At 39.3% G+C, this 144,179-nt stretch overlaps 6 protein-coding genes across 11 annotated transcripts in view; 2 read left to right on the top strand and 4 right to left on the bottom strand.

Annotated features, from left to right (window-relative positions):
• Positions 1–1,096, bottom strand: part of LOC121380991 (neuronal acetylcholine receptor subunit alpha-7-like) — a 22,122-nt gene extending 21,026 nt beyond the window's left edge. Inside the window, exon 1 of the mRNA XM_041510060.1 lies at positions 840–1,096. Within this exon, the coding sequence (XP_041365994.1) occupies positions 840–915 (76 nt within the window). The 5' untranslated portion in view covers positions 916–1,096. The remainder of the gene's footprint in view (positions 1–839) is intronic.
• Positions 1,097–12,255: 11,159 nt separating this feature from the next.
• On the top strand, positions 12,256–17,039 carry LOC121380983 (ganglioside GM2 activator-like). Its single transcript, XM_041510047.1, has 4 exons — positions 12,256–12,348; positions 13,883–14,037; positions 15,274–15,454; positions 16,836–17,039. Exons 1-4 carry the CDS (start codon positions 12,256–12,258, stop codon positions 16,992–16,994), a joined length of 588 nt encoding a protein of 195 aa, XP_041365981.1. The 3' UTR covers positions 16,995–17,039.
• Positions 17,040–21,125: 4,086 nt separating this feature from the next.
• On the bottom strand, positions 21,126–41,797 carry LOC121380975 (neuronal acetylcholine receptor subunit alpha-10-like). The gene is made up of 7 exons (XM_041510036.1): positions 41,752–41,797; positions 37,003–37,154; positions 36,249–36,293; positions 31,807–31,916; positions 25,017–25,552; positions 23,610–23,836; positions 21,126–21,449 (listed from the first exon to the last, which is right to left on the bottom strand). Exons 1-7 carry the CDS (start codon positions 41,795–41,797, stop codon positions 21,126–21,128), a joined length of 1,440 nt encoding a protein of 479 aa, XP_041365970.1.
• On the top strand, positions 27,512–30,863 carry LOC121376821. Its single transcript, XM_041504598.1, has 2 exons — positions 27,512–28,267; positions 30,616–30,863. Exons 1-2 carry the CDS (start codon positions 27,582–27,584, stop codon positions 30,719–30,721), a joined length of 792 nt encoding a protein of 263 aa, XP_041360532.1. The 5' UTR covers positions 27,512–27,581; the 3' UTR covers positions 30,722–30,863.
• Positions 41,798–49,174: 7,377 nt separating the features above from the next.
• On the bottom strand, positions 49,175–92,033 carry LOC121381266 (neuronal acetylcholine receptor subunit alpha-10-like). 4 transcript variants are annotated; one of them, XM_041510511.1, is made up of 8 exons: positions 91,472–92,033; positions 74,632–74,777; positions 69,528–69,572; positions 60,239–60,348; positions 58,576–59,111; positions 55,907–56,145; positions 53,077–53,103; positions 49,175–49,878 (listed from the first exon to the last, which is right to left on the bottom strand). In XM_041510511.1, exons 1-8 carry the CDS (start codon positions 91,536–91,538, stop codon positions 49,546–49,548), a joined length of 1,503 nt encoding a protein of 500 aa, XP_041366445.1. In that variant the 5' UTR covers positions 91,539–92,033; the 3' UTR covers positions 49,175–49,545. The 4 variants fall into 4 exon arrangements, with proteins under 4 accessions (XP_041366445.1, XP_041366453.1, XP_041366462.1 ...); XM_041510519.1 differs by having other exon boundaries at positions 74,632–74,774; XM_041510528.1 differs by lacking the exon at positions 53,077–53,103.
• An 11,485-nt stretch (positions 92,034–103,518) lies between these two features.
• Positions 103,519–115,947, bottom strand: LOC121381246. 3 transcript variants are annotated; one of them, XM_041510492.1, is made up of 5 exons: positions 114,943–115,944; positions 112,899–113,023; positions 110,313–110,443; positions 108,721–108,904; positions 103,519–103,835 (listed from the first exon to the last, which is right to left on the bottom strand). In XM_041510492.1, exons 1-5 carry the CDS (start codon positions 115,431–115,433, stop codon positions 103,807–103,809), a joined length of 960 nt encoding a protein of 319 aa, XP_041366426.1. In that variant the 5' UTR covers positions 115,434–115,944; the 3' UTR covers positions 103,519–103,806. The 3 variants fall into 3 exon arrangements, with proteins under 3 accessions (XP_041366426.1, XP_041366434.1, XP_041366418.1); XM_041510500.1 differs by lacking the exon at positions 103,519–103,835 and having other exon boundaries at positions 108,616–108,904; positions 112,899–112,987; positions 114,943–115,947; XM_041510484.1 differs by lacking the exon at positions 103,519–103,835 and having other exon boundaries at positions 108,622–108,904.
• Between the last annotated feature and the right edge of the window lie 28,232 nt (positions 115,948–144,179).

The following is a 144,179-nucleotide window of genomic DNA, read 5'->3' as shown; positions in this document are numbered from 1 at the left end:
TTTTTTTTTTTTATTATTATTATTATTATTATTATTATCATTATTACTTTATATTTATTACGTATCATTCTGTGTTAGTACCGTGTTTGAATGAAAATATTAGGAACATGTTCTTGAATAAGACCGGGCAATGTTCTCGTGGAGAAAATCCTCAAATTCGGGCAAAAAAGATAGAAAAATTCGGGAAAATTAGCTGGCTTGAACACTTTTTCACCATGTATTAAACTACATGTATTTTCATCATTCCACCCACAATGTTAGTTGTAATCCATGGTTAAATGCGTGGCGATTCGTTTACAACCCTATATAGCTGTTTGGCAGTAATGCTAATATGAATAAATGTTGCAATCCAGATTCGCGCATTTTTGTTTAATTCGGGCAAACATCAGCCTCCTCCCCCCCCCCCCCCCCCCCCCCCGCAAAAATTGGAGCCCGTACGCCTATGGATAGGGCTATCCCTTATGTAAATCCAATGACATTTTGAGGTAACTAGATAGAGACAGAGAGACAACGAGACAGACAGACAGACAAATACATAAATGTTTAACGTATCACCGTATAATACATCACACATATACAAAATAAAACAACAATAAAAGTACATGTATACGCCATTCCTATGGAATTATGAGATACAGTATAATTAAATAATACAAGTATGTATAATTAAAATAATAATAATAACACTATTGTAGGTTTTAGAAACATAGTTTACGTAACCGAACAATCGGTTACCTAGGTAAAAGTCACGTGAACTGTCTTTCGGTTACCTACGATTTTGAAATATTATTCCCTGTCAAATAAAATAAAATAAAATAAAATAAAATAAAATTGTTTACTTGCGATTGTTAAAGCTGGGCATAGTATACAAAGAAGACTGAGTTCCAACACAGACTGTAATAAACCGCCTGTCATCTCTATCTTCTTCTTTTCTTCTTCGTATTCTTCTTCTTTTCTTCATACGCGATGGTTCTGGCGTGATGTCGTTGTCGTTTCACTGCCTCTAGTGTTGACGTCGTCGTTGCTGAGGACGTCAGCTGTTGTTTAAGGACAATTGTGCTCTGTTTATTCGAGAAGTGTAAGTTCGACTGGTGTGTCGAACAGATCGATATATCCGACAGCAGGTTGTTCAAACGACGCTGTTGACAAATTACGTCGTCTCGTGTCACTATCAACTGTGACACGTCCAGATGTGACCGATGGGCGAGTCACGCCCAATTATTCACCAGTCGCTGGATAGTCATGCTAGCAAATCCCAGGAGAGGATCCAATGAGGGGTGGGGGGGTGGGGGTGGGGGGGCTAACGGGGAAAATGACATATGGACCAATTCGTTAAAAGGGCATCCCAGTAGGGGACAAAAAAGGGGAAAAAAGGCATTTGAATATTTTTAAGGGGGACGGTTACCTAGCCCCCACTCGGATCCGCTTTTGGTTTCAGCTTGTGTTCTGCTGAATGGCTTTATTATTTAATTATCTACGGTTGGAAAATGAATGTTTGTTTAATTAGCAAGATAACATGAAAGTAATTTGTTAAATGACACTTTCGTGGCGCGGTTATCAAAGGAAAGTGATATAGTGTTTAGTCAGTGGCATCCTCCCCCCCGGGGGGGGGGGGGAAGAGACGTAGTTCGGTGGTAAAGCGATCGCCTGATACGTGATCGATCCATGATCGATCCCTGTCGGTTGAGCCCATTGGGTTATTTCTCATTCCAGCCAGTGCACCTGCGGCTGGTATATATCAAAGGCCGTGGTATGTGATGCCATGTCTATGTGATGGCGCATATAAAAGATCCGTTGTTACTAATAGAAAAATGTTGCGGGTTTCCTCTCTAAGACTATATAACAAAATTACCAAATGTTTGACATTCAATAGCCGATGATCAACAAATCAATGTGCTCTAGTGGTGTCGTTAACCACAACCAACTTCTTCGTCCCTCCCCCCACCCCCCACCCTATTCAAGAATGTGCACTAATCAACTGTCATTAAAGGGTTGTCTCAAAGGTGTATAAGCTCGCTTGACCTGTAGCGTGAACCAATGCCCCGTGACTGGAACATCAAAGGCCGTGGTATGTACTGTCTTATATGGAAAAGTGCATATAAGTTATCCATCGCTGCGTTATCGGAAGGTGTATCCTATATGGCAGCAGCGGGTTTCTTTTCTCTCTCTCTCTCTCTCTCTCTCTCTCTCTCTCTCTCTCTCTCCTCTCTCTCTCTCTCTCTCTCTCTCTCTCTCTCTCTCTCTCTCTCTCTCTCTCTCTCTCTCTCTCTCTCTCTCTCTCTCTCTCTCTCTCTTGTCCAAATGTTGAAACAAATATGTTAAACAAATAGCCATAGTAGTGTAAAATGTGCAATGATGCTAAATAAAATCCCCCCCCCCCCCCCCCATTTACGTGTCTCTATCCAATGACGGTCCAAGTACGTTTATCCCGGACACAGTAACTAGGCCAGGGAATGCGTTATCTAACTACTTACAGTACAAATACATTTCATTTCATTTCATTTCAACTTATTTTCGTGCTTATATCCAATTAAGGTTCAAGCACGCTGTCCTGTGCACACACCTCAGCTATCTGAACTGTCTGTCCAGGACAGTGAGTTGGTTATTAGTAGTTAGTGAGAGAGAAAAAAGTGTAGTGGGCTTACACCTACCCATTGAGTCGTTAAAAACTAGCTCTTGGTGGGAGCCGGTAGCGGGCTGCGAACCCTGTACCAACCAGCCGTATGTCCGATGGCTTAACCACGACACTACCCGAGTCCGGTATATAAATACAGCTGTGGAACTGTTAATCGGCTTTAGTTGAGTAAACGACGGATGTAAATACATCGAGTACTTGTAATTAGACGTTGTAATTAGAGACAATGCCCAAAGTAGATGAAATCTGAGGCATGTGAAGGAGCGCGAATGATCGCTGCCGCTCGCTAGACTCGTCTTTGAGCCTAACGTTAAAAAATAACGTTTGTTTTGTTTAACGGCACCACTAGAGCACATTGATTAATTAATCATCGGCTATTGGATGTCAAACATTTGGTAATTCTGACATATAGTCTTAGGGTGGTGCATATAAAAGATCCCTTGCCTCTAATGGAAAAAAAATAGCGGGTTTCCTATATATCAAAATCACCAAATGTTTGACATTCAATAGCTGATGAAAACTAAATCAATATGCTGTAGAGGTGTTGTCGAATAAAACAACCTTTAATTTTAACTTTTTTGAAGGGACTCTTTGATATGTTCGCCGGGTCATATCCGATACATTAGGGAACTCTTAGGGGATAACCCTACTGTGTTTATCGATTTGCGGACGTATATCGGTGGTTTTACTGTCGCAAATTTAGTTTTAAAACGGTAAATTTGCGACCGTAAAACCACCGATATACGTCCGCAAATCGGAAAACACATTAGGGTTATCCAACTTATCCCTATTCTAATTAAACTGTTTGCTGGTTGATTTTAAATAGGAAATTGTCACATTTTTAGTAAGAATAAGCATATAAACGTCACCAGCTGGTGACGTCATTAGGTAGCCCATTAACAGACGATGGGTGGTCGGACAGTTAGCGGCTCGAACATAGATGTGTAATTTGACATATTTAATCAGGTCTCGTGATTAGATAACGACTAATAAAGAATGACATGTTCATTTCTGACATAAAAACTTCTCAGTATTTAATGACTTCTGTACGTAATATGAACGCTACAGAAATTGTCTTTATGACGTCATTACAAAACAACCATGTTCTTTGCTTAACCTATGACGTATTTCTGCAAGAAAATTTGCGGTGATTTTACCATCTGAAATTTTTAGTGGAGATCCAATCAGATTCGTTCTTACAAATGTGTTGAATTAGAATTAACGATAAACGCCTCGTCTCGACAGACTAGTCGACAACCAATCTGATTAAAATTAGCTCCACTGCGTCTACCAGTAGATCTAACAGCATTGCGTGGACTCCCCTGTCCAGGTGACATTTCATCTATAAATAACAATTTAAATATCGACCAATTGCACTTCACCTTTTATAGCGTTATTCGGGAGCATACAAATTCTAAAAATATCGGGCGAGACTATTTATGCTATAGGCGAACTTGTTGGTCTATTTCAACATTGAAAAAACAGGGGTAAAATTGCAGTAATAAACTCTGGATTGTATACTAGTATAAACAGATGTTATGGCTAAACCATCACAGGTTTTTTTTTTTCATCTTGAAACTAATTTTATATAAAATTTTATATTGCAATTAGTTTCCGGCATACTTCGTAATTCACCTGAATCATTTCGTATACCCTCAGCATAATCCCGAATGTTTTCAAATTCTTTTCAAATCACTGGATTCCCAGTTTGTTTCGCTTGTGCACACTGCACGTCCTTTCGCGGCTCGACTTGGGGATCCTTCACTTCGTTGTTTTTGTCAGCGAAATGAAGTTTTCTACTGGGATGTATGCGGTCATTGGAACTGATTGAACGCTGGAACGCTTTTCGTTTCGACAGTCTGCACCACCAGGTTCGATTCTTTTTTAGCGAGACCCATTGCCTCCACGTCATTTCTCCGTCTGACTATGTTGACTTGTTTTTTTCGTGACTCGTATGACGGCCATTCTGCAGAACGCCACGGTTGTTCGCGTTTAGTCTCTACATGGCCGAGCCTGTCCTAGTAGCACTGGAAGATTGACCGCCCCACTCTAAGAAGAAACAGAAAGCGGGGTCGGCCCCTTCTACTCTTTTCTAAACTTCTAGACTTTACTTTGTTTTATTGTGATAGATCGGACTTTAAACTTTTAGACCTTCGTTCAAAACTTTATGTCGAAATTACTTTCTTTTTTTAATATTATTAAATAGTCCGATCCTCTTTTCTTTCTGTTATTTATTTTTGGACTGTCCTTCTAAAATGCTCCAAATTGTATAAATATTCGACCGAGCAGTCAATTCTTTTTATTTTTGGCTTGTAATTTTTTTCTCTTTTAAAAACAATTATTCTATTAACCTTTTTACTAATTGCTATTTTCAAAATTCTGCCCATTTTCAACACTACCCCCTCCCTCCCCCTCCCCCTACATTTTTTTTTTTTTTTTAAATTCTATTAACATTTTTACTAATTGCTATTTTCAAAATTCTGCCCATTTTCAACTCTACCCCCGGGACAAGCCCCTGGCTATCCAGAGACGGGCCCCGGGACGGACATGCTCGAAACTCTAGTGGTATATGAGCATGTAAAAAATATTCGCACTCGCACTAGCACTCAAATCACTGGCAGGTTTTGATTAGTCAAATGAAAGGTCAACTATACATGAGCTCCAACCGGCTGCTGTTAGATCCACATGTAATAGTGGAGCTAATTTTAATTAGATTGGTCGACAACAGTCTGAAAATTTGCGCTTGTGTATTATGTATACTAGCCGATGCGTCGTCTGTCCTGTCGGCGTTATAAACTCTTAGTGCATACCTATCAGTTACTAGAAACACAGAATCGATGGTCGAATCAGTAGTAGTCTGAAAATGTGCGACAAAACACAATACCTGACTCGACGATCTTGTCGACGATATAATACACAAACTCTGATAAGAACAATACTATATACATTAGTCATCAATCGACAATAACGCCGACCGGGTGACGCGACGGTGTTGCTGTTGTGATGTTGTCACGGTAACGTTGGTTTCCTCTCTCAATATCTGTGTGGTCCTTAACCATATGTCTGACGCCATATAACCGTAAATAAAATGTGTTGAGTGCGTTGTTAAATAAAACATTTCTTCTTTTTTTTTCTTTTTTTTCTTTTTTCTTTTTTGTCACAGTAAAATATGATTTGAATTTGTATTTAATCAGTTCATGTTTATTGGCGAAGGAGAGGGTGTTTTATATTATTTTGGATACCTTGTAGTTCTTGTGATAGATTGTCTTAATAGGCGTGTGGTTCCAGTTATTGCTCCACAAATGGTGTAACAAAGGCTGTGGTATGTACTGTCCTGTGTGTGGGATGGTGAATATAAAAGATCCCTTGCTGCTAATCGAAAAGAGTAGCCCAAGAAGTGGCGACAGCGGGTTTCCTCTCTCAATATCTGTGTGGTCCTTAACCACATATCCGACGCCATATAACCGTAAATAAAATGTGTTGAATGCGTCGTTAAATAAAACATTTCTTTCTTTAATAGGCGTTGCGGTGGAATTTTTACACGGGTAGGAAGGAACTTTCCTGGAATTTTTAGTATTTGTTCCAAAATAAAACTAATTCTCTAGTGTATTTTGGAATATTATTCTAGACAGTTGTTTGTTGGGGTTTTTTTTTTTTTTAAAAGCTACAAAACTTCACTCCCTCGGCGGGACGTAGCTAAAGCGTTCGCTTGATGGCGGTCGGGTTTGGGTCGATCCCTGTCCCGTTGGGCTATTTCTCTTTCCAGCCAGTGCACCAGATTGGCATATCAAAGGCCGTGGTATGTGCTATCGTGTCTGTTGGATGGTGCATATGAAAAATCCCTTGCACCTAGTGGGAAAATGTAGCGGATTTCCTCTCAAATTACCAAATGTTTGACATTCAATAACCGATGATTAATAAATCAATGTGCTCTAGTGGTGTCGTTAAACAAAACAAACTTTTTAACTGTCATCGCACAGACCCCCGCCCCCATCTCATATGACAATGCTTGTTAGTGTATTTTGTAAAATTCTAGACGGTTATTTGTTGCAAATATGGGGGGGGGGGGGGGGGGGGGGGGGGGGGTATTTTATAAGCTACACAACTTCACTCCCTAGAAATCTCCCTAACATTTGATTTGATCGATCTGTTGTTTGCCGTATCACTGTGAATAATCCAAATGTCAGCACTATATAACTGTAATTAAAATGTGTTGAGTGCGTCCTTAAATCAAACATTTCTTCCTCTTTTTTTTTTTCTCTTTTTTTTTTCTTTCTTTCTTCCCTTCACGCTGAATAAACATAGTGATAAACATAGTGATACTTTGTTATCACTTGTGTAACAATTAACTTTCAATTAAAAGCGCTGTTCACTGCTAAGAATAGCCGCGTTTTATCACTTCGCTACTTGCACAATACAGTGTAGTAATATGACGTGCGTTAAAAGATATCGATATGGAAATAATAGCATTTCGATGACGTGAATAAAACTGCCAAATGAAATATTAATCCGCTTTGTTAAGCGGAATACAGCAATCGAAAGAACGGCTGTCATAAAGTTGCTGCGTGTTTCTGATAACATTGGAAATTACGAATCCGCGGCTCAACAGTGTGCACATTAAAACGACTTTAAAATCAAACAAAAAACAAAGCATGGCGGAGCAGGAGGGGGCTGGGGGTTCTAGCCCCCCCCCCCCCCCGCCCTCCATTAATTCTTAATAATAAAAAAATATATTGGTAGTAAAACTTAAGGCAGAGATGAATTGTACTTGTACAATGCAGGACATAGCATTTCAGGACATCTATTTTTCAAATATTTTTACGGGGGAGCATACCGAACCTCCCCCATCCCCTCCATAAACTTTGCTTTGCGCCCTCGATGTCAGTCAGCCCCCTCAATGTCTACTTGCTTACGCCGCGCCTGAAAACCAAAGTGAATAACTAACAATAACAACGAAAAAGCCAACCCATCACCATTATTTAGGTTCAATTTCGCACTAGGTTGAACCGAAACGATGCTCAGTACTAATGCACTTTATACTAAATAGGATTTTAATAAATATGACAGTGATATTATTTGCAAGCGACGAATAAAGTCCTTGGGGACTATAAACGTTTTTCTAGATTATATTATTTGAAGCTTTAATATCAAGTGGGTATGTATCAGTGGTGTAGGCGGGGGGTGGGGGGGTCACGGGGTTATCCCCCCCCCCCCCCCCCCAATCAAACCTTTCTTTTTACTGTATTAAATTTTATAAAATCATACATACATAGTGTGAGTCTCTCTCCTCGTCGTTGGTATCTATATCTGTAAAATCATTTACTATCATTTATATATTCGCGGGGTTCTAATTTGTGTGGGCTAAACACTTAAGAATAGAGGAAAATATAGTGAATACAAATATAATTATTCTACTCAGTGAGTTCTACTCTGTCTTAATTGCTTTGCACCCAGAACGGGGTCGGACAAAAGAATTTCCTCTGAAAATCTGTGTGGTCCTTAACCATATGTCTGACGCCATATAACCGTACCTAAAATGTGTTGAGTGCGTCATTAAATAAAACATTTCTTTCTTTTTTTCCTTTGTGCTTACTGGAATCTGTTTCCCCTGTATTAGTGTTTGTAGTTTGTATTTTGTATACTGTGTACCCAGATGAGTTGTACAGTTGAAGGTCAACAAAGAAGTTGAACTGTATCTGAACATATGCGCACTCACAACTGACCGGCCTCGGTGGCGCAGTGGTTAAGTCATCGAACTACAGGCTGGTAAGTACAGGGTTCGCAGCCCGGTACCGGCTCCAACTCAGAGCGGGTTCTTAAGGGCTCAATGGGTAGGTGTAAGGCCACTACACCCTCTTCTCTCTCACTAACCACTAACCAACGAACAACTAACCCACTGTCCTGGATAGACAGCCCAGATAGCTGAGGTGTGTGCCCAGGACATCGTGCTTGAACCTTAATTGGATATAAGCACGAAAATAAGTTCAAATGAAATGAATCTGACAGCTGCCTGAGGAATGGTCATTAAAATGTTGCGTGTGTGCAAAGCAAATATTTACGCACGTTTATTTCGTGAATGCGGCCTCTGGTCATTATGTGTACTCATCCATTCCCTACGTCGTCCATTCACTTAGCACAGAGTGTGTTATTCATTCTCTAATTTATTGATACGTCTCCGGTGTGTACGCGTATTGTCTGCTCTCACTTAGCACGGTTCCGGGGAAACAGACAGAGTGTGAGGGTAGGGTCGAAACGCAATGCTACTAATAATAATACTAGAATCAGGACCGCTGCGTTGGGAGGCCAGGGGTGAACGCGGCACAGCCTCCCCCCGCATGTACGTGCGCATAAAATAAACACATACAATAATACAAACACGCATAAACACACAGAAAGACGCACAACACACGCAACACACAGTCATACATGTGCATACACGCACGCACGCACGCGCGTACACACTAGCGCACACACAGTCATACATGTGCATACATGCACACACACGCACAGACACACACACATTCATACAAATGCACATACACACACAATACACTCACACAATACACACTCACACAATACACACACATGTACACACACACGTACACACACACACACACACATACACATACTCAGACACACACACACACACGTACATACACAGAGACATACACGTACACACACACACAGACACACACACAAACACACACACAAACACACACGTACACACACACGTACGCGTACACACACACACGTACACACACACACACACAGACAATACACACAATTCGCAGATCCAAGCACGTTCCACTGTACCGTCCGATATGATCATTCTTGAATCAGACTCGCCCCCCCCCCCCCCCCCCCCACCCCCACCCCCTTATTTTGTCCGTTTTCTGCCCTTGCAATACATGTATTTAAACAAGTACAACAAGTTCAGCGATCCTTCCATTGTAAAGAAATTTAAGTACAATAGTGCAATTAATAATTCACTGATCTGTCTCAGTCCAGCGACTATTTGTATTACACAAATGTTTGTCGGTCACATCACTGATAGGTTATTCATCATCATCATCATCATCATCATCATCATTATTATTATTATTATTATTATTATTATTATTATTATTATTATTATTATTTACTCTCAGCATCCGACTTTAAAGGTACGGGAAAGAGATATGTTATCGACACCCCAGTACATTTTAAGCTACGGCAGCATAATATGTAAATTATTCTTTATTTGTATTTTCAACATAGACGCGGGTGCAAAGTGGCCTGGGGGGTTACTTTTGGCAATTATTTACTAGAATGACATTATTTTAGCAAGTTTCGATCACATATGACTTCTAAACATTGTTTCAGTGACCGGCCTCGGTGTCGTCGTGGTTAGGCCATCGGTCTATAGGCTGGTAGGTAATGGGTTCGGATCCCAGTCGAGGCATGGGATTTTTAATCCAAATACCGACTCCAAACCCTGAGTGAGTGCTCCACAAGGCTCAATGGGTAGGTGTAAACCACTTACACCGACCAGTGCTCCATAACTGGTTCAACAAAGGCCATGGTTTGTTGTATCCTGCCTGTGGGAAGCGTAAATAAAATATCCCTTGCTGCTTGTCGTAAAAGAGTAGCCTATGTGGCGACAGCGGGTTTTCTCTTTAAAAAAAAGTGAAAGAATGACCATATGTTTGACGTCCAATAGCCGATGATAAGATAAAAAAAAATCAATGTGCTCTAGTGGCGTCGTTAAATAAAACAAACTTTACTTTTTCATTTAACTTATCTTCGTGCTTATATCCAATTGAGGTTCAAGCACGCTGTCCTGGGCACACACCTCAGCTATCTGGGCTGTCTGTCCAGGACAGTGGGTTAGTTGTTAGTGGTTAGCGAAAGAGAAGGGCGTGTTGTGGTCTTACACCTACCAACTGAGTCGTTAAAACTGGCTCCGGGTGGGAGCTGGTACCGGGCTGCGAACCCTGTACCTACCAGTTTTATGTTCGATGGCCTAACCACGACACAACCGATGCCGGTTTATAACACAATCAGTGTAATAGCATTTCATTTCATTTCAACTTATTTTTGTGCTTATATCCAATTAAGATTCAAGCACGCTGTCCTGGGCACACACATCAGCTATCTAGGCTGTCTGTCCAGGGCAGTGGGAGAGTTGTTAGTTGTTTAGTGATTAGTGAGAGAGACGAGGGTGTAGTGATCTTACAACTACCCACTGAGCCCTTAAGAATTCGCTCTGGGTTGGAGCCGGTACCGGTCTGCGAACCCTGTACCTACCAGCCTGTAGTCCGATGGCTTAACCATTGCGCCACAGAGCCCGAAATAGCAATCCACCTGTCAGTTTTATACTGTTAAAGGAGAGAATGTCAAACATATCTACTGATCCTTAATTAATTGTGTTAAGTACACCTTTCGGTTGAAAACAACAGAACTCGATCAGACACAATTGGGAATCCATTGTGTCATCAGGGGATAAATTGTTCATCCATTTGTCATTGATACAACGGGATCAAACAAAACAAATAATTTACTGACATGGTACATTGGAAGTCGTTTAAGTGAATGACTTTCATGTTGAATTAAACAAAAAATGTTATTTGAGTCGCTACGATAATACGTAGCACACGACAACAGGCACGCCAAATTGTTTATAAATGGAGTAGTACAATCGAATACGACTGTCGAGGGAGCGGGCGTGTGCGGTCCTAAAAATGGACCACTTTGAATAATGATCGTGGGCGCTGACCTTTCACATCAAGTGATTCCCTAGATATTTTGTTATATATAATTTAGAGCCGAAATTCAGATCGTAGCAGATTACTGGTAGAGAGTACCGTTAGAACTCGGACAAATCTGATGCAAATCACAGAAACGTATTTGGTTTAGAAGTCCGCATTTTAGTGGTGTAGCAGAAGCCTAAAACACCTCACTCGGAATTTAGTGAAGAACATTGAACTCCACGAAAATAAAGGCGACGCCACACGTCCATTGTACGAGAATAACCGATTGTATGGCAGTCGATAAAATTGTAATGTTTATCTTGTCACAATCGGCTATTCTCGTGGCTGTGTGTTTACGAGGCACTCGTATCCGATCGTGTGGTAATGTTTGACAGAATAGTGTTATGATGCCCATCTCGAAGCGTGTATTTTAAACAAAAGTTATGACGAACCGAAAACTCGGTGCCAAAATGAGGTGTGTCATAGTCCCTAATCTAGAACTGAAAAGGCAGAAGAAGAGATAATAATAATAATAATAATAATAATAATAATAATAATAATAATAAATAAGCGAAATGAACATTTATCGGTACATTTCGTGAAGTTTTGCCATGTTTCGCGTTCGTGTGATGTAGATACAAGCACGGCGGAGAAGGCGAGGGGCAGCTGGGGGGGGGCTCTAGCCCCCCCCCCCCCCCCAATAATTCTGAATCAAAACTATTATTGGTAGTAAATTTTAATGAAGAAATGAATTTTACTTGTAGAATGCTGGAAATTACATGTCAGGACATTTAGTTTTCACAGTTTTACGGAGGAGCATACCCCCAAACACCCTAGAAACTTTGTTTTGCGTCCTCGATCTCAGTCAGCCCTCCTCCCCCCTCCCCACCAATGTCTACTTTCTTCAACCGTGCCTGCTATAACAAGTATAGTCGAAACGATATCGAAGAATGGGGTTTGATGTTAAGAAAATTAACGTTGAAGGTCTTTTCTAAATAGTTAAAGAATAAACATGTGCATGCGACTGTAGCTTTAATGTTGATTGTCTATTCTAAATGGTTAAATAGAGAATAACTAATTAATGTCGTACAATATCGGCTTTATCCTGAGAAGTTAAGAATGGGAAATTCCTCGAGGCTTGCTGAGCGAAATTTCCAATTCGGCCTGATCAGGATAAAGCCTGTATCATATGTAATTAACTATTTATTATTTGTATTCTGCAGTCCATAAAAATGAAGGGGAACAGCTATTATTCCTGTTATTCCAGCTACATTGTACGATGACCTAGAGGTATAAAAGTATAAGTATAAAAATATACCTGTGACTGCAGCTTTAATAATATTTTTTACAGTTATGGCTCCACCGGTTCACAGTTATCTGTGACGAATATGTGTGTGTTTTACGAATTGCCAGTGTGTAATTGTGTGGGTATTACTGCAGCTGGTGTACCCTCTGACACGACGTGTGATACTCACAGATAACTGACCAACATGGAGTCTGTCAACACACACCGAGCGTCAGGTGTCAAACAAATTTCACTTTTAGTTGCAATATGTCTCCTCTTGCTCATTTCACTTGTGACGGCTGCAGACAAAAGGACTCTAAAATTCCATCCTACAGACTGTAGTAAGTAAATTAAAATATCAAATTCGGACAGTGGTAATATTAAAGTTCTCACTTTGTACTGTAGTAATATAAAATTTATTACACATTTCTGAGTGAAATGACATAAAATTTGACATTTAAAAAAAAAAAAGTGTCTTATGTTTACATTTCTGATAATAATGACATCATATTGTACATTTCTAATAATGACATTCAATTTTACAATTCTGATAATGCCACCACATTGCTAATAATGACATATCATTTTAAATTTCGATAAGGACTACATTTTACGTTTCTTTGATACCATAATGTATTTCTGATGATGATGATAATAATAATAACAACATTACATTTTATATTTCTAATAATGGCATCGCATTTAACATTTGTTATAATTACATCTCATTTCTGATATCAGTGACATTACGTTTTACATTTCTGATAACACTGACATCACATTTTACATTTCTGGTAACAATGACATAACACTTTACAGTTCTAATAAAAATGACATCACACTTTACATTTGTAGTAACAATAACATGACACTTTACATTTCCAATAACAATGTCATCATATTTTACATTTCTGCTAACAATGACATCACACTTTATTTTTCTAATGACAATGACATCACATTTCATATTTCTAATAACAGTGGCATCACACTTTACATTTCTAATAAAATGACATCACATTTTACATTTCTAATAACAATGACATTACACTTTACATTTCTGATAACAATTGCCATCACACCTCACATTTATAACAACAATAACATCACATTTTACGTTTCTGATATGAATGATTTAACATTTTCATTGACATCATAACGTACCCCGTCTGTGACCTTACAGCCCCAGATAAGCTACACGAGGTGTTCAGTCTACCAGAAGCCCACATCAAGCCCGACCCTGTTGAGATCCCGGGGAACATCACGGCCTGGGGGTACATCCGCGTGAACAAGCCGATCGTTGGAAACATCTCCCTGGAACTCAAACTGAAGCGCTATCTCGGATTCTTCTGGTTATCTGTCCCTTGCTTAAAAAACATCGGTTCGTGGTATGTATAACAATTATTGTCCTCCTTACAATATGAAACAAAAAGAAATAAAAAATTAAGAGCTATAAGAAATAATCAGGCCTGTAAGGAAGCGATGGGCCTGTGCCCTCCCCCCCCCCCCCCCCCCTCACTCGCTGACGAAAACGTACGACTTTTTACCTACTCTATATAAAGGTAAACCTATGATTTGTGCTTCCTCCCCCCCCCCCCCCCCCCCACCACACACACTGTAGGCTCTGACCCCACCCACTAGAGATTGTGCCACCCACTCCCGATATCGTTCCAACGGGCCTGAAATATTCTTTAAATCTGAAATTGACCCTGTATTATTGTATCCAGGTTTACCGTTATTATTATTTCGTACCTACTTATTTCAAGATAGATACAGCCCATGAGCTAATGTCTGGGGTTGTTGGGGGGTATTGTTTAACATCACCACTAGAGCATATTTATTAATTTATCATCAACTATTTCCAGTATTGGATGTCAAACATTTGTTAATTATGCAGTATAGTCTTAGATAGGAAACCCGCTACATTTGTTTCCATTAGTAGCAAGGGATATTTTATATGCACCATCCCACAGACAGGATAGCACATACCACGGGCCTTTGATTTACCAGTCACGGTGCACTGGCTGGAACGATAAATAGCCTAAAGAGTCACCGAAGGGGATCGATCCTAGACCAATCGCGTATCAGGCTTGCTCTTTACTACTGGCCTACGCCCCGCCCCTATAGACCATGAATACGAAATACAAATACTCATGGCGCTAGAGATGCTTTGGTTGTAGGATCGAAGCCACTTGGTGGACCCATTATCTGATTGGGTTTTCCCAGTTCCAACCAGTGCTCCACGATTGGTATATCAAAAGCCTTGGTATGTGCTGTCCTGTATGTGAAAAAGAATTATCAAATACTTGACATCCAAAAAGCCAGTGATTAATAAATCAGTGTGCTCTACTGGTGTCGTTAGACAAAACAAACGTTAGCTTGTAACCACCCATGAAAGGGATGTTTATTTTAAAACCGTGTTAAAATATTTAGTTACAAGTGATCGCTTTGACATGTTCTGGCAATTCGTTTGTTCGTGTTTATCTTTCGTTTGTTGTTGAGGTGCTTGCGTTGCAGGATCAACCCACCTCGGTATATTCATTCAATGGGGGGGGGGGGGGGGGGGGGGGTCTCGTTAAACAAAACAAAACACTTTTATAAACCTTTGTTCTGTCTGCTTCCAGCACCTACCCTGACGTGTGTGAACTGCTTGAGGATCACTATAACGAGACTATAGGGTGTAATGAGAACTTACAGGCGCACGACATCCCGTGCACGTGTCCCTTCTTACCCGGCACCTACACCCTCAAACCAGAAATGTTTCAGATTCCACAACTCAAAGGTTTATGGGCCTCGTTGGCCAAGGTAGGTAGACTTCTGGGTTGTTGGTTTTTTTAAAAGAATTCAGCGCAAATTTAAAATAGTTTGTGGCAATCTGACGGTGATCATTAGATCCATATCCAGAATGGAATTGATTAACGACACCTCAGCAAAAGACAAACTTATTGTCGTGCTTATGTTCAATTAAGGTTCAAGCACACTGTCCTGGGCACACACACACACACACACACACACCTCAGCTATCTGGGCTGTCTGTCCAGGACAGTGAGTTAGTTGTTAATTGTTAGTGGTTAGTGAGAGAGAGAAGAGGGTGTAGTGGCCTTACACCTACCCATCGATTCGCTAAAACTCGCTCTGGGTGGGAGTGGGTGGGAGCCGGTACCGGGCTGCGAACCCTGTACCTACCAGCCTTATGTTCGATGGCTTAACCACGACGCCACCGAGGCCGGTTAATAACAACAAACGCGGCTGTTGTGTGTTAATCCAAGTTCAATGATGATCAACATCAATGTAAAGTTAAAAGATTGTTTTGACACCACTAGAGCACGTTGATTAATTAATCATCGCTATTGGATATCAAACATCAAATTTGGTCATTCTGACAAGTAGTCATCAGAGGAAACCCGCTACATTCATGGGCGTACATAGGATTTTGAAAAGGCGGGTTCAAAAATAGATTGCAGAGATATTGGGCATATATTTCTATGTTGAGTTTTGAAAAGGGGGCTTCCAAAATAGATTGCAGAGATATTGGGCATATATTTCTATGTTGAGTAAATATAATAATGTCAGATATCAATGTCAGATATATTAAATTACCCCCCCCCCCCCCCCCCCCCCATGTACGCCCATGACATTTTTTTTCTAATCCAGCAAGGGATCTTTCATATGCACTTTCCCACAGACAGGAAATCGCATACATGTACCACGGTTTTTGACCATTTGTGGTGCACTGGTTGGAACGAGAAAAACAATAATCAGTTGAATGGATCCACCGAGGTAGTTCGATCTGTAGATGAAAGAGTCACATTTGTGAAATATACAGCTAAGCAGTGGTTAAGTGAAGTATTGAAAGTCACAAAAATTAAAGATATTATTCTCCATGTTTTTAGTAATAAAAATTCTTCTATATCTCTTCAAGATATTAACATAATATAAAGGCATTTTTAAAAACGTTTCTTAGTTACAATTCGTAAACCACATATCCACAAATCTATTACTAAAACCACACTCAATTTAACTATATTTTTTACGAGAAGTTGCTATACGATGTTATTCGTATTTATTTCCTTTGGCTCGTGTATTACCAAATGTTTGACATCCAATAGCCGATGATTAATAAATCAATGTGCTCTTGTGATGTCGTTAAACAAAATCCACTTTACTTTACTTTGTTTTTATTCAGGGCGACTACAAGGCAGACGTTCGCCTACGAGACACTGACAGTAACGAGGTGATCGCCTGTCAACACATCGAGTTCAGTCTCACCAACGGCTTCGTGCCCACGGTCTCGCCAACTGACAAACCAAAGTGTACGAACATTCTCGACTGTCTGTTTGGTTAAATCGTCTCACCCTGCACAGAGGCGGATCCACGATGGGGACATGGGGACCCGCCATCCTCACCCTCAAATATTTTCAAGGGCCTTTTTCTGGATTTTTATTATTATTATTATTATTTTAATATTCATTGGATGCCCGTTTTCACGTGTTAATAACTTTGTACTCGTGTCCTTTTTTTCCCTTAGTCCTCTCGCAAAATGTTTTCTGGATCTGCCCCTGATCCTGACAACTCTTGTCCTTTTATTTTTTTCTTTAATGACGCGTTCAAGACACATTTTTTAATTACGGATATATATCGTCGGACATATTCTCATAAAAACCTCGGAGATAATTAGAGAGGAAACCCGCTACCTCCACTCCATGGGCTACATTTTCTTATTAATTAGCAGCGAGGGATATTTTAGATGCATTATCCCACAGACAGGATAATACATACCACGGCCTTTGTTAAACTAGTTGTGGAGCACTGGCCAGAACGAGAAACAGCCCAATGGGCCCACAGATGAAGATCGATCATAAACTGACCGCGCATCAGACAAGCGCTTTACAACTTCTTCAGTTATTACTTTGGGAGAGGGGCTGTACTATTTATATTTATGGGTCGTAATTTGGTTGATTCCTGTCACGGGGATCCTATAATACTCGTAACTGAATAAAACACGATTATCCAAATATCTCTCCTAACTGTATATCTATTAGATATCTCTGTAACGGGCAGTCCAATACCCGCGTGGCTCGGTTCTAGGTATATCAGAGATAAGATTTTATATAAAGTATAAGTAATATAGCACGTTTAGTTCACTAGAAAACACAACAAAAACACAATACACTTTGGAATCTGTATTAATACTACGCTGACAAATGTACTGCCGAAGTAGTTAATTAACAACAACAATATAATAACAACCCAGAACTAATCACTTAATTAGTTAATCACTAGGTGTCTAGTTTACACAATATTCTAATCACTTCACCGTGACACAACACACACACGTGTGATAATTGAGAAACGCTGCCAGGGGAACTTAATTAATAAAGGAATTACAACTCTATTCCTAACTGGTTAATTTTTAATTAACCCTTAACTACTCATTCAGTAACCTTGTAATACAGAATTAATACTGGTACTTATCACAATAAAGACAATAACCTACAGTTTACCTAGGTCCTCTAGGATGACTGGTTAAGCTTTAATAATTTTTAGAACAATGAATCCTACAGTTTACTTCGTCAGATTACCGGAAACACCGTCTAAATAATATTGGTATAATACAGTATTAAAATATTTAAATTCACATCAATCACATCAAGGTTATACAACAGAGCAGAAAAATATATTTACCAGTCCAAACGGACTAACGTTCCCTGGAAGCCTTCCTTTTGTTTCTCCCCGATATCTTTAAATCCTATCTATTTATTACAAATCCGATTATAGCCTTGGGGCACATCGCGGTACCGAATACCTACAAGTCATATTTCCACAGCGACCAAGACGGCAATTTTCTCTTAGATGGCCAGACTTACTGTCGCCTAGTCGCCAAAATCACGGTCGTAAAAACCGCACTCGCGGAGGTATTACGTAACTACTGGCCACATGGCCTCCGCGCGGAGGTATTACGTAACAAAGTGCCTACCTAATCTAAGTGCATATTGGGACTGCACACGGCCCTCTAAAACAATTAATATCGCCACAGGCGAAAAGAAATTAAGAGCATGTTCCGTCACAGATATATTGCATAGTATTCCTGAGTTTGCTCCAATGTTTAAGATGCTATCGACTAACAAAGACTTTTTAACGATTGTAATTGTATATCAAATATATTTTTCTGCATAAAATATTAGTGGCTGTATATTAAACGTGTTTCTGGTCGTTCTAATATTTTTACTTGGTTAAATTTCATTTTATTTCATAAAATGTGCTTTTTTCGTACGTACGAAATTATTTGAAGACAAAATCCAGTTTTGGCTTCTTACAAATATTAAGACGACCAGAAACACATTAAATATACAGACACTGATATTCTAAACAAGAAAATATGTGTAGTATGTATATTTAATCGTAGAAATATTTTATTTGTTAAAAACATCTTACAATGCAGCAATCTCAGAAATGTCCATTTAACATGGCGCCTATGGAATTACGTTTTGTGTAGTCCAACCAGTAGGTCGTCTACCGCCTGACCCTCCCTTTAAGAGTGGATTCTGCCATCAAGGCGGCTTCACTTAAAATATATACATTATTTGGTTCTTTGTAAGTGTTCTGGTGTTATCGGGTTATGCTTTATATATTGGCAGATTCCCCTGTTGTTGGCTTGTCGTGGAATAAATTGTTAACATGTAACTTCAGTTTGTTGTGAGGTTAACGTACACGCTGCCAAATATCATGACGATAAAAAAATATACTGATCTCTCATTCAATTTGATAAAAACAAAATTGCTATAAACGGCTGAATGTATATGTGAACTAATCAACCTCATGGCATTTTCACAGTCTGTAAGGTCATTTTATTGCATTATTATCATAATTCCCAATACAAACACATTGACATTAGAATATATAATATCGGAGTCTAAAATACATTTTCATGTGGCTGTATGCTGTGTTATGTATCACTGGCATGTGTTTCGTCTAAATGAAGACTGCCAGTCTCCAGGGTCCTGTTACACAGAGCGATCTTAACGCTAAGATCACCTAAATGAAGGAACGAAATGGTTTATTTAACGACGCACACAACACATTTTATTTACGGTTATATGGCGTCGAAAATATGGTTAAGGACCACACAGATATTGAGGGAGGAAACCCGCTGTCCCACTTCATGGGCTACTCTTTTCGATTGGCAGCAAGGGATATTTTATATGCACCATCACATAGACAGGATAACACATACCACGGCCTTTGATATACCAATCGTAGTAAATAATGAACGTTTTAACGACACCCCAGCACGAAATAAATACATCAGCTATTGGGTGTCAAACTATTGTAAATGCAAAAATTAAGTAACAACATTAATATAAAATTACATTTGGTAATTTTAACATATAGGCTTAGAGAGAATACCCGCTACATTTGTCCATTAGTAGCAAGGGATCTTTTATATGCACTATCCCACAGACAGGATAGCACATACCACGGCCTTTGGTATACCAGTCGTGGTGCACTGCCTGGAAAGAAAAATAGCCCAATGGGCCCACAGACGGGGATTGATCCTAGATCGAAAGCGCAGCAAGCGAGCGCTTTACCACTGGGTCCCTAAAAATAAAAATGCAACAGCTAAAGTAAAACACAGTGTGAAGAACTGTGCAAAAAAAAAAAGTAAAAGTAAAATTTAGAAATAAAATTCAGTATCACGAAGACATTGCAAGAAAAGATCAGGATGAAATAGCAATGACTCCATCACATTTCTTCGACTAACCATATCGTTTCGAGTTTCCTTGAGATGATTACACTCCACCACAATGTGGCGTACCGTCAGAGTACACTGACAGTGCTCGCACTAGGATGAGGATCCTTCTTCAAGGTAAATGAATTGGGAGGAATGTATGACCGATGCGAGCACGAAGATCACTTTAAGTGCATAAATTACTTATAGACTTAAGGTGATCTTAGCACTAAGATTGAGTCTTTTTTTTGCTTCTTTTTTTTTTGTTGTTTTTTTTTTTTTTTTTGCTTGATGGAACGGGGCTCAGAACGATACATCCTTCCTGTTTTGTCTTTGGGATAACTGCTATTCCCAAGGCTTTTTCCAGTTTTTTAAATCAACTCATATGTGTACAACCTGGACATGGGTTTAGTCAAGTTGATTCAGTCTGCACCAGAAATGATATTATTCAGCCTTAAGCTTATCTCAGAGTACCAACTGTCAGCACAAAGTTGGCTAACTTTCAACTTTCACGGCTTCTACAACTGTATTTGCTAGTCTGAGCACTCTTACAACTCGATTCTCGTCGTATAACGAACGCATTAGTTGTTAATCTGAGCGCATCCATCGTAAGTCGGGAGTTGAAGAAAATTACAACGCAACCGTTGAGTTGGCCAACTTCGTCATGACAGTTGACAGTCTGACACTAGCATTAGTTTTTTTTCATGTGGCTACTTCCGGAAATGGTTGCTCGATTCTTCCCGTGACTCACGTGGCAACTTTGAGCAGTACTCCAAGCGTGATCGACAGCTGGAGGACAAGAAACATGGCCAAGAATAATCTGTCTAGAACCCTGGCAACCTTCATCCAATCAGATTCCACGTTCCCCTGCCTCTCTTTCGAATCGTTGAACTCGTTTATCTTCTGCAGCTCGTGCAGCTGCTTCCGGAGAACTCCCGCAACGGGAGAGAACTCTGTCAAAGTAGGGGACAGATCTAAGTCTTGTAGTTTGTCCTCGAGGTTGGGATGGGCAAGCATGTGAGGTCTTCCATTCGGTATTCCATTGGACATTGGTTTCTTGAAGTCGATGTCCTGTAACATAAACGTGTACATTTGCAGTTTAAATTGCAATAGCCTATAATACTACATATAGCTTGTATACTAAACTAAAATGAAGATATGACTAATGGAAGGTTTATGATTAAAAATTCACCAGCCCTACTTTAAGTAAATACAATTTAACTAATCGTAGTAATCGGATATGTCACCTAAAGACGATGATACAGCTTAAAACCCCTTAGATTTGGAGGCGGGGCGTAGCCCAGTGGTAAAGCTTTCGTTCCAGCCAGTGTTCCACAACTGGTATAACAAAGGCCGTGGTATGTACTATTCTGTCTGTGGGATGGTGCATATAAAAGATCCCTTGTTGCTTATTGAAAAGAGTAGCCCATCAAGTGGCAACAGCGGGTTTCCTCTCTCAATATCAGTGTGGTTCTTAAATATATGTCTGACGCCACATAGCCATAAATAAATTGTGTTGAGTGCGTCGTTAAATAAAACATTTCCTTCCTTCCTTAGATTTGGGGGACAGGGGCAGGATATTTATATTTACAAAATAAACTTGAATGCAGCATTTGACTACTTTTCATCACTAGCAGTCGGGCATGGCGATAGTAGTTATTAACTAGCCCAGCATTGAATATCACTAGCCATGGAAGTGGGGCTATCATAATCTAGAGGCCCTGGTTTATCCTAGCACTGCGTCTGGATTTATCCCGTAGTCTTGTGACTGCTGCTACTCCAATTTTTACTATTGTTGTTTTGCTATTGTTATTACTACTACTACTACTACTACTACTACTACTCCTACTACTACTATACAACTACTACTACTACTACTACTACTACTACTACTACTACTACTACTACTATTCTACTACTACTACTACTATTCTACTATTACTACTACTACTACTACTACTACTACTACTACTACTACTACTACTACTACTACTACTACTACTGCTGCTGCTGCTGCTGCTACTCCTACTACTACTACTACTACTACTACTACTATTACTACTACTATTACTACTACTATTACTATTCCTACTACTATCTACTACTATTGCTACTACTAGTAATACTACTACTACTACTACTACTATTCCTACTACTACTACTACTACTACTACTATTCCTACTACTACTACTACTACTACTATTGCTACTACTACTACTACTACTACTACCACTACTATTCCTACTACTACTACTACTACTATTCCATCTACTATTCCTACTACTACTACTATTGCTACTACTATTGCTGCTACTACTACTACTACTACTACTACTAGTACTATTGCTACTTCTACTCTTACTCCTACTACTTCTACTATTACTACTACTACTACTACTACTACCACCACTGCTACTACTACTACTACTACTACTACTACTACTACTACTACTACTGCTACTACTACTACCACCACTGCTACTACTACTACTACTACTCCTACTACTACCACCACTGCTACTACTACTACTACTACTACTACTACTACTACTACCACCACTGCTACTACTACTACTACTACTGCTACTACTACCACCACTGCTACTACTACTACTACTACTACTACTGCTACTACTACCACCACTGCTACTACTATTGCTACTACTACTCCTACTACTACTACCACCACTGCTACTACTACTACTACTACTACTGCTACTACTACCACCACTGCTACTACTACTACTACTACTACTACTACTACTGCTACTACTACCACCACTGCTACTACTACTACTATTGCTACTACTACTCCTCCTACTACTGCTACTGCTACTACTACCACCACTGCTACTACTACTACTACTACTACTACTGCTACTACTACCACCACTGCTACTACTACTACTATTGCTACTACTACTCCTACTACTACTACCACCACTGCTACTACTACTACTACTACTACTACTACTACTCCTACTTTTACTACTACTACTTCTACTATTACTACTGCTTCTACTGCTAATACTAATACTAACACTAATACTAATACTAATAATATTACTATTACTACTGCTTCTACTACAACTACTACTATACTATTATTACTACTACTGCTACTTCTTATCTGTTGCTAATGTAGGCAATTGTTAACAAAATACATCCTAGAAATGATCATCATCATATTCTAAATAGCCATAAACATAAAGTACGTGTACTGTTATTACCGAGTGCGTGTTGTGACCGAGGTCGCCGGGTGCTACCTGTGTTTGCGGATGCACGGACGTCGTCCTCTCCTTCATCAGCAGCACCCTAGCTAGAAACTCCAGGAACACACCGCGCACCCACCTAGGAACCGCCCTGGAGTGCTGCCCCTTGAAGTGGACGTTCAGTACGAGCGTTGACAACACCGTCGACAACGTCACCAGCAAGATGGCCAGACAGAAGTAAACACCTGGAAGAAAGTTAAAGCTTGTTGGTCTAGAGTTGAAAATTAATGAATGAATGTTTAACCACAGCCCAGCACAAAAATACAAATCGGCTATTGGGAAGGAAGGAAGGTAGGAAGGAAGGAAATCAGTGGCGGATCCAGAAAATCCATTTAGGCCCCAATGACATGAGGCGGAATGCCAATGGAACTTTGGGGGAGGTTTGGAGGGGTTAGTAAAAAAATGAAAATTAATATATATATATATATAATAAAATTATAACTGTTGTAAAATTTAGGGGGGCGGGACCGGCTTTGGAAATGGTTTATTTAACAATGCATTCAACATATTTTATTTACGGTTATATGGCGTCGGAGATATGGTTAAGGACCAAACAGATATTGAGGGAGGAAACCCGCTGTCGCCACTTCATGGGCTACTCTTTTCGATTAGCAGCAAGGGATCTTTTATATGCACCATTCCATAGATAGGATAGCACATACCACGATCTTTGATGTACCAGTCGTGGTGCTCTAGCTGAGCGAGAAATAGCCCAATGGGCCCACTGACGGGAATTGATCCCAAACCGACCATGCATCAAGCGAGCGCTTTACCACTGGGTTACGTCTCGCCCCCACCCCCACCCCCCACCCCGGCTATTGGGTGTCATAAAAGGTAAGTATATGGATATAGTACCGGAAAAGCCCAAAGCCCAAAGCTCAAAGCCCAATCAGAGATTAAGCCCAAAGAGGAGTTCGGTCCTACCACCTCAGGTAAGCGCTCCGCCGCCTCCGCTAGATCCCACCCATCCACAACTGGAATAAATACAGTTAAAGGTCCCATGCCAACGTTAAAACTACAATATTTTTCACATTTATTCTGTAATAAATAACTACAAATTAATCGATCCCACGCATAATCGTTCCATAATTAACTGTTTTTAAGTCTCACTCTGGACAACAAGATGTGTTTTCCGAGTACTTTTGGCTAAATATAGCATGGTCACCATCTTTGTTTCTTCGTCAGTTGTCTGCAAAGAATTATTGGAGAAACAAAACCTTAATGTGTTGAATATGTACGCATATAACAGTGACGTTACTAGTGTGACACACTCTCAAGATTCCCCCCTAAAATCAAAGTAAAAATTCGTACTAATAAATGGAATTATTTGGTTGTAATTTTACCATCATCACTACCACTACATACCAATAAATGGAAATGTCTCTGAAGTGGGCGGCAAACTTGACGACACGATCAGAAGAAAAACAGCCAGCGACAACAGCACCGTAATCTCCAAAGAAATCTTCTCCCCGGAGACGGGAGGGAGTAAGAATCCTAGAACAGCCACCGCCGTTATTAAAATGCACGGGAACAGTAGGTTCAGCATATAGAAGAGCGGCTTGCGCTTCAGCGTGATCTGGAACGTGACGTCAGGGTAGGGCTCTGGGCAGCAGCTGTAGAGGAGCACGTGTCTCTTGACGGGGATGTCCAGCAGGTTCCACTCCCCGTTCAGCATGAAGTTGGCCGTGTCTCCGGTCCCGGACCTGTTCGTGACGTCGACCTGAAACCCGTGGAACGCCCACGAGCCGAACTTTAGAAGGCAGTTCTGAGTGTCGAACGGGAAGTAGGTCACGTCCATCAGACACAGGCTGTTGAGGACGGTCGGGAAGTTGTAAATGACGTTTCCGGTAGACGTGAATAACAGGTGGTAGTCTTTGATTCCGGGTATTCCAACGCCAGCGCTGATTGGAGGGAAATATAATAATATGTAAAGAGTTATTTCATAGGTCGAAAGTTTGCGACATAGGACATGCTCTAACGTAAAAATTAATAATCCTTTCTAAGGGCCCTATGGGCAACCTAGGGAGACACCCCAGCATCAACGAGGTCTAATTAACGAGCTAGTCTCGACGCACTAATTCCAAACCTATACGTAGCTCCCTTCTTTCATATTTAGAACGACCGTTCAAAAATGCGCCAAATTTCCTTCATCCAAATTGCGCACTCATTCCCTTTGGCATATTTTAGGCCATCATCCAAATTCCAAATTCCATAGCACCACCGGCCCCTACCGGGCGGCTGGCGCTTCTTTGCGTCAGTCAGCACAGGCGGTCCCTCCTCCTACCTCCCCCATCTTTCCTGTCCTGGACAGGGGAGCCGGCCGAGGCCGGCACCCGTGCCCATGCTAGACGTGTGCTACAACAGCTTGCTTTGAATGTACACGTTAAACCATGTCCTGTTCCTGTTCCTGTAAAATAACTCTGTCCTGGAAATACCAGAAGTTTGTTTCTCGCTAACAACGAATCACTAACCCACTGTGCTGCGTTCCACGGAGTGATCTTAGCTCGAAGATCACCTTAAGTGCATAACTATCTAATGCACTCACGGTCATCTTAGTGCTAAGACCGCTTCGTGGAACGGAGCCCTGGACAGACAGTCCAGATAGCTGAGATGTTTGTCCAGGACAGCGTGCTTGAACCTTAATTGGATATAAGCACGAAAATAAATGAAATGTAAAATTAGATTAGATGAAATGAATGGATTGTTTAACTTTAGGCACCAGCCTGGGGGGGGGGGGGGGGGGGGGGGGGTAGTTATTAAGCCATCGTGCCTGAGATCGGTAGGTGCTGGGATCGCATTCTGGGACCGGATACGCATCCACGGTTCAGTGGGGAGGTGTAAGGTCACTGAACTGACTTCATTCTCACTAAACACTAATAATTAACCCACGGTTCTGCACAGTGAACCCAGATGGCTGATAATGTGTGTACCAATGACAGCGTGCTTCAACCGTAATTTGATATACCCATAGAAATGAAATGAAATGAAATGGACTTTAGGCTACTTCTAACATGTGGCTGTCGTGTGAACCAACATGTACAAATGATTCATTCATTCATTTGTAGTTATTTCCGTCCTTATATCCAATTAAGGTTCAAGCACGCTGTCATGGGCACACACACACACGCACGCACACACATACACACACACACACACACACACACACAGCTATCTGGACTGTCAGTCTAGAACAGAGGGTTAATAGTTAGTTAGTGAGAGATAGGTCTTACACCTACTCACTGAGTAGTTAAACTCACTCTGGGTTGGAGCCGGCACCGAGAGGCGAACCCATTACCTACTAGCATTATTTCCGATAACCTAACCACTACACAACCGAGACCGGTTGTCAAAATTAACTGGACGTTGCTTTATACCGGTTTGCTTAATTAGCGGTACGTGGTAAAAATAAATGTTTATTTTGTTTTTATTATGTAGTATTTAGTTATTTATTTTATTTTTGCGTGTGATTAACTTACATTCGAAAAATTCCTTTTCTACAATTATTTTGATTGTAATAGAGTTGCTGAAATTGAGTTATAATAAACCACTATTTTCAAATTTGTGAAAGCAATGAGAACAAATGGACAGTTTAAACGCTGATTATTTTCACCTATATATTTACGGAAAATATATGGAAAGCACGGCTTGCGAAGCGGCGTGACGCGTTCTTTGGAAACTCGACACATTCTTTCCCGATGGCAGCCGATCAAACCCGAGAAAGTGCTAAATTTTCCGTAAACAAAACATTCATTGTTACCACTGCGGACACCTGATTAGCTGCATGATGCACGTGATCATTTTACTCTCACGCCGGGGTCCATCTTTGTTTACAAAGTTCTTCGAATGTTTTATCTTCGCTGTTGTAATTTAGATCTCGTCAGCTACTGTAGTGGATCTTAATTAAAAGAACCTGCACGATTAATCGAAATAATGGCTCTGTCTAAAGAAAGTCAGATAGAGGAATGCATGGACGACATAAAAGGTGCTAATTTGGAGTCGGCTGTTTCTCAAGACGAATGGCTTGGGTTAGTGAATGAATACTTTGTGAACGATGATAAACTTTCAGATGACGATGACGACGTCAGTGATGATGATGACAACGATGAGCTGTTTGAATTGTTGAAATATTCAAGTGAAAATAACATTAATAAACATAAAAAATCGTGCAATAATCGTTTTGTAACTGATCATGGTTGCACTGATTTTGATGTCGTTGACGATGCTAATGACGTTGACAGCGATGATGAGGATGAAGATGATGATGATTGTCCTGTGGTTGTTGATGTGGTAAAGTCAGTACTAACCCGGTTCAATGTGCACGAGTGTGTAAAAGTTTCTAATTTCACCTGTAATGATCAAAACGCAAGCTGTAAATTAGCGGGTGGTAAGCCCTGCTATCTTGCCCTCGACAAATCAATGGTGCTGAGAAGTCGGTCTGACATGCAGTCTTTGACAGCTGACGATCGAGACATGGTACTGATGGGCCAAGTCAGTGTAACCATGAGAAATCTCAAAATGACCAAGGAACCACAACAAAGAGCGGAAGAAGATGATCTAACGTTCTACATGATCGAAGGGACGACGGTCTGCACGGAAACATTTAAATTTGTTAATAGGTAAGTACTTTGTTTTCAGTTTATAATTTACCATACAATTTTGGGCTGGTCACATTGTCTTGTTATATATAATGTAATACACAGGACCGTTTTAACAAGCACAGATCGTTCTGATCGCATTTCCTCTTTTGATATGTACTGCCTACAATCGTTGTACTTACCCAATGATGATAGATCACATGTAACTTATTTAATATACGTAGCTATAATTACGAAAAGCAGCTAAATACTATCCATTCATTCTGAATAGTGTATATTATATATCAGGGCTTCTAGATTATGGTAACCCCACTCCCATGGCTAGTGATATTCAATGTTGGGCTAGTAAATAACTACTATTGCCATGCCCGACGGCTAGTGAATTTTTTTTTTTTGTCAAATGTTGCAGATGTCTATTTTGTAAATATGAATATCCTGCCCCACCCCAACCCCCAATGTTAGTGTTTTTAAGCTCTTATCTCCCTCCTTTAGGTGACATATCTGATAATTACTATTATTTAGTAAAATCGTATTAAGTTACAGTAAAGTAGGGCTAGTACATTTTTAATCGTGGCTAGTACATTTTTTAAATCACTGATCCCATGGCTAGTGGATTTTATAAAAATTCTAGAAGCTCTGTATATATATATATATATATATATATATAGAGAGAGAGAGAGAGAGAGAGGGAGAGAGAGAGAGAGAGAGAGAGAGAGAGAGAGAGAGTTAGTTAGTTTATATTGTTGTCAAGCGTTTACTGCAGCTGTCTGTATAATGTTTGTAAACCACCTCATTGCATCACCGTTTGGTGATCTGAGTTGAATAAAGTTCTTTTCTGTTGTGTTCTGCTAACAAAAAAGGCGAAGCCACACGGCGCGAGTGCCTTGTACGACAATAGCTGTGCTAGCCACGAGAATAGCCGATTGCATAGCAACCGATGAAATCTTAATGACTTTCTTGTCAATCGGCTATTCTCGTGGCTGCTTACACGTGTACGAGACGCTCGAAGCGTGAGATGCCATCTTTTGTGTTAGTATAGACACTATCATGTAATGTTTTTTTTGTCTGTGTTCAAGCTACATACTCTCGAATCATTATCTTCCCATTGAAAAAAGGCAGATGGAAAAAAGGCTAGACTTCCGAACGTTCCAGCATTCATTCATTCATTTATTTATTTATTTATTCACATGCTTCCATACCACGAAGGTTTCAAGCATGACTGTCCCGGGGTCGAGTTCTGGATAGCCAGAGGTCTACTCCGGGACAGAAAATTTAACGGGATAATTTTGAATTTTACTCAAAAATTAAAAATATATATAGGGGGACAAATTTAACTATAATATAAAAAAAAAAATTGAAGGTGTAGTCCAAAAATGTATTTAAAAACTATTATTATATCCAAAATTTTCCTAGACTAATAAATGTTTCACCATTTTAAATGGGCGTTCTAAATTAAAATAATACAACAAACTCTAAGCCCTATCTGGAACGAGTTTGGAGGTTGTTGATTGAAGGTTGTCACAGGAGGTTGATATAAAAATATAATACTATCAGTAATGTACCTTTATGGGGAGGTACCTGGTCCATTTGTAGCTTCAGCGTGGCCGAGGGGGGGGGGGGGGGACCAGGGAGAGCGAGGGACGGGGGAAGGCCCCAGACAATCCTATCTCTCCCTAAATCCAAAACGCCTACGCCTAAGCGTCTAACCCTAATTTCTGGTGGCATGCTTTTTGTGTACAAATAACGAAATTGAGGATGAATTTCCGTATATAAATATTAATGTGTTGTCCTTTTTAAACATGAAAGGAAAATACTTCTGCCAAAGTGTTGCCAGTCAAGACCAAATGTTTACAAATTTAGAATGCTAGTTGACTGCACAAAACACTTGGTGTTCTCAGAAAGCCAGAATTTTTCTTCTTGTTTTTTGTGGGGTTTTTTTTTTGGGGGGTAGCAACATTATGAATATGCATAAGTCCCGTGGCTGAAATCTTTGTTTCTACAATTGTATTTTATTTGCATATCTATGCAATGTATGTCTTCATATGCAAATATAAACCTATAGATACAGACTTGGTTTTTCTACACATGTGAATATCTGATCTGTACATTATTTACTTATATTCTTTACAATGTTCCTCATATGCCGTTGAATTACGGCCAAAGTATAAATAAAGTTCAGTTCAGTGAACAATGCTTTAGATTTGGAGTAAATATAGTACTTAAAATTTAATTTGTATTTATGTTATACAAATAAAAGATAATGTGAAAAGGGATATAGACATTAGGCTGAACAGTTACAGTTTCGTTTGCATCTTCGTATATTGGTCATATTTGGTAATTTAAAATTCATTTTAATGTATTCTTTGTAGCATCAGTCAAAAGACGCTGTCTTCCATTATTTCTTACATGAAGGAACATGGGTTCGTTCCACGTCATAAGAAATCAGGAGGACGTCGGAAGGAAGCCAAAAATTAGTCTCAACATTTGATGACGTCAGCTGGTTACAGGAGGACGTGCGTGCTTTTGATTTCCCCCAAAGTCGTCCGCCATGATTAAGAACGGGTTTTGGAAATCCTGGAAAGTCGTGGACTTTTCAAATCCTATTTTCCAGGCATGGATTATGAAACTGTTTTTACATTTTACAATAAATGCGTTTTAATATTTTTAAAAATTGCTCGCTTGTTTGTCTCTTGCATGAGGAAAAGTGATATCTGGTAGTTCATAAAATGGAACTCCGTGAAGTGACTTCAGCACATTTTAAACTATGGCTATAATTGGTGTCTACCATAATTATTACTACGACAATAAAGAATTGGTCATGAGAGAAAGAGATAACCAGAGGCTGCCATACGGGCTGCTCCTTCCGAAAAGCAACATGAGATCTTTATATAATTATATACACTTTCCAGTAAACAGAATAGTACATACCACGGTTTTTGTTGATATTGCTTGGGATGTGGAAAATCTACGGGTCCGGTACCGTTAGGGCGGTCGATCCCAAGACCCATCGTACTTTATTCGGAAGCTCTACCGTTGAATTACATCCACTCCCTGGGCGTTTATATATATATGCTGAAATCCAGTTGAAGTTATTGCTCCCTTGCACATGCCAGCGGGGGTGACCCTCCTACCACCCAAACTCTTTTCTGTCCTGGACGGAGGAGTCGGCGGAAGTTGACACCTGCGCCCATGACAGGCGTGTGTATACAACAGCTTGCTCTGAATGTGCACGTTAAACCCCCATGACAAAGTTCACGTTACCATATATAGCCTATACTGACCAGCAGCCTAATTCACTCAAATCTCGCAACTTTGAGATCTCGAAGTACAATTACTAAAAAAGGACATGCACAGATGATGCGATGTTGGTTATGACAGCCTAATAGAGCATTGTGGACTATATGCACAAATAAGGGCCATGAAAATATATATTAGTACACGTATACTATAGACAAACAGGGCACTTCTATTCTAAAAAGAAGCCACATTTTCAGGGTAGGGCAACGCTTCCTCCCCTTGACCCCTTCACGCAGTTTATGACCCCTGCAATAGACACTCACTTATCATACAGTGTTATGTCCGGTATCCACAGTTTACTGTTAGGTACAATCAAGGAATCGACGCCGCCGAAGTTTGCCGGATTCCACTGCAGTCGACAGTCAAACCAGTTCTTAAACATAAAAAATATAACATTAATCACTCCCTGAAAGATCGCTCCACGAGGAATGCGCTTATTCAGAGCAATGATACTATATTTAGTAACGTTCCGAACATGATTCAGAGCCACTGAATCTCAGTGTATCTCTACGACATATGTAAGTTTGACCTTCCTTTTATTTGTTCATGCTCAGGGCTTCTAGATTATGGTAGCCCCGCTCCCATGGCTAGTGATATTTAATGTTGGGCTAGTAAATAACGACTAGTTCCATGCCCGACGGCTAATGAAAACGATGTGTTGCAGTTAAGTCTATCTTGTAAATATGAATATATTGCCCCCACGCCACCCCACAATGTTAGTGTTTTTAAGCTATATTTCCCTCTTTAGGTGACATATCTGATTATTATTATTATTTAGTAAAATTGTATCAACTTAAAGTAAAGTAAGGCTAGTGAATTTTTAATTGTGGCTAGTACATTTTTTAAACTACTGATCCCATGGTTAGCGGATTTTATAAAAATTCGAGAAGCCCTGAATGTTCAAACAAATTAAGCAATAAACAAAAAACAAAAAACACCGTCAACTGATTCCGTCTGTTAAATGAGGAGACCTAAAATTGTTGACTAAAACGTTTTGTGGTTGTTGTTTTTTTGCATTTTTATTAGAAGACTTATAGACATCGACCAAACATTGAGAATTCTTTAGCTTAATATAGCGGTGACGTGTTATTCCTCTATAAGTTAAATTGGTTTAACGACACCACTAGAGCACGTTGATTTATTAATCATGGACAATTGGATGTCAAATATTTTGTAATTTTGACATATAGTCTTAGAGAGGAAACCCGCTACATTTATTTTCATTTGTAGCAAGGGATCTGTTTATACTTATGCACCATCGCACAGACAAGATAGCACATACCACGGTCTTTGATATATAAGTCGTGGTGCACTGGCTAGAACAAGAAATAACCCAATGAGCACCCCGACGGGGATCGATCCTAAACCGACCGCTCATCAAGTGAGCGCTTTACCACTGGGCTACGTCCCGCCCTGTGATTATTTAGGGTTCCGAACATGATGAAGATCAACTGAAACCCAATGCATTGATTCGACAAGTGTGGATATATTATAGTTATACTATCTTTTTATAGAAATTTAACCGTCACAACATTTGATTTGCCAACCTTATTTTAGTTTAATATTAACTAAAACTCATTTGAGTGTGCGTTTTGAACCAATGCAAATGTGTCCTAAAGTACTCTGTATTTTGTGCTTAGGTCATAATGATGGGGGAGGGGCGTATAAAATATAACATTTGAACGGCGAACTTCGCAATTTTCCCATGTGTTTCAAAGTTTTAGTGAGGTTTTACGACAAAAAAATAATTTGTCTGATTAAGATTTATGGACGTTGGTACTTTATTATGACATACTTTTAGTACTTGTAACTTCATACTACCAAGCTTTTCATTTAAATAGGTTATCTAAAGTTTTGATTTTTAGTAAAAGGCCTGTAGGTATCGACCAAATATTGCGAATTATTTGGCTTAAAGGGACATTCCCGAGTTTTGCTGCATTGTAAGATGTTTCCGACTAATAAAATATTTCTACGATTAAACTTACGTATTAAATATATTTTCTTGTTTAGAATATCAGTGTGTATATTCAATGTGTTTCTGGTCGTCTTAATATTTGTAAGAAGCCCAAACTGGAATATGTCTTCAAATAATTTCGTACGTACGAAAAAAAATATATTTTAGGAACTAAAGTGAAATTTAACCTAGTACACATATTAGAACGACCAGAAACACGTTTGATATACAGCCACTAATATTTTATGCAGAAAAATATATTTGATATGTAATTACAATCGTTAAAAAGTCTCTGTTAGTCGATAACATCTTAAAAATTGCAGCAAACTCAGGAATGTCCCTTTAATATAGCGGTTCGGGTAATTCCTCTATAAATTAATATTAGAGATGAAGGTCCATGTGTAAAAATATGCACCTCAGTTTATCGTTTAATTTCGTTTGTCATTGTAAACAAAAATAAAACGCTGAATGGTACTTCGATAGTTACCGTATATTACGGACGTTGCCGGAGAAAGATTATTACGTCAACAATATGATGACGTGTCAATATTCTTATGGACGTCAAAGTACATTCTTCTAAATTTAGTTTAAATTTAGAAATATGTGAACGATGTTATTATCTGATGTCCATGAGAATATTTAAAACGTCAAGAATACATTAAATTACTTGATATGAATTAATACTATTTAAAGATATGCCTTTCAAGATGTTCACAATGGTTAGCTGCTGTTTCGATGATGTTCTACAAAGTGGTTATCACCAAGACAGATCAGTGTATTTATTATACATTTTACTAAAATATATTTTTACTATTTATTAGCGAAATAATATTGCTATCATTTATTTACTAGTGCCCCCCCCCCCCCCCCCCCCCCCCCCTCCCCGCGCTAGCTACGGCCGTGATATTCAGGGCGCAGAGTAAGAAAAAGATGGACAAAGGCGCCTACATTATTCAATGAGGAGATGGGACGGGACGTAGCCCAGTGGTAAAGCGCTCGCTTGATGCGCGGTCGGTCTGGGATCGATCCCTGTCGGTGGGCCCATTGGACTATTTTTCGTTCCAGCCAGTGCCCCATGATTGGTATATAAGCGGCCGTGGTATGTGCTATCCTGTCTGTGGGATGGTGCATATACAAAAATCATTTGCTAAACATATAGCGGGTTTCCTCTCTAAGACTATATGTCAGAATTACCAAATTTGTGAAATCCAATATCCTATGATTAATAAATCAATGTGTTCTAGTGGAGTCGTTAAGAAAAACAAACTAACTTTTTTGTCATGGTGGGTATTACTTGTGGCATGCAGTAAATTCAATTTCAGAACGTCTAGTCTTCAAACTTATCCAGAGAAGTATACCCCCTGGACAGCCAAGAAATTCGAGTATTTCGCGCCCTCGATCTGTCAGCCACCCCGCAATATTTATGAGAATATGGCAACAGCTCAGTTATTTTATTTCTACTAGTAGATGTGTAACATATGGAAAAATGTGACATAGAGGTTAAAATTAAAGTTTATTTTGTTTAAAGACATTACTAGAGCTCATTTATTTATTAATCTTCGGCTATTGGATGTAAAACATTTCGTAATTTTGACATATCAGGGTTTTATTTCTAAAATTTGACTTGACACCCATGGCTTTGACATTGGGAATTTTAGGATCGTTTTACCAAAAATTGTGAATTTTCAGTTTCATTTCAAAAACATCTTAAGCTAAGTTAGAGTTAATAAAAGTAATGCTATACATGTACTTAAGTTTATAGAAATAAATATATCTATTGTGCATTACAAAACGTTATTGGGAAGGGAAAGTTTGTCAAGTGAATGAGATTTACATTCAGATTGGGAATTTTCTACTCCAAAATTGGGAATAAAAACGACATGACCTCTGTAGAATGGTGGAGTCTAGAAACATAGGTGATAAAACCCTGCATATAGTCTTATAGAGGAAACCCGCTACAGTTTTCCATTAATAGCAAAGGGTCTTTTAAATATGCACCATCCCACAGACAGCATAGCACATGCCACGGTATTTGATATACCAGTCATGTTGCAATGGCTGGAACGGGAAATATCCCAATGGACCACAGACGGGGATCGATCACAGACAGACCGGACAGAGGTATAACTGTGGTATTTTCAGGTGATCGAGCGCTCGCGAATACTTTGACTGCTATCATCATTTTTTATCATATCATTATCACATTCATCTGACATAAAGTGTCATTTAGCTCAGTCGGTTAAGTGCTCGCTTGAGGTACTTGCGTCGCAGGATCGAACCACCTCGGTGGATCCATTTGACTCACTGAATTTGTTTTCTCCTTCCAACCAGTGCACCACAATTGGTCAAAGGTCGTGGTACGTGCTTTCCTGTCGGTGGGAAAGTGCATAATATAAAAGATTCTTTGCTTCATTATGAAAAATGTAGCAGATTTCGTCTGATGACTACGAGTCAGAATTACCAAATGTTTGACAATTAATAGCCGACGATTAATTAGTCAATCTTCTCTAGTGGTGTCATTAAACAAAAACAAAAACTTTAACACTAGCAAGTATTTAATAATTTCGATCAATAAAATACAATCGTTAGGTGTGAAAGTGTGGTGTGTTGCATTTCGCGCCAATGTTCAACACGTTTCGCCGGAATTTAGTACGCATTTCGAAAGTCTTTTTACGCCCTATCGCCCATCGGATATGTTAAATAATTATCCTAACTGTTAAAACCCCAAAAGAGTATTTTAAGACCACGTACCATTCGAATCCACAGGTTGAGAGTTAGAACTTGTTTTGGTTCATCCTGAAATAAACATTAAAGCGATGAACACACCCGTTCGTGAGAACACCATGCGTTATTTATATCACACAACATATAATATGTATTATTGATTTAAAGACATACGATTGGCTGCTCCACGGGGATGACCCAGCCGCCAAAGCAATACCATCCAATGGAATAGGCACGACCGAAATTGGTTGTTCTGTGACGTATAAGTTAACGTAAAACTGATTACTTTGTGACGCACAAGTGCAAGCGTAGTCAATAAATATTGGTTGTAAAACCTCGGTTAAATGTCTTTTAAGCCTGGATTTTTTAAAGATGTGTAAGAATTAGAATACAACACTTTGTCCATTAAACACTATTTATATTATAACGAGTTGTTTCAAAACGTATCCAACTCGCTTTTGCCCTTTAAATACATTTTGACGATAATACAGTTTCATTCCAACTATTAGCTGTTAAATATAATGTTTTTAACCATATTAAAAAAAAATACACACTCACGTATGTTATAATTTAGAAAATATATATATATATATATATATATATATATATATATCTTAGATTTTATTGTTTTATTCAGCTCTCTTTAACCGTTATTTACAAATATTGAAAAAAGTTGTATTTCTTTTTTTAATATATATATAGAAATATTTATATATTTTAAAACATATTTTACACTTTAGAAAATGAAATAAAGAATCACGTGACAAAGTATGTGACGTACCAGATCCATGATTTGTCGTACGGCAATTCCGATCTTTGTTTCAACGGGAGCGTCATCCCCGCACACGGGGCGGAGTTCCTTTTTGTATCCCGTGAACACTTGGGTGTAAATCAAATTCTCGTTGGAGGCTACAATAGCGTCAAAACCAGGAGCTGAAGAAAGTCAAAACATTTAATATATAGATGTGTTGTACATTTTCCGGAAAATCTCGTATGAATTCGTTCCTTGTTCGGACATCTCCGGGATGTTGACAGTATGACGATACTATGACTGGGTTTTCCCCGTACCACCCACACAGAGCTCATAAGCGTATGTGGCGGGGGCAAATTCGGGCAAAAACGATAGATATATTCGGGCAAAATGAGCTAGCCTGAAACATTTTCACAATATATTTCCACCATTCTAAACACAGTATTAGTTGTAATCCATGTAAAAAATTAATGCGTACGGATTCGTATGCAACCCAGGGCCTTTTTAAGGATCCGCCAGGTCTCTAGCACAAATAATAGCGGGATCGCCTTCTCAGGATATATATTTTGCACCTAACATAAATAAATGGTGTTATCCAGATTCGGGCATTTTCATTTAATTCGGGGGGAAAAATCAGCCTGTACCCCTACACAAATGTGAGCCTGTACGACTATGCCAGATGATGATTTTAACTAGTTTAACATGCCCATATACCACTAGGGTTTCGAACACGCCCATCCCGAGTCCGACCTCCGATAAGACCGGTGGCCTGACTCGGGATGTGTGTGTGTGTGGGGGGGGGGGGGGGGGGGGGGGGGGGGGGAATAGTGTTGAAAATGGGCAGAATTTTGAAAATAGCAATTAGTAAAAAGGTTAATAGAATAATTTATTTTAAAAAGAAAAAAATTACAAGCCAAAAATAAAAAGAATTGACTGCTCGGCCGAATATTTATATAATTTGGAGCATTTTAGAGAGCACAGGCGACAGCATCCAGCTTCGTCGAGAGTTAGCTTGGAAGTGACTATGCCAGAGCAGCAAGACTGGTATACGTGTATGTAAAGTCGTGGAATATGCTGTCCTCTCTTCGGGAATGTACATATAATATTATATAAAACATATATTGCTGTTAGTGGAAATTTGTAGCGGGTTTCCTCTCTGAAGACTACGTGTCACAATTACCAAATGTTTAACAAGCAATAACCGATGATTAAAAAATCAATGTATCCTCGTCAAACAAAATAAATTTTAACTTTACCATGTAGACCAAATATGGCCATAACCAAACGTCAAGTAAACGTAGTTTAAAATGTCCTGATGTGCCGTTAACCAATCCCCGTATATTTAAGATTTGACCGCAATTATTTTTTGGTTCATGCAAGTATGAACCGAAAAAACGATGTGCACATTGTATGAGCCCGCGTACAAAATGCTAGTAGGCGTGGCTTAAAAATTTAATTATAAGTATCTAATTCCAAACTATAAATACTCTTTTATTATAAATGCCTGGATTAGTCCGAATGATATTTGACTTAAAAATCCGACATACATCAATGTATGAATCTCAATTTTGCACTACTTTCAGCAATGCTCAAAAAACAAAATAGATTATTTAGCTCTTCTTCTTTTTTTTTGGTGGGGAGGGGGGTGTTATTTCAAATTAATAAAATAACTGTCTATGTTATTTGATAAGGTTAAATAGTAAATGTTATTAACTGTTTGTATTAAAGGCGCAGAGCCTAGTTTTCAACCCGTGACAATGGGACCGGCCTCGGTGGCGTCGTGGCAGGTCATCGGTCTACAGGCTGGTAGGTACTGGGTTCGGATCCCAGTCGAGGCATGGGATTTTTAATCTAGATACCGACTCCAAACCCTGAGTGAGTGCTCCGCAAGGCTCAATGAGTAGGTGTAAACCACTTGCACCGACCAGTGATCCATAACTGGTTCAACAAAGGCCATGGTTTGTGCTATCCTGCCTGTGGGAAGCGCAAATAAAAGATCCCTTGTTGCAAATCGGAAGAGTAGCCCATGTAGTGGCGACAGCGGGTTTCCTCTCAAAATCTGTGTGGTCCTTAACCATATGTCTGACGCCATATAACCGTAAATAAAATGTGTTGCGTGCGTCGTTAAACAAAACATTTCTTTCCGTGACAATGGACACTAAGTTAGTTAATCTACAAACCTGTAACACATGTTTAAACAGGGAAATACCGTCTAAAAGTAAAAAGAGCTTATCTCGATAACCATTACTTCTCAGACGAACGTGCGTTTTTAGAATTATGAAAAATGTATTTTTAGATATTGCAAAAACTTGGATGACCAGGACCACAGCAGGTGTATGAAACTGAATAGTCTAAATAATAAAATATAAGTACTTCTAATTTAAATTATTAAAAAATAAATTATTAAAAACAGCTATAATAGTGACAAATATGTTGTAGTGTTTAAAAACTAGGGTCTGTCCCTTTAATGTATGGACCGGCCTCGGTAGCACAGGACTGGTAGGTACAGGGTTCGCAGCCCGGTACCGGCTCCAACCCAGAGCGAGGTCTTAAGGGCTCAATGGGTAGGTGTAAGACCACTACACCCTCTTTTCTCCCACTAACCACTAACCATCTAACAACTAACCCTCTGTCCTGGACAGACAGCCCAGATAGCTGAGGTGTGTGCCCAGGACAACGTGCTTGAACCTTAATTGGATATAAACACGAAAATAATTTGAAACGAAATTAAAGTATGGAATAATGTGGCAATTCCCTCATTCGGCTACTGATGGGAAAATCCCATTCCGCAGAGTGGGGATTCTTCGGGGATTCTCCGAGGATTCTCCTTATTCCGTGTATAAATATCCGGAAAAAAAGACCTTGATTTTTATTTCATAGTATATTTTATTTCGATGAAATATTTACACACGTGGAATTATAGTATGATAATGTTTGACGTTTATACAGTGTTTAAGGGGCGGGATTTAGCTCAGTCGGTTGAGCGCTCGCTTCAGGTGCTTGCGTTGCAGGATCGAACCACCTCAGTGGATCCGTTCAACTGACTGGGATTTTTTCTCGTTCCATCCAGTGCACGACTACTGGTCACAAAGGCCGTGGTATGTGCTTTCCTGTCTCTTTGTGGGAAAGTATAAAAGATCCCTTGCTGCATTACTTAAATGTAGCGGGTTCCTCTATTGACTACGAGTCAGAATTACCAAATGTTTGACATCCAGTAGCTGATGATTAATATATCAATGTGTTTTAGTGGTGTCGTTAAACAAAACCAAACTTTATACAGTGTTTTAAAGTGGTTCTGTGGTTCATACTTGCATGTATTTAAAAAAACAAAAAAAACGTAATGCTTCTACAGACGATGGTTGAATCGAATATGGTTGTTTTAGATGCATTTTGGAAAATATAGGTTTTTCTATCGTCCTTGAATGTTGTTCGGCGTTTCAGTCTAATTTACTGTATTTCTCAAACAGAGCGTAATAAAACATTTAAGCGCGTCTTAATAATAATGTTTCTGTAAGGGGAGAGCAGTCCAATAGAGTATCTTGTATAGCATGGGTGTGGTGTCGGTCATAATTATCAATATTTTCCCCATTGTTTAATGGAACAGCTTGCGTATTTTATATTTTATGTAAGCATGTATGTAAAGTGACACGTTCGTAAAACTTTTGTTCTGTCCATCGTGAAAACACGCAATGTTCAACAAGGGCAGTTACAGAATGCATCACACTTATGTTTTTTTTAATGTGTAGTATTGCTTAACCAATATTTCTCCAATGTACATTTCTTTGCATGTAATTTTATTTTGTTGATGTTGAATGTGTTAGAAAAGACAGAGAGAAAAGGACATTTAATAAAACATACACTGCAGGGCCGTAGCTAGGAATTTTTGTTTGTTTGGGGGGGTTTTTTTTGGGGGGGGGGGGAGGGCAACTGAGTAGTTAATAGTCTAAAACTCCTTAAACAGTCAAGAAGAAAATTTTCTTTTAGTTTCTACAATGCTTTCCGGATTTTTTCCTTGGCATTTAACTGCTCCATTCAAATTCCATAGCACCACCACCACCACCACCCGCCTGCTACCGATTTGATCGGGCTGCTGGTGCTCCCTTGCACCTGCCAGTTCAGGCGGTCCCTCCTCTCCCCTCCCCCCACCTTTCCTGTCATGGACGGAGGAGCCGGCCAAGGCCGGCTCTTGTGCCCACGACAGGCGTGCGCTACAACAGCGTGTTCTGAATGTGCACGTAAAAGCCTATGACATGACATGCAACGTTTGACATCCAATAGCCGATGATTAATAAATCAATGTGCTTTTGTGGTGTCGTTATACAAAAACCTTTAAATAAACCAACAACATGTGGTATATGTTACCTGAAACGCTGCGAGTAGCATACGTTACAACATTGTCGTTTGTAGCATTTGTTCACCCACCCACACACGTGTTTATGTATATGTTACAGCTGTATATTTATATTTGAAATGTTCTTACCTTGTAGGGTGGGACATAATCCACTGGTAAAGCGCTTGCCTGATGCTCGGTCGGTCTAGGATCGATCCCTGTCGGTGGGCCCATTTGGCTATATCATAGGCCGCGGTATGTATCATCCTGTCTGTGGGGTGGTTCATATTAAACAAAATCCTTGCTACTAATGGAAAGATGTAGCGGTTTCCTCTTAAATACTAATATGTCAAATTTACCAAATGTTTGACATTCAATAGCCGATGATCAATATTAATATATCAATATGCTCTAGTCGTGTCGTTTAACAAACATTAACTTCTTCTTACCTTGTAATATTAGAATCACCGTTACAAACTGCAGAAATTTGGCCATGGCCGTGTCACTGCCTGTCCGAAAAACTTTCTCTCGAGTTCTTTATCCGTGCGCAGCGTTCGGAAAAATAATTTCCTTTACCAGGACATATTAATGCCTGTTTACACCTTTACAGCTGTATGTTTCACGATTCTATACAATACACTACCCAACTAAAAGACCACTAAATAGTATATATGAGTAATTCTAAGTGTTCTTCCAACCGAAAGTGATGTTTGATAAAGTACTATGCCAGGATACATACAGTACGGGTACAATGATATAGACGTTTTGTTTCCTTTTGTGTTTAAATGGTCATGGTCAGATTGAGGCACGGTTAGTAAGATGTAAGATAAATATAAACACTGTTTTCTTAGTCAAGCTTTACTTGATTATTAGCGATATAGAGGACGACGAGTGTGATATGATTGCAAACATCACTATTTCACTAGCAGATTATGACTTTTGACATCACGCATATGACGTCATAGAGGATATGTCATGTTTTTGTCAAATATGATTTATATCTCATTGAGTGAAGTTTGAACTCATATCTCACGAGACTGGCTTGCGCGACGAGTGTGATATGATTGCAAACTTCACGAGATGAGATATAAATCATATTTGACAAAAAACATGAAATTTTCTATTTATTATATAACTTTTGGCAATTTACCTTTGTTTTTAAAATGCCAGCAGCAAAATAGTTCCGGTTTTCTTACAGTGAAGATAACACTTTCAACAGTGACGATAACACATTTTAGAGTGAAATAGTGAAATTTTCACTCTAAAATGTGTTATTGTCATTGAGTGACTGATAACACTTTTATTTCACTGATATTTTAAGATATTTCACTACATGTTATATAATAAAACAGTATTAATTTGAACACTGAATCACGTGACAAGTTCTGGATTTTATTATTTGATGGAGTTTACACTGACATTTGATTTTGCCAATGATAACATAAGCTAACGTCAGTATTTAAAGTAACAGACCCTTTTCGGTTTTTTTAAACACTACGGTGTATTTTTCACTAGTAGAGACGTTTTTGTTAACTGAAATCAGACACCGCTTAGATGATTTTATTGTTTAGATTACCCATTTCCCTACATCTGAAGCGTTTCTGGTCATCCAGGTTTTTTCTATACCCTGAAATGCATTTTTCATATTTAAAAAAACGCACGAACTTATGAGAAGTAAAAGTTATGGAGACGACCTCTAGTCTATTTGTACGGGTATTTCGCCATTTCTATCTCAGAGATTCTTGTTGCTCTTTATTATAAACCGGCCTCGGTGTCGTCGTGGCAGGCCATCGGTCTACAGACTGGTAGGTACTGGGTTCGGATCCCAGTCGAGGCATGTGATTTTTAATCCAAATACCGACTCCAAACCCTGAGTGAGTGCTCCGCAAGGCTCAATGGGTAGGTGTAAACCACTTGCACCGACCAGTGATCCATAACTGGTTCAACAAAGGCCATGGTTTGTGCTATCCTGCCTATGGGAAACGCAAATAAAAGATCCCTTGCTGCTAATCGGAAGAGTAGCCCATGCGGTGGCGACAGCGGGTTTCCTCTCAAAATATGTGTGGTCCTTAACCATATGTCTGACGCCATATAACCGTAAATAAAATGTGTTGAGTGCGTCGTTAAATAAAACATTTCCTTCCTTTCTTTCTTTATTATAAAAACATTATCCAAATGTGTTACAGGTTTTATAGATTAGCCAAACTAAGGGTTCATTTTCACGGGTTTAAACTAAAGTCTGCAATTTTTTTTTAAACTTAAGATTTGTTTTGTTTAACAGGGCTTCTAGATTATGGCAGCCCCACTCCCATGGGCTAGTATATAACTACTCTAACTAGCCCGACGGTCAGTAGGGGAAAAAACCCTTGTCAAATGTTGCATTTAACTCTTATGTTGTAAATATGAATATCATGCTCCTTCTTGCAACCCCCAATCTAAGAGGTTTTAAGCTCTATCTCCCTCTTTAGGTGACATATCTGATCATTACTATTAGTAATTAATTAATCATCAGCTATTGGATGTCAAACATTTGGTAACTCTGACATAGAGTCTTAGAGAGGAAACCCGCTACACATTTCCATTATATACACATTCCCACAGACAAGAAAGCACATACCACGGTATTTGATCAGTTGTGTTGCACTGGTTGGAACAAGAAAAAAAAACAATCAGATGCATGGATCTGCCGACGTGGTCCGATCTTGGTCTGCTATTTTAACAATTCATAATTCACATAAAATAACCTTGGCGTACTTTTGAATCTCAGGTTTGACCAGGGAAATGCGTCATTTTATTTATACATGTACTTATATTTGTGCTTACTTGCTTATCATGTAATATATTGTCTTTTCCTTTGATATCGCTTCTTGGTATAAAGTTTTAAGTATCGCATTGTTACTACTGTAGTCCAGTGCAGCGAAAACTAACGAGGTCTCGATCTGACTGAACGAGACTACTTTTTGTTTAATGTTCAATTTTCGTCAGCCTTTAATTTTGCGTGGAATTTATTTTCACGACTTTTGTTTCAATTGCGAAAATAAAGTATTTTACGGTATATTCAAATAAGGTTCAAGAACGCGGGACACGCACATTAGGCCTACGTTCAGCCAGTCGTTTTCCGGTTCAGTGTTTCCAAACTATTTTGATTGGGTCCCGACAAGACAAGACATGTAATTTTGTTAATAAAGCCATATGGCCAATATATCTACTTTTATTACAAATAAGTAGTGCGCCCCGTGTACAATACATATTCAGTTTAAATGAAGCGCTCATTCGGTTTAATGTGTAGTATAAAATCCAGTATATCAAGCGTTAGCGACAAACCGTTGACTGAACTTACCCCCAGCCCAACTATGTATATGTATATGTATATGTATATGTATATGTATATGTATGTATGTATGTATGTATGTATGTATACACACAAAATTATTGGGCACAAGTTATTCGACTTACGAGGCCTTCTTCTAATTACAAACATTAAATGGTACAATAATGGCGACAATCAATCAATCAATCAATCAATAAAAGTAAACGTTTGTGAAAAACGATTGAATGGGAGCCGGCACAGGGATGTGAGCCCAATACCTACCAGACTTGAGTCTGGTGGCTTAATTACTACACAGCCGAGGGCAGCAGTACTTGTTGGTCGAGGGTGTATTACTGAGAAACGAATTTGATTTGTATTCGCTCCTAGGAGAACCCTGATATATTTTACATCCGCTTATTTTTTTTTTATTTTTTTTCTATCATTATGTCATAGTGAATGCAGCGGCCATGCAGGTTATATAATCCTCAGCGGTTTTAAATACACAATGGAATATTAATTTACTGCCAGAAATGGAATATTAATCTATGGCCATCTGGTGTCTAATATATGATTATTACGGCACTCGACAGAAAGAAAGAAAGATTGAGAGAGAGAGAGAGAGAGAGAGAGAGAGAGAGAGAGAGAGAGAGAGAGAGAGAGAGAGAGAGAGAGAGAGAGAGAGAGAGAGAGAGAGAGAGAGAGAGAGACAGACAGACAGACAGACAGACAGACAGACAGACAGAGAGAGAGAGAGACAGAGACAGACAGAGCGAGAGAGAGAGAGGCAGAGAGAGAGAGCAGAGCAGAGAACATGTGGCTCCCACAACGGATATTCGCACTGACACATCACTTAAGTGGTCATTAACAGAAAAGTACATGTCCTGTCGTATGATGTACCAGTTGTGGGTTACTGGCTGGGACGGAAAGAAACCCGAATCCATCAATGGGGATCGATCCTAGGACCCATGAGGTAAGCAAGCACTCTAGATACCACAGAGAGCTACATCTCGCACGCACGTACGCACTCATAGACGCATAGAGAGAAACCAAAACCAAATAAAACCATATCATTACTATTTTACTATTTAATTCATTTTTTAATATATATATATATATATATATATATATATATACATCTCATTACAGTATGTAACATGGCAACATTGAACACGAAATAAAGTAGCAATCTCCGATATATTTTTAATATCCCAGCACTTAGAATAGATCAAAAACTTATGCTTCCATCATATAACGTTCCATTCTTCGATTTCGTTTAGATGTTATTTATAATCTAGGTCACACTGACAGGCAGCTTTAGTGAAATTGACACATCGTGGCGTCTCGGTCGTAACAGTTTATACATATTGCGCACCGAATTTAAAAATATACAATTCTGATTTAAAGTTTGTTAACTCACCAATAGCGCAGGTAAATTAATCATCGACTATTAGAGGTCATATATTTGGTAATTTTGATATAATATTATTGTCTTCGGAGGAAGCCCGCTACATTTTTCCAATAGTAGGATTGGATCTTGTAATTGCACTTTCCCCACAAACTTGACAGTATACTCCACGGACTTTGATATACCAGTCGTGGGTCACTGGGTAGGACGGAGCTAATATTGACAATATTGGCAATATAAACACGAGCTTATAAAACGTGTGTTTTGATTACTAAAATATATTACAGTACATTGGAGTCGAGATTGCAACTTTAATACATCGTGATAATAATAGTTTTACAATTTTTTTAATAAATATTTGACATTGTTGTTATGACAAAACAAAATACTTTTATGTACATAAAAACATAAAAAGACACGCATTATAGTCATTCTTTTCCATAATATAAGGAACATTTTGCTAAAATATTTGACATTGTTATCGTGAAACACAAAAAAAGAAATCAAACATTTATTTACAATAAAATATAAAAAGGTAATATACATCAGTCAAGTAAAATAACTTCATGTATATTTCTCGCGTATGAGTAACATAAAAAGTCCAGGCGCGGATTTCGAATCTATTGGCTTAACATTAATGTAATGTAATTCATATTCATAATACAAAACAAAATTAATTACTTGATCTAAAATAGGTCTCACATCTAAACCCGCGCCTGAACACATTTGACATTTTTTAATGCTGTAGATCGTCATTTAGGCACATATTTCTCCAATCATTTCTTCTCCTACTGCTTTTCTTAACTGTTACTTACCCACGCACCCACCCCTCCCCCCCAGCTCCGTTTTACTAAGCGATTTTAGCGTTAAGATTGCCATAAGTGCATAAGGTAGTTATGCACTTAAGGTGATCTTAGCGCTAAGATCGCTTAGTAAAATGGGACTCTTGGCCCGTACTTATAAAATGTTTAGTCTAAACTCAATCTGAAATGACATCACACGCATGCAATTGGTATGACGTTGCCATGACGATAAAGTCTCAGGAACCATTTTCACAAAACATCAAGTCTAGTTTTATATGTAAACGTAAATCTACGACCGAAGAGCTATTCACAAAACAACGTAAACGTAAGTTACGCGTTATGTTGGACTTAAATATAAGAGTTACAACTAACGCTGCACGTAAGTCGTATATATATATATATATATATATATATAATTAAAAAAAAGCATGATCGCCGTTATTTATAATTATTTGCGAAAAATGCCAATATTCCCAATAATTGAAGCAGTTCGCGATGGCGAACGCCCACAGACTGAACATATTTATTTTATTTTATTTTATTTTATTTTATTTTTTATTATTATTATTTTTATTTTTTAGGGGAGTGGGTGATCAAACGGATGTTTTACACTCATATTTCTCCTGAGTTATTTTTTCCTTTTTAAGAATGTCCTAAAGTTCGTACCAAAACGCGGAACCTCACCAATACCAAAACGTCGTTCGCGATGTTATTGTTAGCAGACGACAAACGAAATTGCGTTTTGCGCATTTGTTATTTACCCGGAAGCCATCTTTTCTAATTCATTATTTAAAATTCTCCGGTGAGAGAGTTACAATCGTAGATTTACGTCCAGCTAAGTTACGTTCACGTTTACGACAGTCTTTGAGAATAAGGTACTTCTGGCACGTAAACGTAAATCTACGGCAGACGTAAGTGCTAGTCGTAGACGTAACTTTGCACCTTTTTTTGTGAATATGGGTCCAGACTCTTATTAGAGTCTTGAGTTCAGACATTTTTTTATAAGTTCCAGGCCTGGTCCCAGTTTCACAAAGCGGTCCTAGCGCTAAGATCGTCTTAAGAGCATAGCTATCTTATGCACGAGCACTCGGCCTCCTTAAAGGGACATTCCTGAGTTTGCTGCATTGTAAGATGTCTCCGACTAGTAAAATATTTCTACGATTAAACTTACATATTAAATATATTTTCTTGTTTAGAATATCAGTGTCTGTATATTCAATGTGTTTCTGGTCGTCTTAATATTTGTAAGAAGCCCAAACTGGATTTTGTCTTCAAATAATTTCCGAAAATAAATATTTTTAGGAAATAACGACTTAGTGGGTAGGTAGGTGTAAAAGAAATGTTTTATTTAACGACGAGAAATAGCCCAATGGGCCCACCGACGGGGATCGATCCCACACCGACCGCGCATCGAGCGAGCGCTGTACCATTGGGCTACGTTTCGTCCCAGGTAGGTGTAAGACCACAACACCCTCTTCTTTCTCACTAATCACTAACAACTAACCCACTGTCCTGGACAGACAGCCCAGATAGTTGAGGTGTGTGCCCAGGACAGCATGCTTGAACCTTAATTGGATATAAGCACAAAAATAAGTTGAAATTTAAAAAATGGTACTTTCAGAACTGGTTGTAACTCATTACTACATTATTGATTCGATTTGATTTTTAATTTATTTTCATGCTTATATCGGCGCAAGGTACAAATCCGCTGTCCTGGCAGTGTTTTTGCCCGAAAGAAATGTTTGGGTATGGTACTATGGAATTGAATGCAACCACAGTTAACATGGTGTGTGTGGGGGTGGGGGGTGACCTCCCCCAGAAACAAAATAGGTTACGTTTAGGGTTAGGGTTAAGAAAATCATACATTAATGATAAGAGTAATTAATTTTGCTAAAAGATGAACTTTAATTTTTTTTTTTTAAATGCCCAAAAATCTGGGTATGGCGCCATACCCATTTTACCCTCTGGCAGAAACCCTGCCAGGGCATACACGAACTGGGTTGCTTTTAATGATTTACGTCTTATATCCAACTGCCCCACGACTGACATGAAAGGTCATGATATGTGCTGTCCTGTTGGTGAGAAAGCGCATATAATGTAAAAGATCCTTTGCTGGCATTTTATTGGCAGCAGTCATTTTGTCCTAGACTTTTATTCAAAGATAGTTTGTTTGTTTGTTTTGTTTAACGATACAATTTTAGCACATTGATATATTAATCATTGGCTATTGGATGTCAAACATTTAGTAATTTTGACATTTAGTCTTAGAGGAAACCCGTTACGTTTTTTTCTATTAGTAGCCAGGAATCTTTAATATGCACCATCCCACAGACAGGATAGGACATACCACGGCTTTTGGTATACCAGTCGAGATGCACTGGCTGGAGCGAGAAATAGCCCAATGGGCCCACCGACGGGGATCGATCCCAAACCGACCTCGCATCACTCGAGCGCTTTACCATTGGGCTACGTCCTCTCACTCAAAGTTATACCGTTTAGGGCCAGTATTTCGTTTTTGTCTATGTCTGACAGACCATTGAGTAGCCACACGAAGGAAACGTTTCATTTAACGACGCACTCAACAAATTTTATTTACGGTTATATGGCGTCAGTATCTGCACGAATACAGAACTCAGTCTGTTTTCTGTCCTGGGATACAACCATTTACACTGAGGTATTAGAAGACATGGCTCAGAAATGAGGTTCCTTCCTTTTCCCAAGTGTTTCATGTCGCTGATTTGAGCAGAATCCCGAGCGTGCACGTCACGGAGATGAGCGAGAAGAGGACGAGGAAGAGTCGGTCTAAGATGATGGCGACTCGCATCCACTCGGAGGACACGTGGTCCTGCCTGGACTTCGAATCGAACACGTCCTTGATCTTTTGCACCACGTACAGCTGTTCCTTGAGCACCGTCACCAGGGGAGTGAATTGGTTCTGTACTTCCGGTTGTTGTTGTTGTTGTTGCGCGTTCGGTTCGGAAAACATGCTTTCCGGCGCGCTATGCTGGTGGTGATAGTGGTTGACGCCGTTTGTGACAGGCTTGCCATAGTCGTTTTCCTGTAAAGAAAATTATGTTGATAGATAGATAAATCGACAGAAAGAAAGAAATGTTTTATTTAACGACGCACTCAACACATTTTATTTACGGTTATATGGCGTCAGACATATCGTTAAGGACCACACAGAGTTTGAGAGGAAACCCGCTGTCGTCACTACATGGGCTACTCTTTCTGATTTGCAGCAAGGGATCTTTTATTTGCGCTTCCCACAGGCAGGGTAGCACAAACCATGGCGTTTGTTGAACCAGTTATGGATCACTGGTCGGTGCAAGTGGTTTACACCTACCCATTGAGCCTTGCGGATAAATCGATAGACAAAAAGACTAATAAAGAAGATGTATATATCTTCTTTTTAAAAAAAATAGATGCATTAAAACCTAGATATTATGTAATAATATATAGACCGAGTTAGATCCTGCCTATAGATATTTAAAAGGCAAATGGTAATTAGAACAATTTGTAGATAAATCAATAGACATAAATAGACAAGTAAATAGACATTTAGAAGAAAAAAATATATATATATTTGAAAAAAACCCCACCTAGATATTAACTGAGATCTCCTATGATATTTAAAAGGCAAGAGGTCAACGTTGTGGAGTGAATCAGTACTCAGCATACAGAGATATTGCATGCACGTAACTTCGAGAATGACAAGTAAAATACAATATTTAATGTTATTACTCTACATTCTGAATGGATATAAATAGTAGGTATAACGTAAGATATACTCGACGTAAAGAGCTAGACACGTCAACTGAGAGAGAGAGAGAGAGAGAGAGAGAGAGAGAGAGAGAGAGAGAGAGAGAGAGAGAGAGAGAGAGAAGAGAGCAGAGGGGGAAGAGAGAGAGCGAGAGACAGAGGCATAGAGAGAAACAGAGAGAGAGAGAGAGAGAGAGAGAGAGAGAGAGAGAGAGAGAGAGAGAGAGAGAGAGAGAGAGAGAGAGAGAGAGAGAGAGAGAAAGAGAGAGAGAGAGAGAGAGAGAGAGAGAGAGAGAGAGAGAGAGAGAGAGAGAGAGAGAGAGAGAGAGAGAGAGAGAGATCAAGGAAAGAGACAGACAAACAGAAACAAAGAGACAGGTGGGGAGAAATAGATATAGAGCTGCACTTTTCCATAGAGGGAATAATAAATACCACAGCCTTTGGTGTACGAGTCGCGGGGCAGATAGTCAATCCTAAGTGAACGGTCGTGATCTAGTATCACTAGATTATTAAATGAATGGTCATAAGCTACTATGTGTAGTAGATAATCTATATTATTATATAACATTTAGTGAAATATCTTAAAATATCAGTGAAATACAAAAGTGTTATCAGTCATTTAGTGACGATAACACATTTTAGAGTAAACATTTCACTATTTCACTTTAAAATGTGTTATCGTCACTGTAGAAAGTGTTATCTTCACTGCAAGAAAGCCGGAATTATTTTGCTGCTGGCATTTTAAAAATAAAGGTAAATTGCCAAAAGTTATATAATACATAGAAAATTTCATGTTTTTTGTCAAATATGATTTATATCTCATCTCGTGAAGTTTGCAATCATATCACACACGTCGAGCAATCGTGAGATATGATTGCAAACTTAACTCGATGAGATATAAATCATATTTGACAAAAAAAATGAAATATTCTCTATTTACTGCATTAGTGAAAGGAATTTCAGTGAAAGTTAGTGGTTATTAATGTCGTTAGTTGATTTTTAAAGTAGCAAGGCACGTCAATAATCATTGTGTTACGTCCACTGTGGGTACGAGGGAGTGGCTAAAGGTTGCACATCATAATTTATCTTTGAGGGTATTTCAATACAATTCTTATGTCAGAATATGTTCTGTGAAAAATAGGGCAATGTCGAGAGAATGTTGTGACTGCTATTTTAGGAAATACTGTCGCTTAAAAACGACAATGCAAAAATCAGTATACTATTAGGTTGTCCACAAAACAAATTTAGTTATCCACCCTTATGCTAGAACACAATATCAGTTTGCTGGTATATAAGTGGCAGGATACGACATGCACAGATGTTATCATTTAGTATTGAAATAACAAGCAACGTCAAAACCAGTGAGTTATTTAAATTAATTACTATTACTAATCATCAAAGAACCAAGTGAAAATGCATTAGAGTATTTTAGATATGCAATCCTATTTCCTAAACTGGACTATATTAAACTGCTACACAATTTATTTTAATTTTGTTTTTTTTGTTTAACGACACCACTAGAGCACATTGAACTATTTATATTCGGCTATTGGATGTCAAACATTTGGTAATTTCGACATATAGAGAGGAAACTGCTACACGATGCAAAGTGGCGGGAAATGGGGGTTTTGTGCCTAAACTACAAACTGCAACATGCTATTTGATGCGGCAATATCAAGGGCGGATCCACAAGTCTATTATGTCTCTCAAATTACTTTTAATCCACGCGTTTTGTGATGACAATATTTTCTACCACATCATGCTTGCTTTGGCTATATTTTATCGAACTGTCCGTAGCGTCAATCAATAATTCATAGTTTGTTTTATTTAGTGACACAACTAGAATACATTGATTAATTAATCATCGGCTACTGGTTGTCAAACATCTGATAATTCTGGTACAATCTATAGCATTTAAAGTTTGCTTTTGTTTAACGATGCTACTAGAGCACCTTGATTAATTAATCATCGGCTGATGTTAAACATAATGATCCCACATGGACAGAGGGAAACCTGCAACATTTTCCTATTAACAGCTGGTGGCTCTTTTATATGAACTTTCCCTCAGACAGGACATCACATACCACGGTCTTTGATATATCAATCGTGGGGTACTGGTTGAGACTGCCCCCCAAAAAGGTCTACCGAATATGGTTTCGATCCTGTGAATTTTAATACATCCTCTGTAATACCTTGTTTTAACGGGGGGGGGGGGGGGGGGTCATAGCCCAGTGGTAAAGCGTTCGCTCGATACGCGGTCGGTCTAGGATCGATCCCCGTCGGTGGACACTGGGCTATTTCTCATTCCAGCCAGTGCTCCACAACTGGTGTAATAAAGGCCATGGTATGTACTATCCTGTCTGTTTGTTTTACGGGGGGGTGAGGTGGTATTGCCATGTGGGTTTTTTTTTCAAAGAGACTTTCTTCACTGCCATACCTCTCCCTTAACCTGGATCCGCCCTTGATTCTACCGTGAAATGAATACTACAGATACCTGATTCGTTTCACCAACCAGATATTGCTGGAAAAAAAGTGTTCACATGTATTCGTTTCAATAAACAAAAAGGGTAGTGTTTACTTACACTCCCAGTATAATGTTAAATCAATGGCTTTTATGCTTTAAGTGTACGTTAAATTTGATCTATGTTTTAGTGTTTGACAAGAAACCCGCTGCTTTCTAATTGTTTTTTTATTGGTAACAATGGACGTTGTATGCACGCTTTTTCAAGTAAACGTCGGATCGTAATACATTGCGCTTGTGTGTGTATGTTTGTGAGTGTGTGTGTGTGTGTGTGTGTATGTGTGTGTGGTGTGTGTGTGTGTGTGTGTGTGTGAGTGTGTGGTGTGTATGTGAGTGTGGTGTATGTGTGGTGTGTTTTTGTGGTGTATGCGGGTGCTATACGTGTGTGTGGGGATGTTTTGTTTGTGTATGTGTTTTGTGTATGTTGTATGTCTATGTGTGTGTGCGTTTTGTGTGTGTATATGTGTTTTGTGTGTGTGTGTGTGTATTTTGTGTGGTGTATGAGTGTGAGTGTGTACATGTGTGTGATTGTGTGTGCGTGCGTGTGTGTGTTTATATGTGTTTTGTGTGTGTGTGTATTTTGTGTGGTGTGTGAGTGTGAGTGTGTGCATGTGTGTGATTGTGTGTGTGCGTGTGTGTGTTTATATGTGTTTTGTGTGTGTGTGTGTGTGTGTGGTGTGTGTGTGGTGTGTACATGAGTGTGAGTGTGTGTGCATGTGTGTTTATATGTGTTTTGTGTGTGTGCGTATTTTGTGTGGGTGTGTGTGTGAGTGTGTACATGTGTGTGATTGTGTGTGCATGTGTGTGTGTTTATATGTGTTTTGTGTGTGTGTGTGTATTTTGTGTGGTGTGTGAGTGTGAGTGTGTACATGTGTGTGATTGTGTGTGCATGCGTGTGTGTGTTTATATGTGTTTTGTGTGTGTGTGTGTGTATTTTGTGTGGTGTGTGAGTGTGAGTGTGTACATGTGTGTGATTGTGTGTGCGTGCGTGTGTGTGTGTGTGTATTTTGTCTGGTGTGTGAGTGTGAGTGTGTACATGTGTGTGATTGTGTGTGCGTGCGTGTGTGTGTGTGTGTGTATTTTGTGTGGTGTGTGAGTGTGAGTGTGTACATGTGTGTGATTGTGTGTGCGTGCGTGTGTGTGTGTGTGTGTATTTTGTGTGATGTGTGAGTGTGAGTGTGTACATGTGTGTGATTGTGTGTGCGTGCGTGTGTGTGTGCGTATTTTGTGTGGTGTGTGCGTGTGAGTGTGTACATGTGTGTGATTGTGTGTGCGTGCGTGTGTGTGTGTGTATTTTGTGTGGTGTGTGAGTGTGAGTGTGTACATGTGTGTGATTGTGTGTGCGTGCGTGTGTGTGTGTGTGTATTTTGTGTGGTGTGTGAGTGTGAGTGTGTACATGTGTGTGATTGTGTGTGCGTGCGTGTGTGTGTGTATTTTGTGTGGTGTGTGAGTGTGTACATGTGTGTGATTGTGTGTGCGTGTGTGTGTGTGTGTGTATTTTGTGTGGTGTGTGAGTGTGAGTGTGTACATGTGTGTGATTGTGTGTGCGTGCGTGTGTGTGTGTGTGTATTTTGTGTGGTGTGTGAGTGTGAGTGTGTACATGTGTGTGATTGTGTTTGCGTGCGTGTGTGTGTGTATTTTGTGTGGTGTGTGAGTGTGAGTGTGTACATGTGTGTGATTGTGTGTGCGTGCTTGTATTTTGTGTGGTGTGTGAGTGTGAGTGTGTACATGTGTGTGTGTATATGTGTGTGTTTATATTTATCACGACTGGTTTGTTTGCTTACTTGCATGTTTTCGTACTTGTTTGAGATTATATATCAGTTTTGCAAATCTTACAAACGTGCACTACCCTTACAGAGGTACACTACGTCGAACAGGCATACAGCACCCTTACAGAGGTACACTACGTCGCACAGGCATACAGCACCCTTACAGAGGTACACTACGTCGCACAGGCATACAGCACCCTTACAGAGGTACACTACGTCGCACAGGCATACAGCACCCTTACAGAGGTACACTACGTCGCACAGGCACACAGCACCCTTACAGAGGTACACTACCTCGAACATGTATACAGCACCCTTACAGAGGTACTCTACCTCGTATAGGCATACATCACCGTTACAGAGGTATACTACCTCGTATAGGCATACAGCACCCTTACAGAGGTACACTACCTCGTACAGGCATACAGCACCCCCACAGAGGTACACTACCTCGTGCAGGCATACAGCACCCTCACAGAGGTACACTACCTCGTACAGGCATACAGCACCCTAAAGACTTCAACCACCAATGTCTACACATATTCGCCGCCATTACACACATAAACCACTCCTACAGACGTACACCACTCCTACAGACGTACACCAACACGACTCTTACAGACGAACACCAAAACCAAACCTACAGACGTACCCCAACACCAAACCTACAGATGTACACCAACACCACTCCTACAGACGTACCCCAACACCAAACACAAAAGAGTATACATGTGCGACCCCTACAGACGTACAACACCCTTTTAGATAGATATGCACCACCTTTACAGATGTACAACACCCATGCTCCCTATAGACATACAACACACATACAGACATACAACACACATACAGACATACAACACACATACAGACATACAACACCGATACAGACATACAACACCGATACAGACATACAACACACATACAGACATACAACACCGATACAGACATACAACACACATACAGACATACAACACCGATACAGACATACAATACCCTTACAAGATCCCAATAAAAGACATATTGTAACTTACCGAGGCGGGGTATCTCTGAACGTTGTAGTCTATCTTGTTTCCTTCGAAGGTCTGGGGGTGGACCGATTTCTCGCTGTTGTTGTTCACACAGAGTAGTCTCCCCAGCTTCTCCAGAAACAAGGAGCGGATCCACCGCGGCACGGGTCTGCCGTGCTGACCCTTGAAGTGGAAGTTGAGGACCACCACCGTCAACACCGTGGAAAACGTCACCAGCATCATCGACAAAACGAAATACAGACCTGAAATAGTATATCAAAAAATGGTGTAATGACAGCGCTATAATTGCTGCGTTTCGAACAAGACTAATCTTGGGCGGGACGTAGCCCAGTGGTAAAGCGTTTGCTTGATGCGCAGTCGGTCTAGGATCTATCCCCGTCGATGGACCCATTGGGCTACTTCTAGTTCCAGCCAGTGCTCCACAACGTGTAACAAAGGCCGTGGTATGTATTACCCTGTCTGTGGGATGGTGCATATAAAAGAGCCCTTGCTGCTAATCGAAAAGAAGTGGCAACAGCGGGTTTCTTCTCTCAATATCTGTGTGGTCCTTAACCATATGTCTGACGCCATATAACCGTTAATAAAATGTGTTGAGTGCGTCGTTAAATTAAATATTTCCTTCTATACCAAACTGGTATGTTTTGTGGTTACTAGTATATTAATCTCTATAGGAAGGAAATGTTTTATTTAACGACGCACTTAACACATTTTATTTACGGTTATATGGCGTCAGACATATGGTTAAGGACCACACAGATTGAGAGAGGAAACCCGCTATTACCACTTTATGGGCCACTCTTTTCGATTAGCAGCAATGGATCTTTTTATGCTGAGAGAATTTATAGATGTTGTAGATTATATATCTAGAAATACATTTGTCATCACTGGATCAATAAATTAAATATATATATATATATATATATATATATATATATATATATATATATATATATATATATATATATATATATATTATATTTCAAGTTACCTTTAGACAAAAATCCCTTAATAAACACTAAATGTTGAAGCTAATGTATTGATTGTTCTGAATTTGTTATTAACAAATAGCACAATATATGATCTTTCTGTTTCTAGTTGGGTGTTACCAAACCTAGTAAAGAGCGAGAAAACACACTTTTAAACTCGGGTTTAGGGTTTATCCAACCGTGTTCCGAGGTATTGTCGTTGGAAATTGCTATGGCAGGCTGCCACAAACCTTGTGAACAGCCTTGGACTTTGAAATGATTGAACATGCATGGTCAGAGAAAGCTGTTGTAGTGCACATCTGCCAGTTCTTCCGTCCAAGACAGGACGTGGACATTTGCTCCACTATTAAGACTAGATCTGGACTACAACCCTACAGAATATCAAACCTACCTATGTACGGACTCCAGGGACTACAACTATACATAATCCCAGGGCACAATATTTCACGGGAACCGCCGTTCTGTTCGCGTGTAGGTTACGCAAAATTAAATTTACGCGAACCGCAAATCGGTTACGTCATGACCTGTAAACGTTCAGAAATTAAAACTTGCAAACTTCACGATTACAGGAAGTTTATTCATGCAGACATACTACTGGTATTCCGACAAATGTTTTAGACTGATTTTTAGATAATTGATGCGCAGCAAACCAGTAAACAACGTTATATTGCAACAGTTGTAACTTGCGACCAGTCTACAGTTTTAAAACATTTTTAAAGAAATGTGCTCGGACCGCTTGGGACGGCTAAATTTTCTGCTGCTGTTTTATCTCTAAAGGAATATATGTAGACATACTATTGGATTGGCTATAATTTTACATATGTTAAAAACAGTTTTAACGTAAACAGGAATCCAAAGTATATAAGTACCATCGATGAAGTGAAAGTAGCATAGCCACCGCAAATCGCAAAAAGGAATCCCTACAAATGAGTATTTATCTATTTCAAAGGCGCATGTGCGTAATTCAAAAACAAAATCCGGGAATAGGTCGAGGATGTCTGTAATTGTTCTATAAAATAGACCTCTTAAAATTGACCGAAAAAAGATGTTCAAAAATGCATCTACAAGCGTCCTGAGTTTCAAAGTTTTCACAGGGGGAGGCGCCCCGAATGCCCCCCGCTCGGGCACGCCTTTGGCATGCGTAATTCTAAGAATATTTCTGGCTACGTCCCTGTATTTTGTTTCAGTAATGGGGCTAATATTCAGTTCTTTTATAATATTGTTAACTTTAGCAAGCATTAAAGACATTTTTTTTTTTTTTTTGTAAAATGTTTTCTTTTGTATTTGTTTTAACTTTATGTTTCAGCTAAAAACTATGTATTTAAAATATAATTTCAACGTAATTTTGAGGTATCCGATCAGATAACCCATCGGTTACGCAAATATAATTCACGTAACCGAACAATTGGTTACCTAGGTAAAAACCACGTGAACCGACTTCCGGTTACCTCAGATTTCGAAATATTGTCCCCTGTAATCCCCATGTACGGATTCTATGGATCACTACCCTACAGAATATCAAACCTACCTATTTATTGGTTCCACGGACTACAGCCCTACATAATCTTCAGGTACTACAACCCTACAGAATCTCATAACTACCTATGTACAACCCTACAGAATCTCGAAGGACTACAACCCTACAGAATCTCCAAGGAGTAGAACCATACAGTATCTGAAACCTACCTATGTAGGGGAAATTCTCCGAGGTGGGAGGCAGGGTCTCGGACACGACGAGGAGGAAGACAGCGAGAGACAGCAACACAGTGATCTCGAGGGAGATCTTCTCCCCGGAGTCCGGCGGCAGCAGGAATCCCAGAAGCGACACGGACGTGATCAGGATGCAGGGAAACAGCAGGTTGAGTACGTAGAACAGCGACTTGCGCTTTATCGTCACGTAGAACGTCACGTCCGGGTACGGCTCCGGGCAGCAGGAGTACACTAGGACGTGACGCACCACGGGAATCCCCACCAGCTCCCACTCGCCGTTCAAGAGGAACGTCGACGTGTCGCCCGCCGCCGACTGGTTTGTGGCGTCCAGCTGGAAGCCGTGGTAGGCCCAGGAACCGAACGGGAGGTGACACACCTGGGTGTCGAAGGGGAAGTACGTGACGTCCACCTTGCACAGGCTGTTGATGATGGTGGGGAAGTTGTACGAGACGTGGCCGGTGTGGGAGATGCTCACTCGGTAATCTTTGTATCCTGAAATCCCGTCGCCAGCACTGATTTCCACCCAGAAAACAAAATGAGAAATTATGATAATGCCAAAGCAATAAGAAAACAGGTTTAACGGTATAACTTCTAAATACTTTATTTTTCACTAATGGTATGGAAGGTTGGGGTACGTTGATGATAGTAGTTTGGTGATGATGGATGGCTTGCTGCGTCTCTCATAGTTCGGGAATACTCAAGAACACAAATATTTTTTTTAAATTATAAACCACTCACTATTTCTCTTTCATTTTATCTCTGTCTCTTTCTGTCTCTCTCACTTTATCTCTCAATCTCACTCTGTCTGTCTGTCTCTGTCTCTCTCTCTGTGTCTGTCTCTCTCTCTCTCTCTCTCTCTCTCTCTCTCTCTCTCTCTCTCTCTCTCTCTCTCTCTCTCCCTCTCTCTCTCTCTCCCACTCTCTCTCTCTCGCTTAATCCCTGTCTCTCTCTCTCTCTCACTCTCTCTCTCCCACTCTCTCTCTCTCTCTCTTAATCCCCCTCTCTCTTAATCCCTGTCTCTGTCTCTCTCTCTCTCTCTCTCTCTCTCTCTCTCTCTCTCTCTCTCTCTCTCTCTCTCTCTCTCTCTCTCTCTCTCTCTCTCTCTCTCTCTCAAACACGTTTAACAGATTTTTAACCTTTTTTACCAGCTTTTAAACCATGTAGACGAGCTAAATTCTTATTACTTTCCCTTTTTGTTGACTACATCTTTAAAGGGACATTCCTGAGTTTGCTGCAATGTTTAAAATGTTATCGACTGACAGAGCATTTTTAACGATTTTTCTGCATAAAATATTAGCGGCAGTATATTAAACGTGTTTCTGATCGTTCTAATATTTGTACTAGGTTAACTTTCATTTTAGTTCCTAAAATATTAATTGAAGACAAAATCCAGTTTGGGCTTCTTACAAATATTAAGACAACCAGAAACTCATTGAATATATAGACCCTGATATTCTAAACAAAAACATATATTTAATATGTAAGTTTAATCGAAGAAATATTTTATGTGTCGGAAACATCTTACAATGCAGCAAACTCAGGAATGTCCCTTTAATAATTTAAATACACTTTCCATTACGCTCTTGTCGGCAGGTGTACTGTATGCTGAGTCTAAAGCACATAACCTTTCTGAACTTACTTGTCGTACAGGGTAATATCAGGAACCCACACCATATCGTACGGAACAATCACATTGTCGATTCCTCCATATGATGACGCATTCCACTGCAGCTGACAGTCGAACCAATTCTGGAACAGAGAAAGTTTGTTTTGTTTAACGACACCACTAGAGCACATTGATTTTTTATCTTATCATCGGCTATTGAACGTCAAACATATGGTCATTCAGACACTGTTTTTTTTAGAGGAAACCCGCTGTCGCCACATAGGCTACTCTTTTACGACAGGCAGCAAGGGATCTTTTATTTGCGCTTCCCACAGGCAGGATAGCACAAACCATGGCCTTTGTTGAACTAGTTATGAATCACTGGTCGGTGCAAGTGGTTTACACTTACCCATTGAGCCTTGCGGAGCACTCACTCAGGGTTTGGAGTCGGTATCTGGATTAAAAATCCCATGCCTCGACTGGGATTCGAACCCAGTACCTACCAACCTGTAGACAGATGACCTAACCACGACGCCACCGAGGCCGGTTGGAACAGAGAATACAACATGAGTACATCGGCGTACGGGCTCTGAACTCCAATTTGTTGTTGTGGTTTTGGAGGGTTTTGTGGATGGGATTTGTTTTGTTGTTTTTGTTTGTTTGTTTGTTTGTTTGTTTGTTTGCTGTTGTTGTTGTTTGGGGATTATTTTTATTTTTTTTTGGGGGGGGGGGGGGGGGGGGGGGGGGGGCTGGGGTTTTCCCGAATTAAACAAAAATGCCCGAATCTGGATACCAACATAATTATATTCATAATATTAGTATTACTGCTAAACAGCTATATCACTACGCATTTTAACATGGATTACAACTAATTTTGAAGGCAGAATGATGGAAATATATAGCGAAAAGGTCTCAGGTCAGCATATTTTACCAGGAAGCTCTATCATTTTAGCCCGAATTTGAGGATTTGCTCCAGCACATGGGGAGGGGGGGGGGGGGGGGGGGGGGGGCAGTTACACTCACACGCCCCCAGTCTCGTACGGTTATGCACGAGTCGCCGCCACAGTAGGTTTTAATGCGTTCTAACAGAATAAATGAATGCATGAATTAATTAATTAATTAACTAATTAGTGACAAAATATCCTTAAGTCAACAATAGGCTTTAATGTGTTCTAATGGAATGAATAAATGAAATAATTAATGAATGAAGGAATGAATGAAGGAATGAATAAAAGAATGAATGAAGGAATGAAAAATTAATTAATTAGTTGAAGAGTGAATGAATAATGAATGAATGAATGACACGCCAGCAATAAAAAAAAAACCCACAGCTTTCGGGTGTCAAACAAAGGTAATTAAGTATTAGTATATGAAAAATATTAGGCCTACTTACACTAAAATACAAATTCTATAATAATTATGTAAAAAAAACCATTTGAACGCATGCCTAAGATGTCAGTGCATCGGCCCTGGTGAATTGTTGGGCGGGGTAGTTGGGGGGGGGGGGGGGGAGAAGTACTAGTCAATACAGAAGACATAGGGCCTGCGACTTTAAGTTACGAGAATTGCCGAGAACGTTTCCATGAATACTTCAACAATCCTTTAAAGTGACGTCAACAATGCTTTCGTTTTATATTATGCTAATACATGTACATGTCAAAGCGATACTACGTTTATAAGCATATTTATTTTAACTTTATATAAATATATACTATCTGTTCATGGCTCTAATACTACCTAATGACGTCTGCGAACTACTCTGCTGTTCTGTTGTATCATTTTCTTCACATGTTGAGAGAATATCTCAATAGAGGTAAGTGTTTGAATATCTCAATAGAGGTAAGTGTTTGAATATCTCAATAGAGTTAAGTGTTTGAATATCCCAACAGAGGTAAGTGTTTGAATATCTCAATAGAGTTAAGTGTTTGAATATTTCAACAGAGGTAAGTGTTTGAATATCTCAACAGAGGTAAGTGTTTGAATATCTCAATAGAGGTAAGTGTTTGAATATCTCAATAGAGGTAAGTGTTTGATTGTTCGTTTGTTCATCAGGTCCGATGCAGTATGAGGTGAGGTGCGTAGGCATTGGCCTAGCCAGGGTTATATATTTGGAAGAGGCACCCACACATGGGGTGACAGGCATACATAAAATATGTTGGTGGGGAAGAGGCGTGATTGGGCGCGGGGAAGGGGGGGGGGGGGGGGCGCATGGCTCCTATGCATATTAAGAAAGACTACAAGAAAGGTTAGCGAGGTTAATTCAGTTCAGTTCATTAACTGTGTCAATTCAGTTTTTATTTCATCAATTTAACCGTAAGACCTGCTCCCGAAGGACTGCCAGCGTGGATCCAAGAGCGGGGTTTTGGAGGTGCATCGACCCCAACCCCCTGAAATTCGACGTTCCCCGAAATATCAAGTGTTTAGCAGATGAATATAAGGCATTTATTGGTTTTAGCGGTGAATATGTTTCCAATGGTCAGCTTGATATTTCTGTGGAAGATTTAACCACATATTTAATACATGTTAGTGTACTTTTGAATACTGTAGGTGCCATTTTTAAATGTCGCGCTCCTGCCTAAAAACAACCCATTCAGTTGCCCCTGCCAGTTACCACCACACATAGCCCCCTGCTCAGTTTTACTCTGGATCCGTCACTGGTGAGTATGACGAAAGCCTAAGTAGTCTCCGGTACCCTTATGTAATAATTAAGTCAATGCAGACATATCTTAAAGGCGTATTCGCAAATATTAAATAAACTGATTTGTAAACGTGTATATGAAATTGAGAATGTACCCTTATCTAATAATTAAGTCAATGCAGAGATATCTTAAAAGCGTATTCGCAAATATTAAATAAACTGATTTGCAAACGTGAATATAAAATTGCGAATGTACCGTTATCCCATAATTAAGTCAATGCAGATAAATCTTAAAAGCGTATTCGTAAATATTAAATAAACTTATTTGTAAACGTGTATATGAAGAGAATGTACCCGTATCTCATAATTAAGTCAATGCATTGAAATCTTAAAAGCGTATTCGTAAATATTAAATAAACAGATTTGTAAACGTGTATATGAAATTGAGTTTGTCTTTATGTTCTTGCTACCAACTGCACTGCAATGCATATGCTACAGCAATATTATGTAAAAGCTGTGCATTACGTCATGCGTTGAATAGGGTACGATAATAAACAGCAGCCGGTGTTTCGTCCTTTATTGTAATAATAGTGCCTTGTTTACTCGCATGTAGAAAATCGAATCATGCACGCATGAATTCGTTTTAGTTAAACAGGTGACATTTATGTATCTGCATGGATATTAAATATAGTTAGATAATACTTTTGTTTATTTCGTACGTAAAAGCGTCAAGAATGAAGGACACGCATTTATGACGCGCTTACTAAGAACGATTAATAAGAACTTTTATAGGGTAACGACCTATTTGATGCCATCTTTGTTGTGTGCTATAAACTGTTAACGATTATGAACAATGTGCAAGTGAGCTGGTAATCTATCAAACTGTCAAACACCAAACATTCTAAATGACTGAGTCGCGCAGTCCTCATTTTCTAGGTTACATACCACCATTCGCATTTCATACATTTAAAAAAAAAATGTTTTTGTTTAACGACACCACTAGAGCACATTGATTAATTTAAAATCATCTGCTATTGGATGTCAAATATTTGGTAATTCTGACTCGTAGTAATCAGAGAAAACCCGCTACATTTTTCCTAATGCAGAAAGGGATCTTTTATATACATTTTCCCACAGACAGAACAGCACATGCCACGGCCTTTGACCAGTTGTGGTGCACTGGTTGGAATGAGAAAAAAACCAATCAGTTGAATGGATCCACCGTGGTGGTTCGATCCTGCGGCGCAAGCACCTCAGGCGAGTGGTCATCCGATTGAGCTAAATTCCGCCCGCTCTACCTCACCACCCACCCCACCCCACCTCACCCCCCGTGCACTCATTTTACTGCATTTACTGTCAGATTGAATTCGTGAGTGGGGGATGGGGGTGGGAACTGTGTATTAAAGTATCGAGAGAAATGTGTGATCGCCATTTCATTGAGTACCATTTTGTATTTGGTAAATTAACGTAAACATTCGGTATAGCCTATAGGCTGATCACAAAACTTTAGAGTTACCCACCTTTCGACAGCACCGTCTCAATTTACTCTTTTATAAGCAGCCACATACCACTTGCACTGTTAGAGAATTGTGGGGAAGAGTGTAGCCCTATGGTCAAGCGCTTGCCTGAAGCACGGTCGGTCTAGGATCGATCCCCGTCGATTGGCCAATTGGGCTATTTTTCGTTCCAATCAGTGCACCACAACTGGTATATCAAAGACTGTGGTATGTGCTATCCTGTCTGTTAGATGGTGCATATAAAATATCCCTTGTTACTAAAGGAAAAATATTGCGGGTTTCCTCTCTAAGACCATATCAGACTTACCAAGTGTTTGACATTCAATAGATGACGATTAATAAATCAGTGGGCTCTAGTGGTGTGGTTAAACAAAACATACATTAACTTTAATTAGTGCATTGTATTTAGTCATAAAAATTGTAAAGAGCTCATACCACTGGGCCATTTATCTTTTTTACAAATGTCAACAAATTGTAATGATAAAAGAAAAAAGATCTGGAAAGGCCTAACTGTCTAATGAAATAAAGAAAGGAATGTTTTATTTCACGACGCACTCAACACATTGTACCGGCCTCGGTGGCGTCGTGGCAGGCCATCGGTCTACAGGCTGGTAGGTACTGGGTTCGGATCCCAGTCGAGGCATGGGATTTTTAATTCAGATACCGACTCCAAACCCTGAGTGAGTGCTCCGCAAGGCTCAATGGGTAGGTGTAAACCACTTGCACCGACCAGTGATCCATAACTGGTTCAACAAAGGCCATGGTTTGTGCTATCCTGCCTGTGGGAAGCGCAAATAAAAGATCCCTTGCTGCCTGTCGTAAAAGAGTAGCCTATGTGGCGACAGCGGGTTTCCTCTCCAAATCTGTGTGGTCCTTAACCATATGTCTGACGCCATATAACCGTAAATAAAATGTGTTGAGTGCGTCGTTAAATAAAACATTTCTTTCTTTCTTTCAACACATTGTATTTTACGGTTATATGGCGTCAGACATATCGTTAAGGACCACACAGATATTGAGAGAGGAAATCCGCTGTTGCCACTTCTACTCTTTTCGATTAGCAGCAAGGGATCTTTTATAAGCACCATCCCACAGACAGGGTAGTACATACCACGGCCTTTGTTACACCAGTTGTGTAGCACTGGCTGGTACGAGAAATAGCCCAATGGGGCCACCGACGGGGATCGATCCTAAACCGACCGCTACGTCCCGCCACTATTTAACGAAGACAAAGTTTATCTCGTAACGACACGAGAAATGGTAGTGTGATACCTCTACAGATATTCGCACATCAGCAACAGTGTTTGAACACCAGACAAGCTGCCGCGACATTGATAAATAAAATGTTCCAAGTCAAATATGTACAGAAGAGATTATATTTTTCAGCGGTGTCACGATGTTAAAACCGTATATTGATTTCGGTTTATCAGAAGGGAAATTAAGGTAGTCTAATTAATATTAGCAGTCACGCTGTTCGTTTTTCTTTTATCGACTTACCAAGGTTTGATATCCAATAGCCGATGTATTTTCCGTGCTGTGGTGTCGTTAAACATTCATTTTATTTCAGCTTATGTTCGTGCTTATAATCCAATTAAGGTTCAAGCACGCTGTCCTAGGCATACACATCAGCTATCTGGGCTGTCTGTCCAGGACAGATGGTTAGTTGTTAGTCGTTAGAGAAGAACGTGTATTGGTCTTACCCATTGAGTCGTTAAAACTCGCTATGGTTGGAAGCCGGTACCGGGCTGCGAACCCAGTACCTACCAGCCTTATGTCACGTGGTTTAACCACGACACCACCGACCGAGGTCGGTAGTCTAGGGTTTTTTTCATTTTATTTCAATTTATTTTCGTGCTTATATCCAATTAAGGTTCAAGCAGCTTAGCTCGCTGTCCTGGGCACACACCTCAGCCATCTGTGCCCCTCCGTCCAGGATAGGAAAATGATTTGGGTGGGTGGAAGAGGGGACCGCTCGCGCTGGCAAGTGTAAGGGAGCACCAGCAGCCTAGCCCGAGTTCTCTGACTGACGTGCTGGGGTGTTGTTAAACATTCATTCATTCATTCATTCATTCATTCTTTCTTTCTTTCATTTATGCATGCATGCATTCATTCATTCATTCTAACCGTAAATAAAATGTGTTAGAGTGCGTCGTTAAATAAAGCATTTCTTTCTTTCATTCATTCATTCATTCTGACTGTGAGTGTTAATAATTGTCCAAATGTCCGTCTAGCTCTGTTACAGTCAGAGTATTCGGGCCACAGCAGCCCGACCGGTATCGCGTCCATTCATTTCCTTTCAACTTATGTTCGTGCTTATATCCAATTATGGTTCAAGCACGCTGTCCTGGGCACACATCTCAATTATCTGGGCTGTCTATCCAGGACAGTGCGTTAGTTGTTAGTTGTTAGTTGGTAAGTGAGAGAGAAGAGGGTGTAGTGGTCTTACATCTATCCATTGAGTCGTTAAAACTCGCTCTAGGTGGGAGCCAGTACTGGGCTGCGAACCCAGCATCAACCACCCTGATGTCCGACGGCTTTATCACGACACCGCCGACCGAGGCCGGTCCGGAATCACTTGGAACTTGGAAAAATGTTTAACGTGCACATTCAGAGCAAGCTGTTGTAGCGCACGCCTGTCCTGGGCACAAGTACCGGCCTTGTCACGGAACATGCTCTTAAATTTGTTTCGCCTGTGGCGATTTTAATTGTGTTAGAGGGCCGTGTGCAGTTTATTGCCCGTAGCCCAGATGGGCAACTTGTTACGTAAGACTTCTGCGCGACCGTCCTCGATCGGTACGCCTAATACACACCCTCAGCCAGGTGCGGAGGCCATGTGGCTAGTAGTTACGTAATATCTCCGGTAGTGCTGTTTATGGCCAGGAGATTGCTCGCGGTTGGCGACAGCCAGACTGACGATCAGAGAGAAATATACCTACTCTAGTAGATGTAGAATATGAGATGATACGTGAGGTACCGCCTTGTACCCCCAGGCAAAATCCTGATTTACAATAAATAGCTAGTGTTTTAGAGATATCGAGGAGAACGAATTAGGAAGGCTCCAGGGGATCACGGACGTCGTCCACTGAACGAAATATATTAGTTCAGACGGGACTTTGGTAATTATATATTTTCTGCTCTGTGTATAACCTTGATGTGATTGATGTGACTTTAAATATTTTGATACTGTATTATACCAATATTCTTTAGACAATGTCTTCGGTCATCTGACGAAGTAAATCGTAGACTTTTTGTTCTAACATTATACGAGTATTTGGTAATATAAAGCTTAGCCAGTCATCCTAGACGACCTAGGTACACTGTAGGTTATTGTCTTTATTGTGATCGGTACCAGTATTAATTCTGTGTTACAAGGTTACTGAATGAGTAGTTAGGGGTAATTAAAAATTAACCCGTTAGGAATAGAGCTGTAATTCCTTTATTAATTAAGTTCCCCTGGAAGCGTTCCTAAATTATCACACGTTACTGAACGAGTAGTAAGGGTTAATTAAAAATTAACCAGTTAGGAATGGTGTTGTAATTCCTTTATTAATTAACTTCTCCTGGAAGCGTTTCTCAATTATCACACGTGTGGGTGTGGTGTAACGGTGAAGTGATTCGCATATTGTGTAACTAGACACCTAGAGATTAACTAATTAAGTGATCAGTTCTGGGTTGTTATTATTGCTGTTATTAATGAACTACTACGGCTGTACATTTGTCAGCGTAGATTAATACAGATTCCAAAGTGTATTGTGTTTTTGTTGTGTTTTCTAGAGAACTAACGTGCTATAATAATATATACTTTATATAAGATCGTATTTCTGATCATACCTAGAGACGAGCCATACTAGGGTTTAACAGCCTGTTACAGAGAGATCTAATAGATATACAAGTAGGAGAGACATTTTGATAATCGTGTTTTATTCGGTTACGGGAATTATAGAATCCCCGTGACAGGCCTCAACGGTTCCTCTGTCCAGGACAGGAACCCGGAATCACGCCGTTCATTTCTCTTTTATCGACGGTGTCTGCTGTCGGGTAAATCTCACCTTTCGGTGGGAACCACTTCATACAAGGTGATAATTTGATAGCCAATACCGTGACCTCTCATTGTAATTGTACAATAAATGTGAATTTCCTGTTTGTGATTTAGAAAGAGACAATGGCATTTGTGAAAACAATCTTGATGGAATATCTATGAACCTTGTTAGCAGCATTTCGCTTCGGAGGTGTGTTTTGTAAGCAAGCACTTATCGTTTCGGATTTGGGTTTCTGAACTGTTTAAAACGACCTTCGAATAAAATTGTTTTCATTGTCGGATGAAATTATTCAAGGACAATGGCTGGATAACTGGTATAATAATGTGTGTTGGAGTGCTTTCTGCGATTCAAGATTTCTCTGATATCGATGAACATGTTCACATTCAGCGTGCATCTAAGCGTTCTAACAAAATACTAGTAATTAGACGAATCGTAAGAGAAATAACACTGTGTTGGCTAGTGGGAGTTCAAGGGCATACGCTATTTTTTGGAATATTTAGTATTTTTTTGGTTTTCTATGATAAATGATGAAATCACAATCAAATCAAGTTGGCGTGACTCAAGGTGACCTATAGAGTAATAAAAACGCACGTGCTTTTGCGTTGAGGGAAAAAGTGGTCGACACCGAGTTATTTAAAGCTCTGGTGCCAATTTCACAAAACATTGTAAGACTAGTTTTGCACGTAAACGTAAATCTACGACTAAACCACAATTTTTATTATTATTATTATTATTATAGTACAACAGATATAGTTTAAAATACACATTTCATTTTCTTTTGTCCTTCTGTAATGATGTAATTGTCTGCGTGAAATAGATGCCAAACACATATAAATGTATGACCGGTATAACCACTAGTCGCAGACGTAAACTTACAATGTTTTGTGAAATAGGCCCCACAAAGTGATCTTAGCACTAAGACCACCTTAAGGGCATACGGTAGTTATGCACTTATGGTGGCCTTAGCGCTACGATCGCTTTGTGGAACGGGGCCCTGGGGCCTAATTAACCCTTAAAAGCGCTGACCCTAGTCTCAGCCCTAGAAAAAAAGACATTAAGTTTAGTTAATTTACAAACCTGCAACACATTTGGATACGGTTATAAGAGATTTTAACAACATTTCTTACCAGTCTCATCCAGGCGTTGATTGTCAAAATCTGTTTTGGTTCATTCTGAAAATCAAGAAAGATAATATATTAGCAGGGTTGTATCTGGGCTAAAATAACTGGGGGCGGGCGGAGGGAAGGGGGGCAGTAAAAAAACATAATCAGGGCACAATAATCAAAGCATTTTTCCAGTGGGGGGGGGGGCATTTAAAAAATGGCACTTTACTGTATTCTTCTTGAGACGACTGTTCCCTTACATCACCCCCAGCCCACACCACCCCACCAAACCTCGCTATTAATCAATTTACTCGTATTTAGTCTAAAACAAGCATTCTGAGAGTACTGCTAAAGCAATACATGTCACTTACCGGGCCCAAAAAGTTTTTCATATCTCCTAAATTCAAGGGCCATAACTCTGTGAAAATGAACAGAACATGATAAAGCTATATATACAAAATTTAATCTCAATATTTTCAGGCATTGTATAAAGAAAAAAGGTCGGGAAAACACATTTTTGTATCTCCTAAGTTCAAGGTCCATAACTCTATCAAAAATGGGTAAATGGCCATGAAAGACAAACTAGATCTGTAACAGAACACGATAAACATATACAATAAATTTCAGCTCAATATCTCAAGGTATTGTGAAAAAAAACATCCGGAAAACCATATACATGTCGGACGGACGGACGGTCAGACAGACAGACAGACAGAAGGACGGATATGAAACCTATAGTCTATTCCGGTTAGAGCGGTAGGGGATGACCGGTAGGGGACTAATAACAGGGGTGGCAAAAAATCAGGGCGCAGCATGAGGGTCGTCTCCGGGTAGACAAGATAGGGCATTTTAATTTTTATAAAGGGGTACTTTTTGTGTGCCGGGTTTCTTTTGTGTTTTTGTTGGGTTATTTTTTTTTGTTGGGTTTTTTTTTGTTGTTGGTTTGTTGTTGGTTTGTTTTTTGTTGTTTTTTGGGGGTGCAACTGCTTGTGTTGCTACTTCCGTTACGAACCGCTCTCATTTACAAATCGTTCACACGTATTTTACTCTCGTTTATCGGGGTTTTTTTTTTTTACTTCACTTTACTTTAGTTATATTACAGATGGCATTGTGTACGAAGCACTACACAATTAATTAAAATACGATTATAGAAAAGGTAATAAAAACAACGCATGTTATTGCAATTAAAAAAAAAAGTAAATGAAAGAGTTTTGGTCAATGGTTATTTGTGTTAGAGAGGTCTCTTGAAAGATCAAATATGGGAAGCCATTGTATTTCTCTTTATGTCGCGTCTTCTCAATTGTACCGCACGTTATAATTACAGCCAATGGTATTTACTCTAGCAGCTAGATGCAATATGGCGACGGATATAATATCACTATAATAGCCATTTACCAGAATGGAGATATTTTATTGGCAAATATGCGCTTAATACCTTGTCCACTTTGTACGAGTTAATGGAATCCGCGTTTAATGCAAGAGCCAGTATTAATTAATAATGGGTTCCTTAGGTAAAGGTACATTACTCTCACACAATTTGAAATAACGATTAAAGGCACAGATCCTAGTGTTTGAACACTGTGTTCAGCATATGTTTTACTATCAGAGCCGTTTATGATCACTGAAATCAAACATTACTTATATTTTATTATTTAGATTATCCATTTCCGTAAAACCGAAGTGTTTCTGGTCATCCTGGTGTTTCTAACACCACAAAATGCATTTTTTATATTTTTAAAAACGCACGTGCGTCTGAGAAATGATGGTTATGGAGTCGCGTTTAAGTCTATTTTTAAGGGTATTTCATCGTCACAGACCCTTGTTTCACTCTGTTGTATTCAAATTTGTTACAAGTTTGTAAATTAACCAAACTTAGTCTCCATTTTTACTGGTTGAAACTAGGGTCTAGATAAAAAAATATGTCTTAGTGTTTAAAAACTAGGGTCTGTCCCTTTAAAAATATGCCTTAGTGTTTAAAAACTAGGGTCTGTCCCTTTAAAAATATGCCTTAGTGTTTAAAAACTAGGGTCTGTCCCTTTAAAAGTATGCAGTTTGTTCGGTTGTTAGTTCAAGATTAGGAAAAGATATTTTTAAAATAAACAAACCCTTCGATTCCCTTTTTTGGGCGCATTGGGCTATTTCTCGTTCCAGTAAGTACTCTACAGCTGATATAACAGATCATGGTATGTACTATCCTGTCTGTGGGATGCTGCATATAAGAGGTCCCTTGCTGCTAATCGAAACGAGTAGGCTTTAGCGTGGCGGTAGTGGGTTTCCCTTTTCATTATCTGGTGGTCGCCATATAAATGTATTTAAAACTTAAAATGTGCTTAGTGTCTTGTTTAACAAAACATTTCGTCCTTCCCTCGAACCTAGACAGAATTCATAGCTTACAGTGGAGGTGTAAGACCGTAATACCGACTTTTCTCTCACTAACATTTCGTCCTTCCCTCGAACCTAGACAGAATTCATAGCTTACAGTGGAGGTGTAAGACCGTAATACCGACTTTTCTCTCACTAACATTTCGTCCTTCCCTCGAACCTAGACAGAATTCATAGCTTACAGTGGAGGTGTAAGACCGTAATACCGACTTTTCTCTCACTAACATTTCGTCCTTCCCTCGAACCAAGACAGAATTCATAGCTTACAGTGGAGGTGTAAGACTGTAATACCGACTTTTCTTTCACTAACATTTCGTCCTTCCCTCGAACCAAGACAGAATTCATAGCTTACAGTGGAGGTGTAAGACCGTAATACCGACTTTTCTCTCACTAACATTTCGTCCTTCCCTCGAACCTAGACAGAATTCATAGCTTACAGTGGAGGTGTAAGACCGTAATACCGACTTTTCTCTCACTAACATTTCGTCCTTCCCTCGAACCAAGACAGAATTCATAGCTTACAGTGGAGGTGTAAGACCGCAATACCGACTTTTCTCTCACTAACATTTCGTCCTTCCCTCGAACCAAGACAGAATTCATAGCTTACAGTGGAGGTGTAAGACCGTAATACCGACTTTTCTTTCACTAACATTTCGTCCTTCCCTCGAACCAAGATAGAATTCATAGCTTACAGTGGAGGTGTAAGACCGTAATACCGACTTTTCTTTCACTAACATTTCGTCCTTCCCTCGAACCAAGACATAATTCATAGCTTATAGTGGAGGTGTAAGACCGTAATACCGACTTTTCTCTCACTAACTGACAACCATTCGTCCGGGGCAGGACATATAGCCCAGTGGTAAAATGCTCGCTTAATGCGCGGTCGGTGTGGGATCAATCCCCGTCGGTGGGTCCATCGGGGTATTTCTCGTTCCAGTCAGTGCACCACGACCGGTATATGAAAGTCCGTGGTATGTGCTATCCTGACTTTGGGATGGTGCATATAAAAGATCCCTTGCTACAAATGGAAAAATGAAGCGGGTTTCCTCTCTTAGACTATATGTCAGAATTACCAAATGTTTCACACACAGTAGCCAATTATTAATATAATCAATGTGCTCTAGTGGTGTCGTTAAACAAACCAAACTTTAATTTTTCAGCCCTGTCCTGATTAGGCATCCCCAAAGCCACCTCGTTGAAATACACAAATCGTTGTTATGAATCATACCTTGTGAGCGGGACATTCGATTACGAAAGCTAACAACGCTGGCGGTTTTATAAGAACGCTCGTCGGGGTATCAAGAGCATGCATATCAGGTTTGAATAATGCAATTAATAAGGATTGTGCGCTTGACATAAATGAAATGTCGTAAAATATTTATGGTCACCAAACACAAAATGTTGAACTGTGCCTGTAATAAATTGTATAACCAGCAACAAAATGGACAATATCCTCTTACGGTTCAAGCACACTGTCATGGGCACACACCTCAGCTATTTGAGCTGTCTGTCCAGGACAGTGGGTTAGTTGTTAGTGTGTTAGTGGTTAGTGAGAAAGAAGACGGTGTAGTGGTCTTACACCTACGCATTGAGTCGTTAAGAACTCACTCTGGGTTGGAGCCGGTACCGGGCTGAGAACCCTGTACTTACCAACCTTTTGTCCGATGGTTTAACCACGACGCCACCGAGGCATACCAGATCGTCGTTACGTTCACATTTATTTGAAAGTGTGTGTTTTTGGAGAGGATGTGTGTGTGTGTGTGTGTGTGTGTGTGTGTGTGTGTATGTGTGCGTGCGTATGTGTATGTGTGCATGTGCGTGCGTATGTGTATGTGTGGTGTATGTGTGTATGAGTGTGTGGACGTGTGTGTGTGTATATGTGTGTGTATGGAGAGGGTGTGGGTGTGTTTGAAGAGAGAGAGAGAGAGAGAGAGAGTGTGTGTGTGTGTGTGTGTGTGTGTGTGTTTGGAGGGTGTGTGTGTTTGGAGAGGGTGTGTCTGTATTTGGAGTGTGTGGGTATATGTTTGGAGAGGGTGTGTGTGTTTTGAGAATGTGTGTGTGTGTGTGTATGTGTGATTGGAGAGGGTGTGTGCGTATTTGAAGAGGTGTGTGTGTGTGTGTGTATGTGTGTGTGTGTGTGTGTTTGGAGAGGGTGTGTGTGTGTGTGTGTAGATGTTGCGTGTTTGGAGAGGGGGTGTGTTTTTGGAGGGGGGGTGTTTGGAGAGGGTGTGTGTGTGTGTGTGTGTGTGTGTGTTTGTAGATGTTGCGTGTGTTTGGAGAGGGTGTGTGTGTGTGTGTGTGTGTGTGTTTTTGGAGAGGGTGTGTGTGTTTGTAGATGTTGCGTGTGTTTGGAGAGGGTGTGTGTTTTTGGAGGGGGGGTGTTTGGAGAGGGTGTGTGTGTGTGTGTGCTTGTAGATGTTGCGTGTGTTTGGAGAGGGTGTGTGTGTGTGTGTGTTTGTAGATGTGTGTGTTTGGAGAGGGTGTGAATGTGTGTTTGTAGATGTTGCGTGTGTTTGGAGAGGGTGTGTGTTTGGAGAGGGTGTGTGTTTTTGGAGGGGGGTGTTTGGAGAGGGGGTGTGTGTGTTTGTAGATGTTGTGTGTGTTTGGAGAGGGTGTGTGTGTTTGGAGAGGGTGTGTGTGTGTGTGTGTGTGTGTGTGTGTGTGTGTGTGTGTGTGTGTGTGTGTTTGGAGTGGGGTGTGTGTTTGGAGAGCTTGGGGGTGTATATTATTTTAAGTTGACTCTTACCAAATCAATGATCTGTCGTATGGATATCCCAACCTTTGTGACGATCGGCTTGTCCTCCCCACACACCGGTCGAATCTCATTGTGGTACTTCGCAAACAGATCGGTGAAAAGCAGGCTCTGATTGGACACTCCCGTCACGCTACCTGCTAAACAAACCGAAAGCAAAAATACTGGTAAGACTATAAATCAGGAAATGTTAGCGAGCATAAAATGTTAGCGAATTTAGCGAGGTCACACAAAAGCTAATATTTCATGACGCTAAATATAAGATATAGTAGACTGTTCCGTTGAACTTTTGTGTGATTGGTTGGTCGATTATTAACTTGAACACAATTGAATGATTACATGTTACTTATTGAACTATAAGTAGTTAGCATGCATATTACTACAGTTTTCTAATAAATTTAAGGGTTGGGGTTTTTTTGTGTAAGCTGCCTAACGTCAAATTATATCCAAAAAAATATTCTTTCAGACACTCCTACAACTTAAGCTCTCTGTTTTTTTAATGTCTCACTAAAGTTTTATGTCGCTATTATGTTTGGTGATTTCACTAAATTTTAAGACCGGTAATATTTTATAATTTACAATATTAGTTTTTAAACAAGCATGTGAACGAAAGGGTCGCAATACTGGTATCTAGATTATGCAGGGTTTTGTATTGTTTTTATTTGTTTCTGGAGGGATCTATTTGTGTTTTATTCGTGTGTGTGTGTGTGTGTGTGTGTGTGTGTGTGCGTGTGTGTGTGCGTGCGTGCGTGTCTGTGTGTTTCTATCTGAGTGTGTGTGTGTGTGTTTATCTAAGTGTGTGTGTGTGTGTGTGTGTGTGTGTGTGTGTGTGTGTGTGTGTGTGTGTGTGTGTGTGTGATTGTCAGTACCAAGTCATACCCATCACGCTGATAAATAAATTATGCAAAATAAAAATTAAAATATAATATAATATTAGTTTTTAAATACTTTTCGAATCAGCCTTCAATAAATCACACCCGTCACGTTTGTATGTAAACTATACAAAATTAAAATATTATATTAGATTTGTTTGGTTTTTGTTTTGTTTTGTTTTTTGTGTATGTGTTGTTTTTATTGTTGTTTTTTGTGTTGTTGTTTGGGGGTTTTTTGGGGGGGGGCTGTTGCTGGGTTGTTGTTTGTGTGTGTGTGTGTGTGTGTGTGTGTGTGTGTGTGTGTGTGTGTGTGTGTGTTTTTGTTCATTTGTTTTGTGTTGTTTTTAAACGTCATACCTGTCATTTGTTTTGTTTGTTGTTTTTAAACGTCATACCTGTCAATGCTAATACATTAATTAATGCAAAATTAAAATATAGTATTATATTTTAGTTTTCAGATAGTTGTGAATACCCGTCAACATGGTAAGTATAAAATTAAAATACAATAGTATGGTTTCGGGGGTCTTTTTAATGTGACAATATTGAACTTCAAAACGTCACAACCATCACGCTAGTAACTGAATAGACAATTTGTTTTATAAATATGTATCAATATTATATCAAGTAAATGTAATACTAGTATTTGCATTATATACTAATACTAATAGTTCTTAAACGTGCTTAATGAGCATAAGGTCACGGATGGATGCACGCACGCATGCATGCACGCACATACACCACGATCCCCATACATGTATATTTAAAAGGAAACTGGAGGAATTCAAGTGGGCAGACATATTGGCCAATGACAGAACTGTCGCCTTGGTATGTAATGTAACTATGATTAAACGATTTTCACCTTAGTATAATGGAATCACTCGACCGTTAACAGTACAGCAAACAAACTCAGTGGTAGTCGCAACAAATGAAAATCACTTTATATTGGTCTCAATATTATGGAAATTAAATTTCCGTGTAAAACTTATTAATTGAAGGAAGCGATGAAATTGACATTATTCAAAGGCTGTGAACCTTGGAATCTACATACGCCGCCATAAAAAAAAATTAATCAAAGTAATCTGGACCTCGTCCCATGAAAGAATCGTAGCTATGGCTGATTGTAGTTGCTTACGGTGTGTTTTACGACTAGTGTTATGTGAGGTTTACATTTGTTTCACATAGCAACCTTACGGTAGCCGTAAATGCCCCTTTAACGATTAAAAGACTATTCGGATGTATTTGTTTGTACTGGACATTCACGAAGAAACTTCGTCAGTCGATTTTCGAAGCGTTAATTGCCGAATCAATAACGCAAGGGAATTATCTTCCATACTTTCGTGCGAAGGTCATATAGCATAAAATACGCTTAATTCTCCTGGAGCTAAAAATATAAAATTAAATATTTAGATTAAAATTTCTTTATTTGGACCGCCCGTCGAGAAATGGGGTTTATTTGTAATATTAGGAATTAGTTGTCATATTCATAATTTTTGGACTCGCTATCTGAATTAAGCCATTCCATTTGGTTTCAACAATATTTATTTCACAAAGAAAATTGATTGGCAAACAGGCCATTGGCCTATATTAATGCCTCTCCCAACATACTTTGTTACATACAATTAATAATATACACATGTATCAACTGACATGTTCTTCAAAGAATTAAAGGGATATTCCTGAGTTTGCTGAACGTTTTTAGATGTTATCGACTAACGTGTATATTAAACGTGTTTGTGGTCGTTCTAATATTTGTACTAGGTTAAATTTCATTTCATTTCCAAAAATATAATGTTTTTCGTACAAACGAAATTATTTGAAGGCAAAACCCAGTTTGGGCTTCTTACAAATATTAAGACGACCAGAAAAACATTGAATTTACAGACACCGATATTCTAAACCAGAAAAAGTAGTTTATATGTAAATCTAATCGTAGAAATATTTTATTAGTCGGAAACGTCTTACAATGCAGCAAACTCGGGGATGTCCGTTTAAAACCAATTACATAATTTGCACCCAATCATAAAAAAACAAGTCTAAAAGACCATGAAATTAGTATACTTGTCCATGCGTACACATACCCACGTACATAAATATACCCGATTTCCTAAGATTACATTACATCAGTGATTCTCGCCCACCGCCCACAGTACAGCAGCCAAACTTGCAAGTGACAATGTGATGTAGGATAAATGGCTTTAAGAATTTAAAACGTGAAGCGTTTTGACAATTCAAAAAAGTTATGAATAGATTCTGCTATACGTAGATTAAGGTCCAGAGAGTAATCATTATTACCATATAGCACTGTATGGAGGTCAAAACCACAATTATAAAAATACATTGTACGAATGTTATGATACAGAGAACAGACAAATAGGAAATGTAACGTATCTCCATATAGATGCCCACAATTACAAATGGAATTATCATAAATATGTCTTGTATATCTATGAGCGTTGAAGTCACTGCATTCTAAACGAAGTCCACAATGAATTATTTGCATTCTAAACGAAGTCTACAATGAATTGTTTGATTTAAGCGTGATCCGAATTCTAAAAAGTTCTTATTTAACCCATTTATCGACGGGAATATACAATTTTTAATTTTTTTTTAAAGATTTTATTTGTCTTATATTTTTATTAATACTATTCCATTCACGAATTACTGAGGGTTAAGACGATTTTCTGTACAATTCTGTTCTAGTGTGAATATATTACAATTGGTCCGCGTTACCGAGTGAGTGATTTCCAGAAACTGTCTGGGGTACCAGAGATGATAAATACTGTAGAGTTATGCCTTTAACTATTTTATAAAAGGTACATATTTTGTGAAATACACGACGTTGGTTTAAAGGACTGAATCTAGTTTCGCTATACATTTTCTCATGTCTTGTTCCTCTAACAGCACCACATATTGTACGAAGGGCGTCCAACTGAAGTGTTTCTAATATATTTACTTGGGCTTCTGTACAATTACCCCAAATATAATCACAATAGTAAAACACTGGCAAAATAAAATATTTATATAATGTTTCCAGAGTTTCCTTTTTAGGCGATACTTTAAACTACGTAGACAATTTATCATTGGGCTAACTTTATAAACAAGCTGTTCTATGTGGCAATGCCACTGGCCGTCCCTTTTGGAATGTAAGACCAAGATGTTTATGATTGTTTACATCAGTTATTTTTGAATCCCCTAAGAATATATTTGGTTGGATCTGCATATGGATCTTTCTAGAAAATGTGATTGATTCTGTTTTTTCTGGTGAAAATTTAACCTGCCAGTTCTCTGCCCAGCTTGATAACAAACTAAGATCCGAGCTTATTGTACGACACCCCACTTGATAATCATCTAAAACTGCATAGAGAGAAGTGTCGTCTGCAAATAATTTAATATTACTCTCAATATTCTCCACTATATCGTTTATATAAACTAGAAATAAAAGTGGCCCTAGCGCTGATCCCTGAGGCACTCCTGCCAAAATAGGCTTATTATCAGATTTAAACCCATTGATCACAGTCGTCTGCATTTTTTTTTTTCCAGGTAACTTCCAAACCACAGTAAAAGTCTTACACTAATTCCTTTAGTCTGTAATTTATATAATAATCCTTTATGCCACACACGATCGAAAGCCGTACTAATATCACAGAATACCGCTTTGACTTCTGTGTCCTCATCCTACGTTTGCAAAATAAAATTATAAAGATCGGTCAATTGATACAATGTACAATTACCAGACGTAAATCCAGATTGCAAATTAGATATATTATTTTCCAAAAAGAAATTGGATACATATTTCGAATATTTTTGATAAGCAACTGCTGAGAGCCACTGGTCTGTAATTATTACACAAGTGAATGCTGCCTTTCTTATGGATTGGAATTATAAACGACTGTTTCCAAATATCAGGAAAAATGGAATACATTAAAGACATATTAAACAATTTTGTTAGTGGTTTGATTAAATGTTTTCCGAAAATGTTAATAATTCTATTACCAATCATATCTGGACCGTTAGCTTTTCTTACATCTAATGACTTCAATATATCTTTTAACACTTCTTCTTTTATTGAAATATCACTTAATTTGTTAATGGCTTTATATTTATCTGGTGCATCTTTATCCGAATTACCAACTCTGGCTTGAGTAATAAAATAATCATTCAATATAGTTTCAATATCTTCCCCCTCTTCATAAACAATTTCACCACATTCGATTGATGGAATCGTATATTCTATTCCATTCCATTTTAGTATAAAGTCAAAATTGTTGCTATTAATTAAATACATTCTGTCCGATGCTCAGACACTGGCCTTGCCAGATACTGGACGTGGAATGGGCGTGCCTGAACCTCTTTTGGATATAGGCATGTTAATAAAGTAACAGTAACAGTCCAAGCATAAAATAAAACAAATATTTCTCATGGACCGTTGAGTTTCATTATAAGGTATGTGTAGACTATATTAGATCCATTTTAACAGAAATGAGTTCGTACCCTTCTTTAAAGAAAATCGCCAAATCATCATCTAGCAGGTGTATGGCCTTTACGTTAGTGTCTTACAACTGCCTCGGACCCATTGTAAATGTTTACCGTGATTTACGACGATAGTAAGATACCGTACGTCGCGTTTTGGAACGGGCTGATGACCGTAGACAAAATTTACGGTCGTGTAGTGCTAAGATCGTTTAGTAAAACGAGCCCCAGGACCAGATTCAAACTAATTAATATGAACGCTTAATAACCGAATACACTTTTTTAATTAATTCCATCACACTGGTAGATTAGTACGTGGAAATAGCGAGACTAAGGACAGGAACATTATATATTCTGCGGAAGTTATGAGTCTAGCATCATGATAACGGACTATTCAATTCTTTATTTAGCTAAAACCATTTCCTTGGTATATGCCAGTATGAGCAAGTAACGTTTAATCATAATTGGGGTCGAAAGTGTGGGATGGTCAGAAATTATAATTGCACCCCTCATGTTGAAAGGCGAATTAATATAAAGGTGCCCATCCTGTATGTTTGAAAACTTAATATTTTAAAATTAATTTTAGAAAATAAGCAAGTTATGATGTAAACATTTCATACTAATCCTGTGCTTTGCCAGCATAATATTTCCATCAACTACATTAATAAAGAAAAAACTTCTTTCAAAGCTATAATGGTAATAGTCCGCCCCAGCCTCCAACAACAATTTGTTGGGGTTTTTTCATTTTGATCTGACTAAGAAGAACAGTAAAACTGTTTTGGAAATAATATATTTTTACTATTTTTGTGTGCAATTTAGAAAACAATGGACTCACAAATAAATAACTTGTAGTTCAAAGTTAAAAGTTTGTTTTATTTAACGACTCCACTAGAGCACATTGATGTGTTAATCATCGGCTATTGGATGTCAAAAATCTGGTAATTTTGACATACCGTCTTAGAGAGGAAATCCGCTACATTTTTTTCCATTAGCAGCATGGGATCTTTTATACGCACCATCCCACAGACAGGATAGCACATACCACGGCCTCTGATACGCCATACCAATCGTGGTGCACTGACTGGAATGAGAAATAGCCCAATGGGCCCACTGACGGGGATAGATCCCAGACCGACCACGTATCAAGCGAACGCTTTACCACTGTGCTAAGTCCTGCTCTCTACCTTATAGTACAAATGCCATAGTAGGAAAACGGCGCTCCCTGTGGGAAGGATTGTAGGTAAACAGATGCTTGAAATAAAAGTGCGTCTGTGTATCATCACGGTGCACTATAGTTCCTAATTGTGACATATGTTGTGGTTCACATATTCACTTCTAGGAATTGGGGAAGAATTAAAACAATATGTTTGTTTAATGGTAAGCCTTCTGGCTGTATTTTGCCCATGTTATTTTGTAATATTGTGCATTGACCTTTTGGGACATGGGTGTATAGCGCAAGAGACAGCCGGGGTGAATCGATTAATGAATCACCTGTTCGGACCAGTACTACAGCCAGATGCGGTCATATAGCAAAAACCTGAGACGGAAATGTTCTCAGTTTTGGAGTGAAAATAAATGCTTACATAATGTATGTTCGCAATGGTGTATGCTGTTAGTGCCAACGAGAACCCGTTCTATTGGCAATCTGCATTTGAAGTTGGGCATTTTAACATGGGTTTCAATGGCAGATGACATCTGTGTAGTGAGACCATAGAGAGATGATGCTCGAAGGTTTAAATAGAGCGCTGGTCTGGTTTTGTTGATAACAACAATGGCCATTAAAGAATCATAGGCAGATAATAACCGTCTGTAAATTATAAATTCTACTCTCACACTGATACCTTTCTGATAACAATTAAACTCTGCAACAATGTCTTCGGATGAAAATAACTGCCAGCATCAATTATTACTTAGAACCCTGAAGCAAATAATTACTATAGTCCTGTTGGGAATAGACTGAGAGATGCCCTGCAACGTAAAAACGTCATAATGTCCATTTGGTTTTCACCAGAGAGATTAAAACAATCGAATACATCAAGTGCAGCACTATTACCGATACATGAGTCATGTTAGTTCAGTGCCAGTTGGTCACCTATGTTAGCACGCTATACATGACCACGAATACCAAACTCAGTGGGTGTTAACTAATACGGCGACAGCCTGCCTTTTTAAAAATAAATGATGAGATGATCCATTTCGTTGCAACAGAGAGATGTTTGATTAAAACCGAATGTATCATGTTCGTCACTGTTATATAGGGCATTTAAGTTCAGTGCCAAATACGGTCATTGATATTAGCACGCAATACATGGATATGTATATCAAAAGTACTGGGTCCAATTTCACAAAGCATCGTAAACCAAGTTTTGCACATAAACCTAAATCTACGACTAAAACTCGATTCTTGGTACTACTAACTCATATAGTTTGAAGAACACATATTTCATTTTTTTTTTCCTTAAAATGCTCCCTCTTCCGTAATGATGTCATTTTCTGTGTGAAATAGATGTCAAACACGTGTAAACGTATGACCGGTATGACTGCTAGTTACAGATGTAAACTTACGATGATTTGTGATGTTTTTAACTGATAAGCTTGTAAGCCTTTTTAAAAATGTATGTAAGATGTATTCAGTGGCGGATCTAAGGCGGAGGGAGGGGCAGTTATTTATTTAGAATATCAGTGTTTGTATATTTAATGTGTTTGACTAGTAATATATATATATATATATATATATATATATATATATATATATATATATAAAAGTAGAACTTGTATATAACAACCATTCAAGGAACCAACAGAAAGTGGTCGTTTTGAACAGGTGGCCTTTATATAGAGGTCCCAAAATATTCTATCAAGATCCTATATGTCACTATAAAATATCATTATTAACTGTTGTAACTGTTGATTTCGTTTTTTAATTCCAATACCCTTAAGAAAAGAAAAACAACACAAAATAATAAAAGTACATGTAATTGTATTTATTAAAACAAAATTTGGTACATTTGCCTCCATATCATTCAACAAATGTTGAGTCACTGATTTAGCACAATTTCATCACCGTTACATTTTTTTCACAACTATTTAGTTTTTATGAAAGACAATGATTTTTCGATTGCTTGGTGCAGCAAGCAACATGTATAGAGGCCACACATTCTTCACTACCCATAGCAGCATCAAGTATTGAAGGAAGGAAATGTTTGAGTGAACGACGCACTCAACACATTGAAGATTTCCCGTGAAACAGTGTAAACTCCTTCAGACGTATTACACGTATTGTGTTGGCGCTAATCCATTAGTACGGTACTTGCATTGGGATTACGTCGCTAACCGCAAACAAAACAATTTTGGTAAACAAAGGTCGCGATTTACCAAAGCCTTAGCGGCTTAACTAAATTCATTAATGTTTGCTGCTTGGTGCGACAGTCAACAAGAGTCATGCCCGGGTGACAGTAGGGACTACCCAGGCACCTTGGTTATAATCGCCTTTGATAATACCGCAACAATGAGATACTGTAATCCATTCTGCTTTCATAGGCTAAACCCAATGACAAGAAAGGAAGGACACGTTTTTAGTCGCGGTGCACTGGCTGGAGCGAGAAATAGCCCAATGGGTCCACCGACGGGGATCGATCCCAGACCGACCGCGCATCAAGCGAACGCTTTACCACTGGGCTACGTCCCGCCCTATAACTTGTAGTACAAATGCCATAGTAAGAAAACGGCGCTCCCAGTGGGAAGACTATAGATAAACAGATGCTTGAAATAAAAGTGCGTCTGTGTATAGAAAGATGATGCCGTTATATAAAGGTGCCCGTTAGACCACGTTCGACTGTATGTATGTATGTATATGTATATGTATATGTATATGTATATGTATATGTATATGTATATGTATATATATATATATGTATGTATGTATGTATGTATATTTATAAACTGATGATTTACCTGATACGCTATTAGGACCAAAAACACATTTAGTATTCAGCCACTGATATTTTATGAATACAAAATGATGTCTTGTTATAGTTTTTAAGAGGTCTATGTTAGTTTTCAGTATCTTAACATTTGCACCAAACTCAGGGCAGTCTCTTTACAGTTGTAAATAACTTGAATATATAATACAGCAATTAATCATCCCAATTGTTATAAGGGATGTTGTCAAAAACAAATCCTGTTTTATCCGGGCAATAAATAAAATCGCATGCACTTAGGTCACTCGGTACACGGCTTGCCTTGGCCGTACCATCCGTGGGGGGGGGGGGGCAGGGGGGGGGGATAGTTGCCCCATGAGAATCTCACTTTTTTTCTTCTTTTTTTTTTACTCCAGAAAATAGCCTACACATCTCAGGGTTTAATTTGTATAGTGTTTCATTTGTTTATAAAAAGTAGTGCCCCGCCAGGATTTTGATCATGGTACGGCCCTGCTTGCCTGAGGTGCTATAATTAAAGGATCGAATCTCCTCGGCATTTTCTCTCATTGTTTTTCCCCGTCCCAACCAGTGCCTGCGGCTGGTGAAACAAACGACGTATTATTTACTGTTCCGTCTGTGGTGGAAAGTTTAAAGTTTTGTTTTGGTTAACGACACAACTAGAGCAGATTAATTAATTAATTAACATCAAACATTTGGTCATTCTGATTCGTAGTTATCAGAAGAAACCCGCTACATTTATTTTCATTAGCATCAAGGGATCTTTTATATGCACTTTCTCACAGACTGGAAAGCACATATTATTACGGCCTTTGACCAGTCGTGGTCACTGGTTGGAACGAGAAAAACCCAATCAGTTGATTGGATCGAATGACTTTTGTGGAAGTCATATAAAATATGTCCTGCTGCTAATTTGAAAAATGTAACGAGTTTCATCCGACTACGTGTCATAATAACCAAATGTTTGACATCTAATATACTACGGTTAATAAATACTATGGTTAATAAATCAATGTGCTATTTGTGGTTTTGTTAAACAAAACAAACTTCAGCTTAATATACTAAAATTGTCGCCTATGGGATATGCGGTCGAATTTCATAGCCATCATACAGGATCCTAGCTTATCAATATTGCAGAACTTTGGAGATGATTGATGGCTGAATGGAACTCCCAAAGGATCCACGTTTTACACTAAATATGTATTTCGTTCTTGTCCTATGCCACAGCATTAATGTTACTTTGGATTTTTGGTGCAAACCAAATAAAAACCTTGTCCTAAAGGGACTATATTGAGTTTGCTGCCATTGTGCATAAGGTGTTTGTAACAGTATGTTTAACAACTGAAATTACATATTTAATACATGTTCTTTGTTTAGAACGCCAGGGTCTGTATATCCAGTGTGTTTCTGATCGTTCTATTGTTTTTAGTAGTCCAAACTTCCTCTTACTCCCATAAGCGTACGAGACGGGGGTTGGGGGGGGGGGGGGGGGGGGGGCAAACCTCAAATTTGGGACAAAATTATTCAGCTAACCTGAGACCTTTTTTTACCATTTATTTCCACCATTCTACACTCAAAATTGGTTGTAAAAGAAAAAAATGCGTAGTGATTGTTTTACAGCCTTATATAGCTGTTTGGTAGTAATGCTAATATGAATAAATGTTGTTATCCGGATTCGGGCATTTTCTTTTAATTCGGGCAAAAGCCCCCTCCCCCCCCCCCCCCCCCCCCCCCCCCCCTTACAAAAATGGGAGCCTGTACGTCTATACTTACTTCCCAATCAGGGCCGTAGCTAGCATAAGAGCACCAGAATTATTTTTTCGGAAAGCATTACAGAAACTTAAAGAAAAGGAGTTTTAGACCATTAACTACTCAGTTGCCCCCCCCCCCCCCCCCCCCCCCCAAAAAGAAAAAATCCTAGCTACGGCCATGCCAATGTATGCTGTTACGTATGTACGACATTACTGGGAGTTAAAATGTAAGTCTTGGCTTCTAGGTAGATTGAGGGAAACAGAAACACCTTGTTAAATACATATAAAACACAAATATTCTAAATAAGAAAACAAAATACATTTCATATGTAATTAATAATGTAGTAATGTCAGTAGTAACGCCCTGTTGAAAACGGGTTCTTTTATATTCAGATAATGAGAATGATGGGCACAGGGTGATAGATGAGAAAGATGAATGGACATACTGCAATAGTAATGGTATTAATGATTACCCTCTGGACCTTAATTTACGTATAGCAGAATATATTCATAACTTTTTCTTTCGAATTGTCAAAACACTTCACGTCTTAATTTCTTAAAGCCATTTATCCTATATCACATTGTCACTTGCAAGTTTGGCTGCTGTAATGTGGGCGGTGGGCGAGAATCACTGATTAAGTTAATCTTGGGAAATCGGGTATATTTATGTACGTGGGTATGTGTACGCATGGACAAGTATACTAATTCCATGGTCTTTTAGACTTGTTTTTTTTATGATTGAGTGCAAATTATTTAATTGTTTTTAATTCTCTGAAGAACATGTCAACTGATATATGTGTATATTAGAAATTGTATGTAACAGAGTATGTGTGGAGAGGCATTAATATAGGCCAATGGCTTATTTGCCAATCGATTTCTTTTGCGAAATAAATATTGTTTAAACCACATATTGCAATAGCGCGAGACTCGGGACAGTTTCTTTAAAGGACACAAGGTGCAGTTCAGTTGGGGGTTTGGGGTGTGGCTTATGGCAATAACTCCTAACTTATTACGTGAAATTTAAACAACATATTCCGTTCTACGGGAGAGAGACTGGACGAGGGGAGGGTCTAAAAAAGTAAAGTTTGTTTTATTTAACTAGAGCACATTGATTTTTTATCTTATCATCGGCTATTGGAAGTCAAATATATGGTCATTCTGACACTGTTTTTGTTTTTTTAGAGGAAACCATCTGTCGCCACATAGGCTACTCTTTTACGACAGGCAGCAAGGGATCTTTTATTTGCGCTTCCCACAGGCAGGATAGCACAAACCATGGCCTTTGTTGAACCAGTTATGGATCACTGGTCGGTGCAAGTGGTTTACACCTACCCATTGAGCCTTGCGGAGCACTCACTCAGGGTTTGGAGTCGGTATCTGGATTAAAAATCCCATGCTTCGACTGGGATCCGAACCTAGTACCTACCAGCCTGTAGTCCGATGGCCCAACCAAGACGCCACCGAGGCCGGTAGGGGAGGGTCTAGGTCAGACGGTAGTGCAGTCGCCTGAGGTGCTTGGGTCGTTGGATCGAATGCCCTCAATGGATCCATCGACATTCTCTGATTGTTGCTGCTGTCCTTGTTGCTGGGTTCGTCGTTTCGTGGGGTTTTTTTTTTTTTTTTGTTGTTGTTTTTTTTTTTTTTTTTTTTTTTTTTTGGGGGGGGGGTTGTAATTGTTGTTGGAGTTTTTTCTTTCGCCTGATGCGCGCTCGGTCTTGGGTCGATCCTCGTTGGTAGGCCCATTGGGCTATTTCTCGTTCCAACTAGTGCTCCACGATTGGTATATTAAAGGCCGTGAAAAATTGCTATCCCGTCTATAGAATAGTGCAAATAAAAGATTCCTTGCTACTAAATAGAAAAACGTTGCGAGTTCCCTCTCTAAAACAAAAAATTGTCTTTTTAAACTTGGCCTGTCTATAGATATAAGATGATAAAACCAATGGCTAACGTCCTTGCCTGCATGTAATAAGTTGAAATACGATTGGTCAGGTCGTCTTAATGCTAAACCAATTAAAAGAGTTTACTTATTGTTGATGCTCTGTTAACATTTTGGCGCGTTCATGACCGCGAGCGTTCGCGGACAATATTTTTACTACTAATGTTTTAATATATACCATTCCACCATACCACATTCTATTCATTTCAAGTTAGGCGCAAAAGCTTGGCTAGCGAGCGACCGCATGCGCTCGGTGTCAGGCATGTTGGAAGCAAGTAGACACTGGGTGGGGGGTGGGTGACTGAGATCGAGGAGCAAAGCATTCGAGTTTCTAGGGTGTTACGGGGTATGCGTTAAGATTTACTACTAATAATATATTTGATTCAGAATTATTGGGAGGGCTTGAGTCCCCCATTACCACCCTCACGCCTCACCCCTCCCCGTTCCCTAGCCCATCCTCCTCCGCCGTGCCTGGGTTTCCGGGGCTGAGTACAGCCTGACCGAGCAGACAAACGTCCGCTAAACTGGATTTATGCGCTTCACGTTAAACCGAATAACTAAACTGGGAGACAGTCAAATAGTTTGCGAACGTTTGCGACGTCCTCTCTCGCTGAACGTAGGTTTGAACATGCCTGTGCTTTAGACTATTGGAAACACATACCAAACTTCCTTTTTTCCGTAACTGATACATTGTGTGTCGAGGTACCCATTATAAAAGATAACAAAAAACCTCATACCTTCTGTTGTCCATCCCCACTTACTGATCATAAAGCTCGTTTCCTGCCTATCATTGCCATCGCGGTGCGCTCTTAGACAATCTCATATCACATGTCCTGTCTGTATTGTGACACCGTCACGTAATTAAACATTGACATTTCATATCAGCTGTAGAATGAGATGGTGTGTGATCCGTAGTTTACAAGTGTTGATTTAAGTCCGGAGCCACAATATTTTTTGGTCAAATACTACCGCCAATAAAGTTGGTTTGAACTACGGCAGTGACTAATGAACTATTAACTACTCATCTTGAAGAATTGTTTGGATGGTGCCACGACTGGACTCGATGACGGTTGGGTGTATGTGGGGGTGGTTGGGGAGGGGGCGGACGACAGCGGTTTAGGGTTGCTTTAAGAGTAGATGTAGGCGGTTTCGGCCGTAGGGAAGGTTTTTGGTTAGATTGGATTGACTGCCCATCCCCTCCCACCCATTTCGCCACATTCAAACCCCGAATACGATTGACACTCACCAATCTATTATCGCAATACGCCCAACCCTTTTTATCCTCAACCCTTTAGTGCACTTAAAAATCTATTAGTAATCTGTTCTGGTATTGGGGTGGGGTTTTTTTTAATGTACACGATCCAAATTTGACGTCATATTTAATTACTTAATTTATTTTATTTTGACTATAGCATCTGTCTGGCTGGGGGTGTCTAAATTACACATACCATTGTTAATTAAATTAAAATTGTCTCCTAAAGGCATATACCCTTCTGTCCCAAGCCCCCCCCCCCCCCCCCCTTCATAGTCCATTCCTTGACGTGGTGATGGGGCGTGTATATCTCAGTGACCCAGATAGCTATGCCAGCAGGAATTTTGGCTTGTGTTAGGGACACCCAGGCTGGACTGGTCAATGGGTTGAGGCTAGACTGATATGGGTGAGGTAACCCTAACAGAAACCTCGAGTGCTGAAGTCAGAGGTATTGGGCCACAATACCATGCATCATCTGCTATTATGACTACATTTCTGTCCCAAGTACAAACCATTGGCCCTACCAGACATTTGTCTTGGCATGGACGTGCCTGGACCTTGGGAGTTTAAACATGCAAATGTTGGACAAAAGAGGTATGTACTGTTGATGAGACAAGGACTGGGATGTGGAGGTTAAACAAAATAAATGGAGGCGTCAGATCGGGAACGAATGAGATGGAAATCAAAGGCGATAAACGAAAAGGAGTTAGTGGGACTTAAAAGTTAAAAACAAATAGCCAAGTACTTAAAGTGACCGACCCAAGTTTTTAAACACTACCGCGTATGTTTCACTATCACCGTTTTAACTACATAATGTCTTGCAATTGTTTAACTTTATTGTAACTTTGTCCAAATGTGTTACAGGTTTGTAGATTAACCAAACTTAGTGTCAATTTTCACAGGTTGAAACTACGGTCTGCGACTTTAAATATGTGTTTGATGAAATGAGTCTCATTTATCAACGCCATGTGAACTCCATTACATTACCTCCCACCCACCCCCATGAAAATTTGCAGATCCGAGCCTTGATTCGACGACCACCTGTTCCCAGCTAGGTTTTGTTCTCTGTGATATGGTGAAGAACAATGTACACAACAGCACACTGATATTGATATTTACTGCTAATCAAAACAACATTAATATCTAAAAAAAACATTAATATCTAAAAAAACAAAAACATTCAGGTTTCTGTTCACAGTTGGATGAATAATTTTATATCGTTCAGTGATAATTAAATTATAGATACATCATTATGTGTTCCCTCATTTACATAACACACACTTCATGCTGAGGACAAAACATGAGTCGTGGACAACACCAGTACATAGCATATTTACTAGATTTCAATTAAACTTTTATAGATAGAGAATTCGTCAACGAGTGGGTTTTTTTTTTTAATATGGAAAATATCAATCGAGTCTATGTTGATCGGCCGAGACAAATACCGATTAACTAGACACGGTTGATAGTTTACATATTGAAAAACACGAGTAGCGAATTCCATTTATCCTATAACACTTCTAAAAAGCATTTAATTAAATTGTTAGTAAATCACAGTACTAAAGTCGTCGCCATCGGTAATATGACGCCATAACGATTAGCACAAATTAGTTTGACGTCACGCAATTAAACTAAATCTTTGAAAACGTTACTCTCAGGTATACAGGTCTTATTGGCTTGTAAGCAAATAAGCAAATTCATAGCAACACATTACCTAGATACCTTGCAAATTTGCATACCATTATTAACAAGGTTAATAAACTACATTATCACATGGGTTAACGACATGGATATCATGGGTAAGTTATGGGATAAAAATATATAGGCCGTAAATTATACAAATCAAGTCTTGTTTCTGTAAACATTTATTGCTATGTACAGGGACGTTATTACTGATAAAACAAATTGAGATGATTTTGTAAAGCATTTGAAATTTATAGCAGTGTTTAATAATTTGATACTAAAGTTTTGTAACATTTCAATAATATTAAGATGAAGTAAACGTACACAAATGTAATAGCGTCTAGGGGCGGACATTAGAGGCGGTTTATTTTTATACATACATACATACATACATACATACATACATACATACATACATACATAAAAACATATGTACATACGTACATACATACATATACATATACATATTTATGTCTTATCTGTATGATATGGTATGATATATTTACTAAAACAATTATACATAATTATACGCATATATATATAATATAAAGTTTTAAAATAATTGATTTAAAACATAGCAATTATAATATATATGAATTAAAGGTTCAGTAACATAGTTATAAGTGCGATATTTCTCAATTGTTTACCTTTAATATAAGGTACCCTTTTATATTCTTAGCATATATGTAGTTATGTGTCCTTTAATTTTTTGGTAATTTATTACTATTATTTATAATACAAAGTTTATCATAATAGTTTGAAATTTTTATGTATATGTATCTTTTACGTGTGTTATGTGTACATGTATGTATAGATATATATTTCAAAGCAAAAGTTTACAAATAATTTTGGCGGAAAGTCGCCATTACGCAACTTTAATACTGCATCTTTAATCATAATCAAAGTCAATGCTGAATTCTGAAAATTCTCACCTTGAATTATGACCATCACTAAAAATGTTAATTCCAAGACTCTCACATAAACCAACATCTTCTCCATTGTCCCTTTTAGTACGTGTTTCGTTTAGGCGGGAAAGTAATTTAGTTCGTCTGCTTACTGGATCCCACCTTCGCAGGAATGTCTCATAGAACTGCGGCCTCAGAATGGGTCGTCTGCTGGGCGTTTGTTTAAACAAATTGATTGGTAACAAGCTGTGCGCTTTGTCATACAGTAATCTGAATGGAGCGTAACGACGGCTTTCAACAACAGTGTGTTAACAATCAATCGACTAACGTCTGACCAGTATTATTCAATTGCACATGCACTGACGCGGCTGTATGATCATGGGAAAGGTCTGTTTATTCATTTATGCCCGTAGTGGGTTTCTCGTAGCTATAAACAAAAATTAATCCCCCAGAGTTTGAGAAAAGAAGCTTACATTAGTTTCGCATATTTAATGTGGTACGGTTTTTCAATGATTGTGATACATTTTTGATGATAAAAGTTTTATTTTCCTCCTCATGACATGTGCTCTCAACACGCAACTCGTCACGAGTGGGCCATCTATTAAAACAAAATTAAAAAGGCGTAAGTTCAGTTAACCGCTTGTCGCTAACGTTTCATCTGGGCAAAAAATGTATGCAATTTTATTTCATCTAGTACCAGAGTGTCAAGTAGCCTTGTGCCTGAAACATGCATGGGGTACCTCTAAAAAAGGTACTAAATTTTTGTGCGGAACTAGAGTAGTCATAGACGCTGCCGATTATCTCTGAAATTATCGGTTTAACCCCCAATTTTTTTCTGATTTAATTTAAAAGTGAGGGGTGGTAGTATTTATATCCGTGGTATATATGTCGATTGATACGCTGCAGATAGGAGTTTTAGCCACATATGTTACTATTGTCGTCTATGGGATATGATTCGGTGGTATACACGCTACACGCTATATGTCTATAATAGCATTTGTGACTGTAACACGGTTATGGGTGTATACTACCAAATCAAATCCATAGACGATAATAGTAACATATGTGGCTAAAACTTCTACGTGCATTTCAATTCAACTTATTTTAGTTCTTATATCCAATTAAGGTTCAAGCACGCTGTCCTGGGCGCAAACACCTCAGCTATCTGGGATGTCTGTCCAGGACAGTGGGTTAGTTGTTAGTTGGCTAGTGGTTAGTGAGAGAGAAGAGTGTGTAGTGGCCTTACACCTACCCACTGAGCCCTTAAGAACTCGCTCTGGGTTGGAGCTGGTACCGGGCTGCGAACCCTGTACCTACCAGCCTGTAGTCCGATAACTGAACCACTGCGCCACTGACGCCGGTTCCTACGTGCAGCGTATCAATCGACATAATCACCACGGATATATTATAAATACTACCACCCCTCACCCTTAAAGTGAATCAGAAAAAAATGGGGGATCAAGCTGCTCGTTTCAGAGATAACGGGTAGCGTCTATGACTACCTTAGTTTCGCACAGAATTTGAGTACTTTTTTTACATGTATCCCTTACATGTTTAAAGCACAATACTACTCGACATAGTGATACAACCAACAAACTCACATTTGTCACCAATCACAGGACTTGTGGTGTTAACGTCTCTATCGAAAGTTGGATGCACCTCGAACTTTGACCCAGCCGGAAGTTATTTGGTTTAGTACTACCTTATGTGGACTTTTTATGCACATGGGGCAAACATGTCTTGAAAAAGACAACATCACAACCCTTACTATCGACAATCTGGTTAAAATTAGCTCTACTGGTCTGTCAGTTTTAGTTGTTTTGAATTGTCCTGGACAGCAGTTGCGTTAATTTAAATGTTGATGGTTTATTATAACAAAAAGGTTTAATATATTTATCTCTTATGTTACTGTAGAAAGGACACACTAGAACAAAGTGATATTCGTCTTCTACTACATTCATATTGCATAGATAATGTAGATAAGCGAGCATTGCAAAACTATAGCGATGTGGTGGACCTTTTATGTACCAAACGGAACTAAATCATCTATTCTATATGTTTAAATAATAAAAAAAATATTCCAGGGACTGCAGCTTTGACTGAAAGAGAATTCAAAATTTGTTTTGTTTAAGAATACCATTGGAAAACATCGATCTATTAATCATCGTCTATTGGATGTCAAACATTTGGTAATTCTGCCTTAAAGTGTTATTTAAAGCCCCAGCCACACTGTTCCAGCGATGGCCATGGTATCCCACGGTAGGTCCCGGTGCTATGAATCGTAGCTAAACGTAGCTCTGGCTCCAATTTTATCCAAAAAGACAGTCTGCCACGGTGGTGCTAAGTTTATTATACGGTGAGCCACGGTAACCCACGGTTTCACTACGGAAGACTACGGTATTGCAACGGACCTCACGGTACGGTACGGTACGGTGCACCGTAGCGCTGTCTGTGACCACTACGATGTCGTCAAGGGCCATTAAGGTGGTGCTGCGGTTTGTCACGGTTATCCACGGTTCGACTACGATGGCGCCACACACACACACACACACACACACACACACACTGTTTCTCTCAGACATACATATTAGTTATTCCATTAACGGTCAGACCACACAAAGGATAGATGTTGCTAGCGTACTTGAATACTAACAAGACACTGTTTATCCGCGTGATGATCTCTTTAATTGTTGTAAAACAGATTGCTTCAGTTATTTATTAAATCTAATTTACTCCCATCCCTTAAAGGCGCTCAATCACGGATGGTTGACCTAATTATTGACCCAACACAGTATTATATGACAATATATACATTTGATTTGTATCTAAAAGTACTTTATCGAACCATCTACATAACCAGTATATTCCACTTATCACTGATATTTTATAAAAATAATTGAATTATCTCAACGGTCCATAATTCAGAGAAAAATAACGGCTATTTGGAAGCAGAGGTGTGACGTATTATTTTGAGTCAGGTGACGGGCATCCCCCGAATAACCATAGTGTCAAAATGATTTACTAAGCTCGTGTAACGAGAACGCGTTACCGTCCTCTGCGACGTAGGGTAAATAGAAAAAAAATAACAATGAAAATAAGTTATTAAAAATTATTAAAAACATGTACTGAATGATAATAAGCTTATACATTAATTTATTTTAGTAACAGAAGCATGTTAAACGTCGACAATCCCGACTAGTTAGACCTTTGCATCTATAGGTAAATTTATCGTTATTCGTACGCGAAATGCGCCAAAAAAATTGTTTTCTGGTTTGTTTGTTTGTTGTTGTTTTTTGTTTGTGTTTGTTTTTTTGTGTGTTTTTTTGTTTGGGTTTTTTGGGGGGTTTTTTGGGTTTTTTTTTTTTTTGGGGGGGGGGGGGTTTGTTTTTATAACGCTGTACATTAAACCGAATGACCACTTTGCGAATCAGTCAAAATAATTTGCAAACGTTAAACGAAAAACGACTGGCAGGTCGTATGCAACATTTGTGACGCTGGAAAACATGTTTTCCGTTTTCGAACCAAGCACTATAGCGTTGTAACCGTCTAGACTCTCTCCCCTGCTAAATTCCGTGCACACGCGCCTGATAAAAATAATAATAATAATAATAATAATAACAATAAATGGTGAGTTCATGTTCCGACTGTTTATTATTTTATTTCAGCGTATTCGCAGTTATTTTCGTCATGAAATAATATATCTTTTTTATTATTTTATTATATAGCCAGCCCTCATTTGCCAAGTTTCTATACACGGCGGTCGTTTACATAAAATTCTAAAATACATTATACGGTTGTCGTATATACAGCCTCATCACTACGAGTCTGTTTTGCCGTATTTTTATGACTTTTTACAAGAAGACTTCCAAATTTTTAAAAATGAAGCGTGTCATGGAATTCCCTCGATCGTAGTTCAATTAAAATGTTTTGGATCATACAATAACTAGGTTTGGTATTCCAAATGAATGTAATTTCCATTTATAATCCATATTTAGGGAAATAAGGCCCACTAAATCCGTTATTGAGCGCCTTTAACATAGGTCTCACTACACCGATGTCATCTGCCATTGAAACCCATGTTCAACTGCCCAACTTCAAGCGAACATGGCCCATAGAACGGGTTCTCGTTGGCACTAACAACATACACCATTGCGAACATACATTATATAAGCATTTATTTTCACTCAAAAATTGAGAACATTTCCGTCTCAGTTTTTTGCTATATGACCGCATCTGGCTGTAGTACCGGTCCGAACAGGTGGTTCATTAACCGATTCACTCAGGCTGTCACTTGTGCTATATACCCATGTCCCAAAAGGTCGATGCACAATATTACAAAATAACATGGGCAAAATACAGCCAGAAGGCTTACCATTAAACATACATATTGTTTTAATTCTTCACCATTTCCTAGAAGTGAATATGTGAACCATAACGTGCCACAATTAGGAACTATAGTGGACCGTGGTGAATGAACTGTCACCCGGAAGTGATCTGTGTAGTGAGACCATAGCTTAGCGTTCTCATACATCAGTCCACAAATATAAATTACACATCTAATCTTAAAGGCGCTCAATCATAGATTTAGTGGGCCTTATTTCTCTAAATATGGATTATAAATGACAATTACATCAATTTGGAATACCACACCTTGCTATTGTATTACCCAAAACATTTTAATTGAACCACGATTAAGGGAATCCCATGACAACCTGTGAGCAGATTCATTTTAAAAACTCTTTTATTAGGCGTCTGAAACGTACGACAAACCCGAGCATTGATGGGGCTATACATACGACAGTCGTGTAAAGTACCTTTGAATTGTATATACAGTGCACGGCCGCCGTAGAGACTTCAAAATAATTTAAAATATATTATTTCTTCACACACACACACACACACACACACACACACACACACAAAAACCAACAAAAAACGGCGAATACTCTGAAATAAAATAATAAATAGTTGGAACATAAACTCACGATTTTTGTTTATTATTATTATTTGTTTTATTTATTTGTTTAATTTTAATTTTATTTTATTGTTTTTATTACTGGATTTTTTTTTTTTTTTTTTTTCACGGAGCTATCGTACACAGGACCACTGCGGGCACGTGTGCAGGAATTTTAGCAATGGGGGGGGGGGTCTAGACTGAGGTGAGCAACGTTTATAGGGGGTGACACGCTCCGTCGGACAATTATCGGGGGGAAAAACTACAGAAAACAAAATTTGCTTAAGCAAGGGATTGAGCAAGCGATTATTATTATTATATATTTTTATTTTATTTATTTTGGGGGGATGAGGGGGGAGCGAGGGTTATTTTTTTTTTTTTTTTTTTTTACGGAGCTCCGTACACAGTACCACTGCAGACGCGTGTGCAGGGATTTTAGCATGGGGAGGTCTACACGGAGGCGAGCGAAGTTTACGGTGAGGGGTCGAGAAATTTTCCCCGAAAAAAAATTGCTTGTACAAGGAAATGGGTATGTGCCTGCACAGACAAAAAACATTGTGACACAATCATTTTTGCTTAATACACAACATAATGTCCTCTAACTGTACCGATCTGCGAAACTAGCTAAACTGTTAGTACTGTTACCGAATCATAGTTATTAATTATGCTTATCTGTAACAATAATGGTACAAGTACATTGACGGTTCGAGACCGGCCTCGGTGGCGTCGTGGCAGGCCATCGGTCTACAGGCTGGTAGGTACTGGGTTCGGATCCCAGTCGAGGCATGGGTTTTTTAATCCAGATACCGACTCCAAACCTTGAGTGAGTGCTCCGCAAGGCTCAATGGGTAGGTGTAAACCACTTGTACCGACCAGTGATCCATAACTGGTTCAACAAAGGCCATGGTTTGTACTATCCTGCCTATGGGAAACGCAAATAAAAGATCCCTTGCTGCTAATCGGAAGAGTAGCCCATGCAGTGGCGACAGCGGGTTTCCTCTCAAAATCTGTGTGGTCCTTAACCATATGTCTGACGCCATATAACCGTAAATAAACTGTGTTGAGTGCGTCGTTAAATAAAACATTTCTTTCTTTCTTTGACGGTTCGAAAACAGATAACACGTTTCCTTCCGACTGTTTCCAGTTACAAACCCCCGCTGTTAGTTTGTGTACTGTCCGTAGTTGGTGTGTATTTATTTTCTTTTTCAGATAATCTCAGAAGCTGATAATTTTATTTATTTATATGTATTCATTCATTCATTCATTCATATATAATAATAATAATAATTATTATTATTATTATTATTATAGTACCGCAGGGGGCAATATTACGCTATTCATATACGGTAGAAGGGTAAAAGGGTATGGCGTCATACCCAAATTTTATTGCAGATTTAAAAAATTTAAGTTAACCTTGACAAAATTAATGACTCTTTATTAATACTGCGTGATTTTCATAACCCTAACCCTACACCTAACCCATATTATTTCTGGGGGAGGCCCCCCCTCCCCCCCCCCCCCCCCCCCCCATCTACTGCTGTTGCATTCAGCAAACATATTATAAATATTTAATTTCATACCGCCATACCCTAAAAAATCTTTCCGGCAGAAACACTGGGTAGGTGTCTATGGAAAACGTACACAAAAGGGTCAGCTAGATTCATATTTAACCCACATTTCCCTGTTTGTACTTAGTATGTATTCCTCTTGTTCCAAGTGGTTCGGCAATATGGACCAATCAAATACTTATTTACCGCCTGTATACATTTTTGCAGTGTTTATAGGCAGCCCTCGTTAGCTGAGGCCATATACACGGCCGTCGTACATATAGCTACTTCGTATATAAACACCGTCTAGTTCACAGTATTCTTAGATTGTTATCCAGAACTAGGAATAAACCGCTTCTGGAAAGGACCACTGCAGTATTCATAATTCATACAGTCCTACTCGGATGTCGTTAAACAGTCCTTCCTTCTTTCATTCATATACCCCTAGACATTACATACACTGTAAATACCCCCCTCAAATATATAACTTGATATTTGGCGCCTTTGTATATATCAAACTAAATCCTAGTCTCATGTTTTGGCTCCAACTTTAAGTTTTTGGGGGGTTTATGTGGATTTTGTGTTTGTTTGTTTGTTTGTTTGCTGTTTGTTTGTTTTGTTGTTGTTGTTTTTTGTATGTGTTTGTTTGGTGGGGTTTTTTTAACTATTATTATTATTATTTTATTATTACTTTTTTTTCTCTCTCCTTTACAATAATTATATATGTATATATGATGTGTGTGTGTGTGTGTGTGTGTGTGTGTGTGTGTGTGTGTGTGTGTGTTATGTTATATGTTTTATGCTGTGTTTTATACGTTTAATTTGTAAAGGGTTACACTGCGTCTAATCTCTCTGGCAGGAGTAATACGCTGTATATTAGTAATCCTTATACGTTTTAACTTTTTGACTTTGGTTCTTAACCATATATGATTAATAAAAACAAAATTATTTTAGGTATTTTAATAATTATGTAACCCCTATTGGAACTATATCTCGTATGGATTGGTATCCTTATTGGGATTCCAGAGGGGGTTTTAACATTAATATTGCCCACAATTTTACTTTACTTTTATACGACTGGACACTAAAATATAATCCACCTTTCCCCTTTCTACTTACATTAACACCTTTTAATTTACTACTATGACATGTTTATATATATTTTATTTTATTATAATTTTTTTTTTTTTTTTTTTTTTTTTTTACCTCAATTATATTAAATATATTATTGTTATTTCATTTATTTTTTTTTTATTTTTATTTTTTTTTTAATTGTTTGTTTGGGTTTTGGGGTTTTTTGGGGGGGGGTTTTAAACTAGCTTACCAATATGATGGGAGTACACAAACTGTATCTATATATACTGAACACAAAAAGAAACTTCCGATTTGTACATATAGTATTTGTTGTGTTAAAGAATTCATTGTGTAATGAAATTATATAGGTAGTATTAGCCTTGAGCTGTATTATCAGGATTCATGAATTTTATCGATTATTTTTACACTGTTAATCGTCGACAACGTGAAATTCAATTTGCACGTGCATGCATGGTTCGACATGTCCTGTGTAATATTCGGTCAATTTGTTTTATTTGTCTTACTGACATTGTTGTCAAGTGAACGAAAACGCTTAAAAATTTGTAAAAAAATTAAAGTTTTTTTTACATTATAGCATTTTTAGTATGCCAAGAATACCCAATAATTTACGCGAACGGGCGATTGACATGTTTGATGCTGGCATGTCCACAGAAGACGTTGCAAGGCATGTTGTGAGTTCTAGTCGAGCAATACGAAATCTTCGCGTAAGATTTCGAACGACAGGAAGCATCAACGACTTGCCACGTCGTGGACGTCCGCGTGTTTCAACGCGTGGTCAAGACCGCTATATCATGAACACGCATTTGCGCAATCGATTCCAAACTGCCACTGCTACTGCTGCTAACACACCTGGGCTTCATAATAACCGAATCAGTGGGCAAACTGTTCGTAATCGTCTGCGGGAGAACGGTTTACATGCACGACGTCCTTACGTCGGATGCGTTTTAACGCAACGTCATCGTCTAAATCGTCTTAATCGGGCACGTGTACACACTCGTTGGATACGGCGACGCTGGAATAACGTTCTTTTTTCGGATGAATCCAGATTTTCTTTACAACGTGGTGATGGCAGGGCGCGCGTCTGCTGTAGGAGAAATGAACGCTACGCTGATTGTTGTGTTCTTGAACGAGATCGTTTCGGGGGTGGGGGTTGTGTCATGGTCCGGGCAGCTATTGCCCATGGTTATCGTTCACTACTAGTCGTCATTGATGGCAATTTAAATGCTCAACGTTACCCCGCGATAACATTCTCGCTCATCACGTCATTCCTGTTCCACAACAACGCCAACATCTCGATTTTTCAGCATGATAATGCCACCTCTCATACAGCTAGAGACACTGTAAATTTTCTTAGGAAAAATAACATTGATTGCATTGATGACTGGCCCGCTAAAAGTCATGATCTCAACCCCATCGAGCATGTCTGGGATAATCTGGACAGACGATTGAGGCGTCGTCCCAACCCACCCGCTAACGTCAACGAACTTCGTCAAGCGCTCATTCGGGAATGGAACAATATTCCACAGGCAGAAATCAACACTTTAGTCAATTCTATGCGCCTGCGATGCACTGCAGTGGTCAATTCAAGAGGTGGTCATACCTGTTATTAAGTAGGTGGTTTTTGTTTAACCCCTACCACACTTGGGCAAAATTTCTCCCAGTTTCTGTTAACCTATGGCCATGATATTTGCACCAAACGATGCATCATGGAACACTCTTTAAACACATATATAACAATTATTCCCCCGGTTTGTTTTCATCAAGTTATGTTCAAGCAAAGTTAGCGGAAGTTTCTTATTTTGTTCAGTATATATATATTCAATGTTTATTTTATTATTGTTTTTTAATTATCATCATTATTTTTTTATATATATATATATTATTATTTTTTCCTTCTCACTGTTTTAAATGGATGCTAGTTGGGGCGGTTATGTTAAAAGTTAGGTGATGGCTATTTTGACTTAAATTTAGTCACAGCCCCAATCACATAGTTTTACGCGGGCTCATGATATGGTTAATATGGAAATGATATCATTAATCAATCTCTAACATTTACATTATGGTGGAGGTGGTGGTTGGGAGGGCCTAGGGATATGAATTACAAATGGGGCGGACCTTCCTTTCTACTCTCCTCCGACATAAATACCACATTAACCAGGCATACGTTATTGTCAATATTCTACTTTTTACGTAATCATTTGTAGAAACCTTTTTTAACCCTTTGATTAAACCCTTTTTAACTTTTTTGTAAATAAAGTTTATTTAACCATCAATTAAGTATTTTTAGCTAATCATCTGTATAAACGTTATTAACTTTTAAAACTTTTTTTAATCTCCCCCACCCCTCTCGTTCCGAGTACAGTTTCTGGCTCTAGTCAGAAATCGTGCTCGCAACGAGCGTGCTTGAACATTAAATTGATATAATTCCCGACATCTGACCTGACAGTCTTTTGTGGGCATACATACATACATACATACATACATACATACATACATACAGTATTCTTTAATATTGTAGTAATTCCTATTCCAAGCCATTTGTACTTACCCATGAGGTTATGGCATATTTTATATAATAATAAATTTGACAAACTGAAAAATTAATGCGGTGTTTAGGCGTTTAGATTTTTCCGCGAACAACAAACGATAAAGTTATCTGTAGCCCACATGCAAAGGCCTAACTAGTCGAATCGTCGCCGTTTAAAATGCTTCTGTTGATAAAATAAATTAATGTATAAGCTTATTATCATTCAGTACATGTTTATAGATCTTTTTATAACTTATTTTCATTGTTTTTCTTTCGATTTACCCTACGTCGCACAGGACGGTCAAGCGTTCTCGTTACACGAGCTTGGCATATCGTTTTGACATTGCAGTTATTCGGAAGTTGCCCATCACGTGACTACAAAAATAATAAGTCACACCTCTTCGCTCCAAATAGCCGTTATTTTTTCCTGAATTATGGACCGTTGACATAATTCCATTATTTTTACAAAATATCAGTAATTAGTGGGTTATGGTAGTTATGTAGATGGTTAAATAAAGTACGTTTAGCGACAAATCAAACGTATATATCTTAAGATAATACTTTGTTAGGTCATTAATTAGGTCAACCATCCGTGACAGAGCGCCTTTAATACAATTATTTTAAGCAAACAAATCGCTTAGCACTCACTTTCTAAACCGGGAACCATGACTACTGTTGTTTACCGGGCCATTCACTTTGTAACCACGACGACTTAACAATGACCAGGGGAGTAGATGCCCACCCAGTTGTAATTACCGATTGAGTGGAGTTAGCCTAGATTTGTATTTCTCATGAATGGACGCTCGTACAACAAGTTACAGATGTCGACGAATCAATGGGTAATAAATAGCTCCACGATTGATTTGTTTTATATAAAAAAAAGTGTCTCCTGAGACCCATTCCATTAGAAAATATTCCCGCCAAATTATGTTAGTAGTTATTGCTGGAATAAATTATGTATTCGCGTGGTGTGCAATAAAAGATAAAGCTGGTGGTTATTATACATCAAGTGACAAATTCATAGTGTTTTCATTAAGAAATATGTTTTCCCACTCTCCATGGGAACAAAACAAATGCATCACATACTGGTAACCAACGACTATCCTTCAAAAATTAATCAAGGGGCGGGACGTAGCCCAGCGGTAAAGCGTTCGCTTGATGCGCGGTCGGTTTAGATAGTTCCAGCCCTTGGTCCACAACTGGTTTAACAAAGGTCGTGGTAGGTGTTATCCTTTCTGTGGGTGCATACAAAAGATCCCTGGATACTAATGGGAAAATGTAGCGGGTTTTCTTTCTAAAACTATATGTCAAAATTACCAAATGTTTGGCATCCATTAGCCGATGATCAATAAATCAATGTGCTCTAGTGGTGTCGTTAAAAAAGCCCTAAATTTTAACCTTAACTTCTTTCTGGTTTATTGGGTTGCCCTTTTCCCCTTAGTCCCCTCAAAAGAATTCAGGATCCTCCCTTGCATTCAACTTCTTTCTGATTTACTGGGTTGCCCTTTTCCCCTTAGTCCCCTCAAAAGAATTCAGGATCCTCCCTTGCATTCTGAAAGTACTGCTAAAACTATACATGCCCCCTACCGGGCACAACAAAATTTTATGTGGGTGTAATACATAATTTTGTATGTAATATTTTTGTGAGGTGATAATGCATTTGCGCTGTTAACCTCTCAGAAATCGTATTACACCGATTGCATCACTGTGAAGTTACAGTGCATAACCAGTCATGCTTGAAGTGGAATGTTAATAGTTTACCAGGTGTGTATAACAATTACATTTCAGAGGCGGATCTAGGGTTCGCCCCCCTCCCCCCTTACATTTTGCGACAGTTATAATTTTATCATATATTAATTTTCTTTCTTTTTTACGATCCCCTCCAAACCTGTCCTAAAGTTCCATTGGTGTTCCGCCTCATGTCACATCACCCCTCCCCCCCCCCCCCCCCCCAATGGATTTTCTGGATCCGCCACTGCATTTGAACGATAAAACAGTTATTCACAATTAAGATCGTATCTCTGCACAATGCAATGCCAATGGGAATTTGCCCCGTCTGTAGGAGGACAACCACTCCCGAGGAGATCCTTTATCGGGTAATACATCCTTTTTGCACCGCCGCAGAGGACTGCCACTCCAGACTAGTCTACTGAATCAAAACTAGCACAGTAAAGAGATCATTGGAATTAATATAGCTGTGATGATATGCACTCATGAATCACTGGTAAATCTGATGATATCAGGTGTTCGCGAAAAGCTGAGCATATCCTGCAAGGTATAGAAGAGGAATAATGAAAACTAAACAATCAAAACCACGCGAACACAGGGCAAAGCAGGAACTCGCAACCATATTAAAGGGACATTCCTGAGTTTGCTGCAATTTATAAGATGTTATAGACTAACAGAGACTTTTTAACGATTGTAATTACATATCAAATATATTTTTCTGAATAAAATATTAGTGGCTGTATATTAAACATGTTTCGGATTGTTCTAGTATATGTACTAGGTTAAATTTCATTTTATTTCACAAAATATAATTTTTTCGTACGTACGACATTATTTGAAGACAAAATCCAGTTTGGGCTTCTTATAGATATTAAGACGACCAGAAACACATTGAATATACACTGATATTCTAAACAAGAAACTATATTTAATATGTAAGTTTAATGGTTGAAATATTTTAAAGGGACATTCCTGAGTTTGCTGCATTATAAGATGTTTTCGACTAATAAAATATTTCTACGATTAAACTTACATATTAAATATATTTTCTTGTTTAGAATATCAGTGTCTGTATATTCAATGTGTTTCTGGTCGTCTTAATATTTGTAAGAAGCCCAAACTGGATTTTGTTTTCAAATAATTTCGTACGTACGAAAAAATATATTTTAGGAAATAAATTGAAATTTAACCTAGTATAAATATTAGAACGATCACAAACACGTTTAATGTACAGCCAATAATATTTTATCCAGAAAAATATACTTGATATGCAATTACAATCGTTAAAAAGTCTCTGTTAGTCAATGACATCTTACAAATTGCAGCAAACTCAGGAATGTCCCTTTAATAGTCGAAAACATCTTACAATGCAGCAAACTCAGGAATATCCCTTTAAAACTTGGCTAACTGGATATGTGATGTTCGTGTGCAGTTCTATTGAGAATGAAACAGAACGTGATTTGTAGTTTTGTGGGAGTAAAACTATAAAGTCCTGAAATTATGTTAAAGTAACTTATTTAAAAGTTTATTTTGTTTAACGACACCACTAGAGCACATCCTGTCTGTGGGATGGTGCATATAAAAGATCTCTTGCTACTAATGGAACAAATGTAGCGGGTTTCCTCTCTAAGAGTCACTATATGTCAGAATTACCAAATGTTTGATATCCAATAGCCGATGATTAATAAATCTGTGTTCTAATGGTGTCGTTAAAAAACCCTTAAAAAACACCACCATCAAACCACTAATTTCGCATTGTACATTAGTATGAGATGTATTAATTATTTTCAATGCTGTATAATAACATATGTACATTGTATACATTCATGTGTTTACTATATGTGTTTACATACATACATATACATACATACATACATACATATATATATATATATCGAGGGGTTAGTGCCAGAACCACTATCTCCTTTCCACTTCAATCTGAGAAAACTGCACTGAAAACTTTGGATAAAAGAAAGAAATGTTTTATTTAACAACGCACTCAACACATTTTATTTACGGTTATATGGCGTCAGACATATGGTTAAGGACCCGCTGTCGCCACTACATAGGCTACTCTTTCGATTAGCAGCAAGGGATCTTTTATTTGCGCTTCCCACAGGCAGGATAGCACAAACCATGGCCTTTGTTGAACCAGTTATGGATCACTGGTCGGTGCAAGTGGTTTACACCTACCCATTGAGCCTTGCGGAGCACTCACTCAGGGTTTGGAGTCGGTATCTGGATTAAAAATTCCATGCCTCGACTGGGATCCGAACCCAGTACCTACCAGCCTGTAGAAAACTTTGGAATGCACTTAAAAATCGGAAACTTAACTTTTGCTAAATATTTTGCTTTTAGATGCTAGCAGTTATTTGTTTTAGTATAAACCTTAAAAGTTTTGTCTGCTAATAATAATAGATCATGATGTAATTAGATGAAGAACTATTTAATTTATTCTGGCTCCTGGAACTTGAACACGAACAGCTCTAGCCAGCATGCCAGAGCAAGCTATTTTATAAACAGTTTTTCTTACAGTCCAGCATATGTGACAAATTGTGTGAAATCTCAAGTCAAGAATAATGTTATCTTGCAGTGAGTCCACGTAGCATACATTAAACGTTTAATTTCGCAGCAGCTCTGAGACACCTAATTGGGTCTGTGTTGTTAATACTTTGAAAATGTACTGGCGGCAGGAAGTAATTGTAAACAATAACAAATTATCTTTGGATGGCAGGCACTGGAAACGGTCATGGGTGTTTCCAGCTGTGTGCACAGTAACCTTATCCTACACTGAGATGGTGAATTGGGTTCCCTGGTATTGTAGCAGGTTGCTAGAATCGCTTAACAACTTTAGAAAAACAATTTGTCAAACAAAGCAAAGCCTTAAAACCAGTTATAACAGATATATTTGTTATACTAATTATTACATGAAATGTAAGCTATCATACCAGTTATAACAGATATATTTATTACACTAATTAAACACGAAATGTAAGCTATCAGAGTAAACTGCTCCATCTGTAGTGTTGAGCTACTGGCTGAATTAATAATCAACCGTTAAGATAAGTTAATGTGTTTAATGATTTTTAATACACAGTAATTTAACAAAACAAAATGAATACAGGGCCAGTAACTATATTCGGCATTTTTCCTTAAACGTTTTCACTCGTTCCGAAGTGTCTACGTTTTGACATGTTCTAAAACAAATGTTCTTCAACTTAATGATTTAAACAGCAATTTAGAGAGAACAAAATGACAAATATATTTACAATCAACGTATAATGATTCCTAGCAGACTGCGCATTTTCGTAGGTTTTACAAAAATGCACAAACTTTTTATCGTGTGTAAGGTGTTTGCATGTAACATAGGTCAGATGTTACTGAAACAATGATTAGAAGTTATATGTGATAAAAACTTACTAAAATAATATGACATTAGCAAATAATTACAATTCTACTGTCCCTTAATTCATTTTGTTCAGTACATTTTAAATATGCAAGTAATACTACTAAAGGTACCTGTGTTGAAACCAACATCTATTGATTGCTATACTTTAAATTGCACATATATGCACTGGGATTGGGCACAAGAGGACCTTGCCTTCTCGAATATAACATGTCACCCCATAACATGTGTAAAAGCAGTGCCCTCTATCTCCACTCCACCCCCAATAAACAATATATATATTATATATATATATATATATTGTTGTATATTGGCATGGATGGGAAAAAAATATTTAATGGCACGCCAGCACATGATATTTTTAATGCCTTCTAGCCTATACTTGAACAGACAAAAACGATTCCTAATAAAACTCGCCATTTTATTGACACTGGTACTCAAACATGTGTTATTCTTAGTAATACACTGTAGGCGAAACGCAAATGGTCAACAGTTAAATTCACAAAATTAGATTTGATTGTTGATAATGTAAACATTTTGTAATAAAACATTTATCAGATAAAAACAATGTATCGATTTACTCAGGCAACACATATAACATGTGGTACCTTGCATTTTATTTTACCAGCAAAACGTAAGGGTGTCTCGTGGCATTTGAGATAAAATAAATGTGTTAATTAGAAATCCCCAATTTTGTAGAAAGTAAAGTTTGTATTTTTAAATTTTGTTTTAAACAAATTTCAACCTCAGATGAACAGTAGATGCATTGCAATTGTACATTAAATTGAATTAATTTACTGGGATAGTTTTAACATTTTATGTGCACAAATATTTCACAAATTGCGTGCTAATTATTAGAGTGATTATAAAAGTGTTTTGGTCATGTTGGATTCTGGTTTTATGTTCTAGTATTATTAGCACCAGTGTACAGTACACACAGGAGAAGGGCTGGTAGGTGTTTTACTATGGCTAGTGAATTGTTAAAATCACCTATTCCATGTTCAGTGCGTTGTTTTTTTAAATCTTCAAACTCTAGACGTTTGGTGCTTGTGGATAGTTGTGTATCAAGTTTTAACTGTTATTTTTGTTCCCCTAAGAATTCAATATGGCGCAGGTGGGAAGGTGTATGTGTCCCGTGATCGTGACTATGTGGATCTACAAAACAAAGCTGGCTATGATACAGCACAACTCGAAACGAATCCGGAAAGTGATGTCTTGAAATCTGAGCTGGATTAATATCACATCTTAAGCCAGTGTTTTTCCGCAACGTTAATTTTCAATACAGACGCCGAAAGTTGTTTAAATCATAGTTATCATATGTCCTCTCTGTGAGGGTATTTCGACACTTAGTGGGGCCCCATTGTCGGCAGTCCAATTCAGATTACCACCAACGGACCGGGCATTGTGATGCGTAAACAATTAATTCTAGCTACCTCTGCCAGCGTTATTTTTTTGTAAGCCAAAACACCCAGCCAGAGATAGTTTACATAAAACACCACTGCTGGATGTAAACACTTAGAGCTAGCATGTGCCATTAGCGTGTCATGCGGTATGGCACCTAGGATTCAATCTTCTCAGACAGTTTACAGCCCACCACAATCCAGTGTTGTGAGCCAACGTGTTATGTCTGTCAGCTGTGGGTGATACTAAAAAATTCTAGAGACAGAATAAGGTAGTGTTGAAAACACGGATTTGGCCTTTTGTGGAAATGGACATAAAAGATCATTGGTTTGGGTTCTGATGTATAAAAGCATAAATAAATGATTGATTTGAATGAGACATTGTGAAATGATAGTACACATTCCCATGATGCTGACATGGTGATCAACTAATTTTTCTATAATTTTCTATATTCTATAATGTGTTCTAGCACTAACCCCTCGATATATATATATATATATATATATAACCCCTATATATATATATATATATATATATATATATATATATATATATTCTGTTTTATTTAGTCTGTAATATCCACTTGAATGCCCCGAATGAATGAAGCCACCATCATACCATAGTAACTTGGATGGTAGTTGGCGAAAACTTTCGGTACCCATGACGACAGTGATGCGGCTTCCAGAAGCCCGTGCAACATGACAAGACCCGTGTATCCACATGACAGGGCCCTGTCGACCAATCCGGCGGCCGTTTTCAGAAGTGCTTGGCCGTCCAGTGTTGACGCCCATATCCCAATAGCCTAAAAGAAAAGGACTTAGTTTTAATATATATATATTACATACATACATAAATATGCAGGCCTTGGTCGTAACTAGTTTAGTGGTAGAATTGTGGGATACTTGCTTTTCTTACAAACCCGTGCAAAAGATGACCAGTTGTTGATAAATTTAATATCGTCTACAACATATTTTGGAGATAACTTTTGAGACTTGTGAGAGGCTACTCCACGGTGATGACCCGGTCACTACAGCCATACCATCCAATAAAATAAGGACGTCCGAAATTAACTGTTCTGTGACGTGTCAGTTAACGTGAAACTTACAACGGTATGACGCGTAAGTTAACTACCGCGCAAAGGTTGTAAATACCGTGTGGTTGTATTTTATGGGCAGGTAAAAGGTAGATAAATAGCCATGCTTCTGGTAGTATATTGCATATTTGCAATATCATTTTCAAAGACTAACACAAGATGACGATGATGATAAATGAAGATAATATAATGATGATAATGACAAGTTATGATGATCATGATTATTACGATGATAATGATGACCAATCTAATTAAAATTAGCTCCACTATTACATGTGGATCTAACAGCAGCCCGTTGAAGTTCATGTCCAGTTGATCTTTCATTCGACCAATCAAAACCTTACTTGCAAAATTATACCAGTGATTTGAAAAGAATTTGAAAATATTCGAGATTATGACGAGGGTATACGAAATGATTCGGGTGAATTATGAAGTATGCCGGAAACTAATTTCAATATAAAAAATGTATATAAAATTTGTTTCAAGACGAAAAAAAAAAAAACGTGATGGTATAGCCATAAAATCTGTTTATACTAGTATACAATCCAGAGTTTATTACTGCACTTTTCCCTCTGTGTTTTTTTAATGTTGAACTAGACCAACAAGTTCGCCTATTGCATAAATAGTCTCGCCTGATATTTTTAGAATTTGTATGCTCCCGAATAAGGTATGAAAGGCGAAGTTTAATTGGTCAATATTTAAATTGTTATTTATAGATGAAATGTCACCTGGACATAGCTCACGCAATGCTGTTAGATTTACTGGTAGTCCCAGTAGAGCTAATTTTAATCAGATTGGATGATGACCGAAACATTATACCATGTGATAATGATGATAATCATGATGATGATGATAATAAAAAGTAATGATAACATTATGCAAATGATGATGATGATGATGATAAAATAATAAAAAGCAATGATAACATGATGCAAATGATGATGATGATGATGTTGATGATGACGATGATGATGCTAATGTCAATGACAACCTACGACGAATGGCAATGACAAAATATAATGATGATGATGACAACGATGATAATATTAATAATGACAACGATGATTATGATCACGACAATATCAGGTAATGTTTTTCAAATCGATGATGTCCTTACGAGATCAAACGGTTCTGATGTATTGGAGAAGCCGTATGGCCCGTCCTTGAGGTGAGTGTGAGCGAGGTCAGCGCTGACGATCACCACGACTCGTTCAGACAGCGCCTCCAAGTATCTGTACAAATCACCCCCTGCAACAATACAAACATAAGATATTGCCTTTGAGATTTTATGTTCTAAATATACAAAATAAAAACAAGAAAACCAAAAAGCAGTTAAATGTATGGCTGGTAAAAATATTTAAAATAAAGTAACAAACATATATAAGATATCTGTTCTTGAAAACTAAATAAATAAAACATGCATACGGTGCAAACCAGCCAAGGCAGTGTTTGCAAACTGCTGTCATAAATCTGAACGACAAAACAGTTATCCGTGATCAAGGCCGCATCTTTGCACAATGCAGAGTCCAATGGGCATTTAGAAAAATAGTGATTGATTCCATGAATCTCTATTGTCTCGTCTATAGGAGGCATGCACTCCTGATGAGATCCTTTACTGGAGATTTCATTCCTCTTGCACCGTTAAAGAGGACTGCCACTCCCAGACTTGTACTAAATCAAAACTAGCACATGACAGAGCTCACTGGAATAAGTACAGGTGTGATGATAAGTAAGATTACTCCTTGCTACTTTATTTAAACTGGATCATCTATATTAATTTCCTTATTATCGGACGTCAATATTACAAACATGGTGACAGTTGTATGTTTCATGACGTCAGTTATCGATAACCGTTGATAGTGATAACATAACTTTATTAAAACTGTAGTGGTGTTCGTATTTTGCATTAGTAAATGATGTTATAATAATAATAATGGTGAGGCGAAATTGAAACATTCATCTGAACGACAATTCAAAATCGTACATTTGCACAAAACAGAGACAAAATAACGTTTTGACAATATTATGACCGCTCCCATAAGTCAATTGTTAGGAGGACTGCTACTTCGCAGGGCGATACTCCTGCCTACTTAACCCTGCCCAATTCACCAGCCGAATGGCTATCTTTCATTTTTAAGTGTCCTGTTAGCCGCTAAATAGGTATCACCCAAAGTGGCCATATTGTATCTTGACCTCCTTTTTCTTCTTCTTTTCTGGGATGTGTGGAGGGTGTGTGTGGGGTGGTCGTTGTTGTTGGGAGGGATGGGGGGGGGGGGGGGGGGTTGTTGCTTTTGTTTTGTTGATTGTGTTTTGTTTTGTTGTTTTTTTCTCTATAGCGCATCTCGTCTGATGCGAGCCCGAGAGCCAGACGGATATTTGGACAGTTATGACGCTCTCGGTATGGCCAGACAAAACTGTATATCAAAATTGCGCATTCTGTGCCAATCAAACGGTAGTCAAAGATTCCCGCTCTAACACAACAACAATTCTGTGTTTGACGTTAAATATAGGTAATACATTGATAATTTTCGATGTTAAATACCTTTACATTGATCATTTTCGAGTTGGCTGATAACAAAAATTAGACAAATTAACCACTAATATTTCACATGATGATAGTGATACAACATTCATGTTGATCTCTCCTGTTTTGGTGTTTAATGTTAAATAAGAATTGTTTCTCATTTTTTAGGAATTTATCGATGTATAAAAGTCACAAATGGTATAAAATCGCGTAGCGTAGCGAAGCGATTTTATACTACATTTGTGACTTTTATACATCGATAAATTCCTAAAAAATAAAAAACAATTCTTATAATTACAAACAGTACAAGAAGTGTACCTTAAAACACTAAAAAATAATTTCTTTCGTTCTTACCGTCAGCTATGTTCTGTAAATAAGCGTAGGAATACATGTATACATACTATTGGGTGTTTTTTTTGTTTTTTTTGTTGGTTTTTTTTTTTTGGGGGGGGGGGGGGGTAACAGAATAAAAACAAATAAAAAATATATTGTAATTTTTTTTTTAGTTATAACATGAATATCTCATCCAGTTTCCCTTATGTTTTTTAATCGAGAAAACAGGTCACTTCCTTGTTCTATTTTTAAAACGATCACCGAACTGGGTCATTGGACTTCTCGCCCATCCAGCTAAAAATAGTTCCAATCGATCTTGGTCTTCCGTGATGACGTATTTTTATGAGGTTTATGGAAGGATAACGCTTTGTTTTTTAGTGACGTCAGCCAATCAGAATACAGTAAATCGTATAAATTCGGAAAGTTTGTAATTATATGGACATAACATGAATGGAATCATGTTAGTATTATTAAGGTGCGTCATTCGTATATTAATTCAGTTTCATTCATTTACCCATTGAGGTAGCAGGACGTAGCCCAGTGGTAAAGCGCCCACTTGATGCGCGGTCAGTGCTCGTCGGTGGGTCCATTGGTCTATTTCTCGTTCCAGCCATTGCACCACGATTGCTACCCTGTCTGTGGAATGGTGCTTATAAAAGATCCCTTGCTACTAATGGAAAAATGTAGAGGGTTTCCTCTTCAAGACTATATGTCAAAATTACCAAATGTTTGACATCCACTAGCCGATGATTAATGAATTGATTCATTCATTCATTTAATCCCTACAGATACACAGACAATTTACAAGAAACACGTTACAGACAGACGGACAGAGAGACTACAAACCAAGTTGAAGAAGTTCTGGAATCATTTCGACATCTTTTGTGTATCGTCTGCTCGGCTGGGACAGAATCACGACCTTGACCTTCTCCAGGCTGGGAATAAAATAGAGTGGAATGACTTCTCCCCACCTTATAGTCGTAAAACAGAAAACAAAACAAAAAAGTTATTTAAAACATTGAGTGGTTTCACACACACACACACACACACGCACTCACGCACGTACGTACACAAATGTTAAACAAATTATAATAAACGAGCTCATCTATAACAAGAAATGTTTTATTTAACGACGCACTCAACACATTTATTTACGGTTATATGGCGTCGGACATATGGGCCCACCTACGGTGGTCGATCCTAGATCGACCGCGCATCATGTGGAGCACTGGTTGGAACGAGAAATAGCCCAATGGGTCCACCGACGGGGATCGATCCTAGACCTTCAACGTTCGTATTTATTAATGTATACAGCATCGTATAATTAAATTACGTGTACATACACTACACTTACGGTGGCGTCGTGGTTAGGTCATCGGTCTACAGGCTGGTAAGTACTGGGTTCGAATCCCAGTCGAGGCATGGAATTTTTAATCCAGATACTGACTCCAAACCCTGAGTGAGTGCTCCGCAAGGCTCAATGGGTATGTGTAAACCACTTGCACCGTGCTATCCTGCCTGTGGGAAGCGCAAATAAAAGATCCCTTGCTGCTAATCGGAAAGAGTAGCCCATGTAGTGGCGACAGCGGGTTTCCTCTCAAAATATGTGTGGTCCTTAACCATATGTCTGACGCCATATAACCGTAAATAAAATGTGTTGAGTACGTCGGTAAATAAAACATTTCTTTATTGGCACACAAATACAAAAAAATTAACGGCGATAGAATGGACTTAGTCTTTTGTGACATTTGCATTTGTGATTTGTTTTGAGGGGGGGCTTTTGTTGTTTTCTTGATCAAATAACTGAATCGAAATAATATTTAAAAAAAAAAATATATATATATATATATATATGTATCAAGCAGTGTAACGGCCTCGGTAGGTGTCGTGGTTAAGGCTGGTAGGTACTGGGTTCGCAGCCTGTTACCGGCTCCCACCCAGAGCGATTTTTAATGACTCCTCGGGTAGGTGTAAAGCCACCACACCCTCTTCTCTCTCACTAATAACTAATAAGTAATAACTGACCCACTGTCCTGGACAGAGTCCCTGGGCTCGAACTTAAGAATTTCTCTTAAAAAACTAAATTGCCGTGGGTGAAATGGCCCACCGACGGCAATTTAAAGCCTTCAAACGGCAATAGACCTTTGCAGCTATCCAGAGACAGGCCCCGGGACGGACATGCTCGAACCTCTAGTGGTATATGAGCATGTAAAAATTATTCGCACTCGCAGCAAATAAATAAGACTAAAAGGTTATTTTGCTGTATGTAGACATAATTTTTAAATGTACTAATGTTAGATACTGGCAGCTAATGTACCTCTGCGGTCGGACCGGCCTCGGTGGCATCGTGGTTAGGCCATCGGTCTACAGGCTGGTAGGTACTGGGTTCGGATCCCAGTCGAGGCATGGGATTTTTAATCCAGATACCGACTCCAAACCCTGAGTGAGTGCTCCGCAAGGCTCAATGGGTAGGTGTAAATCACTTGCACCGACCAGTGATCCATAACTGGTTCAACAAAGGCCATGGTTTGTGCTATCCTGCCTGTGGGAAGCGCAAATAAAAGATCCCTTGCTGCTAATCGGAAAGAGTAGCCCATGTAGTGGCGACAGCGTGTTTCCTCTCAAAATCTGTGTGGTCCTGTGTTTGACGACATATAACCGTAAATAAAATGTGTTGAGTGCGTCGTTAAATAAAACATTTCTTTCTTTTTTTCTGCCGTCGGTAAGGCTCCCGACCTACGACAATTTATAGTTCGAGCCCTGGAGTCCAGATAGCTGAAATGAGTGCCCAGGACAGCGTGCATGAACCTTAAATGGATACAAGCACGAAAACAAGTTGAAATGACTGACTGACTGAAAGAATGAATGAATGAATCTAGAAATCACTCACCTTAGTGGAAAAGGTACATCACTGCCACCCGGCGGACCATACCCGCTTAATCCTGATACATTCCGAGCAGTCCCGAACTCGCTCACGATTTCTTCCGAACGTCGACTGTCTAGCGATGCGTTCACTTTGTAACAACACGGGGGACACTGGCAGTTATCGGTGTCGGCGTATCCAGCTCCCGTGGGATTTAAATAAAACACAAAGTTGTTCAGATCAGAAATCCCATGCGGCGTGCTAAGGAATATTATGTCAGGAGCCAGAGATATTACAATCTGCCCGATTCTCGTGCACGCGTTGTGAATTTCCCACGCTTCGTGTTTCGCGGTGTGGTTTGTCGTGTTGAAATATTTTGGATCCAGAGCGATCCCGCCGTGTGGGTGAACGAAGCCCGCGAGCAGTTTGGAGAACGACAGATCCGGTACTGTCAAAAACGCGAACAGGAAATACAGAAACATGTTCGCATGGCCCAAAGTCCGATTGAGACCATGCATTTTGTTGACATAAACAAAACGTTAGATAATGAAAGTTATCTCCCCTATCTTGCTTACTGGCATGTTGTTCATAGGTTCTAATGGACCGAATCAATTCCTATTGCCGGTAATGTTAACGTTTTCTAATAAAAAAAAAAATTTTTAAACTGATAAAAACAGCGTATTCATACACTTAGACAGTACATCAGCACCTCACATCTAATGGGTGTCATATACTATTTAAGAGATTCAATTAATGTTTTTATTAGCAATCGTTTTTTGTGGGTTTTTTAATGAGAATCGCAGTTCCATTTTTGGGGGATACCCTGCACTAGTTTCAACCTCTGGATAACGACTGTATAACAAATAAAAGTGTATTTATTTATTGCCAATGGAGAATAGTATTTGTACACATAATCATGTCATATATTACTACCAATCAGAGCCGCAAATGCTATTACTTTTGCACACACACACACACACACACACACACACACACACACATATCTCCATCTCCCGCTTCTTACGCCAGTGCTTGTGACTGGCTGCTCCACGGTGATCCCCCGGTCACCAGAGCCATACCATCCAATAATATAAGAACGTCCGAAATAGATTGTTATATATATATATATATATATATATATATATATATATATATATATATATATATATATATATATATATATATATATATATATATATGTGTGTGTGTGTACAGTCAAACCTGTATATAACGGCCACTCAACGGACCCAGTAAAAGTGGCCGTTATATATATTATATGTGTGCGTGCGTGCGCCCCCTCCCCCCCCCCCCCCCCCCCCCGACACACACACACACACACTGTTTGGCACCTTCCTACGCCACTGACAAGTCTCAAAAGTTATCCACAACATATGCTGGAGACGATATTAAATTTATCTACACGGATCATCAGAGATACTTTTTACACGTTAAAGCGCATCCCTCTCCAAGAAAAGTAACAATTTTGTCCAAAAATATGAATTGGTAGGTTTCAATATGTTATGGATAAAACTTTATTATTTATAGCAAGCTTATTATTACACTGGAATTTTCGTGGCGCTTTGAAATTCATAGAGGGGACCGCACCTTCAGTACCAGCCCACCGACCCACCCCAGGATCCACAGCTGATTTTATTTCTTGTTCGTTATACGAGTATCTTCGTTTTAATTTTAAAATTTGGGGGCGAGTTTATGAAGCCTGTTTTTTCTTAAGCGCAGGTTTTTAATCATTGTAAATGTATGTATCGTTGTTAGTCGCAATTAAGTCAAAAATAGGCTTTGTAAATTTGGCTCTGTATATTATTACCTGATTTATTAAAAAAAAGATTAAAAAAAGATGTGTATTTTAATATCAGAACTCAAACATGTACATAAGTGTACGAGACAGAGGGAAGGAGGGCAACTCCCCCCCCCCCCCCCCCTCCCATCCTAGTGCTGGAGCCAAACCTTGAAATTTTGGCAAAAAATTATAGCTATATTCGGGCAAAATGTGCTAACCTGACACATTTTTACCATGTATTTCCATCATTCTATCCTCATAATTATCCATGTAAAAATGCGTAGTGATTCGTTTGCAACTCTATATAGCTATTTGGCAGTAATACTTATATGAAAGAAAGAAAGAAAGAAAGAAAGAAAGAAAGAAAGAAATGTTTTATTTAACGACGCACTCAACACATTTTATTTACGGTTATATGGCGCCAGACATATGGCCAAGGACCACACAGATTTTGTCTGTGAAGAGAGACCAGAGTTTAATACTAATATGAATAAATAAATGTTGTTACCTAGATTCGGACATTTTCTTTTAATTCAGCCTCCCCCCCCCCCCCACCCCCGTTCCCCCCCCCCCCCTTACAAAAATGAACATGTACACGTGTTTTTAGTAGCCAAACCAATGTTTTTATATTTTACAACGTCGTACCGCCTTAATTTTTCAGCTGATACAGGCGCGTGTGCGGGGGAGGCAGGGGGGTTTTCGGGGGTCGAACCCGCACACCACCCTGCTCGAGCAAATTTTTTTTATTTCAATACATTTTCCAGGAGAGTCACCTTATAAACTTCCCTCAAGACAGTTTAGATCACCCACCCCTCACGCGCCTGTAATATCAACCAGAATGTAATGCTTTTGAGACGTCTTGACCTTTTACTCCTGTTGACCTTTTCGTCGTCTGACCCAATGATTGATTTGATGGACTCTCAAACGGTGTCAAAGGTGCAGTAAACTGGCGTGGACAAACGTACCGTATATGTACTATATAAAAGTAGCAGCCATAGCATTATTAAAAAACTTTAAAAAACCTATATATATATATATATTATTATTATTATTATTATTATTATTATTATTATACAGCTGTTACATTAATAATTGTTTGTTGTTATTTTGTTGGGTTTTTTTTTTTGGGGGGGGAGGTTTGGGGGGGGGCTAGTTATTGTATAACGACACCATTATAGCACATTGATTTATTAATCATCGGCTACTGGATGTCAAACATTTAGTAATTCTGACATCTAGTCTTAGAGGAAACTTACTACATTTTTCAATTAGTAGGAAGGGATCTATTATGGACTTTCCCACAGACAGGACAAAACATACCACAACTTTTGTTATACCAGTTGTCGAGCACTGGTTAGGACGGAGAAGGAAGGAAATAGTTTATGTAACGACGCACACAACACATTTTATTTACGGTTATATGGCGTCGGAGGACGGAGAAAACCCCAATCCACTGCATTGGTTCGATCCTTCTATGGACAAGTGCACAAAACAGATCCCTTGCTGTTTTTCAGTAGGAATCGACGTGACAGTCTCTAGATCAAATATCAAATGAACAAATCGAACTCAAAATATGTGATGAGGAAAGGAAAGGAAATGTTTTATTTAACGACGCACTCAACACATTTTATTTACAGTTATATGGCGTCAGACATATGGTTAAGGACCACAAAGATATTGATTGAGGAAACCCGCTGTCGCCACTTCATGGCCTACTCTTTTTAGTTACCAGCAAGGGATCTTTTATATGCACCATCCCACAGACAGGATAGTACATACCACGGTCTCTGTTACACCAGTTGTGGAGCACTGACTGGAACGAGAAACAGCCCAATGGGTCTACCGATGGGGATCGATCCTAGACAGACAACGCATCAAGCGAGCGCTTTGCCACTGGGCTACGTCTCGCCCCCTAATATGTGATGAGATATAATTTGAAAAAAATAAAAATAAAAAATAATAATATATATATATATATATATATATATATATATATATATATATATACTACTCAAAAGAATTTAAGGGTCAGACGATATTTTCGACATTATTTTCTGAATGTCAATTATATTAGCTAGACCATAATGTCACGCATGGTATTGTTTCATTTTGACGAAAGTGGGTCTAAGCAATCCATAAATGAATTAAAATCCACTGTCATTGACACTGTCGACTAGTTCTAATGGCGAAAACATGCTTACATTTGCACGTAAATTAGGGCGAAAGCGAAAGGTCTGCTAAGTGCCCATAACTTGCTTTATTTGTGGTTTTTTGTAAATATGGAACAATAAATTAAATTTTTGGTGTAGTTTACATCATCAATCTAATACACTCTGAAACTTGTTTGGTTATAAATTTTTGACCCTTAAATTCTTTTGAGTAGTATTTGACGGGGGATGGTAGTGATAGGGTTTCTTATTTTGTTGGGGGTTGTGTTATTTTTGTGTTATTTTGGTTGATTGTTTCTTTCTTTGTTTGCTTGTTTGTTTGTTTATTTGTTGTTGGGTTGTTGTGTTTTGTTTTCTTGTTGTTGTTGTTGTTGTTGTTTTTTGTTTTGTTTTGTTTTGTTGTTGTTGTTGTTGTTTTTGTTGTTGTTGTTGTTTGGGTTTTTTTTTTTTTTTTTTTTTTTTTTTTTTTTTTTTTTGGGGGGGGGGTTGACAGTATGAAGGCGGTCCCACTAAGTACAAAAAGTATGTATAAACCACAGAACTGTTATCTGTTTATTAACTGGCTTATCGCATAAGTTTGTTGATATCCAATCTTCAAACATGTTCGAGGCGGGATTTAGCTCAGTCGGTTGAGAGCTCGCTTGAGGTGCTTGCTTCACAGGATCGAACCATCTCGGTGGATCCATTCAGCTGATTGGGGTTTTCTCGTTCCAACCAGTGCACTACAGCTGGTCAAAGGCCGTGGTATGTGATTTTCTGTCCGTGGGAAAGTACATATAAAAGATATCTTGCTGCATTAAGAACAAGTATCGGTTTTCCTCTGTTGACTAAGTGTCAGAAGTACCATATGTATGACATCTAATAGCCGATGTTTAATTAATCAATGTGCTCTAGTTGTGTCGTTAAACAAAACAAACTTTAACTTTTCAAACACGTTCTGAACATCGAGAAATATTTCACTTTATCTTTATAGATTTTTTGCATCGATCATTTATAATGGGCGGTAACTCCACCCGGTTTGTTTAATCAACGACCAGTCCAAAAGTTCAGCATGCAAACGTTTCGCTAACGTTCGTAATCTGTTTGACTGGTTCCCGAAGTGTGGTAATTCAGTTTACGGTCTAGCGTAAAAATCAGTCTAGCGACCGTTAGCGACAAGCGGTTGACTGAAAGAAAGGAAAGAAGAACCGTTTTATTCATGTAAGTAGGAGGGATTAACGTTCACATTCAGAGCAAGCTGTTGTAGGGCACGCCTGTCTTGGGCACAGGTGCCGGCCTCGGCCGGCTCCTCCGTCCAGGGCCCCGTTCCATGAAACGATCTTAGCCCTAAGATCAACTTAAGTGCATAGGGTAGCTTAGCTATGCGCCTAAGCAGGGGTTCGGGGGGTTCGGACGACCCCCCCCACACACACACACACACACACACCACCACCACCACCACCCAATTTTATTCAACGACGCACTCAACCCATCCCATTGTATTAATACGGTTATCAGGGCCGTATCTAGCGGGGGGGGGGGGCAAGGGGGGATTATAGAAAGTTGACGAAATTTCTCTTCTTAACCGTTTAAGGAGTTTTAGACTATTAACCACTCAGATACCCCCCCCCCCCCCAACAAAAAATCCTAGATACGGCCCTGGTTATATACCGCCACACACGGGCTACACTCTCACACACACACACACACACACTCTCTCTCTCTCTCTCTCTCTCTCTCTCTCTCTCTCTCTCTCTCTCTCTCTCTCTCTCTCTCTCTCTCTCTCTCTCTCTCTCTCTCTCTCTCTCTCTCTCTCTCTCTCTCTCTCTCTCTCTCTCTCTCTCTCTCTAAAAGATCCCTTGCTGCTTATGGAACAATGGAGCGGGTTTTCTTTCTAAGACAATATGTTAAAATTACTAAATGTTTAACATCCCAATGCCGATGATTAATAAATCAGTGTGCTCTAGTGGTGTCGTTAAACAAAACTAACTTTCTTTTACTTTTGTCAGACCCAGAAGGAAGGAAAGAAATGTTTTATTTAACGACGCACTCAACACATTTTATTTACGGCTATATCTTTAATTAGCTGCATTTAGCTATCAAAATTATTATATATAAAATGAAAGTGAGGATTATTTATTTATCAACACCTCAGCGCATTTTTAACTACGACTGTTAGGACAGACACAGGCAGACAGACAGACAGACAGACAGACATACATACAGATAGTTTATTAAAGTCTCACCTCATAACAACAGAATAAAATTTAGCATATAAATACAAGCATTATAAATTATGAAATTGTAATGAGCCACTTTATACTGAGTTATGAGATAAGACACTATCCAAGGCGCGGATGCAGTATTTCTGAAAGGGGGAGGGGGGGGGTCCAAAGGTGATGACTGATCTCTCCTTTTACATAGAACAGTTAATATAATCACGTTTTCAAAAAGGGGGCGTCGGGACCCCTGGACCCCCCTCCCTCCCCCGGATCCGCTACTGTATTCGCTAAAAGTGGCCAAAAGACAAAGTAGGTGTCTATTTTGAAACGTTCGCGGACTAAGTGATTGGTTCTCGTGGGTTATTAGGTTTAATGTGAAGCGTTTTCCCAGCTCTGTTTGGTTGAACGCAGCGTATAGAAAGTAAGATAGGAAGTCCGCTGCTGTCATATAGAGGCGACTTTTACCGAACAGCCGCAAGGCATCGTTTCACACCTTTGATCTATTGCCGCCAGTCGCGGGGCACTGATTGGGACATGGGGCGGGGGGTGGGAGGGGCGGGGTTCTTTGAAGTTAATCGATCTTTCGACCCAATATATTTCAGTCCAGTTCAAGTTCTTTATTTGCCATGAGTTTTACAACTCATCAGCTGAAATACATAACATAAATAATAGAACCAGTGTTTTTGCCAGAAAGAAATTTTTTGAGTATGGTGCTATGGAATAGAATGCAACCACAGTCAACAGGGAGTATGGGGGGCCTCCCTCAGAATGAAAATGGGTTACGTTTAGGGTTAGGGTTAAGAAAATCATACAGTAATGATAAGAGTCATTCATTTTGTCAAAATGTTAACTTAAAAAAAAAAATATTGGGGTATGGCGCCATACCTGTTTTACCCTCTAGCAGAAACCCTGACAACTTAGTTATACAAAATACACACGTGCAAAACAATGGTGGGTGTGGTTTATATATAATCATGGACAAATAAAGTGATAAAAGTTACATTTATTACATTAACTATCATTCTGCATTAGCCGATCTCAAATTGTAGTAGCTTGCACTAAATATTTTCTTAGGTTATTCAATTCCTTATTGTTACCGGTGATTGATAACTGTATAACACGATAAACACTTGGCCGCTAATACATTTTTATATATTTACAGCGCAAATCTTTGTATTGTGGACACTCTATCATAAAGTGATATTCATCTTCTATAACATTAGCATTACACAGAGTACATATTCTTTCTGACCTTTCAATGTTTCTATACCTGCCAGACTCTACGTTTAAGTAGAACACTCTACCACTACGTCACACCTGTCAATACAGAGTTTGTTTTGTTTAACGACAGCACTAGAGCACGTTATGTAATTACTCATCGGCTGTTGGGTTCAAACATTTGGTAATTGTGACACGAAGTTTTCACCACTGGCATCCCCACCACCACCATAACCACCCCCCACCCCCCACCCCCACCCCACCTAACCCCACCCCACCTCGTTATGTATTTTCCTGTCGCCAATAGCACCACTCATAGACATGTTTAACGACACCACTAGACCACACTAATTTATTAATCATCGGCAATGAATGTCAAACATTTAGTAAATTCGACATATAGTCTTAGAGAGGAAACCCGTTACATTTTTGCATTAGTAGCAAGGGATTTTTTTTATAGATAGGATAGCATATACCACGGCCTTCGACATACCAGTTGTGGTGCACTGGTTGAAACGAGAAATCGCTCGATGGGCCCACCGACGGACGGGAATCGATCCCAAACCGACCGCGCATCAAGCGAGCGCTTTTTCCACTCCCACCTCCCCTCCCTCCCACTGGCCTAGACCACATCAGGGTTTCTGCCAGAGGGTAAAACAGGTATGGTGTCATACCCAAAAAAAATTGTAGATTTTATTTTGCTTTAATTAACCTTTCGACAAAGTTAATGACTCTTATCATTACTGTATGATTTTCTTAACCGAAACCCTAAACCTAGCCCTTCCCCTCCTATACCCCCTGTCGACTGCGGTTGTATTCAGCACATACATTGTGTGTATATATATATATATATATATATATATATATATGTTGATGATTTTTTCAGCCGGCGGTGACAACGGCGAAATCTTGTTCGTTTAGCACAACGTCAAGTATGTTCTTTGATTGAAGAACCTCAGGCGAGCACTTTACCGACTAAACTAGATCCCGCCCATACAGTTAAAGTTTTGTTTTCTTTATTGACACCACTAGAGCAGAATGATATATTAATCATCGGCTATTGTATGTCAAACATTTGGTAATTCTGACATAGTTTTAGAAAGGAAACCCGCCACATTTTTCCATTAATAGCAAGGTATACTTAATATGCACCATCCCAAAGACTGGAGAGCACATACCACAGCCTTTGATATACCAGTCGTGGAGCACTGGCTGGAACCAGAAATAGCTAGCCCAATGGGCCCACCGACGGTGATCGATCCTAGATCTACCGCGCATCAGGTGAAGGCTGTACCACTGGGCTACTTCCCGCTGACATGAACTTTATGTCATGTATTATTATTTTTAATAACACAAAATCAATTTAAAGTAAAGTTTAACTAATTTTATTTTAATGTACTTTGAGATGTACATCTATGGAAGGAAGGAAGGAAATGTTTTATTTAACGACGCACTCAACACATTTTATTTATGGTTATATGGATGGCGTCAGACCACACAGATATTGAGAGAGGAAACCCGATGTCGCCACTTCATGGGCTACTCTTTTCGATTAGCAGCAAGGGATCTTTTATATGCACCATCTCAGAGATGGGATAATACATACCACGGCCTTTGTTACACCAGTTGTGTAGCACTGGCTGGAACGAAAAGTAGCCCAATGGCTTGTCTAGTGCAAGTATATTATTTTTAAACTGTTTTTCAACTTCAGTATGCCTAATGTCATCCATACATCTTCAGAACAACAATTTCAAAACAGTGTAATTATCTGTTTTCAAAAGGTGTCGGAATTGATTTTCAGTGTTAGAATACGTCTATTCGTTTTTATTTATATGTATTTTATTCGTTGTAATAATTTAATAAATTTAGTTTTTGTTATTGTTGTTGTTTGTTTTCGTTGTTGTTGTTGTTGTTCTTTTTTGTGGGGGTGTGGGTGGGGCCAGAACAATAATTTATATTTTGTGTTTATACCTAGAAAGAAGATAAATCTGGTCAAACAGCAAGTAGGTGATCGTCACAGCTTCCGGGATTGTGTAAAACTATAGCCTACAGTTACGTTCATACACTGATATACCAGTCGTGGAGCACTGGCTGGCGTGATATTTGACGTGATAATGTTTTATGCATTTTCAAATTTCCCCAGATATGTTGAGAGCATGACGAGGCAGGTCGAGGCGGGGGTTGGGGCATCCCCCCCCCCCCCCCCCCCCCGTCACACCTGTTTTGTCCACCTGTTTGTATTTGCCTGACGCCACATAACACGATTCACAGTGTGGGTGCACACACCACCAATCATGTAGCTGTCCAGAGGCGGATCCAGAAAATCCATTTAGGGGGCTCCAATGACATGAGGCGGAATTCCAGGGGAACTTTTGGGGAGGTTTGGAGGGGATCGAAAAAAAAATGAAAATTATAACTGTTGCAAAATTTAGAGGGGGCTGGGCCCTTTGTCTCCCCCCCCCCCCCAGATCTGCCTCTGCTGTCCCCTAATTAATATACTAACGATTCAACGGTCCAGGGCCCCTTACTACGAAATAATTGTATCTAAGGTTCATTGTAGTGACTCAATGGTGCAGTGGCCGAAACTGAAAGGGGGCTCTATTTAAGGAGATACCCCTACCGGAGGTATAACAAGCTGGGACCGGTCTCATTTTGATCGTCTGGATCTCTAGTTTCTGAAAAACGATGTTGTAGTTGAAGCAAACTTGTACAACATGCTGAATTAACCCCTTGTGTGCGGCAACCTCTGAAAAAAATACATTTTTAGTTACTTTATGAAATCAGCCCTGTTATTTTTTAGAATTGGTAGTTATATCAATGTATTTCATTGAAATGGACATGTAGCAATATATTTTAGGCAGTTTTATGACGATAAGGGGGTTAAGGGTCCAAAAATTTACCCAAAATATGGCGATTTTGTGTGATTTTGACCAAACTGAAGTACATTTTCTTGCACCCTACTACCAATACATGTTACAACAGTGTCAGACCTGACTTTATTCATCATCCAGGATGTGTCATAGAAGGAAAAATAAGTTTGAGCATGGTGAAGTGGGTATAACATGGTCCATTAACCCTCTGTTTGCGACAACGCACAAACTACTTTTTTGTATTTTTGCTTTTTTGATGAATGAGGGTAGGTATGTGGAAAGTCCCAGCCATAATCATCACAAAGTTTAATTAATGCCATCATTGACATGGTAAGTACAATGTAACAGTAGCATCTGAACTGACAGATATGATTAAAATGGAAGGAAATAATACTGTTTCCACGTTACAGCAGACCTTGCAATCTACAGCAAGGCACAACAGATTATGTGGAGCAGACCGGAACCACTGGTGGGCAAAGTAACGATGAGGCTGGGAGCAATGCATCTGATAATGGCTTTCCTGGCAAGCATTGGTAAGATATTCGGAGTTGGTGGACTTCAGAACATTCTAACTTCATCAGATGTATATGCATCTGCCACGGTTAACCAAATTCTACAAGGAAAGCAGTATGCCCGTGCAATCCGAGGTGTCCGTCTGGCACACGAAGCTCTGTCGCAGATGTTCCTGATCTCAGCTAAAGCCTTTGCCATCAAAAACAGTTTGCCGTGGCTGACCAATGAAACCAAGCATCTAGTACGAGATCTGGAGCAGTCCTTCGAATCAAAAGATGCAACTGCCTGTGCTACCGTTTGCCAGAAAGCTGAGGACGCAATTCCCCAGTCCGTATTGGATACGATCACTCGCTTTCAAAACGAAGGACGACAGCACTCAGAAACATTTGCATACTGGGATAGCTTCCTTGAGTCTGGTAACATACTACTTCGACTCTTACGAGCAGACAGGGAGGCAAATTTCCTAATGCATATACAAGCTGTGGTGGAAACTGTCCCCTATTTCGTCCTTGCTGGGCGAATTAACTATTCTCGATACACCCCAGTGTACATTGCAGAGATGAAGCAACTGAAAGAAAGAGAACCACTGATATATCGCCACATGATGGGGGGGGGGGGGGGGTTGTTCGTAGGTCAGCGAGTCGGATTTTCAATTGTGTCCCTACAGATCAAGCCCTGGAACAAACAATCAATCGTGAAGCAAAGAGCCAGGGAGGTGTTACAGGTTTCATACTGCGCAAAGGCGCACTGCTACGCTGACTAATGACACAACACATCACGGGCGAATATGCGGAGGCTTTCAAAGAACGTTGTAATTTCGGGACCAATGGAAAACTGCATGAAGAGCTGGGGACTTCTCGTACGAACAAGGACGGAAAGGATGTGAAGGACATGAAGGAATGCCTTTACAGTCAGTGCCAGGATCCATTTGAACTGGATGATGTTCCAGACCATCTAATGAACATCACCACAGGTCAAATAGCATCACGTGAAGTTGAGGATTCTATGAAGGGCATCCCGGACAGGGGCAAAGTGGTCTTCGATGACTGTGTCAAGCAACGATTTGGGGACGAGCCCACGAAAGGTTTGTGGGAACCAATAAAGAAATGCACCATGTCAACATTTGCGGACATGAAGAAGGCCCTCCCAAACGACAAGGATCGAAAGCTGATAATTGACAGTGAGGTATTGTTTCGGCGGCTTATGGGAGTCTCCAAGAGTCGTGATGTTGACCTGAGGAAAGTTCTCCAGTACCACCAGCCCTCTTCCATGGTGATGGAACGATGAGATGAGAGAGAGCAATAAGGCCGACTTAGCCAAGAAGCTTGAATCAAATTGTTCGGAAGTTTTAACAGAGCTGCCACAGATACCAACGTTCACTTCATCCGCATATATCATCGATGGCATGGCAATGGTTCAATCGCTAAACGAGAACCACTTCAGAACGTTCAAGGATTTGGCAGAAGTGGTTCAGAAACGTACAGTTCGACTTCTCAGCAACCCGTCCTTGGAGTTGAGCTGTGTGACCATTGTCTTCGATCGCTATGATAAAGGGTCGTCAATCAAGACAACAGAACGAGAACGACGGGGTTCTTCTGCACTGTTACCTATGTATTAGATCCAGGGGAGCAGACAAGTTCCTAACTACCGGAAGTTTCTGAAAGGAGTAGGCAACAAGGCAAGCCTAGCGAATTATATTTTGCTGTACATTTTGGAGCATGCAACTGAATATATTCCAAATGGGAAATCCATCATCTTGGCAGGTGGATTCAGTGAGGGAATGCTTGTGAAAGAAGCTACCCCATCTGGAGTGTCATCCATTGAAATACTGTATAGTAACCAGGAGGAAGCCGATACACGAATGATCCTACACGCTTCCAGTCTGTCACGGGACCATGAGAGAATCATAATTCGGTGTGATGATACAGACGTCTTAGTCTTATTAGTCTACTATTTCAGCAGAGAACAATTAACTGATCATGTGTATATGTATGCTGGACATTCCAAAAAGGAGCGATACATTCCTGTACATAGGATTGCGAATGAACTTGACCAAACAGTTTGTGAGTGTCTCCCTGCTGCCCATGCCCTCACAGGATGTGACACCACATTTTCCATGAACAGAATAGGTAAGAAAACTGCCTATTCTAAACTGCTGAAAAATGTAGACACTCTGTCGAAAAAGACATTCCATGATGATAACCCAGAGGACAGTGTCACCGTTGCTCGCAGCGATGCACTACTTCTATACGGGAAGAAGAGAAGTGACATGGACACGCTTGACGAGTTGCGCTACATCATGCCTACGACAACAGACAAGTCCGCATCCATGCTTCCCCCAATGGAGGATGCCTTCAAACAGCACGTCCTTCGAGCAAAATACCAAACACGAATTTGGTGCAATAGCCACATCCCTAACGAAGAGGTGATCGAACCAGTTGGCCATGGTTGGTCTGCTTGCGATGATGGAGGTATCACACAGACATTGTTCATTCAGGCATCTGCTCCAGTTGAGGTTCGGGACCTGACTCACCTCTACTGCACTGATAAAGACTGTTTGAGTGCGAGGAAGTGTCCTTGTCTCCTTGCCAGACTAGAGTGCATCGATGCTTGTTCTTGTACAGACTGTGGTAATCAGAACAACAAACCTGAAGGAGATGATGGAATGGAGGTGGACACAGACATGTGATTGAATAAATGGGGACTTCGTTTCACTTCATAGGTGGTGTCTGGTATATTACGAGTAGGCTACAGTTGGCATTGTCGCAAACAGAAGGTTAATGGACCATGTTATACCCACTTAACCATGCTCAAACTCCATCTATGACACGTCCTGGATGATGAATAAAGTCAGGTCTGACACTGTTGTAACATGTATTGGTAGTAGGGTGCAAGAAAATGTACTTCAGTTTGGTCAAAATCACCAAAAATCGCCATATTTTGGGTATATTCTTGGACCCTTAACCCCCTTATCGGCATAAAACTGCTTAAAATATATTGCTACATGTCCATTTCAATGAAATACATTGATATAACTACCAATTCTAAAAAATAACAGGGCTGATTTCATAAAGTAAGTAAGTGAAAATGTCATTTTTTCAGAGGTTGCCGCACACAAGGGGTTAATTCAGCATGTTGTACAAGTTTTCTGCAACTACAACATCGTTTTTCAGAAAGTAGAGATCCAGACGGTCAAAATGAGAATGGTCCCAGCTTGTTATACCTCCGGTAGGGGTGCATCTAATGTTTTTTCGTCCCGACCACTGCACTACAAGGTGAGTTTTACAACTGGCACCGTAAACTTTACATCCGTTCCACAAAGCAACCTTACGGTAGTCATAAGTGCCCCTTTAATGATTAAAATCTTCTTTGCTAAGAAGTGCAAATTAGTTAAATAATAAATTTGTTACCCATTTTTCGGAACATCTTGGATGTATTCATTGGTATCAGACATGAAGTAACTTTGTCAGTTTAGGCCTATCTGGTAAGCGATAATTGCCGAATGCATAAGACATAAAAGTTTCATTAAAAGGTATTTGGTATATATTAGATCCATTATTACATAAAAAGTCAGTATCCTTCTTAGAAAATTATCAAATCATCATTTAAGTAATTGGCTAACATCTGCCTCGTACCTATTGTAAATTTGCACTGTAATTTACGATAGCAAGCTACACCGCGTCGTGGAACGGGCTGGCGATCGTAGAAACAAATTAAGGTCACGATGGTAGGTATTTACGGCGATAGTAGCGCTAAGATTGCAGGCAAACAAACAAAACCATAAACATCAAACACTTACCTATATTGAAATATCCACTCAATATTTACAGAAAATATTGCAACAAAACAGCACAGCAGAATGTTAGCAGTCAGCATTGTCATGATTGTTGACGTCACGTCAAAGGATTGTTGACGTTTGTATGGTAACATTTCGGCAATGTTCGTAACTTAACGGAAAATGTCGAAATACAATATATCTGGCAGGTATAATACTGGAATAACTGCTGTCGAGTTACAAGATAATTTTGTTTCTTTTGTTTAACAACACCACTAGAGCACATTGATTTATTATTCATCGACAATCGGATGTCAAACATTTGATAACTGACATAGTGTTAGAAAGGAAACTCGCTACATTTTTCTATTAGTAGCAAGGGATCTTTTATATGCACCATCCCACAGACAGGATAGCACATATCACGGCCTTTGATATACCAGTCGTGGTGCACTGGCTAGAATGAGAAATAGTCCACTGGGTCCACCGACGGGGATCGATCTCAGACCGACCGCACATCAAGCAGGCGCTTTACCACTGGTCTCACCCCTACTTACAAGACAAAGGGCAATCATAGATAGGCCGCTATATATTCCTTTACATAAGGGTTTTTTTCTGTTCAAAGGTTAGGCTTAGGGCAAGCAAAACGGTAGTTTAAAAAAAAAAAACATGCGCACAAACGTCAAAATGTCTTGGGCGGTTGCAGGATGTTTCTAGGGAGGTTTGGGGTGGGGTGCTAATAATAAAAATGTAAAAGATTTATAATAATATAAACAAAAAAATAATTTTTTAAAAAGAAAGAAAAAAGACAAAGGGAGAGAATTTAACTATTAAATTCCCCCCCCCCCCCAAAAAAAAAAGAAAAAAAGAAAAAGTAAATATGATTTCTATATTTTCACTGTAGCTAAAATACAGTAAAAATATTACTTTTCATCGGATATCACTTTTATGGTTTCTGTAGATCTATGTATATAATAAAAAGCAATTTATAGTGCTTGTCACCAGCGAAAACAGGCTACGGGGGGGGGGGGGGGGGGGCGTTTCAGAAAGGGAGCCTACAATATTCAGAGATCGACAAGCGGTTGGGGTCAAGCAAAAATTGTCTTCTTTTTGCCAATATATTTTGCGGTGGAACATGACTCGAGCCGCTCGTCACAGCTTAGAATTAGTAAAAGGGAGGCCTGTATGACGAGTCGTCCACATTTTTATAAGTACCAGCTATGGACCAACAACGATTTGATGCACACAAAATCTGTTTCCTTTTGACTGATCCGTCGTCACGTAAGTTATAGAGCTAAAATGATATTGTGTACTTGTACCTTTTTTTAAACGCGTTTCTGATCGTTCTAATATTTTTACTAGATTAAATTTCATTTTATTTCCTAAAATATTTTTTTTCGTACTTACGAAATTATTTTAAGACAGAATCAAGTTTGGTCTTGTTACAAATATTAAGATGACCAGAAACACATTGAATATACAGACATTGATATTCTAAACAAGAAAATATATTTAATATGTAAGTTGAATCGTAAAAGTATTTTATTAGTCGGAAACATCTTACAATGCAGCAACCTCTGGAATGTCCCTTTAATGACTGTCCAATTTCAGCAGTAAAGATTGATGCTGAATCGGACAATTTCGTGGACATTGTGTCTGAGGAGTGTACCTCAAGGTACAGCGTAGACAGGATACTGAGGACAGTACATCTTAAGCCTACTGGTCGCATTGGACACATCTTACAATGCAGCAACCTCTGGAATGTCCCTTTAATGGCTGTCCAAATTTCAGCAGTAAAGATTGATGCTGAATCGGACAATCTCGTGGACTATTGTGTCTGAGGAGTGTACCTCAAGGTACAGCGTAGACAGGATACTGAGGACAGTGCATCTTAAGCCTACTGGTCGCATCGGACACACGTTACAGTGACATCAATCTTAGAGCAGCTTCTTTAAGAGCAGGAATAATCCACAGTGGCAGATCCAGAAAATCCAGGGGCGGGGGGGGTAGTGACATCAGGTGGAATGCTAATGGAACTTTTGGGGAGGTTTGGAGGGGGATTATATAATTATAACTATCGCAAAATTTAAGGGGCCCCGGGCCCCTGCCCCCCCCCCCACCCACCATCCGCCTTTGGCCTTTGATCCAATAAGTAAGATTGATACTGCATACGGCAGGGGCGTATTTAGGTGGTTACACCCTCCGTCTTCTCTTTGGTGGCGAAGCTGCATTTTTATAGACTCACAAAGGGGTGGGGGTCGAACCCCTTCACATGCTTTGTTTTTGGGGGGTTTGTTTGTTTTTTGTTTTGTCTGCTTGGGGATGGATTTTTTTTTTTTTTTTTTTTTTTTTTTTTTTGGCATTGCATTTTCCTAGAGAGCATGACCGAAACTCCTCCTCCACCATAAAACTTCGTTTTTCCATAGTCAGTACACACACAAGTGTCCGGCTCTGAATCGTCCTGGCTTCTCCCTTTTGAAAACACGGTCGTCGAAACCGCATCTTCCCTTGTATTGAAAGTTAGGATTGTCTTCCACCATGAGACCGGCCTCGGTGGCGTCGTGGTTAGGCCATCGGTCTACAAGCTGGTAGGTACTGGGTTCGGATCCCAGTCGAGGGCATGGGCTTTTTCAACCAGATACGACTCCAACGCTGAGTGAGTGCTCCGCAAGGCTCAACAAATTAGTGTAAACACTGCACCGACACAGGATCCAAACTGGCTCAATAAAGGACATGGTTTGTGCTATCATGTGGGAAGCGCAAATAAAAGATCCCTTGCTGCTAATCGGAAAGAGTAGCCCATGTAGTGGCGACAGCGGGTTTCCTCTCAAAATCTGTGTGGTCCTTAACCATATGTCTGACGCCATATAACTGTAAATAAAATGTGTTGAATGCGTCGTTAAATAAAACATTTCTTTCTTTCTTTCTTTCCACGATGAGCTGCAGTCACTCCTGAACTACACGTGTAGATATGATAGTTAAAGTTAAAGTTCGTTTTGTTTAATCACACCACTAGAGCACATTGATTAATTAATCATCAGCTATTGGATGTCTGTCACGGGGATTCTATAATTCCCGTAACTGAATAAAACACGATTATCAAAATATCTCTCCTAACTGTATATCTATTAGACCTCTCTGTAACAGGCGGTTAAACCCTAGTATGGCTCGTCTACTGATCAGAGATCCGAAATCTTATATAAAGTATATAATTATTATAGCACGTTGTGTTCTCTAGAAACAACAACAAACAAAAACACAATAACACTTTGGAATCTGTATTAATCTAACGCAGGGAAATGTACAGCCGTAGTAGTTAATTAATAACAACAATAATAACAACCCAGAACTGATCACTTTAATTAGTTAATCTCTAGGTGTCTAGTTACACAATATGCGAATCACTTCACCGTGACACAACACCCACACGTGTGATAATTGAGAAAACGCTTCCAGGAGAAGTTGATTAATAAAGGAATTACCACTCTATCCTAACTGTTAATTTTTTAATTAACCCTTACTACTCGTTCAGTAACGTGTGATAATTTAGAAACGCTTCCAGGGGAACTTAATTAATAAAGGAATACATCTATTCCTAACGGGTTAATTTTTAATTAACCCTAACTACTCATTCAGTAACCTTGTAACACAGAATTAATACTGGTACCTATCACAATAAAAGACAATAACGTACAGTTTACCTAGGTCTTCTAGGATGACTGGCTAAGCTTTATATTACCAAAAATAACTCGTATAATGTTAGAACAAAAGTCTACGATTTACTTCGTGTAACCTATGACCGACAAACCACTGCCGAAAGAATATTGGTATAATACAGTAAACAAAATAAAGAACGAAAGTCACATCAATCACATCAAGGTTATACACAGAGCAGAAATAAAATATTTACCAGTCCAAACGGACTACGTTCCCGGGAAGCTTCCTTTTTCGTTCTCCTCGATATTTCTAAAAACTAGCTATTTATTATAAAATCAGAATTCGCCTGGGGGTACAAATAAAGTTTGTTTTATTTAACGACGCCGCTAGAGCACATTGATTTTTTTATCTTATCATCGGCTATTGGACGTCAAACATATGGTCATTCTGACACTGTTTTTAGAGGAAACCCGCTGTCGCCACATAGGCTACTCTTTTTACGACAGGCAGCAAGGGATCTTTTATTTGCGCTTCCCACAGGCAGGATAGCACAAACCATGGCCTTTGTTGAACCAGTTATGGATCACTGGTCGGTGCAAGTGGTTTACACCTACCCATTGAGCCTTGCGGAGCACTCACTCAGGGTTTGGAGTCGGTATCTCGATTTAAAATCCCATGCCTCGACTGGGATCCGAACCCAGTACCTACCAGCCTGTAGACCGATGGCCTGCCACGACCTGGGGGTACAAGGCGGTACCTCCCCCTATCATCTGATATTTCCACCGCGACCAAGCGGTATTATTTCTCTCTGATCGTCAGACTTACTGACGCCATCGTCGCCAAATCACGGTCGTCGAAACCGCACTCGCAGAGGTATTACGTAACTACTCGCCACATGGCCTCCACAGCTGGACTAAGTGCATACTGGAATGCCCGATCGCGCGAAGTATTACGTAACAAGTTGCCCACCTGGGCTACGTGCAATGAACTGCACACGGCCCTCTAACACAATTAAAATCGCCACAGGCGAAACAAATTTAAGAGCATGTCCCGTCACAATGTCAAATATTTCGTAATTATTACTTGTAGTCATCAGAGGAAACCCCCTACATTTTTCCCTAATGCAGCAAGGGATCTTTTATATGCACTTTTCCACAGACCGGAAAGCACATACCACAGTCTTTGTCCAGTTGTGGTGTACTGATTGGAACGAAAAACAAACCAATCGGCTTAATGGATCCACCGAGGTGGTTCGATCCTGCGACGCAAGCACCTCAAGCGAGGACGTAGCCCAGTGGTAAAGTGTTCGCTTGATGCGCGATCGCACTGGGATCGATTCCCCATCGGTGGGCTCAATGGGCTATGTCTTGTTCCAGCCAATGCCCCACGACTGGTGTATCAAAGGCCGTGGTATGTGATATCCTGTCTGTGGGATGGTGCATATAAAATATCTCTTGCTACTAACAGAAAAATGTAGCGGGTTTCCTCTCTAAGACTATATGTAAAAATTATCAAATGTTTAATATCCAATATCCGATGATTAATAAATTAATGTGCTCTTGTGTTGTCTTTAAACAAAACAAACTTTTAACATAACTAAATTCCCGCTGACGGTATTCAAACCAGGGAATTACTGGCGAAGTGTCCTACAAACTAAAAACATATGGATTCCGGAGCAGATTCCAACATTTGATGAGCTGGGTGGGGATGGGGGTGGGGGGGGGGGGGGATGAGCAGTTTCCAGACAATATGACAGAATGGGCGGGGTGGGGGGGGGATGGGTCAGCACGTTCTAAATCCGTACCAAGCTACCGACAGTAAAACATTTTTTTTACAAATACATTTATACATATTATACGAATGCATTCATACATATTATAAGGTGATTTCTCAAGCACAGCTTCAAATTCATGCGATATAATATGCGGCCTTTATTTACGTATTAAAAATAGAGGACATAAGACAATAACAGGCGCAATCACGTCACGGCTCACAGCGGGGTATGGCCGTGACGACCGTAACGTCAATATATGCGTTACAGCCATAGTCATAAACATCTTTCATGACACCAATAAATAACTGATGCGTGCGTTATTAAAGGGACCATTTCGCCTTTTATGTAACCTATTTTAAATACAAACCATGGCCGTAAAACGCGATAATTGACAAAAAAAGAACAAGAACGAAACTTAACATCGGTTAAAGAACTAAAAATACCGAACATAAAAAAAAAATGGAACAGAAATAAATGGGATGCAGATGATTCGTCCTCTGGACGTTTCGTCCACAGATGATTCGTCCACAAAAAATTCGTCCACTGTTGAACTCCAGACGATTCGTCCACAACCAAAAATTCTTCTTGGACAATTCATCCACTATTTTAAAAAAAATTGTATTCGTTATTCACCGTATATTACGTCCACGGACTAAATAAATGTATGGACACTTTTTATTTTAGTGGAATATCGACACAGAGAATTGCCAGAGAAGTGCTTTGCCATGCCTATATCTCTGACATCGCCAGTGGCTTTGCTCGCGGCAGAATGGGTGTTACCAAGTATGATGGGGACAATTTGATAGACATAGTCTATTATAGTTAAAATATTGCATTTATAATACAAGAGAGAGATAGAGAGAGAGAGAGAGAGAGAGAGAGAGAGAGAGAGAGAGAGAGAGAGAGAGAGAGAGAGAGAGAGAGAGAATTTGTGAAGAGTATAGCTAAACATTCAAGAATAACAACATATCAATAAAGTACTATAATGGACACAGACAGACAATAACAAGTTGATAGTACCACTAAAATTTAGTTTGTTTTATATACTATTAGTTTACCACAAAACGAAAATAATTAACCACTCAATGGCTAAGAAATAACATTTTAGATTTATTGGTCTAAATGTTGTAACCGAGGTGGTTGGACGAATTGTACGGTGGACGAATCGTCTGTGGACGAAACGTCCAGAAGACGAACCGTCTGGAAAGCAAATAAATAATAGTTAAATCTTAGAAACAGTCTATAGGAATTGTTGTCTTCAAACAATTGAACCATGATCACACTGAGAAGGCCTCAGATCACAGTTATCTTCCCACTAAATTCTGGTTGTCGAAAATCCGGAAACTTGTCCGCGCAAGTAGTCTGCTGGATGACTGTGGTTATTTCATGGCCGACAGCTTTGAAGTGGCAACTATTTGACTGAACTTGACAGGAGAGCATGTAGTTTGCAAACATGTGTAACTTGTTGACATTGAAGACTTGTTTGTGGTAATTCCGGACAATGCAAAAGTAGTGTTTTTGTGTAAAATGGGTGTACTCCGGCCAGGTTTAATGGGTGTGTTTGTTTAAACCAATATCCTGGGAGAAAGAGCTGGACAACAGGGGTTGTCCTTTTCAGGGTATGTTTCCCTCAGGCAGGCAAAGGTACATACAAAATTCCACGGACCTGCTGATATTAATAAAATTGGTTATAGTCACTAAGGCTATATAGAAACATTTAGCGTAATTAATTGTGGTCTGTGGCCAGAACAGCACCTATATAGAATGGAAAACGTTTATGTATAAATCAGGGTTCGAAATAATGTTGTCCCGGTCGGTTTCTGCCTGTCAATATCATCACAGACCGGGAAATATTTGTCTGCCAGTCGAACCTGTCTATGGCTGCTACTCGTGGGACATGACAAAAGTGGCCGCCATAGAGAGGTGGCCGCCGTATGCAGGTCATATATAAGTCCGAATTTGACGCTTTGAAACTCGCTATTCCCAAATCTTCGGCAAATTTTAACGCCTTCTCCTTAATCAGTGGACCGCTGACATTTATACTAGTATATATATATATATATATATATATATATATATATATATATATATACAATGTATGTATATATTTATATATATCAAAATATTTATGACACTGATTCCACTACAGATGAAATTTTTTTTAATAAACGACAATTAAATATCATAACTTTTTGTTTGCTTCTTTATATGACACAGATTTTAAATTATATTATTTTGCAGTTCACTTATGGTCTTAAATATAACTGAATTCAGTAAAAGCTTTTATCTGTTCACAATATTTGTACAGCAGGGGTCGAAATTGGCTGAAATTCTTGTCGGACATTCGATTCGCCATGCTACAAATTCTGCCGGTCCGAATCAAAACCTGCCGAACCAAACATGATTATACAATAGACACGGTACTTAATGACCCATAGTTGAAATGTCGAAATTGACAGTTAAACACTAACAGCCCTCTATCCCTATGTGCACGTATAAACGAAATAGGATTAGAGGAAGGAAATGTTTTATTTAACGACGCACTCAACACATTTTATTTACGGTTATATGGCGTCAGACACAGATATTGAGAGAGAAAACCCGCTGTCGCCACTTCATGGGCTACTCCTTTCGATTAGCAGCAAGGGATCTTTTATAGACAGACAGGGTAGTACATACCACAGCCTTTGATATACCAGTCGTGGTGCACTGGTTGGAACGAAAAATAGCCCGATGGATCCACTGACTGGGATCGATCCCAAACCGATCGCGCATCACTGGCCTACGTCCCGTCCCGAGGATTAGAGGGCACTTGAGCTTATACTGTATTGAGGTGTCGTTACCAAGGTGATATTAAATCTGTACAGTGTATGTCTAACGTTTACTCTTGACTGACAGAAATGAAGTATCGGACAGCAGTCGTGTAGAGAATCGTACATATTTTATGTTTGAGTTGACAGTTAATTATAGCCGGTAGTTTTATAGGGAAGGACAATCTGATGACGTGGTTGGAAGAGGGGCAAGAGGGTATCTTGAACATCCTCTAGCCCCTACCACTGGTAATCGCTATTTAGTGTATTCGTTGTCACTGTTTTGACGTTTGTAGCATGGGCTACTGTCCGTGGGAGAGGGGCAAGAGAGGTACTTGAAGGAAACCTCCTCTAGCCCTGGATCTGGACCTGAACCTTCTTGGACGTATGGATTTTTGTCAGGCGATGATAGATGGCGGTTAAACCGGGGGTTGGGTGGGGGAGGGGGCGTGTCTGAACCTGTTGAGGATAGGGACACGTTTATTAGGTTTTCTGTATCCGTTTCCGTATGTTAGCATTATATTTTGTACATATACTTTTTTAAGTGAAAACAACATGGTTTGCCCTTTAACACACACACCACACACACACACTTGACACACCCAAATAGCACACACACCACGCACCCTCATTTTATTTACCGTCAGACATATGGTTAAGGACCCACACCAAATAGAGTGAGGAGGAAATTTCGACGCAGCTCATTACACACGGGATTTTATGGCACCATACGGTTTACATATGGCGTCAGACATGGTTTGCATGGCTAACCTGACTACCCACAGACGGGGATCGATCCCAGACCAACCGCGCATTGCTGTAGGGGTAGTCCCGCCCAAAACCGGCTGTCGTCGTGGCACTAATGGCTGGTACTCTTTCGGATCCCAGTGGCCAGATACCGCAAGGGATCTTTAGGTCTAAACCACTTGCGCTGATCCCACAGGCCAGGATCCTGCCTGTGGAGCAAATACAAGGATCCCTGCTGGGCCTTTGCCCATTGAACCCTCTCAGTTATGGATCAACTAAATAAAATGTGTTGGTGCAAGTCGTGTTTAAATACCTACCCACTGAGCCTTGCGGCTTTGATGCACTGTCGGTCATCTGGGTGGGCAGGGTTTGGATATTAAAGGTCGGTATCTGTTATATAAAAATCCTCTCTAAGCCTCGACTGGGATCCGAACCCGTACCTACCAGCCTGTAGACCCCCTTAGATGGAGCCCGTAAAAACATATTAATTACCTTAATCATCGACTTTTGATGTCAAACATTTAGCCGTATTAGTTAAAGAGTTTGTTGCCATTATGACGGGCTCCCATTTTTGTTGGGTGGGGGGGTGGGGGGTGGGGGGGGGGGGGGGGGGTGGGGGGGGGGGGGGCAGACTGGCTTTTGCCCGAATTAAACGAAAATGCCCGAATCTACATAACAACATTTATCCACATTGGCATTGCTACCAAGCAGCTATATAGGGTTTTAGGCCTACATGGATTGCAATTAATTTTGAGGGCAGATTGATGGAACTACATAGTAAAAAGGTTTCAGGTTAGCGCATTTGTCCGAAAATCTGTATAATTTTTGCCCGAATTTGAGGTTTTGCTCCAGCTCTAGGGGGGGCAGTAAACCCCTGTCTCGTACGCTTATGTGCTCTAGTGGTGTCATTAAACAAAACAAACTTTAACTATTTTTGGTGCTTAAAAAGGAATTGAACCTCTATCACTCTATGCATACTTGATTAACTTAAATGTCCTTTTGTGGCTCGTGCGTAGGCCTAAATACCACACACACGCGCCTCCTCTATGGGAATGGAAACTCTATTTACGTGCCCCTATCCAAAAAGGTTCAGGCACGCCTACCACAGATTCGGCCTCTGACCTCGCCAGTGGCCGGTTCTGTGGCAGTCTCCTCCATGTGATAAAGTCTGAAACACCCCTAAGATATATGGTTTGTGCTAAACAATTGTATCCGTTTTAAGTAGATTAATTTTGCCTGCGTCGTGTATACATATTTAAATGAGGTATGTACAAGTCCTTCAATTTACGTCATAGAGGGTGGTCTAATATGCGGAAGATAAGTTCATCTAAGCATGTGTTTTTGCTAAATAGATTATTTATTCAGTTGTTCTTCATAAATATTATTAAGTTCATTAAGGACTGTGTGGTTATATTAGATTTATGCATGTGTTAAAGTGTTGTCATTAACATATAAATGAGCCGTTATTTCAGGGCCGTGTTTTAGTGGGTGCAGCTACAACCCCTTCCCCTTTGAAAAATACGACTAAGTGCCTGTTTTGTTGTTGTTTGTTGGGGGGTGGGGTGTTTGTTTGTTGTTATTATTATTATTATTATTGTTGTTGTTGTTGTTGGGGTGGGGTTTTTTTTTTTGGGGGGGGGATTTATTGTTTGTTGTTGGGGTTTTTTTTTTTTTTTTTTTTTTTGGGGGGGGGGTGGGGGGGGGTTTGGGGGGTGAGGGGCTAAAGCTAGATAGAGAAGATTCCATATTCAGGCGTGGATGTTTAGTGAGAGGCATGTAAAATCTTCGTCGCTGTTTTAGAGTAGTATTGCCATAATAATACTAGTATGATGTACCCCTCCCCGAATACCGTACACAGTGCCCTTTCGAAACGTCGCAATCTCTCCCTGGAAAATCCTACATCCGGCCCTGACATTACAGTGTCCTGGTTCCCATCTTTTTCTTCATGATTTTGTTGCCCCCTAAGGGCGGGACGTTGTCCAGTGGTGGAAGCGCTCGGCTGATGCGCGGTCGGTTTGGGATCGATCCCCGTCGGTGGGCCAATTAGGCTAATTCTCGCTCTAGCCAGTGTATATTAAAGGCCATGATATGTATTGTCCTGTCTGTGAGATGGTGTACATAAAAGATACTTTGCTACTAATGGGGAAAAATTTTAGCGGGTTTCCTCTTTATGATTGTGTCAAAACGACCAGGTTTGACATCCAGTAGCCGATTAATAAATCAATGTGCTCTAGTGGTGTCGTTAAACAAAACAAACAAACTTTTTTGCTACTAATGGAACAATGTAGCGGGTTTCTTCTCCAAGACTATATGTCAAAATCATCAAATGATTGACATCAAACAGCCGATGAGACCGGCCTCGGTGGCGTAGTGGCAGGCCATCGGTCTACAGGCTGGTAGGTACTGGGTTCGGATCCCAGTCGAGGCATGGGATTTTTAATCCAGATACCGACTCCAAACCCTGAGTGAGTGCTCCGCAAGGCTCAATGGGTAGGTGTAAACCACTTGCACCGACCAGTGATCCATAACTGGTTCAACAAAGGCCATGGTTTGTGCTATCCTGCCTGTGGGAAGCGCAAATAAAAAATCCCTTGCTGCCTGTCGTAAAAAGAGTAGCCTATGTGGCGACAGCGGGTTTCCTCTAAAAACAGTGTCAGAATGACCATATGTTTGACGTCCAATAGCCGATGATCAGATAAAAAAATCAATTTGCTCTAGTGACGTCGTTAAATAAAACAAACTTTACTTTCAAACAGCCGATGATTAATAAGTGAATGCGCTCTAGTAGTATCGTTAAACAAAACAAACTTTTACTCCTAATGGAACAATGTAGCGGGTTTCTTCTCTGAGACTATACGTCATAATCATCAAATGTGTGACATTCAACAGCCGATGATTAATAAATCAATGTGCTCTAGCGGTGTCGTTAAACAAAACAAACTTTACTGCCCCTTACTTATTTTTGGAATAGATTCGACCCTGTTACGTTCGACGTGTCACTGGGCCAATCGATCAAATAAGTAAAAGGATGAGATGTTTTTTTACCAATGTATCACTAGACCTAAGACATGAAACACTGCCTTGGGGTCCGTGCTTTACAAACCTGTTTAATTTACCATACTTGATAACCTTGAAACGTGACGCATCACATATATATTATATACCCTCGGGTGTAGGTATAATTATGAAGACATTTGCAGACAAATTAAAGATACAAAAATATAATAACTTACTGTAACAAAACAAACAAAAAAGAATATTAATGATTATTTTCGTAATAGTATTAGCCACGTAAACATATGCTCAGGCATCGGAAGTTAAAGTTTGTTTTTGTTTAACGACACCACTAGAGCATATTGATTAATTAAACATCGGATGTCAAACATTTGGTCATTTTGACTTATAGTCTTAGAGAGGAAACCCGCTACATTTTTTTTTCCATTAGCACCATGGGATCTTTTATATGCTACATCCCACAGACAGGATAGCACATACCACGTCCTTTGATATACCAGTCGTGGTGCATTGGCTAGAACGAGAAATAGCCCAGTTGTTCCACTGACCGGAATCGATCATAGACCGACCACGCATCAGGTGGGCACTTTATCACTGGGCTACGTCCCGCCCCAGACATTGGAAGATGCAAGAAAGAAAGAAAGAAAGAAAGAAAGAAAGTTTTATTTAACGACGCACTCAACACATTTTAATTACGGTTATATGGCGTCAGACATATGGTTACGGACCACACAGATTTTGAGAGGAAACCCGCTGTCGCCACTTCATGGGCTACTCTGGAAGATGCAAGAAGCCGCGAAGAGGGGTGGGGTGTTACTTAAAGGACTATCATGAGTTTGTACCGGCCTTGGCGGCGCAGTGGTTAAGCCATCGGACTATAGGCTGGTAAGTACAGGGTTCGCAACCGGGTACCGGCTCCAACCCAGAGCGAGTTCTTAAGGGTTCATTGGGTAGGGGTAAGGCCACTACACCCTCTTCTCTCTCACTAACCACTAACCAACTAACTAACAACTAACCCACTGTCCTGGACAGACATCCCAGGTAGCTGAGGTGTGTGCCCAGGACAGCGTGCTTGAATCTTAATTGGATATAAGCACGAAAATAAGTTGAAATGAAATGAGATGAGTTTGCTGCCAATTAAATGTAACATGTTTACGCCATACGGGGCCTTTTTTATGAATAAAACCACTAAAGCACATTGATTAATTATTAATCATCGACTATATTGCTTGTCAAACATTTGGTAATTCTGACTCAGGAGATTTTTTTTATTATTATGCACTTTCCCACAGCCTTTGACCAGTTGTGGTGCACTGGTTGTAACGAGAGAAAAAAAAACAATCAGTTGAATGGATTCACCGAGGTGGTTCGATCCTGTGGCACAAGCACCTCGGGCGACGCTCAACCGACTGCGTTAAATCCTGCCCCTCAAAATAAGAATTTGTTTTGGCGCCAAAACGACTACGTTAGTCGGAAACGTCTCACAGTGGCTGTATGGATTCGCATTCCAAAGGGGGATACATCATTTTAACAGTTGGGGGTAATGCCTCCTGTCCCTTCCTGTCTATGAAATAAAATAACAATTAACAGTTTAAAAATAATAATAATAATAATAATAAATGAAGTAAAATGACATTCATTTTTAACAAAGTGAGTTTGTTTTGTTTAACGACACCACTAGAGCACATTGGCTGTTAGATGTCAAAAATTTGGTAATTTTGACATAATGGTCTTAGAGAGGAAACCCGCTACAATGTTTCATTAATAGCAAGGATTCTTTTACATGCACCATCCCACAGACAGGATAACACATACCACGGCATTTTGGTGCACTGGTTAAAACGAAAAATATCCTAATGGGCCCATCGACGGGGATCGATCCTAAATCCACCGCTCATCAAACGTGCACTTTATCACTGGACTACGTTCCGCCGTGACATTTTAACAATGTAGTGTCGTCGTGCGCTCGTACCGGTATTGCATCAGTGGTTATTATACGAAAGGAGAGTTCAGAAGGGTGAGCGCTCGTGAACAATTTGACTGGTGTCGAGTACTCCGTCTGGTGACACGCCTGTTCGGGTCACGCCTTTGGTTGTTTTCACCAGAAGAGTCAATGTTACGCTCAGTGTATGCATAGCTGAAGTTGTCCACGACCAGAGCCACGTACCCAATGTAAGATAAGTCGGGTGGCAGAAAAAAAAAGAATCGGAGCTTAGAGAAATAAAGAAAGAAAGAAATGTTTTTATTTAATGACGCACTCAACACATTTTAATTACGGTTATATGGCGTCAGACATATGGTTAAGGACCACACAGATTTTGAGAGGAATCCCGCTGTCACCACTACATGGGCTACTCTTTCCGATTAGCAGCAAGGGATCTTTTATTTGCGCTTCCCACAGGCAGGATAGCACAAACCATGGCCTTTGTCGAACCAGTTATGAATCACTGGTCGGTGCAAGTAGTTTACACCTACCCACTGAGTCGTGCGGAGCACTCACTCAGGGTTTGGAGTCGGTATTTGGATTAAAAATCCCATGCCTCGACTGGGATCCGAACCCAGTACCTACCAGCCTGTAGACCGATGGCCTAACCACGACGCCACCGAGGCCGGTTCGGAGCTTAGAGAACTCTGTAGACCCCGCTAGGTGAACAGAGAGAGAGGGGGTGGGGGGGGGGGGGGGGGGGGGGGGGGGGGGGGGGGGGGGGGGCGGATTGG

The sequence above is a fragment of the Gigantopelta aegis genome, chromosome 2, assembly GCF_016097555.1.
Source record: "Gigantopelta aegis isolate Gae_Host chromosome 2, Gae_host_genome, whole genome shotgun sequence".
Classification (NCBI taxonomy): Eukaryota; Metazoa; Mollusca; class Gastropoda; order Neomphalida; family Peltospiridae; genus Gigantopelta; species Gigantopelta aegis.
This window is presented reverse-complemented; position numbering and strand designations above follow the sequence as displayed.

What these genes read in the sequence shown, in the direction of transcription:
- LOC121380983 (XM_041510047.1), top strand. Translation starts at nt 12,256, where the DNA reads ATGTCTACTTTCTTCAACCGTGCCTGCTATAACAAGTATAGTCGAAAC. An exon ending in TTAAAAAACATCGGTTCGTG is followed by an intron (nt 14,038 to 15,273) that starts GTATGTATAACA and finishes GTCTGCTTCCAG; the next exon opens with CACCTACCCTGACGTGTGTG. An exon ending in TATGGGCCTCGTTGGCCAAG is followed by an intron (nt 15,455 to 16,835) that starts GTAGGTAGACTT and finishes GTTTTTATTCAG; the next exon opens with GGCGACTACAAGGCAGACGT.
- LOC121376821 (XM_041504598.1), top strand. Translation starts at nt 27,582, where the DNA reads ATGGCTCTGTCTAAAGAAAGTCAGATAGAGGAATGCATGGACGACATA. An exon ending in ACATTTAAATTTGTTAATAG is followed by an intron (nt 28,268 to 30,615) that starts GTAAGTACTTTG and finishes TATTCTTTGTAG; the next exon opens with CATCAGTCAAAAGACGCTGT.
- LOC121381246 (XM_041510484.1), bottom strand. Translation starts at nt 115,433, where the DNA reads ATGCATGGTCTCAATCGGACTTTGGGCCATGCGAACATGTTTCTGTAT. An exon ending in TCCAGAACTTCTTCAACTTG is followed by an intron (nt 110,444 to 112,898) that starts GTTTGTAGTCTC and finishes GTATTGTTGCAG; the next exon opens with GGGGTGATTTGTACAGATAC. An exon ending in CATCAGAACCGTTTGATCTC is followed by an intron (nt 108,905 to 110,312) that starts GTAAGGACATCA and finishes CTTTTCTTTTAG; the next exon opens with GCTATTGGGATATGGGCGTC.
- LOC121380975 (XM_041510036.1), bottom strand. Translation starts at nt 41,797, where the DNA reads ATGGCCAAATTTCTGCAGTTTGTAACGGTGATTCTAATATTACAAG. An exon ending in GGTGATTCTAATATTACAAG is followed by an intron (nt 37,155 to 41,751) that starts GTAAGAAGAAGT and finishes GACTTTCTTCAG; the next exon opens with CTCCTGGTTTTGACGCTATT. An exon ending in AGAGACATTTCCATTTATTG is followed by an intron (nt 23,837 to 25,016) that starts GTATGTAGTGGT and finishes ACTTTCTTCCAG; the next exon opens with GTGTTTACTTCTGTCTGGCC.
- LOC121381266 (XM_041510511.1), bottom strand. Translation starts at nt 91,538, where the DNA reads ATGGAGAAGATGTTGGTTTATGTGAGAGTCTTGGAATTAACATTTTTA. An exon ending in TCAACGCCTGGATGAGACTG is followed by an intron (nt 60,349 to 69,527) that starts GTAAGAAATGTT and finishes TCTCTGTTCCAG; the next exon opens with AATTGGTTCGACTGTCAGCT. An exon ending in GATATTACCCTGTACGACAA is followed by an intron (nt 59,112 to 60,238) that starts GTAAGTTCAGAA and finishes GGTGGAAATCAG; the next exon opens with TGCTGGCGACGGGATTTCAG.